The sequence below is a fragment of the Trichomycterus rosablanca genome, chromosome 3, assembly GCF_030014385.1.
Source record: "Trichomycterus rosablanca isolate fTriRos1 chromosome 3, fTriRos1.hap1, whole genome shotgun sequence".
Classification (NCBI taxonomy): domain Eukaryota; kingdom Metazoa; phylum Chordata; class Actinopteri; order Siluriformes; family Trichomycteridae; genus Trichomycterus; species Trichomycterus rosablanca.
The window spans coordinates 10,833,605-10,955,500 of NC_085990.1; the positions used below are offsets into that span (position 1 = coordinate 10,833,605).

Genomic DNA, 121,896 nt, shown 5'->3' on the forward strand with positions numbered 1-121,896 from the left:
ACCTTTCTGTCAGAACCAGCATTAACTTCTTCAGCAATTTCAGCTACAGAAGCTGGTCTTTTAGATCGGACCACACAGGCCAGCCTTCGCTCCCCATGTGCATTAGTAAGCCTTGGCCCCCATGACCCTGTCGCCGGTTTACCACTTGCTGCCTAATATATTCCACCCACTAACAGGTGCCGTGATGAAGAGATAATCAGTGTTATTCACTTTACCTGTCAGTGGTCATAATGTTATGCCTTGTCGGTGTATGTAACAAGAGAGTAAAGGTGCTAGACTGACATGCCTGCAGTTTAGACCTCTACCCCATTGAAAACATTATAAAGAGTAATATATGATTTTTGATGTCTGAAAGTGTGGACATCAGAGTTGGGAATACCAACTCCAATACCAATACCAATGGAATACCATTTGACACGTTTATTTTGTTTACCATTTTTCTGGGAGGGGTAGGAATTGTGTGAGATCAGCTTGGATAACTTGAAGCTGTCTGCTTTATTACACCAGCCAGAGAGCCTTTCCACATAAGCAGGGCTACACTACTCTCTCTGTATTTCTCTACCACTCATGCCAGCACCTCGATCAGACAGTAGGAGTCACTGTTGCTGCAATATGGACATTATAACTACTGCAGCCTTTCCTCCCAGGTGTTCAATAGTTCAAGAGAGGCTTTATTGTCATTTCAGCTATATTCAAGTACATACTGAAACGAAACAACGTTCCTCCAGGACCAGGGTGCAACACAGAACAAAAAGTGCAAGACAATACAGTACACAGTGCAGACAGACAACAGTACAATAAATACAAAAGACATTTCTAATCTAACAAAGGTAATTAAGGGAGACTAGACTAGAGACAAATGTAGTGATGGCCAGTACATGGTACTGAGTAAATGATAGGTGAGGTAAAAAACGTATTCTGATATACAGTACAGTTATCAGCGTAGGGTTTTTATAGCAGCAGAGATTTAAAAACAATAAGGTGCAAAAATGCAACATTGTGCAAAGATGCAATAATGTGCAATATTGTGTGTCTGTTGAGCACCAGATATTTACTGTTACATTTTTCAGCAGGTGCTTTTTTCTAAAGTTTGGTGGTGGCAGGTCTTGAACCCTCAACCTTCTGATCAGGAATTTAGTAATTGCTGAGTCTCTAAAAGTGGAACCACTGAAAATTAAACTAGAGACTCATGTCTCAGCAGTGGTGAACTGGGGTGTTAACATGCGGCACCACCCAAAATCTAGAGAATTTTTATCACTTTTTAAGCATTCTAGATTTGTTTACTGATTTTTTTATATTTTGTTTTTGCACATTTTAGGAGTTTCTGTGGCCCATTATTGCCTGTACTTTGTTTCCTGTCAGATCAGAAAGAATTTAGGTTTGTTTTTGCACTTTTAGGTGGAAAACGTTTGTGGGGTTAACGGTACTTCAACAACCTTGTGACACTATTTGTCCAAAGATTTGTCACAAAAATCAAAATCAAAACAGATTAATGACTAAGATTAAAACAAATCTGTTTTTTTTTTACAGTTGTGAAACCCAGACCACAACAGACGTGGAAAACTCTAAAAGCATGGCCTCGATACTTCGGCTAACCACAGACCCCTTAAAGATCCCACCACAATCCTGCTAGTGAAGTAGTCATGACAAATGGAAGAACTCTTTATTTAATGTATTTCTTTTATTCCTGATAATTAAATAATGATTCAGTTTAATATATAATGAAAATAGCTTGTAAGCACTATGTACACCGACTAGGCATAACATTATAACCACTGACAGGTGAAGTGAATAACACTGATTATCTCTTCATCACAGCACCTGTTAGTGGGTGGGATATATTAGGCAGCAAGTGAACATTTTATCCTCAAAGTTGATGTTAGAAGCAGGAAAAATGGGCAAGCGTAAGGATTTGAGTGAGTTTGACAAGGGCTAAATTGTGATGACTAGACGACTGGGTCAGAACATCTCCAAAACTCCAAACTCCAAAAGCTCTTGTGGGGTGTTCACGGTCTGCAGTGGTCAGTATCTATCAAAAGTGGTCCAAGGAAGGAACAGTGGTAAACCGGCGACAGGGTCATGGGCGGCCAAGGCTCATGTACGTGGGGAGAGAGGGCTGACCCGTGTGGGTCCAACAGACGAGCTACTGTAGCTCAGATTGCTGAAGAAGTTAATGCTAGTTCTGATAGAAAGGTGTCAGAATACACAGAGCATCGCAGTTGCAGGGCTGTTTTGGCAGCAAAAGGAGGACCAACACAATGTTAGGAAGGTGGTCATAATGTTATGCTTGATCGGTGTAAGTCATGGAAGTTTTAACATTTAAATGATTTCTTCAATTGTTTTTATGTGAGTAAATAAATAAAACATCTCTCTGAGAAAATCCTCTGAGTCAAAAGTATATAGCCCTACATACTACACAATATATTATGTTATAATTACAATGAACCATATTTATCAGCCATTAATAAGCTTCTAGCAGAGCTCTGGTTGGATCTTTTACCATCCTACTTGGCAGGATCGGAAAATGTTGTCCAAGTTTGTTGGCTTTCTGGCACAGACTGGATCCTTAAGTACAGGTCACATGTTCTTAATCTCAAGCGGGTTAATGTCAGGAATGTAAAAGGTCAATCAGTCAAGCTTTAATGTGTCTTTTTCCTTGCACAGCAGTCAATGTCAAGCTCACTTAACTGTGAACAGTGACATTTGTATTCCAAAAACATTTTACATTTTCATTTTCAACATTTAGCAGACGCCTTTATCCAAAGTTACAATATACAGTCTGAGCAATTGAGGGTTAGGGACCTTGCTCAAGGGCCCAACAGCAGCAACCTGGCAGTGGTGGGGTTTGAACCAGCAACCTTCTGACTATAAGTCCAGTACCGTAACCACTACGCTACGACCATTTTATTCATGGCAGATCTGTTTTTATTGGTACTTGGAGTACATCTGATTATCCAGACAAAGGTCCTATCACACAAGGCAAGAACTCACTGTTCCATGTCACTTTTAATGAGTGCAGTCAAAGTAAACCTTTTTATAGGCACAGAGAAGTCTAAATTAGAAGAACAGGTTGCTGTATGTGCATTTTGGAGGTTGTCCCCACAGGACCACCACACAGCAGGTATTATTTGGGTGGTGGATCATTTTCAGAACTGCAGTGACTGACATGGTGGTGGTGTGTTAGTGTGTGTTGTGCTGGTATGAGTGGATCAGATACAGCAGTGCTGCTGGAGTTTTTAAATACTGTGTCCACTCACTGTCCACTCTATTAGACACTCCTACCTAGTTGGTCCACCTTGTAGATGTAAAGTCAGAGACGATCACTCAACTATTGCTGCTGTTTGAGTTGGTCATCTTCTAGACCTTCATCAGTGGTCACAGGACGCTGCCCACGGGGCGCTGTTGGCTGGATATTTTTAGTTGGTGGACTATTCTCAGTCCAGCAGGGACAGTGAGGTGTTTAAAAACTCCATCAGCACTGCTGTGTCTGATCCACTCATACCAGCACAACACACACTAACACACCACCACCATGTCCGTGTCACTGCAGTGCTGAGAATGATCCACCACCTAAATAATACCTGCTCTGTAGTGGTCCTGGAAGAGTCCTGACCATTGAAGAACAGCATGAAAGGGGACTAACAAAGTATGTAGAGAACCAGATGGACTACAGTCAGTAATTGTAGAACTACAAAGTGCTTCTATATGGTAAGTGGAGCTGATAAAATGGACAGTGAGTGTAGAAACAAGGAGGTGGTTTTAATGTTATAATGTTTACAATCTTAAGACTAAAAAGGCTATGTCTTCTCACGTCATTTTTTAGAAGATATGAGAAAGTGTAATTTTAATTTCCAATGTTGTAGGGTTGAATTTTAGCAATAAAATATTACAGTGCTATAAAATATTATAATATAAAAAAATCATCTATAATTTGTTTTACATGTAAACAATTAGGTATCAGATCGTGTTATCAGTTTTGATTAGTAATATAATTTTTAAAACAAAGTCGTTAACATTCGACGTTTAGTCCGAACTGTCGGCAGATTGAATAATTGAAGTCATTAGATTAAAACACAAGATCTAAGTATGCTGTGCATCTCCGACCACAAAAATGCATAGAGTCTCTGAACACATGGTCTCGTAACACTTCGTCAAAACCACAGGCCCCTTGAAGAACCCACCACACTCGTGCTACTACTAGACTTTACAGCTACTGCTGTTACTAGACATACACACTGTGATGTGATCTCTAGTTTCTATATTAGAATAAAAGAATGGGGCTCAGGGCATCTACTACACCGCTACCGCTATATGGTAAACTGATTTTTCTAGCTTTGTTCTACTAACTGTAAATAGAAATAGATTCAGATTTACCTTTCTGTGTTAACACTGTCCTCCATGTCTAAAGCAATCTGTTGGCGTCCTTTGGCGTCTACGAACAAGCAAATGAGTCGAGGGTATTTCACACTTTTTCTTTTTCTTGAACTTTACGTCAAGCAAATTTCCTGTAAAATGAGGTCTGTTTGAGCATACAGTGTGTTTTTTTCTTTATCTTCAGATAGACAGAGGTGAGACTTCCTGCAAGCAAGCTGATTTGGATGCACTGCAGAAATTCCAGCCATCAAACAATGCACTGAGTCATTCAACCTTAGGCTATACTTTCTACCAAGATCCCCCACCTTCAGACTTACTGGTAAAAAACATTGGATAAAATTGTTAACAATCAAAAGTTGCCCACTAACACAAAGCCTTGGGCATATCTATCTATCTATCTATCTATCTATCTATCTATCTATCTATCTATCTATCTATCTATCTATCTATCTATCTATCTATCTAGCACTTGTTTTATGGAGTAATGAATGTTCGTTTGTTTATGTTTGTTTATTAGGATTTTAACGTCTTGTTTTACACTTTGGTTACATTCATGACAGGAACAGTAGTTACTCATTACACAAGATTCATCAGTTCACAAGTTTATATCAAACACAGTCATGGACAATTTAGTGTCTCCAATTCACCTCATGTCTTTGGACTGTGGGAGGAAACCCACGCGAACACGAGGAGAACTCCACACAGAAAGGACCCAGACCGTCCCACCTGGGGATCGAACCCAGGACCTTCTTGCTGTGAGGCGACAGTGCTACCCATTTAGCCACCGTGCCGCCTGAGTAATGAATGTAAAAAACCTTCCAGTAATTAGATATGACTCAACAAATAAATCCTGGGTCTGAATTTTATTTAGTGGAGAGTTGACTCAGTCGTTATCACAATGACCATTTTTCTGCTCCTCAGTCAGTCTGAAATTAAGTGGGAGTTTTTTAAAATGAGTCGTTTAGCGACTTCTTATTGTTTGCTCTTGTCATCATTGTTAGAGGAACTCGGTGTGGATTTTCTCTTCACTTGAAGCGACTTGTATTCATAGAAACATTCTCCTACATACACCAGAGGCCAAAAGTCTGAGATTAATCATGTAATTGCGTGTAATTAGCACAACAATCTGAGTGACAATTAAATCTTTTAAAAACACACGAATATTAGGACTTAGTATTTGGTGCTAATAAAAAACAACTGAGCACCAAATGATTGTGTCAGTCTGTGGTCACTGTTGTCTAATTCTCTTTCTCATGATGCAACCTCCCTTCCATAGTAGATGCTTTGGTTGCTTTTCCTGTTTAATTTCTAGAAAGTCTTAAGCAGTTAACATGTACTGTACATGTTTCATTGGAAGATTTGCTACATGTAACTCAGGTACTGTCGTGGGAACGAATCTCTAGTGTATCTAAAAATATGATATTTACTGTAGGTGAACCATACTGATTCTACTAAAGAAAGCCCCTAATTCACAGTTTCACTTGGGTAAGGAAAGTGTGTTGTGGTCTGCAAGTAATAAATAGCTTGATAATAATAAGAAGCTAATAAGGAGTAGGGCCAGATATTACCCTCAGAGCACTCATTGTTGGAATACATTGTCTCAATAATTTGTTTGTGTAAAAGTATTTATTTATAAATTGTAAAGTGTTACAGTTCGGATCTTCATAAAGAGCCAAAAGTTTCCTGTACTGGCCTAACAAACCCATGTGACCTGCTCCCCTGGTGGCTATGACAGGTATGTGCACACTGAAATACATTTGAACAGCCAGTTACGTCAATTTAGTGGCAAAAATGCTGGGAAGGTGGGTGTTACAAGGCAACGTGGGTTTTGAGGACCTGGTGTTGATCCTCGTCTCTGGTCTATGACGAGTTTTGTTTATCTTTGTGTTTCTCCAGGTACTTTAGTTTCTCCTCAGATCCTTAAAACATGCAGAATGTGGAATGGTTAATCTAAATAACGTCTACAATTAAGTAAAAGTTATTGTGTTGCTGTGTGAAGTGCTGTAGTGGACTAGAAAATGTTCAACTGCTGCCTAAAATATCCCAGAGATAATTATTGTTATTCACTTTACCCATCAGTGGTCATAATGTTATGTCTGATCGGTGTACAGGGGTTGGACAAAATGACTGAAACACCTGGTTTTAGACCACAATAATTTGTTATTATGGTGTAGGGCCTCCTTTTGCGGCCAATACAGCGTCAATTCGTCTTGGAAATGACATATACAAGTCCTGCACAGTGGTCAGAGGGATTTTAAGCCATTCTTCTTGCAGGATAGTGGCCAGGTCCCTACGTGATGCTGGTGGAGGAAAACGTTTCCTGACTCGCTTCTCCAAAACACCCCAAAGTGGCTCAATAATATTTAGATCTAGTGACTGTGCAGGCCATGGGAGATGTTCAACTTCACTTTCATGTTCATCAAACCAATCTTTCATCAGTCTTGCTGTGTGTATTGGTGCATTGTCATCCTGATACACGGCACCGCCATTGGATGCACATGGTCCTCCAGAATGGTTCGGTAGTCCTTGGCAGTGACGCGCCCATCTAGCACAAGTATTGGGCCAAGGGAATGCCATGATATGGCAGCCCAAACCATCACTGATCCACCCCCATGCTTCACTCTGGGCATGCAACAGTCTGGGTGGTACGCTTCTTTGGGGCTTCTCCACACCGTAACTCTCCCGGATGTGGGGAAAACAGTAAAGGTGGACTCATCAGAGAACAATACATGTTTCACATTGTCCACAGCCCAAGATTTGCGCTCCTTGCACCATTGAAACCGACGTTTGGCATTGGCACGAGTGACCAAAGGTTTGACTATAGTAGCCCAGCCGTGTATATTGACCCTGTGGAGCTCCCGACGGACAGTTCTGGTGGAAACAGGAGAGTTGAGGTGCACATTTAATTCTGCCGTGATTTGGGCAGCCGTGGTTTTATGTTTTTTGGATACAATCCGGGTTAGCACCCGAACATCCCTTTCAGACAGCTTCCTCTTGCGTCCACAGTTAATCCTGTTGGATGTGGTTTGTCCTTCTTGGTGGTATGCTGACATTACCCTGGATACCGTGGCTCTTCATACATCACAAAGACTTGCTGTCTTGGTCACAGATGCGCCAGAAAGACGTGCACCAACAATTTGTCCTCTTTTGAACTCTGGTATGTCACCCATAATGTTGTGTGCATTGCAATATTTTGAGCAAAACTGTGCTCTTACCCTGCTAATTGAACCTTCACACTCTGCTCTTACTGGTGCAATGTGCAATTAATGAAGATTGGCCACCAGACTGGTCCAATTTAGCCATGAAACCTACCACACTAAAATGACAGGTGTTTCAGTTATTTTGTCCAACCCCTGTATATTACAATGGGAAAGTCTACAGACTCTATACAGAATTCAGGAATGTCACTGGGAACCATTTTGAAGTAACTTAAGGCCCCTCATTTTTTTATAAACAATTGTTTTAATGTGTAGAGTGCATGTAACAGTGGTCTTTTGCCAAAGCCACAAGTAAAACCCAAACTGTCAACTTATTTCTAGAGATAATGTGTACAGATGGGTATAAATAATCCAAAAACATGTCTGTCATGAGTTAGAAGCTGCTGAAAACTTGTCTTGCAGAAAAGTCCCTGCTTCTGCTTTTTAAAACAACTGTAAGGCTTCTATGATGTATTGCTTGTGGCTCAGTCTAATGGTTGTAATCAAATAAGCTTTAATTATACAGGCACAGAGACATTAATTGTGCTCGTTTTACACACTTTGGTTACATTCATGACAGAAACGGTAGTTACACGTTACACAAGATTCATCAGTTCACAAGTTTAATGTCAAACACAGTCATGGACAATTTTATATCTCCAATTAACCTGACAGTGGGTGTGTTCGAAAACCTGGTGAGCTCCCTTTCTGTCTTATTGCCTACATAGGCAGCTGCCTAAGTAGAAAGGATTCTTATAAGTCATTGACTTTTAAGGCAGGTTATTCGAACGCGCTACTTAAACAGCGATTTTATCAGTTTTCGCTAACTAAGCTAACACAGTTAGCCTCATGCCATTCAAACCAATAGGATGGGGTGGCACAACGCGCTAGCATGTCAACTAACATCTCCCTCCGTGTACCAAAAACGGTTAAATTCGCTGACAAGCCCAAATTTGCAAATAAAAACACTTGTGTAAAAATCAATAATAATTTATTAATGTTTCTCCGCACATCTGCCATATTTTTTATTTACTCACTGAATGCTGGGATTGCCTTTACCGCTAAGGCAGCTTCGGATGCTCACTCGTTCTTGAGTCAAAATACCGTTAACCGTCGGGAGCGAGCGTAGTATGATGTAAAATGCTGTCTATGTAGAGAGCACACACCCTGTCTTTGGACTGTGGGAGGAAACCCACACAGACACGTGGAGAACATGTGTGGAGAACTCCACACAGAAAGGACCCAGACCACCCCACCTGTGAGACGACAGTGCTACTCGTGCCACCTCTTTTTATTTATTTATTAGGATTTTAACATCATGTTTTACACTTTGGTTACATTCATGACAGGAACGGTAGTTACTCATTACACAAGATTCATCAGTTCACAAGGTTATATCAAACACAGTCATGGACAATTTAGTATTTCCAATTCACCTCACTTGCATGTCTTTGGACTGTGGAAGGAAACCGGAACCCCCGGAGGAAACCCACACAGACACGGGGAGAACATGCAAACTACACACAGAAAGGACCCAGCCGCCCCACCTGGGGATTGAACCCAGGACCTTCTTGCTGTGAGGTGACAGTGCTACTCGTGCCGCCCCTTCAGTCAGAGAAAACAAACTCAATTTGAAAAAGAGGGAATGTGTTTTGTATGTCAATCAACAGTGTGTAGACCACAAACGAACATCGACAAGTGACGTCTACTATTTTCTGTTAAGATGAGGAATTCCATCTTTTCACCCAGCGAGCAGGGCCAGTCAGTTTACAGTTTGGTAATGGTATTTTTAGGGGTTAAACATGTGATACCTGGATGATAAAACAAATGCCCTTCTGCTTCCTCACTATTTACATTTAGGCAGTTTTAAAAGTGCAAATGTCAAAAATAGAATCAGAAAAACAAACATTTCAGGCTGCAATAATCACAAAAAGACTGCAATAACCTGCTGAGATAGACAACAGGGTTACATGACTTGAGTCAACAAAAATACAAAGAATCAAAAAGGAAACTTAGCTGAAAAAAAAAAGGTTTTGCATAATGATAGCATGCATGGCTGAGCAAAGTTGCAGCTTTGATTTCCTATGATTATCTTATCCCGCATCATCAGCACTTTGTGGCTAGAAAATCTTTGTGCTGGAAACATCCGAAGAACGTGAGTACACAGAGCTCCTCCTCTCCGAAAGCTCACTGACAATTGTGGTGCATTTACTAAAACAAACAGGAAACCACTGTTTTAGAATCCTGAGCACCGAAGTTCTGAACTTCTGCCCCACAAAGGCGTAGATTATGGGATTGATGCAGCAGTGACTGAATGCTATGGTTTCCACCCACTGCATGGCCATGTCTGTGCCTACTTTCCACTCGCATTTCTGCATGTAACCTGAGTAATGCAAGAAGCGCATAAAGATGACGATGTTGTAGGGCGTCCAGAAGAGAAAGAAAACAGCAACCAAAACCAGGATGAGTCTGACAGCTTTGTGCTTCCTTTGTGACTTAATGGACCTCAAGATGGGGATGATGCGTGAGTAGCAGAACACCATCACTGACAGAGGCAGGACCCAGCCGAGGATGTTAAGCTCAATGTAAGAGAATTGTCTCCATGTTGACCCGTGGGGATACTCTGGTTTGCATGTCCATTCGCCTGATTCATTCTTTGCTTGGCTAAAAATAATGGTTGGCAAAGAGGCTCCCAAGCTCAGAACCCACATTAACAAAGAAAGACCTATGCCAGCTTTGACAGACCTGTGGTTGGTAAAAAGAGAGGCTTGTGCATGGACGATGATGGCATAGCGGTCCACTGTCATCAGGACCATGAAAAAGATGCTTCCATAGAATCCCAGCATGAAAAGTGCTGTTATAGTGTGGCACATGATGTTCCCCAAGGTCCACTCACTGGTAGCAGCATGAGCCCAGAAAGGCAGTGAGATCAGGAAGAGGAGGTCTGAAACTGCCAGGTTGAAAAGACCCACATCTGTCATGTTTGATCTTTGATGGTACTTGACCAGTACACATAACACCAGACTGTTTCCGATGAAGCCCACAATGAAGACGATGCTGTAGAGTACAGGGATGAAGGCTTGCCCAAAGACTTTCACATTGCTGGGGCTGCACGGTGCCGTGTCATTGTCATTGTAATCAATGTTGTAATAGGTGGAGTAGTCAACTGTTTAGAAAAAATAAGGAAACAATAGTCTTATTATTGCCAGTAGTCTTATTATCTTATTATTAAAGAGTACTATAATGTAGAATTACACCGATTAGGCATAACATTATAACCACCTCCTTGTTTCTACACCCAATGTCCATTTTATCAGCTCCACTTACCATATAGAAGCACTTTGTAGTTCTACAATTACTGACTGTAGTCCATCAGTTTCTCTACATACCTTTTTTAGCCTGCTTTCACCCTGTTCTTCAATGGTCAGGACCCCCACAGGACCACCATAGAGCAGGTATTATTTAGGTGGTGGATCATTCTCAGCACTGCAGTGACACTGTGTTGTGCTGGTATGAGTGGATCAGCCACAGCAGCACCGCTGGAGTTTTTAAACACCTCACTGTCACTGCTGAACTGAGAATAATCCACCTACCAAAAATATATCCAGCCAGCAGTGCACCGTGGCCAGCGTCCTATGACCACTGATGAAGGTCTAGAAGATGACCAACTCAAACAGCAGCAATAGATGAGCGACCGTCTCTGACTTTACATCTACAAGGTGGACCAACTAGGTAGTAGTGTCTAATAAAGTGGACAGTGAGTGGACACGGTATTAAAAAACTCCAGCAGCGCTGCTGTGTTTGATCCACTCATACTAGCACAACACACACTAACACACCACCACCATGTCAGTGTCACTGTAGTGCTGAGAATCATCCACCACCTAAATAATACCTGCTCTGTGGGGGTCCTGATCATTGAAGAACAGCATGAAAGCAGGTTAAAAAAGCATGTAGAGAAACAGATGGACTACAATCAGTAATTGCAGAACTACAAAGTGCTTCTACAGTGGGGGAAATAAGTATTTGATCCCCTGCTGATTTTGTAAGTTTACCCCCTTACAAAGACTTGAACAGTCTATAATTTTTATGGAAGGTTTATTTTAACAGAGAGAGACAGAATATCAACAAAAAATCCAGAAAAAAAACATTAAATAAAAGTAAATTAATAAATTAAGAAATAAATAAATTAATTTGTATTTAATTAAGGGAAATAAGTATTTGATCCCCTACCAACCAGCAAGAATTCTGACCCCCACAGACCGGTTATGTGCACAAAAGGCACACAAATTATTCCTGTCCCTGTATAAAATACTCCTGTCACAGAATCAATTTCTTCCGTTGAAATCTCTCGACCACCATGGGCAAGACCAAAGAGCTATCAAAGGACGTCAGGGACAAGATTGTAGACCTGCACAAGGCTGGAATGGGCTACAAGACCATCAGCAAGAAACTTGGTGAGAAAGAGACCACTGTTGGTGCGATAATTCGAAAATGGAAGAAATACAAGATCACAGTCAATCGCCCTCACTCTGGAGCTCCATGCAAGATCTCACCTCTTGGGGTAAGAATGATTCTGAGAAAGGTGAGGTCAGCCCAGAATTACACGAGAGGAGCTTGTCAATGATCTCAAGGGAGCTGGGAGCAGAGAAATGCTGGATATGACCCCAAGAACACCATCCCCACCGGGCATTTCTTTGCCTCCAAACATGGCGTGTGGAGTGGAGTTGATGCCAAAGAGCTCAATTTTGGTCTCATCTGACCATATCACATTCTCCCAAGCTTTCTCTGAATCATTCAGGTGTTCATTGGCAAACTTCAGACGGGCCTGTACATGTGCCTTCTTGAGCAGAGGGACTTTGCGGGCACTGCAGGATCTCAATCCATTACGGCGAAGTGTGTTACTAATGGTTTTCTTGGTGACTGTGCTCCCAGCTCCCTTGAGATCATTGACAAGCTCCTCCCGTGTAATTCTGGGCTGACCTCACCTTTCTCAGAATCATTCTTACCCCACAAGGTGAGATCTTGCATGGAGCTCCAGAGCGAGGGTGATTGACTGTGATCTTGTATTTCTTCCATTTTCGAATGATCGCACCAACAGTGGTCTCTTTCTCACCAAACTTCTTGCTGATGGTCTTGTAGCCCATTCCAGCCTTGTGCAGGTCTACAATCTTGTCCCTGATGTCCTTTGATAGCTCTTTGGTCTTGCCCATGGTGGTCGAGAGATTTGAACGGAAGAAACTGATTCTGTGACAAGAGTATTTTATACAGGGACAGGACTAATTTGTGTGCCTCATGTGCACATAACCGGCCTGTGGGAGTCAGAATTCTTGCTGGCTGGTAGGGGATCAAATACTTATTTCCCTTAATTAAATACAAATTAATTTATCACTTTTATTTAATGTTTCTTTTCTGGATTTTTTGTTGATATTCTGTTTCTCTGTTAAAATAAACCTTCCATAAAAATTATAGACTGTTCAAGTCTTTGTAAGGGGGTAAACTTACAAAATCAGCAGGGGATTAAATACTTATTTCCCCCACTGTATATGGGAAGTGGAGCTGATAAAATGGACAGTGAGTGTAGAAATGAGGATCGTATGCTTGATCGATGTATATATTAATAAATAATATATATTATATATATATATATGTATATATACTGTATATATATATATATATGTATATGTATGTATGTATATATATATATATATATATATATATATATATATATATATATATATATATATATATATTCCTACATTTTAACATAAAAACTGCTAAAAAGTGCATTTATTTCATGAATGTATATTATTCAGGAATATAACTGTCACAAGCTATTCTGAAGTGGAATAAAGCCTTAATGAAGTTATTCTGTTTTTCTGTTTAATAAACGTCTAGCAGATCAGGTATTCAGTTCTGAACTGGTTTCACGTGTTCACTAGATTGATAGCAATTTCCTTTAGTGCCTCCTGTTGGCAGCTAAAACAGAGGTTGTAATTGAGGTACTGTATATACTTTGGCTAAGGTTTAAATCTCAAAAGCATCTACACAGACATGTCAGTGCGCTCTCAACGCCTCTGTGGTAAGCAGTCAATAGAAACATCAATACAGGTATCTACTAGGTATCCATGATGTTATCTTTGAACAAACTTATCAAACTACAGTATGTCTTGCTCTGAGCACAGGTACACACTTATTCCTTATAGTTTATTTTATTTACTAATTTATTCACCGTTAGCAACGGGTGTGGAAGAAACACCTAAACATGATCATTAGAAGAGGTGTCTATAGTGTCTAAAATACTGTATATTTTTTACAAGCCTGAGATGTAATGGATAACTTGATACTTTTTTAATTGCAAAATGTGTATAAGTTACCATTATTAAATTATTAAATTATTAATTATTAAATATCCAAAATAATGCAAATTAAAAAAGGTAAAAATAAAGTTTTACATTATTAACCTATATAAGCTTATATTAACATACAATATTTAATTAAATCTATATGGTTGTATTGTAATTTTTTAAATGTATGCATACATACACTGATCTGGCATAACATTATGACCACTGACAGGTGAAGTGAATAACACTGATTATCTCTTCATCAAGCGTAAGAGTGAGGATTTGAGCGAGTTTGACAAGGGTCAAATTGTGATGGCTAGACAACTGGGTCAGAGCATCTCCAAAACTGCAGCTCTTGTGAAGTGTTCCTGGTCTGCAGTGGTCAGTATCTATGAAAAGTGGTCCAAGGAAGGAACAGTGTAAACCGTCGACAGGGTCATGGGCAGCCAAGGCTCATTGGTGCACGTGGGGAGCGAAGGCTGGGCCGTGTGGTCCGATCCAACAGACGAGCTACTGTAGCTCAAAGAAGTTAATGCTGGTTCTGATAGAAAGGTGTCAGAAGATAAGGTGCAGGGCTGTTTTGGCAGCAAAAGGGGGACCAACACAATGTTAGGATAGTGGTTATAATGTTATGCCTGATCGGTGTCTATGAACATAAAATATTTAATTAAGTCTATATGGTCAGGATTTGGCATTAGTTTTTCCCAGTAATGAGGTTGTATTGTTATTTTGTATTTTATGTCATCCCAATCCAAATCTAAATGGAAGCATACAATCGTCCAAAATGACTTGGTTTGCTGAAGCATTAAGTTTTCCCTTCAGTGGAACTAAAGGACCAACCACTGAAAAACAAGCCCAGAGCATTATCCATCCTCCACCAAACTTTACAGTTGGCACAATGCAGTCATATAGGTAATGTTCTCCTCTACATTCACCAAACCCAGACTCAGAATGCCAGGTAGAGACGTGTGATTTGTGACTCCACTCCACTGCTCTAGAGTCTGCTTGGCATTGTGCATGGTGACAAGGCTTGCATGCAGCTGCTTATCCGTGGAAACCCATGTTGTGAAGCACCCTGCCTACATTTTTTTTACAGTTACTGAGTCAGCAAAGCGTTTGTGACTCAGCCCCTGGGTGACACTTCGTGGCTGAGTTGCTGTGGTTGCTAAATGCTTCCACTTTTCAGTATATCATATAATAATTCAGTATATTTTTGGAATCAAATTTCACTTACTGACTTGTTGCAACAGTGGCATCCTATTATAATACAACATTTAATTTTACTGAGCTAATGTTTGTAAAGGCAGACGTGTTTGATTTATACACATGTGATTATGGGACTGAATAAAACACCTAAATTTAATGATTAAGATGTGTGTTCCAAAATGTTTGTTCATGTATATTTCGAAGTAAATGCACATTTTATATAAATCGCTGCAGAGAAGTAATACAATGTTATTTGGCCAAGGGTGGGCAAACTTGCTAACAATTTTACTTCCTCTGAGCTAGTGGTACCAAGGCTGATCACAGATACAAAGTTTAGTCCCTCCATTTGTTTATGGTCATTATGAGTGAATGATCACTGGTAAGTCTGAACAGCTTGAAGCTTGACAGTCTTATTGACCTGTGAGAACAGTGATTTGGAGTGGATTGTTTTTAATGGAAACATTGAGTTCTGTGGTTTATGTTAGATCAGAGTATCTAGATCTTTCTGATAAAGCACAGATGTTTCTGATGCAGTTTACCACAATGCATTTGCTGCTGAGCTTCATGTTACAGATTTGTCTTTGACCACATTTATTACTGGGTTTATTTTACTAGAATTTTTATTTTATTTTTAATTAGTTTTTTTCTTTCTTTTTTTTTTCAATAATCTAATGCAGTGGTCCCCAACCACTGGGTCATTTATTATTACCGGGCTGCACAGAAAGAATAAATAATTAGAGATTGCTATAAGAGCAATTAAATTTCCAATACTCTTCTGGTGTTATTGTCTCCAATCACCACTAGGTGGGAGCAGTGTCTTGTTGCATCGAAAAAAAGCTCAGGATTCACACTGATTTTCCATTCTATAGTTCTTCTATTATAAATCCTCCTGCCCCCACCGGTCCGTGAAATTATGTCTTACATGAAACCGGTCTGTGGTGCAAAAAAGGTTGGGGACCGCTGATCTAATGTACAGTATGTGTGATCTTTAATTATACATAGATCAGTGTGATGGTGTAGGAAGTTCTATAATGCCATTAAACTTTGTCACATGGCCTCTTTCTTCAATGTTAGAGATGTTAATTTGACTGCGCCCATTAAGAAGTTCATGAAACACTGTTCTCCTGCCAAGGTCAGGAAGAAACCCCAGATGAAGAGTATTACTAAGAGGACATTTATGTAGCTCAGATGTAATCCAATAACTAAAGACGAACAGGTTGGTCATGGTTTAGAAGCTGCTGATCTTACTTTATTTTATGCCAAAATCCTCAGTCTTTAGGGTGCCAGTTTTGGAGCTTGGCGGCCTTTAGGCCCTAGAATGAGGGTAAAGTTGGTTTGAGTGTGGACAGTGGCACAGAAAAGTCACCAGCTATAGTCAATTATGACAACAATGAGATAAGAAAGTGATGCCACAAGGTTATATGACATTAGAATGAATAATGTAAGGTGCTAATAACAGTGATTTGGAGTGGATTGTTTTTAATGGAAACATTGAGTTCTGTGGTTTATGTTAGATCAGAGTATCTAGATCTTTCTGATAAAGCACAGATGTTTCTGATGCAGTTTACCACAATGCATTTGCTGCTTAGCTTCATGTTACAGAACTTTCCTCAGTTTAGTCTGACAGATTTGTCTTTTTGGATGTTAATTACTGTTATCCAACAACCTCTGCATCAAATATGGACTACATTAATTACTGAGCTTTTTATACTTCAATTTTTATAGTTTGTCTTTAGATTTTTTGTATTTTTAAAATGATAAAGCTTAAAGTTTAATGTTTTAAAATTAGTTGGGTGAGCAAAAAGTTCCAAATGTTTTGAGAACCCTTGCTCAAGTCATCAACAAATGAACTATGTGTAATATAATTTCTAATTCAGATTTTTTTTCTCCCACTATATTATCTTCAACATAACGAAAATGTATGATGGCTTTGGATTTAAAAAAATAAACTAAATCTTTAGAACATATCTTGGATACCCCAGCTCCAGACATATCAGATCACATCAAAGAATGAATTTAAGTTTTAAAAAACGAAGTTCAAATGACAAAGGATCCATTTATACTTACATGTCATGTTGGGCGGAATCTCAGTCATGTCTGATCAGTCCAAGAGCTGATTGTCAGATTAGACCCTGCAGAATTGCAGATTGTTTTATTACAAGACAGTTTCCTGAGGTGGAGCTTAGATCTGTCATCACAATGCTAAATCTTCACTAGTTGATATGATGCAGCTTATCTTATCATGTCATCACAGTCTTGACATGATTGTGTTGACAGTAAGCAGAAATTATCCTAAACATCCATCAGTTTTTTACATATTATTCTAATTCCCCCAGATACTCAATGATTACTTGTTCCCAAGTTTGTTAGTTTATTAGGGTTTTAACGTCATGTTTTACACTTTGGTTACATTCATGACAGGAACGGTAGTTACTCATTACACAAGATCCATCAGTTCACAAGGTTATATCGAACACAGTCATGGACAATTTTGTATATCCAATTCACCTCACTTGCATGTCTTTGGACTGTAGAAGGAAACCGGAGCTCCTGGAGTAAACCCACGCAGACACGGGGAGAACATGCAAACTCCACACAGAAAGGACCCAGACTGCTCCACCTGGGGATCGAACCCAAGACCTTCTTGCTGTGAGGCGACAGTGCTACCCACTTAGCCACTGTGCCGCCCTTTGTTCCAAAGTATTGAATATAGACTACCACTATATATGTGGCACTTGATAATTAGCTTGTTACAATTTTTTATTCCAAAACCATTGGTGTTATTACATAGTTGCCCCACCTCCCTTGTGACTGTTACAGCCTTCACTCCTTTGGCGTTCCACAGGTCAGGTAATGTTGCACAAAAAGGCCTGGTTTTAAAACAAAGTTCTAATTTATCCTATTTATAGTGTTTGATGGGTTTGTGCAGGCCTTTGAGGTTCCTTTACAATTGCATAATGTGAGTCCATATTGTTTTTGAATTAGTTTTTAAGTTTTACATTTGTTACATCAGTGTGATGGTGTAGAAAGTTCTATAATGTCATTTAACTTGGTCACATGAGCTGGTGACTTCTATGTGCTCATATAAATAGTTTACTTTCACCCATTAAAAAGTTCTTGAAACACTGGTCTCCTGCCCCAGAAACCCCAGATAAAGAGCAATGCTGAGTGGGTAGCACTGTCGCCTCACAGCAAAAAGGTCCTGGGTTAGATTCCCAGGTGGGGCGGTCTGGGTCCTTTCTGTGTGGAGTTTGCATGTTCTCCCCATGTCTACATGGGTTTCCTCCGGGAGCTCTGGTTTCCTCCCACAGTCCAAAGACATGCAAGTAAGGTGAATTGGAGACACTAAATTGTCCATGACTGTGTTTGACATTAAACTTGTGAACTGATTAATCTTGTGTATCGAGTAACTACTGTTTCTGTCATGAATGTAACCAAAGTGTGTAAAACATGACATTAAAATCTTAATAAATAAATAAACTCCACAGTCATGTGATCTTTCCATCAATCCTGGCTTAAAAATGAATATTAATATTGATGATATTCATGATATTGCTCCTTTTTGGTCTTACTTTATTTTAGGCCACAATCTTTAGGATGATAATTATGGAGCAGTCCCTAAGATAAAGGTAAAAGTAAAGCTGGCTTGAGTTTGGACAGTGGCACAGAAAAGCCACCATCTATATTCAATTATGAATATATAAGTGATGGCACAAGGTGATATGACTTTACAAATGTAAAAATAATGTAAAGTATTGTACATATTTTGTGACTCAGATTCAGGAAAATCACAAATTCATTCAGTCATAAACAGGAAATCCCAATACTGAAGTAATATGCATGTCTTAGAAGTGTATGTGAACTTTTGACTTTACCTGCATTTGACTTGAGTGCTTGAGGAACTTCCTTTTTTCTCAGACTCAGTATGTGACACATTTCACAACCAGTGCTTTTTGGTAATGAGAAGTCATCCAGGGGCTCAATACACACAAACACACATTATTTACTTTATTTGATTTATTATAAAAGGTTTTACAGGTTACACAAGTTCAATGTCAACACCATCACTTAATTTACATGTCGATGGACTGTGGGAGGAAACCCACTGAGAACTCTACGCAGAAAGAACCTGGACCACTTCACCTGGGAATCCAACCCAGGACCTTTTTGCTGTAAGGCGACACGCAGTGCTATCCACCAAACCTTCACACTGTGACACCCTCAAACACAAATATTGGGACAGGTGTGAGACATTTTGCACAATTGTGAATAAAAAAACAGCGACCTATAATGTTTGATAAGATTTTATTACATACTGGATTGTCAGGCTGAACATTTACGTAAGTTCCATGTTTCATGTTGCCAGATCTGCATGAGTAAAAATCATATATATATTTGAGTGCCATAACACATTCAAAAGCAATATGTACCCGTATATAAAGCAATGCTGAAGGTTAAAACGTGAGGTAACAATATAATACACACATGTTAATGTAATTATTGTACATTGTGATTCTTAATTCTAAACAATTCAAATCTTTTTATTTCTTTACAATCAAATAAAACATGATCCTCTTTAAAACACATATGGCTTTACGTTAAGATGTATGGTATACCATTGAACATAATTACAAATAAAAAATGCAACAAAAAAAAATCATATAAACATAAAATCGGCATTATGTTTTTGGTTCTTTCTTCCTCTATCACAAAATAAATCTCAAATTTACATACTGTGCATTGCATAGATGTTTCTTTGTACTTTGTAATTCTTACTGTTTTGCAAATTGTTGGGTAAAATATATGTCCATAAACATTTGGTAACTTGTCCTTCTCCTCAGTGTTACTCTGATTGTGTGTGATGAGTTTCTTCCCATGATCACTCAGGTTTTGCAGGGCTCTTTCTCTCAAACTCATAGCAACAAATGACACTGGAGCAGAGGATCAGAACTCCAAGATTTCTTTAAGATCGCTTGCTATTTAAGGAAGAATAATACCAAATGTACATAATAGGGCAGCTGATTATTTACGTCAGCTTAATTCCTTCTTGCATCTGTTCCCTTTAACCTTGCAAACTCTCGATGCTTGCATAATGTTAATGTTTTCTGCTGAACGTTGTAGTTCTTTGAAAGTTAAGTCTCAGAAGTGTTAAATTTGGGAACATGTGGATAAGAATAATCTAATGCGAATGGAACGCCTTTATTTGTCATATATACTATACACGTGTACAGTACCATAAAATTCTTTTATCATATATAGCTGGGTCCCAGAGAAGGGTCAGCCATTCTATGGCTCCCCTCAAGCCAAAAGGGCCTATAGGGGCCCAAGAGTGGCTGCATGGCAGAGCCCTTCACTTGGTAAGCAACAGCTCTACCTGTAGGCTACCCTGTTGTGACGTGTTCATAAGGTATTTGTATTCCAAAACAGTCGTGAAATTGTATTAAAATTAGAATATCTTGTCAAACAAAGTATGTAAGTTTGTGCATCTTGTTTTGTATTTTAGTGCAATCAGAACACTTCAGGGCTTGCTGGTATTGCTTGGAGGTGCTTTACTTACCATCAGTGGTGTTAATACCACAGTTTTGGAACCACTACTTTAAAACAGTCGTTATTATTAAGGTGTTATGTCCACACATTATTTATTTTTGGCATTTTGCTTTTTCTTGTTCTTTATGTCGCCTGCCGCTTAGCTTTATCTCTGACCACTTCTGAAAGTGGCTTGACCAATCAGATCACAATTGGTGATTTTCATTTGGTTAAGTGGATAGATATGTGGATCATATGTGATCCAAGAACCTAACACACAAGTCTGCCATGGTTTAGAAGCTGCTAAAGCATGTGCCACTCCCCACAGTCAGATGGACAGTGGACATCCAAATGATTTAAAAAAAGCCTCATTTATTAAGCTCCAGAATTTGACTTAGCACTAACCATTACAAAAATATACAGCGACAACCTAGTTACAAACTGAAATAGATTTTCATGATAACGTGCTGAGCGTGGCTGAGCAAAGCTGCACTTTTGATTTCCTGTGATAAGCCTAACCCACACTGCCATCAGCAACCTGAGGCTAGAAAATCTTTGTGCTGGAAACATCTGAAGAACGTGAGTACACAGAGCTCCTCCTCTCCGAAAGCTCACTGACAATCATGGTGCATTCACCAAAACACACTGGAAACCACTGTTTTAAGATCTTGAGGACCAAATTTCTGAATTTCTGCCCCACAAAGGCGTAGATTATAGGGTTAAGGCAGCAGTGACTGAATGCAATGGTTTCCACCCACTGCATGGCCATGTCTAGGTTCTCTTTCCACTCGCAGCTGGTCATGTAGCCGAAGTGACGCAGGAAGTGCATGAAGACAACGATGTTGTACGGTGTCCAGAAGATGAAGAAAACAGCAACCAAAACCAGGATGAGCCTGACAGCTTTGTGCTTCTTCTGGGACCTCAGGGTCAGTAAGATAGGGATGATGCGTGAGTAGCAGAACAATATCACTGAGAGAGGCAGGACCCAGCCGAGGATGTTAAGCTTAATGTAAGAGAAACTCCACCATGCTGACCCTTCAGGAAACTCTGGCTTGCATGTCCATCCATCTGATTCATTCTTCACTTGAGTGAAATGTATTTCTGGTAAAGAGGCCAGTAAGCTAAAAGCCCACATTAGCAAAGCCAGGACTGTGCCACCTCTGACAGATCTGTACTTGGTAAAAATGGAGGTTTGGGCGTGAACAATGATGAAATATCGATCCAATGTCATGACTGTCATGAAAAAGATGCTTCCGTAGAATCCCAGCATATAAAGTGCTGTCACAGCGCGGCACATGATGTTCCCAAGGGTCCATTCACTGATAGCGGCATAGTGGGCCCAGAAAGGCAGCGAGATCAGGAACAGGAGGTCTGATACTGCCAGGTTGAGAAGGCACACATCTGTCATGTTGGACCTTTGGCTATTGAGCAGAGCAAACACTACCAGGCCGTTGCCGATTACGCCCACAATGAAGACGATGCTGTAGAGAGTAGGAATGAAGGCTTGTCTGAAGTCCCTCACGTTGCCATTGTTGCAGACCAGGAAGTCGGTTCCATTTGCTATTAATCCATAGTACCCAGAATAGTCATCTGTTATAAAAAAAAACAATGGTCGTGTTAATACAAATGACTTCCATGGAAATACAAATGCAACAATGTTAAGTCATATTAGCAAAATGACTTGCATTAAGTAAATAAATGAATAATTTGAAATTCAGAATAAAACAGTTTCCTAAAAAACAGAATCCACCCGAGAGGTACTTCTGACCAAAGTTTTACAGCCCAAATTAAATTATCGTAACACTAGGATGAAAAAAAAAACTGGTATTAATCATGTGACGCAGATTAATCTGATTGGTGCAAGTCACTATGTAATACAAACTTAGGTCAAATAGTCAACTAGTTCTAATCAATTCATCAAGATCCAGAATGTCTGAGACCAGAAATCTACGCCAAATCAGACTAAAGGGCTCAGACAGTAATATACACTGATCAGCCATAACATTAAAACCACCTCCTTGTTTTTACACTCACTGTCCATTTTATCAGCTCCACTTACCATATAGAAGCAATTTGTAGTTCTACAATTACTGACTGTAGTCCATCTGTTTCTCTACATACTTCTTTAGCCTGCTTTCACCCTGTTCTTCAATGGTCAGGACCCCCACAGGACCACCACAGAGCAGGTATCATTTAGGTGGTGGATCATTCTCAGCACTGCAGTGATAATGACATGGCGGTGGTGTGTTAGTGTGTGTTGTGCTGGTATGAGTGGATCAGACAGAGCAGCGCTGCTGGAGTTTTTAAATACTGTGTCCACTCACTGTCCACTCTATTAGACACTCCTATCTAGTTGGTCCACCTTGTAGATGTAAGGTCAGAGACGATCACTCATCTATTGCTGCTGTTTGAGTTGTTCATCTTCTAGAACTTCATCAGTGGTCATAGGACGCTGCCCACGGTGTGCTGTTGGCTGGATATTTTTGGTTGGCAGTGAGGTGTTTAAAAATTCCAGCAGTGCTGCTGTGTCTGATCCACTCATACCAGCACAACACACACTAACACACCACCACCATGTCAGTGTCACTGCAGTGCTGAGAATGACCCACCACCCAAATAATACCTACCCTGTAGTGGTCCTGGGAGAGTCCTGACCATTGAAGAACAGCATGAAAGGGGGCTAACAAAGCATGCAGGGAAACAGATGGACTACAGTCTGTAATTGTAGAACTACAAAGTGCTTCTATAAGGTAAGTGGCTGATAAACTGGACAGTGAGTGTAGAAACAAGGAGGTGGTTTTAATGTTATGGCTGAATAGTGTGTGTGTGTGTGTGTGTGTATATATATATACAGTGTATCACAAAAGTGAGTACACCCCTCACATTTCTGCAAATATTTTATTATATCTTTTCATGGGACAACACTATAGAAATAAAACTTGGATATAACTTAGAGTAGTCAGTGTACAACTTGTATAGCAGTGTAGATTTACTGTCTTCTGAAAATAACTCAACACACAGCCATTAATGTCTAAATGGCTGGCAACATAAGTGAGTACACCCCACAGTGAACATGTCCAAATTGTGCCCAAGGTGTCAATATTTTGTGTGACCACCATTATTATCCAGCACTGCCTTAACCCTCCTGGGCATGGAATTCACCAGAGCTGCACAGGTTGCTACTGGAATCCTCTTCCACTCCTCCATGATGACATCACGGAGCTGGTGGATGTTAGACACCTTGAACTCCTCCACCTTCCACTTGAGGATGCGCCACAGGTGCTCAATTGGGTTTAGTCCATCACCTTTACCTTCAGCTTCCTCAGCAAGGCAGTTGTCATCTTGGAGGTTGTGTTTGGGGTCGTTATCCTGTTGGAAAACTGCCATGAGGCCCAGTTTTCAAAGGGAGGGGATCATGCTCTGTTTCAGAATGTCACAGTACATGTTGGAATTCATGTTTCCCTCAATGAACTGCAGCTCCCCAGTGCCAGCAACACTCATGCAGCCCAAGACCATGATGCTACCACCACCATGCTTGACTGTAGGCAAGATACAGTTGTCTTGGTACTTCTCACCAGGGCGCCGCCACACATGCTGGACACCATCTGAGCCAAACAAGTTTATCTTGGTCTCGTCAGACCACAGGGCATTCCAGTAATCCATGTTCTTGGACTGCTTGTCTTCAGCAAACTGTTTGCGGGCTTTCTTGTGCGTCAGCTTCCTTCTGGGATGACGACCATGCAGACCGAGTTGATGCAGTGTGCGGCGTATGGTCTGAGCACTGACAGGCTGACCTCCCACGTCTTCAACCTGTGCAGCAATGCTGGCAGCACTCATGTGTCTATTTTTTAAAGCCAACCTCTGGATATGACGCCGAACACGTGGACTCAACTTCTATGGTCGACCCTGGCGAAGCCTGTTCCGAGTGGAACCTGTCCTGGAAAACCGCTGTATGACCTTGGCCACCATGCTGTAGCTCAGTTTCAGGGTGTTAGCAATGTTCTTATAGCCCAGGCCATCTTTGTGGAGAGCAACAATTCTATTTCTCACATCCTCAGAGAGTTCTTTGCCATGAGGTGCCATGTTGAATATCCAGTGGCCAGTATGAGAGAATTGTACCCAAAACACCAAATTTAACAGCCCTGCTCCCCATTTACACCTGGGACCTTGACACATGACACCAGGGAGGGACAACGACACATTTGGGCACAATTTGGACATGTTCACTGTGGGGTGTACTCACTTATGTTGCCAGCTATTTAGACATTAATGGCTGTGTGTTGAGTTATTTTCAGAAGACAGTAAATCTACACTGCTATACAAGCTGTACACTGACTACTCTAAGTTATATCCAAGTTTCATGTCTATAGTGTTGTCCCATGAAAAGATATAATGAAATATTTGCAGAAATGTGAGGGGTGTACTCACTTTTGTGATACACTGTATATATACACACACACATATATATAGGTGTACTTGTAATTAGTTGAAGTACATTTTGTATATGTGATTTTCAGAATAAAGTTCATTCATAATTTTAGAGTGAAAATTTTATAATATAGCATGTTATAATATAGAATATGTTATTCTTACAAAACCTGTCTGTTCTGCTTTGTTTTTATTTTTATTTTTTTGTTATTCCTTTTCATCTAAACTTACACGCCCCTGTCTGAGATAAGCGCCTACGCCGGCCACTTTTTTCTGAAAAACTGTAAAATTAAAAAAAACTGTCAGTCAGGTTGATTGATAATATACTGTAGATGAAACCTTGTTTGTTTAATTATTTATTAATGTATTTATTTATTTTTAGGCTGACTGTAGAATTAGAATAGAATATAAAATTAAGTATTTGTATTTTGGAAAAAACACATTTTGTAAAGGCAAAATTTAAATAAAATAATGGCATCAGTTTCCTTGTATGTTGTAGGCCTGGTAATTGGAAATACTGAATGCACCCAAAAATCAAACACCAGTGAGCCTGCATTGTACCACTGTGCCATATGAGCAAAACCTGCATGTATTTTAAAAATATTACACCTTTTAAGATCATATTTTACTGCAAATTAGTTGAAAATGTAGATTAATTTGTGTGTGGAGGAGAAATGGAGCATTCAAACCCAACATCACTGTACCTAATGCCAGTCATGCCGATACTAATATTGTTATGCTGCCAGGAGATGCCAGGTGTGTTTATTGTTTACCATCGTTTTATCCAGGTCGGGGCACAATGCAATAACACACCAATTCATCGCGGGGCCTTGACTATACTTGACTATACCCCAAGACATAGCCAATCATGTCTGAATGTAGACGCTCGACCAGCCTATAGCACTGGTGGGGATTCGAATCTTGGCATAATTTACTCTGTTGTTGTTGTTGAAAATTATGTTTTCTAGTAATCTTTTCTTTCTTTATTTATTTATTTATACAGGAAAATTGTAAGTAATATCAAAATATGCCACATTTAAAACTGGCCTGACTCAGTTAAAAACTGTTTTACAGCAGGTTCCTGTTCTGCAGCACACAAAACACAAAGAAAAACACAGAAACAAACTAACACCAAAACATACAAAATGACAAAGCATAACAACATGAACAACATAACAACAATCTAGCTTTGGGAGGAAAACATTTGCAGATAATATTAGTTCCACCACACACATGACATACACGTCTATTACGGGTGTGTATTTTTGACCTTATTTATTAGGATTTATTCTCATGTTTTACACACTTTGGTTACATTCATGACAGAAACGGTAGCTCCTCATCACACAAGATTCACCAGTTCACAAGTTTAACGTCAAACACAGTCATGGAATATTTTGCCTCCCGTTCACTTCACTTGCATGTCTTTGGACTGTTGGAGGAAACCGGAGCTCCCGGAGGAAGCCCACGCAGACACAGGGAGAACATGCAAACTCCACAACTTTTGACCTTAACTGTAATAAAATATAAAGTATTTATAAAAAAATATATTTTAAATGTATTTTGATGTATGTTTGAATTAGTAAAGATTCTATTTTTATGACTGTTACCTGTTACTGCCCAACCCAGCTTATCAGTCAAGTGGCTGCAGGTATTAAACCTTGTGCTGCTGTGCCACCTTTCGGTAGGTAGATATATTTATATATTCGGTAGGTAGATATATTTATATATTCGGTAGGTAGATATATTTTTACTCTGAACGAAGTAACTTAAATCTCAGCTTAAGTAACCTAGCTAACAATTTTTTTTTATTTTTAATAAAACCAAAGTTTATGCACTATCATTTATTTACTTATTGCTGATTTTCATGCAGGATCAATACGTTTCTAAAACAATTTAAATGTTATATATAAAAAATAATGCCTAAACTGTATAATCTGTTTAACCTTAATTTAATGATTTACCAACAACTTAAACAAACAAGGTTCTTTATACTTACAGTCTGTCGTGTTGGGCCCAGTGCTGGTGGTGTCCATGGTTAATTAGTTAGAGAACTGAGTGTTAGATCACACTGTGTAACCTTCTATATGACAAGAGGCTGAGCTACAATTTCCTTTGAGGTGGGGCTTCTCTCTACTGATAAAAAAGTGAACTTAAATGCTTGTGGGGGGTAGTGCAGACTTAATGCTTCTGAATTAGATGTGTTATATAGTGTTACTTCCCAAATAGTGTTGCGACTTTTATATGCCATTGCAGAAGTGGTAGAAGAAATGGTAATGATTCCCTTAGCTTTGCATATTTGATCAGAATAATCAGAATAAAATGAAGAATCACACATTGATATTGCATATATTTAATTATACAAATACACAATAGTCAAAAGCATGTGGACACAAAGGCTTGATGGACATCCTGTTTCAAAACCATCATTACAGAGATCCCAGTCTGCAGGTACTTTTCTATAGGGCAAGCCGTATCCTAGTGGTTAGGGTACTGGACTAGTAATCAAAAGGTTGCTGGTTCAAGCCTCACCACTGCCAGGTTGCTGCTGTTAGGCCCTTGAGCAAGGCCCTTAACCCTCAATTGCTCAGATTGTATACTGAACTGTAAGTTGCTTTGGATAAAGGCGTCTGCTAAATGCTGAAAATGTAAATGTATAAGGGCTTTTGGCAGAAGAGTGTGTATGTGGGAACTGGTGTTCATTCAGTAAGAAGAACATTTGTAAGGTCAGATATTTTTGGTTGAGAAGGTTTAGCTTGGATGTTGCTTTGCACACAGGTACATAGTCATGCTGGGCAGGAAAGGTGGCAAAGCTTAGCATTTAGTACTGTACTGCACTGCCATCTATTGTAAGCAAGAGTTATTGGTTGTAGACGTACATGTATATGCATATTTACATATATACAATGCACTATTTAAACACATTTTGGGATGTTTAGGTAGACCATATGGCCAAAAGCATGTGAACACTCCTTCTAGTTTAGATTCACTGCTAATATTGCTAACATTATTTGTAAATTATCAATTCAATGTAACTTTAATATCATTATACAGTATAGTGTTGTAAAGTACAACCAAACACTGTCGGGCTACATATTCAGTGCAGTAAAAATTCAGTATAAATTAATTAAGTATAAATTCAATTAGTTAATAAAGTAAAAATTTATTATATCAATATTTATATGCTTCCAAATTTGTGGCACCTGTTATTCAAAGGTCCCTTCCCTCCACCAGCATGACTGGCACCTTGTGCACAAAGAGTGGCCCATGACGACATGGTTAGACAAGTTTATTGTAAAAGAACTTACAGAGCCCTGACCTTAAGATAGATAGAAGAAGATATACTTTATTTGTCATACATACATATACAGGTGTACAGTACAATGAAATTCTTTCTTCACATATCCCAGCTTGTTTGGGCGCTGGGGTCAGCCACCTTACGGCGCCCCTGGAGCAGACATGTTTAAGGGTCTTGCTCAAGGACCCAACAGTGGCTGCTTAGCAGAGCCTGGATTTGAACCCCCAATCTTCCGGTTGATAGCCCAAAGCTCTATCCACTAGGCTACCACTGTCCCTTAACCCCAGTAAACACATTTTGGATTAACTGGAACAGTGATTGTGAGCCAGGCCTTTTCAATTACCATTAGCACCCGAATTCACATCCTTTTATATGTATATATTTTATATATGTATAACTTTTTAGCATGTCCAATTGCATCATGCTTCCTCTCCACTAATGCCGACCCCCGCTCTGATTTGAGGAGAACAAAGCTAACCCACGACCCCTGATACACCCTCTTTCCACGCCTCTATGCAGGCGCCATCAATCAGGTCATAATGCATCAGTTACGAGGAGTCCCTATCCGGCTTAATACCCCACCCCTATGAACAACAGGCCAATCGTTGTTCATGTGGCCACAAAGCCCAGCCGGATGGCAGAGCTGAGACTCGATACGATGTATTCGAGATGTATTCGAGATCCCAGCTCTGGTGTGCTAGCATGTGTTTTTACCACTGCGCCACCTGAGCGGCATTGACAATGGTTTTCAGTGGGACTCCCAACAAGCTCACTGTCAGGTGTCCACATACTTTTGGCCATACAGTGTCATTAAAGAATTAAAATATCAATATAATATTAACATCACTGTCCAAACATATAATGTTAAATATGTGGAGAAAATGAAAATACAGTATTTTGTAAAGTATTGCACACTGAATTTATGAACGCTTGAAATGCTGAAAAGACATTAATCAATACATATATCAAATTCAAGAGACTGTATAACAGAAATTAGATGAGTTTTTAATTTTCTGTACATCTAATGTAGTGGGATATTTTGCTGTATAGTGGGCACGTATCCCCTGTCCAGACTAATACAGATATTTTTTTTTCTTATTTTTTTTCTTTTCAAAAAAAAAAAAAAAAGAATCCTAGTCATACCAGAAACATTTTTTAAAATTCATTGACATGAAGACAGCTAAATTCTGTGAAAACGCTAAGCTGTGCATGTCAGTGGCCAAGAAAGTAGTGTCAAAGATACATTATTATATTTGATGTAAATGAACTCAGTGTTTGGCTGTTCATTTGCACATGCAAATCCTATCATACAGGAAATATGATATGCATAAAAAACACTACATTGACTGTACTCATTCTAAGCTGGGCGACTTTAGGTAGAGAAGACAAACAAGTCCTATAAATATATATTTACAGACAGACGCTTAAACTACCTAATACTGAAGGTACACTCCTCGAGGGTGCATAACTTTATGCACTTTGTGAAAATGTTCCAATATGACATTATAAGGATTGTAAGTTTACATGAGCTGCAATTCTGTGAACACAGTCATAATAAAATACAAATATACATTTTCTATTCATTTATTTCTCTGAAACTGCTTCATCTTGATCAAGGTTGTGATGAGTGTAGGGTAGAAATACACCCCGGACAGATGCCAATGCATCTCAGGGCATCACAAACTCACCCATTTAACATTATAACCTAGGAGGTAATTTAGAGACATTAATCAACCTATTACCATATTTTTGCAAGGTGGGAGATCACACAGACATCACTCCTAGTAATGTAAAGCTTCACTGACTCTGGACGTAGTCACCCATTTACATTTTCGGCATTTAGCAGACACTCTTTTTCAGAGCGAATTACAGAAGTGCTATATTACCATACTCTAGTTTAAGTAGACAACAGTTAAAGAACACAAATCTACTGAAACCCTGTTAGAACTAAAGTTTGTTTGTTTTTTTTTCTTGCAGGAAATGAATAAGTGCATTATTAAGTAAGTACAGGTCAGCTTAAGTGCTCATTAAAGAGATGGGTTTTTAATCGTCTTTTGAAGACAGCGAGAGACTCAGATCTTCGGACAGACAGAAGTTCCACCACTTGGGTGCAGCCTTGATGCTTGTCTTCCTCGAGTCCTGGGTGAATGATCAAGTCGAGCGAGGTTGCATGGTACAGAGCGGGCTTTGATTAGACCTCAAAGGTAGCTTGGGGCTGGTCCGTTTTTGGCTTTGTAGATGAGCACCAGTGTTTTAAACTAAATGTGTGCAGCTACAGGAAGCCAGTGAAGAGAACGCAGCAGTGGGGTGATGTGGCAGTGTTTAGGTTGGTTAAAAACCAGGCGAGCAGCTGCATTTTGGATGAGTTGCAAGGGTTTAATAGTGGACATAGGAGCACCTGCCAGGAGGGAGTTGCAGTAGTCCAGCCGCGAGATTACAAGTGACTGGACCCATGGTCTAGCACCTTCAAATTATGACAGACCTGTTTTTAATACTTTTTGATTTTTTTATCTGATCACTCGAACACATTTCCTCTAAGCATAAGGTCATAGTTTGGGTTTTTTCTCGACCTTTTTCCCTTTGAAAACTTGCCAACGATTTCAGAAAAATTGCCCTACCGAAGCGATTAGGAAAACAATGGTTTAGCGTCTTAAAAAGTAAAGTCCTGAATCTCTGACCTGTAAAACCATAGATTATGGGGTTGATGCAGCAGTGACTGAATGCAATGGTTTCCACCCACTGCATGGCCATGTCTAATCCTTTTTTCCACTCGCAGTTCTGCATGTAACCTGAGTAATGCAAGAAGTGCATAAAGATGACGAGGTTGTATGGCGTCCAGAAGAGAAAGAAAACAGCAACCAAAACCAGGATGAGTCTGACAGCTTTGTGCTTCCTTTGTGACTTTATAGACCTCAAGATGGGGATGATGCGTGAGTAGCAGAACACCATCACTGACAGAGGCAGGACCCAGCCGAGGATGTTAAGCTCAATGTAAGAGAATTGTCTCCATGCCCCGTGGGGATACTCTGGTTTGCATGTCCATTCACCTGATTCATTTTTTGTTTGGCTAAAAATGATGGTTGGCAAAGAGGCTCCCAAGCTCAGAACCCAAATAAACAATGACAGAGCTATGCCAGCTTTGACAGACCTGTGGTTGGTAAAAAGAGAGGCTTGGGTATGGATGATGATGGCATAGCGGTCCACTGTCATCAGGACCATAAAAAAGATGCTTCCATAGAATCCCAGCATGTAGAGAGCTGTTACAGCGTGGCACATGATGTTCCCCATGGTCCACTTACTTATAGCAGCATGGTGAGCCCAGAAAGGCAGCGAGATAAGAAAGAGGAGGTCCGAAACTGCCAGGTTAAGCAGGCACATGTCTATAATGTTGTACTTTTTACTTTTAACCAGTGTGAACACAACCAGGCCATTGCCAATTACACCCACAATAAAGATGATGCTATAGAGAGTAGGAATGAAGACCTGGCTGAAGGCCATTAAGTTGACATTGCTGCAGGGCTGGAAATCATCATCATTCATCATCATAGATTTTTCATAGTAGTTTTCAGTTGTTTCTAAAGAAAACAATGGTTATGTCAATACAAATGTGTTTTATGAACATACACAATGCTATGATAAATGGTCATAAGAACAAAAAAAACTTGCAGTGAAATAAAGGGATGAATGGTTGGCACAAAATAGCTTTTCTAAAAAATAAAATTGAACCAATACCCAGGACTGTGCACCCCTAAGCATTTGGCATTGCTATCTTAATATAGATGCAATCTTTAAAGCACAAATTCAAATACAGTGGTACATTGAAACTCAACGTCAATTGGTTCTGGAAGTGGCGTTGAGTTTAAAATGCGTTGAGTTTCAAGGTATTTTTTCCCATAAGGATGTATGGGATAACTGTTAATGCATTCCATGGTCCAGTGAAACGACATATTTTTCATTATATAAGGCACACAGTAACACCCTGGAGGGGGCGCCAGTCCCGCATACACTTACATACACACAGCCATTCACCTATAGGGCAATTCAGTGTCTCCAATTAACCTAACTGCATGTTTTGAACTGTGGGAGGAAACCGGAGCTCCCGGGGGAAACCCACTCAGACACAGGGAGAACATGCAAACTCCGCACAGAAGGGACCCGAACCGGCCCGCCTGGGGATCGAACCCAGGACCCGGGACCTGCTACCCACCAAGCCACCATGCCGCCCATATTAAATTCAATTACAATTTATTCCTGTGGCAAATGTTGTTTACAATCATCATATCAGTAACTAATTCTGATCTGGAGTTACTGAAGTTGGAGTAAAAAGAGTCCACGTCTGGGTCGCGGTGCTTCTGTAATAACAAATATGAACTTTTTCATTTTTTGTGCTCATTTATTTGAAGTAAAACAGACAGCATAAATGTCGAGTGAATAAATAAGTTTAAGATAAAAGTCGAGGTACAAATTTCTCGACAAAGGGCGTCGAGTTACAAGGTACCACTGTATTAGCACTCAAGTAAAATCCTCGTACTTGTAGTCTTTATTCCTTTATTTACAAAATTGTCCTAGACCGCATTCATCTTTTTTTTTTCCTGCAATACCATGCGTTTCAGATTATTCCAATAAATGGCACACTCCAAACAATATCAACCTTTCCTACTAGAGTCGATATGCTGGCAATAAAGGGTGATCAACAGCACTGTTCCACTGACACTGAATAAGGTAGATAGATAATCTTTATTTCTTAAATAATGAGTTTCACATGTAATTCACATTAGTTCACCCCCCCCCCCCCCCCCCCCCCCCCCCAATACTAGGGTAACAGAAAAGTAGCACCTAAAGCTGACACATCAATCCATGACTAATGATGTTCGAGACCAAATCAGACAACATAAATCCACATACTGTAATTTGGCAATTTTCAAACTAAAAAGTTACATATTGCAGTAATATAATATGCATTTGAAATACAAAATGAGATATTGCAGTATTTTAAAAATACATCTGGTAAAGGCAGTATCACTTTATTCACAATTTTATACTTTAAAAAAGTTTCCAGTTAACAATTTATATGGGCACACAGCAATAGTTTAAATACGATTAGTTTAAAAGAATATGGCCATGTCATAAATTTAACATAATAAAAAAAATAAAAATAAACATAACACTTTGTTAAAATATGTTACAATTATTCAGTCACAGAAAAAACTGACTCTGTACAATCAGTGAAATTCCTGTTATTTAATAAAAAAAATAAAAAAAACGACAACAGTGCTATCAGAAATGCATAATAAAAATAAAATCTTACTTGCTGTCATGTTGAAAAGAGTAGCTGTCAGGTCATTAGTGCAGTAGCTGAAGGTTTGATTAAACAATGTTGCTGTGTTATGAGATGTTGAGCTCTAATGTCCTAAGGCAGAGCCTTTTACAGTAATGGGGAGGCCATATGCAAAAATCAATACATGGAGCCTAGAACACAAAGGAAGCATTTTGCTTGGATAGATAATGGAGTTCTGTGCAAAGCTTCCTGTTATTTTGTGTATACTAATATACATGCCATAAATAACTTCTCATAAACACACACACATGCACGCATGTTTCAGATTGTTTAGCTTACTCGAATGAACTTAAAGACACATTAAGTATGTACGCTGTTAAAAAAAAGAGAAACAAATGTGTCTCTAGCTACCTTACAATATGACAATATTATTACCTTACAATATTACTGATTTATTCCAGTTAGGATCACGATGGGTCAGGTGCCACCTGAAAACACCAGGCTTAAGGTGGGAACACAAAAAGGACAGAGTGCAACTTTATCTCACTTTGAGCAAAGCCTGTTTAGTACAACCATGCATATTTTGGGAGACTGGAGAGATGAAACTTGTAGATCTGCTATTTAAAAGAATAAATAAATGTTTAATTTAGCATTTTGTGTACCAACCGTCCAAAGTTGGGACAGAATGTGAAAAGCTACATTTATACAAAAACAGTACAAAAACACAACACTTAATGTTTTACCATTTATTTGTATTTTTATTTTGTAAATACTGTATATGCTAATATATGTATATCTTCAGGGGTCCTTTATGTGTGGAGTTTGCATGTTCTCCCTGCATCTGTGTTGGTTTCCTCCGGGAGCTAGTTTCCTCCCACAGTCCAAAGACATGCAAGTGAGGTGAATTGGAGATACAAAATTAGACTTGAGAACTGATTAATCTCGTGTAACCAGTAACTACCTGTCCTGTCATGAATGTAACCAAAGTGTGTAAAACATGATGATAATCATCTTGATAATTAAACAAAAAAATATATATATATACTGACTATATTTTGCATACAGTTTTTTGGAAATATCACAGTCCTTGACCCATCACTGCTTATAATACACTTCTCTTTTTCTAGATTCTCTTTTTTATCCCCAGACATGATGATAGCATCACATGTCTTAAGATTATTTTAAGCATTTTAAATGTTCCTATTATTTGTTTTCGATTATATCTGTTTCGACCTTTTTGAAATTTGTTCCAGTTTTCAATTTTAAAATATATACACTATATAAACAAAAGTATTGGGACACCTGTCACCTCACCATGAAGTTGTTGGACATCCCACTCCAAAACCATGGGCATTCACATTGAATTGCTCCCTCTTTTCTTAGTAGCTTTAATATCATCCATTCTTCTGGAAAACCTTTCTACAAGACTTTGGAGTGTGTCTTTGGGAATTTGTGCCCATTCAATCAGTAGGGAGGTCAGACACTGATGTTGGAACAGAAGATTTTGATACACCTCTGTGACAGTGCTGGGAGGAGAATCATGCTCCAACCAAAAACATAAAGCCAGCAACGTCCTGTGATAACACTGGAATGTGTGTTGTACTATGAGTGTGGCATGGGATTTTGAAACACCAGTGTATCTGGGATTGTGAAACACCTCAGGGACAGTGCTGGGAGGAGAATAATGCTCCAACCCAAGGTCCTGTGACCAGATAGTGTCCACTGATAAAAGACTAGACACATTGTGTCTCTAAGTGTATGCATATAACCAATGTACAGTGTATCACAAAAGTGAGTACACCCCTCACATTTCTGCAGATATTTAAGTATATCTTTTCATGGGACAACACTGACAAAATGACACTTTGACACAATGAAAAGTAGTCTGTGTGCAGCTTATATAACAGTGTAAATTTATTCTTCCCTCAAAATAACTCAAAATACAGCCATTAATGTCTAAACCATCGGCAACAAAAGTGAGTACACCCCTAAGAGACTACACCCCTAAATGTCCAAATTGAGCACTGCTTGTCATTTTCCCTCCAAAATGTCATGTGACTTGTTAGTGTTACTAGGTCTCAGGTGTGCATAGGGAGCAGGTGTGTTCAATTTAGTAGTACAGCTCTCACACTCTCTCATACTGGTCACTGAAAGTTCCAACATGGCACCTCATGGCAAAGAACTCTCTGAGGATCTTAAAAGACGAATTGTTGCGCTACATGAAGATGGCCAAGGCTACAAGAAGATTGCCAACACCCTGAAACTGAGCTGCAGCACAGTGGCCAAGATCATCCAGCGTTTTAAAAGAGCAGGGTCCACTCAGAACAGACCTCGTGTTGGTCGTCCAAAGAAGCTGAGTGCACGTGCTCAGCGTCACATCCAACTGCTGCCTTTGAAAGATAGGCGCAGGAGTGCTGTCAGCATTGCTGCAGAGATTGAAAAGGTGGGGGGTCAGCCTGTCAGTGCTCAGACCATACGCCGCACACTACATCAAATTGGTCTGCATGGCTGTCACCCCAGAAGGAAGCCTCTTCTGAAGTCTCTACACAAGAAAGCTCGCAAACAGTTTGCTGAAGACATGTCAACAAAAGACATGGATTACTGGAACCATGTCCTATGGTCTGATGAGACCAAGATTAATTTGTTTGGTTCAGATGGTCTCAAGCATGTGTGGCGGCAATCAGGTGAGGAGTACAAAGATAAGTGTGTCATGCCTACAGTCAAGCATGGTGGTGGGAATGCCATGGTCTGGGGCTGCATGAATGCAGCAGGTGTTGGGGAGTTACATTTCATTGAGGGACACATGAACTCCAATATGTACTGTGAAATACTGAAGCAGAGCATGATCCCCTCCCTCCGGAAACTGGGTCGCAGGGCAGTGTTCCAGCATGATAATGACCCCAAACACACCTCTAAGACGACCACTGCTTTATTGAAGAGGCTGAGGGTAAAGGTGATGGACTGGCCAAGCATGTTTCCAGACCTAAACCAAATAGAACATCTTTGGGGCATCCTCAAGCGGAAGCTGGAGGAGCGCAAAGTCTCGAATATCCGCCGGCTCCGTGATGTCGTCATGGAGGAGTGGAAAAGCATTCCAGTGGCAACCTGTGAAGCTCTGGTAAACTCCATGCCCAGGAGAGTTAAGGCAGTTCTGGGAAATAATGGTGGCCACACAAAATATTGACACTTCAGGAACTTTCACTAAGGGGTGTACTCACTTTTGTTGCCGGTGGTTTAGACATTAATGGCTGTGTATTGAGTTATTTTGAGGGAAGAATAAATTTACACTGTTATATAAGCTGCACACAGACTACTTTTCATTGTGTCAAAGTGTCATTTTGTCAGTGTTGTCCCATGAAAAGATATACTTAAATATCTGCAAAAATGTGAGGGGTGTACTCACTTTTGTGATACACTGTATATGTACATGCTCCTAATAAAGATGCCAGTACGTTTAAAATGTGAAAATCCCAACAACACTGCTGCACATGCTACAGTCATACCAGAACAACAAACACTACCATGTTAGTGTCATTGCAGTGCTAAAAACAGTCCATCACTCAAATACCATCAGGTAAATCAGAGTCATAGGGGGTAACAAAATGTGCATAGCAATAGGTGGGCTACATTCAGTAGTTGTATAACCACAAAGCTGATCTGTGTGGTAGGTGTGTATCTTCTAGATAATAAATGTACGCACGCACACACACACACACACACACACGCACACACACACACACACACACACACACACACACACACACACAGAGAGACAGACACACACGCGCACAAACATTCGCACGGCAGATATTGTTGCTCGTGTCTAGTTACGGTTGCTAAGCCGTGATTAGCCAATCGCTGCCGGGGGCGGGACATAGCGCAAGGGTCAGTTCTCCTCAAGTGTACGCTACGCTGGGCGGGAATGAAGTAAGGAGGCTGCGACCGTACAGACGGATTATACCGAGATAACATTGCCGAGTGGACATAAACATTAAAAACGTCGGAAAATAACAGTAAAATAATAGCGGTAAGTATTTCATCTTGTGTAAAAAATTAATAAAGTTTGTGCTGAAGACCGCTGCTCAACGTTTTACTTTAAACGGTCTTAACAGTTTGGACTGACAACTGGCTTTGAAAATGTGTAAATCCCAAATGACTCTATGTTCCCTATGCATGCGCACTCTGTAAGCTTTTTAAATAATAATGTTTGTACCCTACTTAGTGCACTCTGTATGAAGTCTGATTACATTTGAGATTAAACTCACGTATATAAGTTCAACAGGTGCTCTTAATGGCCGATGCTACGCTCGGGCACATGAAAATGTCGTTTTTTTAAATTGGAAATATATAATTAATTGCTCTTTACAGTTCTTATTCATTCATTTATTTGGTAAAGCAAATGCAGTATGTGTGTGCTGAAACTTTCTTATTACGTCCAAACGGTTTCACTAGTAGTTAAGCAGGGTTGATCCCAATTTCTTCTGTTACGTTAAACAAGCGCACTGAGTGAACATCACATTAACGGACTTTCGCGCCCTACTTAGGGCATTTTGTGTACTGTAGGGATGCATTTGAGAACAGTCCAACAGATATAGTCCCAACAGGTGCTTTTAACAGTAGATATTATGGTACATAGAAATGAACGGCTGTGTGTGTTTATTTGTGTGTTTCTAATGTTATTTATTTTACATTATTATTTTCATAATCCACTGATCAAGCAAATAAAGTAGTTCTACTTCTAGCTTTGAAATCGTTGTTTGAACTAAGTCGTTAGAAATAGGCTGAATCCAAAATGCCTTCGTGCTGTCTATTTAAGCGCACTGGTTATGGTTAAATGCAGCGGACTTGTGCGCCCTAACTAGTGCACATCGCACCTAGGAGGGATGCGTTTGTAAACAGGTGCGTTTTCTATGTACTATAGTATTCGTTTTGTGTGTTTTATGTATAGAGATATTAGTTATTGTTTTAACTGTAAGTTATTCATTGTAAAAGAAATTCAATTTGCATCTTTGTTGCTAAATATTTTTCTTCTACTGCACATGCACCACTGTACTGACACCTAGGTTGACAGGCTCCCAAACTGGGAATAACAGGTTTGTGCATCCCACAAAGTGCACTTTGGAATGTGGATGCATCTAAGATTAAACAGGGACAGTCACGTCTGACTATTTTTAGAAGCAGGACTGTCTGTAATATTTAGCCAAGTATTTACTAGGGGGAACCAGACCCGCAACCATGCCTAGGGTAAAATGGTTAATGAAAATTGACTATTTATTTATTTAGTTCCAGTTCCAAATTGCAATTCTTGTGTGGCTCGCACCACCTCCATGCTGATCATGGAGAGCCGTGCCATGTTGGAAAAGCTACGTTATGAACTTTGTGAATCCACACACCATTCTGGCAACGGCAGTAAGGAAAAAACCCATCCAATCCTCCCTCCCTCAGTCACAGCCCATTGTGTCTGTTAAACACCTAGCCAGGTTGGTCACACTACTGATATTTAAACATAAGAGTGCATTCTCTCTGAGGTCGTGGTCTTGTCTATATTAGACTGTTTTGCCTCCCGAAGCTGTTATTGTTTTAACAGTAATTTATTCATTTCAAAGGAAAATCAATTTGCATCCTTGTTGCTAAATATTTTTCTTATAGTGTACAAACACTTCTGAACTGACACATAGGTTGACAGGCTCTCAAATGGACTACTCTGTAAACTGGGAATAACAGGCTTGTGCAACCCACAAAGTGCACTTTGGAATTTGGATGCATCTAAGATTAAAGACGGGCTGTTACGTCTGACTATTTTTAAGAGCAGGACTGTCGGTAGGTAATATTAGAGCTTAGAAAAAATCTAAATACGCTGTACTACTACTCATACTACTGCTAGTAATAATAACAATTTTGCTCAGCGCTGTTATTGGCCAGCTGGGTGTCTTACACAGACATGGTTGTCTGACTGAGAGGGGTTGTGATGGATTGGGTATTGGGTTTTTAGCCAATTGTTTTCTCTGAGGAACTCGACCCACAACCCTGCCTAAGATAAAATGGTTACTGAAAATAAATTGACCATTTATTTATTTCAAGTTCCAAATTGCAATTCTGCTGATCATGGAGAGCCATACCATGTTTGAAAAGCTCAGTTATGAACTGTTTGAATCCACACACCATTCTGGAAACAGCAGTGAGGAAATACCCCATCCAACCATCCTCCCTCAGACACAGCCAACTGTGTCTGTTGAACACCCGGCCAGGTTCTTTGCACTACTGATATTTAAACTTAAGAGCACGTCCTCTCTGAGGTCAAACATCTTGCGATATAACAATAAATAACATCAAGAATGCAAAGCACATTTGAATGTGTGTTAGGGTGGCCATTGCCTTTAAGTGCTCGTCAGGGTTTATGTAATATTCATATTCATACCTCAGCTCTCTCTTCTAGGTGGTATGGAAATAAACTGGTTTTGAATGGCACTGGTGTAGGGCATGTCTACGGAGTCCATTTAGAAGTGGATGAAGCCTACTTATCTCAACACCACCCCAAAATTATGGATTTAAGCACTGCTGCGAGGCCTCCGATAGGGTAAGTGCTGATGTAAAGTTCCATTATTCTTTCTTGCTGCTTTTATTAATAAAAATCTTGTTTTGGTGCGTGCCTTGAACGCTGTTAATTTAGATTTCTTGGGACTAGAGTTTACTTCTTGGTAAAGTCTTGCACTGGAGCTATGAGGATAATCTAGCAACATGTTTTATTTAAGAACACAGTGTATTCATATTTCAAAGTTAGGGGATCCTGGCATCAGAAAGGTGGTTTCACAGTGTTTTTTCAGCAGTGCAGTCCCCTTTTGATCATTTTTATGGTCAGAAATCACAGACGCAGGTCTGTTTTGATGTCACTGGGCAACTCGACGCAGTTTAAGGCAAATATGTGATGACTGAGGTATTGGAAGTCACGAGCTGTCTTTAGTTGTTGGTTATGTGATCACACCCTGTTGACAGATCAGTCTGTGCTTTCTGTGGTTTCTTTTATCACTTCTTCTTTTAACCCAGTGCCAGAGTCACGGCAACTCTACATCTGTTTTATTTTTCAATGATATAATGCAGTAAAATTGCCAAATCAACCATAAATAATCTGCTATCATACAAGGAATGTCTTTATATGAGATGTGCCATAGGAATGCTTTTGGTCTGCTTTGGGATGGTGGCTCACACAACAAGCACACTGCTATTGTAGCAAGCTTTGCCTGGCTCCCATAAGAATGCATTGAAATACTGTAATATTTACATTTTCAGCATTTAGCAGACACTTTTGTCCAAAGTGACTTATAATTATGACTGAATACAGTTTAAACAATTGACAGTTAAGGGCCTTGCTCAGGAGCCCAACAGTGGTGGCGGTGAGGCTTGAACCTGCAAGCTTATGATTACTAGTCCAGCATCTTAACCTTAAGCTACCACTGCCCAATAGATAAAAAGAATGACCAAAAACTGTAATTTGTTCTTAAACTGCTTTCTTAAGTCATGTATTTCCAATCCATAATGTCAAACAAACAACGCTCCACCAGCAACAGTGGCTATCTTGGGTCTCAGTTTAAGAGCTGCATCCTGATTGGCCAACTAATACTTTCTAGCTAATCACCTCTGTGAAACAAGTGCTGATGGTGGTGCTTTTCAAAAGCTTTTAATTTTTTTGCCTTGTGGTGGCTTCACATAAAAAAGCAGACGCATGTAAAGCAGACGCTGACAGTTGGGAAGAAGCCTCCCGCGTAGTGTGTGAACATAGACTAAGCATGGAAATGTTTCGGAAGCGGCTTGTTTTAAAGCATGACCTTAAAAAACACCACAGTCTTGACTCATACGTAATACTGGTACCAGTGCAGGCTGGAAGAAAACACACCAAACTCCTCATAGTGAGCAGAGGTAAAGATCAAACATGAGTGTAATGAGGAGTAGACCACTTTATCCTGGTTAGGGTCGCGTTGGGTTTGGTTTCCCTGGAACTGTTGGACTCAGTGCAGTAACACACCCAGGACAGGACGCCAATCCATCCACAGCTTTATCCGATCATGTCTGTATGTACACGCTTGACCGGCTGATAGCACTGCTGGGTATTTGAACCCTGCATCCCAGCAGTAGTGGGCTAGCGTAATTTACTGCTGCAAACAAACAAAAACAAACAAGCATTTTTTGTCAATAGCACTTTATTTTTATTATAGAAATCAAAATCCAATCTCTTAATCTATAGAACAAACAGTTTTATTTACAATACAGCAATTAAAGTACATAACTTTGATGTCTTCAATGTTATTCAGCCCAAAAAAACATTTATGGCATTTAGCAGACACTTTTATCCAAAGCAACTTACAGAATTGGGAGTTGAGAGCTGTGTAAGCTGGTGTTAGTGTAACGGTAGGAGCTGAATTCTGGGGGTTTGAATTCTGGGCTGAGCTCACAAATACAGAAAGTGCATGCCAGTACCTGAACCTAGTTATTGGGGTAACACGTATCATATCAGTGCACCCTTATTGCCTGTCCCAAACCCATAAAAATAGAAGGGTTGCATTAGAAAAGGCGCCCAGCATAACATGTGCCAAATGAAATATGCAGATTAATGACGGCAGCTGAAGGGAATCATGTATTCAGGGTTAAGAGCCTTGCCCACTGGCCCAACACTGATTTACATTTACATTTTCGGCATTTAGCAGACACCTTTATCCAAAGCGACTTATAGAAGTGTGACAGCATAAAGTCTGAGCAATTGAGGGTTAAGAGCCTTGCTCAAGGGCCCAACAGCAGCAACATGGCAGTGATGAGTGGTGGGGATTAAACCAGCGACCTTCTGATTACCAGTCCAGCACCTTAAACACAGAGCTCCCACTGACTTGTGAATGAAATGAAAATAATAAAGCTATATCCTCTGTTCAGCAGTGGATTCTACTACCAGTCAGAGTTTGGCCCTCTGCCCCTTTTTACCAGGACAACGGTCCTCTTTGTGCCCCTCACCACTGGTCCCCCAGGTTTTTTTTTTGTAATCAGACCCCTTTCCACAGCTGATTGAGTTTATTTAAAGCCTGTGGTTGCTGAACAGTCTTGCTGTGTCTTGCAGATCAAGTGAGTCTCATTTAAGCGTTTGTTAAAGAAGTTTGACCCAGTCAACTAGTAAAAAATGAAAGTACAATTCATAAGGCCGTAACGGTACAGATAAATAAATTATTTACAAATAATATACACTGCAGCCCTTCAGTAACATAGTTGTATAAAACAGCTTTGCCCCTCATATGTACTTCAGTGTTGAGTTTTACTGGGCAGTCACGTCTCAGTGCAGATTGATTTGCTTTCGTCATTCTTCTGTTCAGGTTAGGAGGATCCTCTTAAAACCAGTGCAGCTTTTATTCTGAGGTGATGAATGTTGGTTTGTATCTTGGCGACCAGCTTTTAAAATGATAGCCTGCTGTTTAAAGAGACCCCGTTAAACCGCATCTGGCTTTAGGTTGATGTCCGAGCTTGTCTTCACGACTCAGTCAGTATGCAGGCCTGAAGCACAAAGTCTTGATCCAAAATCATGGTCAGTCTGGCTTCCAATCCCGTTCTTCCCCTCTTTTCTCTCGATAATTTCCAGTTCCCCATTACAATTCCTCTGCCGCTTGCACTAGTCTTGCTATGCCCCATGTTTTCCTTCACTATTTGTGCCAACCCCTTGACCAGACAGTTGAACTTGCCCTTATCTGTTCTTCCCTCCTTCGCTCACGTCTAATTCCCAGTAGCTTTGCTGAGATTTGAACTTAAGAGCTCGAGCTCTCTACAGTGCTGGGCTGAGTAGTTTTGGACACGCCACAGAGCATGGTCGAGTGTTAGGTGCTTAATTCTATCATGCAGAACATCATTCTGGAAACATCTACACATTGTAAATTTTGGTTTTGCTGAACTTGTTTAGTTTTCCAGTTCAGTTGCATGGCTTCCTCGCTCTTCCTCTCATCTTCTCAACACATAACACATGCAGAACATGCACCGGTCTGTACACTTCAGTACTGCTGCAGGTCATCTGCTGTCCAGCTCCACCAGCTTAAAATAGCACGTCCAGCAGATCTCCATCCATCACACTGTATCATTATACCCCCCACATACATAGCAGTTAGGAGGTGGGTGACACACCCTGTGCTGACCAGTTGCTACTTATAAATGTAAATGTTTTAAGGTGTGTCACATGCCTGGACTTTAATATGGGGGTTTAAAGTGTCCAAATGAAAGCTTTTCGTTTCTCAAAAACATCACATGGGTTAAACTGGGAGAAACAAGGTTGATATTGTCAGGTTGGGATATATCTTCCAAAATGTTTAACTGTTAACTCCCAAGCTAATAATGACCCCCTACGACAAGCTTACAATGACTGCAAAAATATACCACTTGGATAAAAGTATATAGACATGCCTAATTTTAATGTTCAGTTGTTTTAGCCACACCAATTGAAACAGGTGTATAAAATCAAGTACATGAAAAGAATTATATTCTAACTATATTATAAATTTTTAGCAACAGTTTCAACCATTCTGGTTCCTGCATGAATGTACCACTAGGCACTAAGGAAGGTCCATTAAGATTGATTTAATTTAAATGACCCCAATGAACAACCTTGGGATGAATTAGAATGTAGATATAAATAAAATTTACAATTGTACGTGTTAGTGTGTGTTGTGCTGGTATGAGTGGCTCAGACACAGCAGTGCTGCTGGAGTTTTTAAATACCGTGTCCACTCACTGTCCACTCTATTAGACACTCCTACCTAGTTGGTCCACCTTGTAGATGTAAAGTCAGAGACGATCGCTCATCTGTTGCTGCTGTTTGAGTTGGTCATCTTCTAGACCTTCATCAGTGGTCACAGGACGCTGCCTGCGGAGCACTGTTGACTGGATATTTTTGTTTGGTGGACTTTTCTTAGTCCAGCAGGGACAGTGAGGTGTTTAAAAACTTCAGCAGTGCTGCTGTGTCTGATCCACTCATACCAGCACAACACACACTAACACACCACCACCATGTCAGTATTACTGCAGTGCTGAGAATGATCCACCACCCAAATAACACCTACTCTGTAGGGGTCCTGGGAGAGTCCTGACCATTGAAGAACAGCATACAAAGAAAGGGGGCTAACAAAGCATGCAGAGAAACAGATGGACTACAGTCAGTAATTGTAGAACTACAAAGTACTTCTAGATGGTAAGTGAAGCCAATAAAATGGACAATGTGTGTAGAAACAAGAAGGTGGTTTTAATGTTATGGCTGATCGGTGTGTTTAGGATCACGCTGGGCTTGGAGGCTACCAGAAAACACCAGACACACAATCACTTTCTCACTTGCATATATGGGCAGTTTAGCACAGCCAGTTTGTGTCGAAAGGTTCCTAAGAAAACTGCATAAAGACCATGTGACAGCCAGGACTGAATGGAAGGCTGCAACCCAAGTCTCCAGGGCTGTAAAACTGTGTGGCACCTACACTACTCGCTGAACCGCCATGTTGCCCTAGAATTATAATAACTTCCTTTGTGCTCAGAACTTTTCCACAGAAGGATTATCTTGCGAGAAATTACCATATTGGATTTCGTTCTGGAGCTAGGTTGGGTATTGTCATGATATGAAAATTTTATATCGGAACACGTTTTGATCTTCTAAAGCTAACCATCAGACCCAGGGTGTTCCATTCGGGCTGCACATATGGTAGCATATGGTTTATGTAAATAAATCTACATTAATTCAGTTCATATACTGATGTTTGTTCAGCGTTTTCATTCAAGTAGGTCAGAATCCGATCTTAAAAGACCGACTCACAATAAAGTGTCTGGTAAATCACCTAGCCTGGAGCAACACTGGACAAACACACAGTATTTAAATATTTAAAGCGTGGGCTAGACCGCGTCATACGACCTATAAGAGTCTATTTTAGGAAGCTGCAGTCAGGTACCTTCTTAGGACGGGGGTGGTGTTGGGTTCTGTAGCCCTTAGCATCATTGCTCGGGGAAGCGGGTGCTTCTTAAGTCCTTAGCACGTACAGGTCGTTCTTCCTGTCTTTACACATTGTAGATGTTTGTCTGATCTTTGCACCCAATTAGCACCTTTTGTGTCTTATTAGAAAAGAAAGGAAACGTTATGGCTTCAATAACAAGACCTGTGTTATGGTGGCACAGCTGGCAGACTGGGCATGGCACACCACAGCACAGTTCGGTTCCTATCTTAAATGATAGTCTGTAATAGTTTTCATCTGGGCTTCCCAGTCCATGTGGGTACCCTTTCAGGTACCCTGGTTTCTTACCCCCTTTCAAAACATGCAGTATGTGAATTGGCTACTCTAAATTGTTGTATGAGTGTGTAAGCGAGTGGATATGTGAGTGTGTAGTGCCCTGTGATGGATTGGCCTGTCAAGGGTGCATTCCTGCCTTGTGCCAATCTTGAAAAAGAAGTCAAATGTAGGGTGCACCAATGTACATTCTTATGGCAAAATATAGATACCAGTTTTCAATAATCCTTTTTCTGATGATGTATAAACCACTTTATTAGATGAAATCGTCTTTGCACAGTCGGTCTAATGCAGTTTAAATGATGCCCTATACTTTAACTTTAATTACCTTTAATTACCTTTAATTAACGGGAAGCAGCACTTGGCTGAACGTGCACTTTTTTGCATTCATCTCCCTTTTTAGTTCCTAATTGGTCATTTCCGATTCCACCCTACATTTCCTCTGCCGCTTACACCACCCCCACACTGGCACGGTGGCTCAGTGGGTGGCACTGTCGCCTCACATCTGTTGATTCCCAGGTGGGGTGGTCCAGGTCCTTTCTGTGTGGAGTTTGTGTGGAGTTTGCTTGTTCTCCCCGTGTCTGCATGGGTTTCCTCCGGGAGCTTTGGTTTCCTCCCACAGTCCAAAAACATGTAAGTGAGGTAAATTGTAGATGCAAGATTGTCCATGTTTTGTGAACTGATGAATCTTGTGTAACCAAAATGTGTAAAACATGACGTTAAAATCCTAATAAATAAACAAACAACCCTCCACACTGGCTGACGAGAGCCACGGTTTAGTCCTGCCCTCTCTGAGTATTTGCAGTCCTTAACTGCTTCTTTACACCATCAAGCAATGCACTCTTACAGAGAGTCGTACCATGTACAGAATGTAACGGTATGCCTTATGTGTTCCCCAACTCCTTGTGCTGACACCTTGACCAGACAGCAGAGGTCACTGTTGCAGGGACAAGAATGAGAAACCCTATATGACCTTCCCTTCCTGTGACCGGGCGGCACTGTGGCTAAGTGGGTAGCACTGTCGCCTCACAGCATGAAGGTCCTGGGTTGGATCCCCAGGTGGGGCGGTCTGGGTCCTTTCTGTGTGGAGTTTGCATGTTCTCCCCGTGTCTGCGTGTGTTTACTCCGGGAGCTCCGGTTTCCTCCCACAGTCCAAAGACATGCAAGTGAGGTGAATTGGAGACACTAAATTGTGCATGACTGTGTTCGATATAACCTTGTGTAAACTGATTAATCTTGTGTAATGAGTGACTACCGTGTTTGTCATGAATGTAACCAAAAGTGTAAAACATGACGTTAAAATCCTAATGAACAAACAAACTTCCTGTGACGTTATCCAGTTGTGTCTGTTGAGTGCCTGGCCTGGCTGCTAGCACTCAAACGGGAGTCCTGGAATGCTTTGTGGTGGTAGAATGAATCAATGTAGATGTAGTCCTAATAATGTATAATGTATAAGCTTTGTATTTCTAGTGCAACGACTAAGCCGTGAAAACTTGGTATAAATCTTGTTCTTACAGAAGCAGTTTAATCTTATTATAATAAGCAATAAAAGTTTGTTCTTTTCTTCTCCAAACAACCGGACAGTAGGTGTTAATAGGTGTTAGGAGCAGAAACCTACACCTCTAATGTGTAAAAGTGGTGAGGAGGAATAATTGCCACTGCATATCCCCCAGCTCAGCTGTTTGGGGACTGTGGAACAGCCTAATTGTTATTTCCTACCACTCCTGCTCCCTCCTCTCTTTAATCTCTAATGGGTTCTTCTCTCTCCTTTCCCTGTTTGTCCATCGCTGCTCACTTCTGCTGCACAACCTTGTCCTGGTAGGTTTTTTTAATGTACAATTTTGTCCGGGAAAAAAAGCTGAATAATTGTGCACTGGCAGTGTCTGTTTAGGCCGGGTCATTATAACCAAGGCAAAAGGTATACATCTCTGGTGGTGGCTTATCAAGTAATAGGAAATTAAAGAAGACTTGAGCTGTATTGACCACCAGATTTGACCAATCAAGGCCTGGCCGGATGGTCAAGGGACAGAACAGAGACACAAATGGTTGTTGTGGTAACCAATATTTTAAATAAGTAAAATGACCCTGTTGGTGTGCCCAGCAGTAAAAGAACTTTAAAAGTTGATCAGCATTTGCCAAATGTTATATTACAGGTTTTTTTTTCTATGTATTCATGCATTTTTCTCCCGTTTCTCTCCCAATTTAGCGTAGTCAATTTGTCTTCCACTGCTGGGGGATCCCTGATTGCATTCGAGAAGGGTATGTTGCTGCTCACGCCTCCTCCGACCCGTGCGCAGTCCTAGCGGACTCTTTCTTTTCGCCCATGCATTCTGCACAGATCCCTTTATCTGCTAATCAGGGTCCTTGCACAGCTCTTGTAGACCCCACCCACATAGTCCGGTCAACCCGCCCTAGCCGAAACGTGTCTGCTGCAGGCACTGCCAGTTATGCCCGCTAGATGGTGCCCAGTCGATCGGTGGCAACACCGAGTTTCAAACCGAGGAGTTTAGAATCTCTGCGCTGGTGTGCTAGCGGAATATCCCGCTGCTTTGTCTGAAAAAAGCTGAATAATTGTGCACTAGCAGTGTCTCTTTCGGGGCATTATATAACCATAGCAAAACAGGAAATTGCTAGCTAGGTATACATTTGTGGTGGCTTGTCAGGTAATAGGAAATTGAAGAAGACCTGAGCTGCCCTGACCACCAGGTTTGATCAATCAAGGTCTAGCCGGATGGTCAACGGTCAAAATTGGCCATGTCTAAAGAAGAGGCTGTATGTTCACCTCTTTGCCACGGCAACGGCGGCTCCTACTGTCTGTTCACAGTCTGTCAACATAAGTAGCGAAAAATACAGAGGGAGTAGTGTTGTCTTCCAAACATAGAAAACATACTGTAAAAATACACTTATAAATCGGATAGTTCCGGTCCTAAAATCTGATTGGCTGAGCCGCGTTCGAAGCCGTCGTAAAATCCCCGATAAACGCACACCTAGGACCACCTCACATCATTCCATATTAATACGCCACTGAATAGAAAAAGTTAATGTTATTTTCGCCCTCATGTTGCCTAGCAACACTGTTAATCGAACTGTTTTGCGTCGCGGAACAATGCTTTATTGTAAGTTTAAACACAATAAATACATTTATGAATTAAACATTGTTGTATTTATTATATTTTATGTTGACCGCCGTTTTATAAAAGCAATAAGCCACTCGAGACCGTGCGTTACTGTTATGATTTTAGCACGGGGAAACACGTCATCCCCGTGCTAAAATCACAGTAATGCACGGCCTCTCGTGGCTTATTGCTTTATTTTAGTCATGTGGTGGTGGACAGTTCGTAAAAACCTGCTGCTGGTCGGTACATATTATTTCTCATTAACACTTAAATTGAATGGATTTGGATCCCTTAGTTTATTAATTTCATTATAATACATTCTCCGAGAGCTTTGGTTTCCTCCCACAGTACAAAGTACAAAGTGAAGTGAATAGGAAATACAAGATTGTCCATGACTGTGTTTGACATTAAAACTTGTTGTGTAACCACTCCTGTCTTGAATGTAACCAGAGTGCATATAACATGACATTAAAATCCTAATAAATGAATCATTAAATAAGTTATAATACATTTATGGAGCCTGCAAAGCCAGAATAATTCGGACCACGCCCACTTTACAGAGCTTTACTGCTGTAATCGAGCCCTAACTAATAAAATTCTCAGACTCCTTGTTAGCTCAGTCTTTTTCATGCTTCTGTATGTTTCTTTACTTTACATGATCTAGGCTTTTTCTTTTAAAAATAAACTTTAGGGTTTTAATGGAGCATAGTAGTTAAAACTCCCAGACCACTTCAAACAGAACCACATCAATCCCACTTCAGTTATTCCTAAAAACAGCGGTAAACAATCACTGTGCAAATAAAAACGCAGACGTCTGGGGACGAGAACCAAGTTCTCAACCGACATTCTGCTGTCGATGTACGGTACAGGCTCAGCTGATGCATCTCAATTTATATCAGGGCTTGTTTTCTATCCCAATATGTATCTGTCTGTCTGGCTTTCTGACAATTGGCTTGGCCCATTTTCTTTGACATGCTTGTTCTTGTTTTTATAGCTACCCTTTCCATTTTCATAACTACCAGATCTTGCATATTAATTCTTTTTTTTTTCTTGTTTTATCTGGAAATTCAGTGATCTCACACAGTTTCTAATTCAAATGGAAAAAAAAAACATTGTATCTTGTGTTACAATTTTATCTTCTGCTTTTCAGAGGAAACACAAATGGTTGTCATGGTAACCAATATTTTAAATGCATAAAATGACTGCATAGGATAAACACCGCCATCTGTACCACTATGCTATACTTTTGTCTTTTAGTTATGTACTTTGCCTTTAATACAATTTTTGAATTTTTTAACTTTTGCATTTTCTCCCTTTTTCTCCTGATTTTAGTGTAGTCAATTAGTCTTCCACTGCTGGGGATCCTGATTGCAGTCACTCAATTCGTACACGCACTGATCTCTGTGCTCCTCCACCTCTGTACAGGCACCTCGGGCTGCTAACCAGGGTCCTTACACAGCGTTTAAAGACCCTGCCCACTTATCAGTCCAGTCTTTCCCACCTAGCAGACTGATGGCCAGTTTTGTCTGCCGCAGGCACTGCCAATTGTGCCCGCTAGAGCCGAGCTGAGATTCGAACCGGTGAGTTCAGAATCCCGGCGCTGGTGTGCTAGTGGAATATCCAACTGCCTCACCCCACCTTTGCCTTTAATATTTTAAAAACAAGTAGGGCAAATGGGGACATGGCCATTGTACCTGCCAGTTTAGTGAAGCAGTTGTTGTCGATGTGCCCATCAGTTTCAGTGGGTTTGGCTTGTGTACCTGCCAGTTCAGTAAGAGAGTTATCTACATCAGTTAGGTAAAGAACTAGTGTTACACAGAACCACATGTACTTTAACATGCAGTCAGATGACAGTTCTATTGTTCATAATTTAAATAATATAAATACGTGAAAGGATTTCTGTCTGTGTTAGAATGGCAGCGTATGCACACCGTGGGTGAGTCTCAACTCAGCGGTCTTGTGTGTGTAGAGATCTGTAGCTCCACTATCAGTCTAAAGGCTGTTGAAATGAACCTTTGAACTGAATCAAATACTCAAGTTTGAGTTTTACATGTCATTAGGAAAAAGATAATCAATTAGCAAATCTGAAGCAATTCTAGACTAATGAATCAGCTGGTTACGTTCTGAGGCAGTACACTATCAGCTGGTGAAAATTGATTCATTTATCTCCAAGCGCGACTGTAATGGCCACATGTGGCTGCCGTAAGGAGAAGTGCTCTGAATCTTTCGAAGCCCTTCTCCTTCTTGCGATGAGTAATTGGTCCCGGGACGCCGGTGTGCGTTCGTTCCACAGGGCTTCATGCTTTCCATCTCCCTGGAGAAGCCACTGTGTTGTTTCCAACAACCGTGGAACTTGAGCACCGCCAAAGCCAGTGGGTGTGAAAAGCACCCCATTGTGTCTAGTCAGGGCTATTTCATGAAGGAGAAGTGCTTGGAAGGAAAAAGCTGCTGTATGGGATTATGGGACATTATTGGAAAAATGCATGTGTGTTTTGTCCAGCTCAGCTTTGGCCTTTGTTTCTGCTGTCTTGTTCATAAGGTCTTTGTTGTTTATGCCTGGGTTTTTGGACCAGCGCCTTCTTCTGCTTGTCTGCTTCTAACTTGCTTTTTCCACTGTCTTGGCAGTGCTGTCTGATTCTGCTTCTACATATGCAGTTTAAAAGCAGAAGCAGCTGACTGACTTGTTTTTATTAGTCTGTATCTGGTCTGTGTGGAAAGCAGAATAACAAGGGTTGTTAGAAATTTGCTGGCTGGTTGAGGCACCTGCACTAGAGACGGTGATTGGCTTGTCCACGGGTGGGATTTCCAGAGGGTATTCCTCATAAATGCTACAGTTACGACCTTTGCTGGTTTATCAGTGGTGCCTGCACAGAGGCGGGGGATAATGGAGATCAGTGCATGATCTTTTATATGACCTTGCCTTGGGTGGGTAAAAAACTTTGCTGCAGCACATGTCAGAGTTTTAGGAGGTGTTTTAGGGGTCAGGAGTGAGGTCTTTATATAAATAGGGTTAGCTTGACTGCACCCCAAAAGACACTGAACAGTGGAAAGCCCAAACCGCCACCTATAATGAGAGATTGCAGACTATACAATCCATGTTCCAGCAGCTTCTAATTCTGATTCATAGCAGATCCCTCCCACTACAGACACACAGCCAATCGTTTGTCTGTGTAGGTGCTAGGCTGGCTGATAGCAAAGCTGAGATTTAAAGTTCAGAGCTTGAGATCTTCGCACTGGTGGGCTAGCAGATCTGTATTTGGTGGATCTTGAATTATATCTGACCATTACAAAATAAAGGTTTGTGGGGTTTTTTAACCTTGACTGAAGACCACTGTTCCATTTCCTTTATACTGGGTGCAGTCAAACTAGTCCTGTTTAAATGTGCACTGAGAAGTCACAGCTGTAGTCAATCATAATAAAAAAAACTATAACAATTAGGGGTTCTCGAGTGGTGCAGTGATCTGGTATATTAACCCACCACCGCTGGGATTGGGGTTGGTATCATAGCTGTGCTATCAATCAGCTGGAAGTCTAGACAAAATGATTGGCTATGATGGATTGGCGCTCTGTCCTGGATATTCCTACCCAGTGTTTCCTAATGAAATTGGATCCACTGTGACACTGACCAGGATAAAGCGGTTGATAGAAAGAAATTAAATTTGGGAAAAATTAGGTGGCCATGGTTCATTTTGAAGTTGCTGTAGGGATATTTTTACCCTGCAGATTTTCCATTTATTTACAGACAAAGAAGTTGCCGACATTATTAAAAGTGTCTGTAAACGTTTGACTTTAACTACACGTGTATGAATAAAATAACAACATTTGAGTTTATTTAAGCCAGCAGTGTTTTTACAGTGTTTTTCCTTTTCCGCAAGTGCTGTGTAAGAAGGCCAGGACTAGCAATGGCAAACAAATGCCGAAGAGGAGTCGAGTGTCCGAATGTGCCCTCGGATCCATCTGTCGTGTGGGTCTCTCACATTTTGAGTGAAGCATCAGTTATAAATGTGCAGCTGGTCGTGGCGTGTAGCTCTGCCTTCCAGTGTATAAATATAGGTTGCTAGGAGAGCACCATGTGTGTAAACAGGCATGTGGTCAAGAGGCTCAGAGTGAAGGAACCCGCAGACAAAACTGTAGCACAATGCACATGGAAACTCAGAAGAGTTTCGGCTGCTTCTGGACAAGTGCTATTTAAGTGCCTATTTAAAGGTGATTTGTAGACTTGTCAAAATGGCAAAGGTTTGGCACTCGGGTGGTGCAGCGATCTAATATGTGCTCACCCTGCCCAGTCGAGAGCTCCGGATCTAGAGCTTGAATGTCAGTGCTGTGCCTGAAGGAGAGAGGTTGATCAGGTTTCGTTGCTGCTATGCAATTGTGACCTCTGCTGTCTGGTCAAGGCACCTGTATTAGAGGTTGTGTATTCGCAGAGATAACAGTGTGAGTTTCAGAAATAGATGCAGGCAGTGATTGCTTACCAGTGTGGGATGGTGTAAGCAGCAAGAAAATTGCAATAGGGGTATTGGTAACAAACTTTGGTAGTCAGTATGCTGACATCAGAAATGATCATAATTAGCTTAATCCCTCCCACTACAGACATACAGCCAACCGTTTGTCCGTGTAAGCGCCCAGCTGGCCGATAGCAAAGCTTGAGATCTCAGCACTGGTGGGCTAGTGTGTTTTATTGCTGTACCACCTGAGTGCCATAACTCATTTAGTTCCTGAATTCTAGTTTGGAGCTTTGCATTGTCTCTCAACAATTAACATGGGTAAATGTAAACAAGTCGGGCGGCATGGTGGATTGGTGGGTAATAGGGATGTGACGATACAATCTACCCACGATGCGATACGATTCACGATATGATTTTTTTTCCCAGATTTTTTTTTTTAAACAAAATGAAATTGAAGACACCTTATGACAAAGATTTCTTTTATTATTTATCTTAATAAAATAGAGTAAAATATTGTATTTGTGCTTATCTTTTATTTATCTAAATAATGAATGCCCTATTATTTCTGAGGTGGGTACAAACTATGCCAAATAATGCTTATTGTGTTAAAAAACTGAAATGAAATTTTAAAACCAGCTGTAGCCTAGTGGTTAAGGTACTGGACCAGTGATCGGAGGGTCACTGGTTCAAGCCCCACCACTGCCAGGTTGCTGCTGTTGGGCTCTTGAGCAACCTTCAATTGCTCAGAATATATACTGTAAATGTAAGTCGCTTCGGATAAAGGCGTCTAAATAAGTAAATGCCGAAAATATAAATGTAAAACAAATCCAACATTATGTAAATACATGAATAGTACAAATAAAGAAAGTATCCTCACATAAATAAATTTGACTGGAAAATCCCCCTACCTGGCAACTTTGTGAAGTGCCGTCAACCAGGCGAGGTGAATAGCACCAGTGCCCTCTGCTGTTTAAAGTGAATATTGATTCATCTTAAATGAATAACCGATTCGAATCGTGGCACGTGTGCATCGATTTTTAACTGTCTTGTGGTGCATCGTTACATCCCTAGTGGGTAGCACTGTCGCTTCACAGCAAGAAGGTCCTGGGTTTGATTCCTAGGTTGAACAGCCTGGGTCCTTTCTCTATGGAGTTTGCGTGTTCTTCCCATGTCTGTGTGGGTTTCCTCCCACAGTCCAAAGACCTTCAAGTGAGGTGAACTGGAGATACTAAATTGACCATGACTGTGTTTGACATTAAAGACTTGAACTGATGAATCTTGTGTAATGAGTAATTAGCTGTCCTGTCATGAATGTAACCAATGTGTGTAAAACATGACGTTAAAGTCCTAATAATAAATAAATAAATGTATTACCAGTGTAAATCGCCTGGCTTTTAATTTCCATCTCTTTTGCATGTGATCCCATGTATCACTGCTATGAATGTCTAGTTTATGTCTGGCTGGCTCACTGTCTGTCTGGATGATTTTTTTTTTTTTTTTGGTCTTTCCATTAAGGCTCTGTTTCTTTCAGTTTTCCACTCCTGTCTTGCAACAGACATGTTCAGTTTATCTAAAGTAATGAATCATTCGGTGGTTTAAAGATAAAATTCAGCTGACTGGAGATTTGAGTAACACTCCACTCTGAGCTGAAAACACACGGCTCTGATAAGGCTGCACTTCTTGCTCGCTTGGCTGAGCGTGATCAGGTCAGCACTTTCTGCTCCAGTTGCTTTAGAAGGTCACCTGAAAGCAGGTGGGTTATTTCTAGGTTGTTTGGAAGTCAGTACAGTTCTGAATTTTATTGCCGGTTGTGCATTGCACTAGACTCACCATGACCCTGGTCAGGATAAAGTGGTGGTAGAACATGAAAATGAAATTGATGAATGACTTATTTGGACATACATGCAAGGATTATGAACGGATTTTAATGTTGAATATGAATTGAATGTATCACAACATGATTCCTGCCACATCACCCAGCTCTACTGTGAACTGGGTGAACTGGAAATCTGGCAGATTCCTTCTGAGGGGCGAATCGCAGCCAAGCGGCAGCTTGAAATCCTCCGGCTCCTTCTTTTAAGTCTGGCTTATTAGTTTTTTTTTCCTGGAAGGAGGTATTTGGACACACGATCACTGAAGTTCTTGTCCTTTGTTAAAGTGCAATGCTGAAGCTTTGAAATTGGAGCTCAGCGCAGGAGACATTGTCTTCCTCTGACTATTCAAAGAGACTTGCAAAACAGGTCCAAAGGCGTTTCTGCGTAGGGGACAATTCGGAACAACAGATCAGTTTTCATGGAATCAGTAAAGAAGTTTCAGACTGCAAATTCTGATCAGGGCTGCGGTGGGGCTCATCAGGTTACTCAATTTAGTGTAAGCAGTCCACATTCTGTAGGCTTTTTGGAAGAGAAAGGAAGCAGGAGTATCCTGGAGTGATCTACATTAACATGGGCGAACATACCAATCTCATCACAGACAGTGCCTGAAGGGAAAGGTTCAAATCCAGAACCTTAGGACCCTGTTGCTGTTTGCTGCCTAGTCAAAAACAATACCAGTCAAATGTAATGATTCCCTGGCGCTGATTTTCTGTTAATACTACAGACTTTTGAGGTGCTCTATTGCTAACAGGTATTTAATTTCATTTTTATTAACTGGTTTTTACTGGGCAGGGCCATGACTGGTCCGGTTCCACCAGGAAACATTGGGTTCAAACTCAAAGCATGCGTAGGTTTACTCCAGGTGCTCCGGTTTCCTCCCACAGTCCAAAGACATGCAAGTGAGGTGAATTAGAGCTACTAAATTGTCCATGACTGTGTTCGATATAATCTTGTGAACTGATGAACTTTGTGTAATAAGTAACTATCGTTCCTGTCATGAATGTAACCAAAGTGTAAAACATGACGTTAAAGTCCTAATAAACAAACAAACAAACAACACAGCTGCAAAATCGTAGGACTGCATTAATGTTTCAGTTGAAAAGACACACACTGGAACCAGAGCTGGATCTCGAATACATCGTATCGAATCTCAGGCTCTGCCTGCCGTCTAAGGCTGAGCGGCCACACAAACAACGATTGGCCTGTTGTTCAGAAATGGGTGGGACTAAGTCGGATGGGGTCTCTCTCCCATGACTGGTGCAATTACGACCTCTGCTGGCTGATTGATGGCGCCTGCACAGAGATTAGAAAAGATTTGCTCTCCGGGTGTGTCTCTCCGTACACAACGCTGAGCTGCACTGCACTCGTCATAGTGTAGATGATAAGATGCATACGGCTGCTGCCCACGTGTCGGAGTAAGTGTCCACATTCTTATGGTTCTAGATGCATTCCAGATTTAATTCAGGAAGTTATCTATAAAACTCATCCATTTTAATTAAGCAATTTGCATTACCTGTGTACATTTACACTACAATTAAATCTTTACAATCTGAATTATTCCTCCTGGCCGTTTTTACAAACCTGCCGCCCCTCTTCATCCACTTCTTTCATGCATCTGATGTCGTCTTCAGGTTTTAGTGTGCAGAAGTGTGAGAAATAGTGCCCTATGTAGTGCACAGTGGTACAAACTAGGACTGAATTTAGAAACGTGTTATAGAGGAATAAACAATAGACTGACTAATTGGTAATGACATTAATTACCAACTATTTTTGTAAATGTTTTTGTGGATTAGGTGTTGCAGCTCCAATTGGTCGTTCAACAACCATCGTCAGTGTTTCTTGCAATATAGCTTATAATATCTATTTTTGTGAGGCCTTGGAGCCCACATGCCAAGCCCTCTTTCAAACCCCTGATTTTAAGCATTTCCCAAAGCAATAAGAAAAACGGAAGCAAAAAAAAATAGAGCTGTAATCAAATCATCAAACCGTCTGAAATAACGTGCCTTTAGTAACACGCGGTGGAAAGTAACGAATCACATTTACTCGCGTTACTGTAATTGAGTAGTTTTTTTGTGTACTTGTATTTTTTAAAGTAGATTTTACAACCTGTAATTTTACTTTTACTTAAGTATGTTTTGTATTAAGAATTGTAATTCGCGGGCCGCTCAGGTGGCGCAGCGGTAAAGTACACTAGTGCACCAGAGTTGGGTTTCTAGACACATCGTATCGAAACTCAGCTCTACCTTTCCGACTGGGTTGGGCGGCAGTATGAACAACGTTTGGCTGTTGTTCATGGGTTTAGCGGGTAGAGTCGGAGCATAGGTCCTCATAACTGGTGCAACTGCGGCCCCTGCTGGTTGACTGATGGCACCTGCACAGGGCTGAGGAATAACATTGAGGGGAGTGTGACCCTCCGTGCGCAGTGTCTCTCGGTGTATGAACTCGGCTCGTGCGGGTGTAAAATGCAAGTCTGTACCGATTGCGTGCCGGAGGGGGCGCAATTCGGTTGAGTGGCGTCCTCAGTCAGCGGCAAGGGGTTGAACCAGTATAGAGGACATAATCAGGGTAATTGGATATGACTAGAATGGGGATAAAAATTGGGGGAAAAAAGTGGGAAAAAAAAAAAAAAAATTGTAATTCGCTACATTTTAAATAACGTCCGTCACGGAGTAAAAAAAAAAATGCTAAACAATCGCGTCTGGGAAACTGCTGCAGTGAATTCTGCGATGGAAAATAAGCTGATGCTAAAATAAAGGAACTGTAATCTAGGTATAGAGTAGGGAGGGAAGGGTGATTTTTAAAAGTTTAACATGTTTGGAGTTTGAGGTTTTGTTATTTGACAACATAGTCTGATGTCAAAAAATGGCAAAGTTTTGTCTTACATCTTGAAGGTTTTCTTTGGGTCATTTAGTCACAACACCTGTAACCTTGACTTGTTTTGAGTTGTGAGATTTGCAGTATGATGTTGTTTGGTATTTGTTGAAGGCTGGTCTATAGAATCCACAATTAATGCCAACGTCAGTGGTTATACAGTTTGAAAATGTTTTATGGGATGGTCTGTACTAAAATGACGCATTACACATCCCGAAATGTTTTAAATGTTGTATCAACATGTTTTTTTCTACATTTTGAATGAGTTACTTTTTACTTGTAGATTTTTAGACTAGTAATTTTACTCATACTTAAGTAAAAATTAATAGTATTAGTAATAGTGCTTTTACTTGAGTACAATATTTTAGTACTCTTTCCACCTCTGGTAACACGCTTTAGTCCACCCTACAGTCCCAGGACCACATTTAGAATCTGCATAATTCTGCCTGAACACACAGGACCAGCTTTTCATGCCCACTGATTGTAGAGGGTAACTGGAGCATGGGTTTCAGTACGGCTAGCTTGACTGACCTCTTTTGTGAAAGAGGGCATTTAGAAGAGAAGGTGAACAGATTTGGGTCATGGAATGAGCGAGTACTAATAAGAGCTAATCTCCTAATCAGGTTAGTCATCTAGTGGAGTGTTGAACATGCGTTTGGAACATGTTGCTGTGTAGCTGACATACTCTAGCTTAGCCTACAGAACTTTTGACCTGATATGTATGTAATTTTAAAGTCACAGATTCATTCGTGAACGTTATATATTTTTTTTCCCTCCCTCTTTTCTCCCTCTTTTCTCCCTCTTTAGTTCGTCCAATTGTCCAATTTGCATCGTGCTTCCTCTCTGCCTATGCCGGACCCTGCCCTGACCGAGGAGATCAAAGCTAACCCACGTCCCCTCCGACATATGAGCAGCAAGCCGTATGCATCTTGCCACCCACACATTGATGAGTGTTGTGCCACCTAGCGTTGCACGCGGAGAGACACACTCTAAGAGCACTCCTTCCTCATCTCCGTGTAGGCGCCTCTAATGAGCCAGCAGAGGTCGTAATTGCACCATTCTGACAGAGAGAGACCCACATCCGGCTTTTTGTCCCGCCCCCCAGCTGAACAACAGACCAATCGTTGTTCATATTGCCACTCAGCTTCAAGCCGGTAAGGCAGAGCTGGATTCGATACCATGTATTCAAGATCCAGCTCTGGTTGCAGCGTGTGCTTTTTACTGCTGCGCCACCTGAGCGGCGTGAACGTTTTTTTTTTATTAAAAATGATAAACAGGGGCACAGGTGATGCAGTGGAAGTATAGCACACTAGTGCAGACATGTAGCACACCAGCACTGAGATTTGAAACACCCCGGTCCGAATCTCGGCTCTGCTACCGGCTTGGCCATCTAGCACAAATGGCAGTGCAGTAAATTGTGAGAAAAGGGAGAAAATACATAAATAAATACAAAACAAATTGATGAACAGTTATCGTATGGAATGGTCTACAAAGCTGCATTGTTCTCTTTCTGGGTGGGGGGTAGGGGATGGGCTTTAGCCCATCACTGCTAAGATCCGGGTTTAAGTTTCAGATGTGTTTTAGATCCAAGTCTTGGCTAGTCACGAGTAAATATTGGTGGTCTTGAAACTCACAATGTGCTTTGCTAACTGGTGTCTGTTTTAGTGCTGCTGTGACCAAATACTCTGTACAAAATAATCCAGCAAAGCAGCTAGCACAGATGCTAATCGATGGGAAAATACTCTTCTTGTCTGATGTTCTCTTTGAAGACTGGACATTTCTTGTTTTCTCTTTTTTCAATTTTTGAATCAGGTTCTATCCAGGCATAACGTTGCCACTGTTACACTAACATGTTTTTGTGATTGAAGATGGGACGTGACGTGACATAACTGCGTATTTGCAGGTCTGTCGAGCTCTGGCCGAGGAACACACGCACTTTTAAGGACCCTATTAATTCTGTTTTGCTCAACCATCCGTTTCATGGTTCCAAAGTATGCTGGATGCTTTTAAATGTCTGTTTTTCAAATCATGTTACATAAACAGACAGTTGAATTGTTCATTATTAGTGCTAAATGCAAACTCCTCCCCATTCCCAGAAACCACCAGTCCAACTCTAAAAGGCTGAGCAGATGCATTAGTAACCCAGTCGGTGCTTGTATTGGGGTGCCAGCTGGAAAACTGAGAGTTTCCTGCTCTCCCTCAGGACTTGGCTCAAGACGAAAAGGTTCTTTGTTGGAGGGGGTTTGCTATCCGACCCGTCACCGAGTTTCGAAGAGCATTTTTAAAATGTCCCGTCCTGTCAACACAGGAGGCGTAGCAATCCCAAAATATCACTGCAGTGACACTTCGACTACTGCTACCTCACCTCTTCAAATTTCTTCTCTAGGTACTGAACTCATCTTTAACAATCAGGTCATTGTTCCTGAACCTTTTTGATGATTTATTATACGGCCAAATCACTCTTAATTATTGTTATCACCTATGTCAATTGATGGTGCAAGGAGCACATGGTGGCACACCTTCAGGTGGTAGAAAAGGTGCGACTCAGCAACATGGCTTCTAAAATCCTGGGTGTAATCCTTGCTTTGTGTCATTGTCAAGAGCTTTACTTGTTCCTTTTGGCTCTCCTCCTAAAAGCATACAGAAGGTGTATTGGTAATGAGTAGGACCCTACTAAAATCACAGGAAAACCTGCTTAATTTTCCAAAAAGCACAGATTTCACATTTCACATTTTTCAAGAAAAGTGCCACATTTCACAAGTCATTAAATTACACTCATAAATTAAATAATAAAAATTAGAGATGGGACGATCGATCGGCTATGAATCGGTATCGGCCGATTTTTAATCAAAATATGCTATCGGCGATATTTCCTAAAAGTAGCCGATCCGATCGTGTGATATATAAAGACCATGTTAAGTTAACAGCTCAGTGGATTGATCCAGACTTTGAGCTACGAAGCACCAACCATCACATCACCATTCATCAACAATCGTACAGAAACCATGGTGAAAGCTCTTACGATGTAATTTTGCTGATTGTAATATTTACTTTAAAAAGATAATTCAACCCGGTCACATCTGAGTCGATTCTATCAGCACGTTATATAAACTCCTGGTTCACTTTAGTAAATCGTGAGCGGTTCTTACTTGTGATGTAGATGAGAACAGAAAACGTTACAGAGCCAATCAGAGGCAAAAGTTTATTCATTACCAAATTCATTAGTTCTGGATCATCTGCTGAACTTTTAGAAAACTTTTAGCTCCTTAGACGGAACGAGTCTGACGGTCGGTTACAGATCTGTGGTAATAGCAGTTTAATGAAGCTTTTTAATGTAAGAGTCACACAAAATGTTCTGTAGTAGTTGGTGTTTATTTAAAACCACGACATTTAATTAATAACAGTAAACACGGAGAGATAACCGAGAAGAGAAACTTTCGCTTCACATAAAAACGAATCAACTCATGAATCAATGAATCACTTATAGCGATACTGTGAACAAAGCGTATCTTCTAAAGGCACACACACACACACACACACACACACACACACACACACACACACGCGCGCTGCTCCGGTTTATCTTTACTGTGAGGCTCTATTTAAGTTTATTTACTGCTAATCCACTCCCCCCGATCGGAATCGGCTATCGGCCGATGTCCCTGAAAGGAGATCGGAATCGGTGCCAAAAACCCCGATCGGTCCATCTCTAATAAAAATAAATGGAAGCTACAATACACAGCACAGCCTACCTTAATGGTTGAAAGTAACCTAGAACATCCAGCGACGGTCTCAAAGACAAAAATTCTTGTCCGTATTTTGACCACTAAATTGGTTGGGAATTGGTACCTGTGTAGTGTTTTTATAATAATAATAATAATAATAATATTAATCTGCTTTAGACTTTGACACTGAGGCACTTAAGGCCTCAGCATACTTCATGCGGAGACGACGTTCGCCTGGCAATGTGACGTAATCGCGGAGAAAGCGAACAACCGCGGACGTCGCGCAGAGGCTTCGCTCGCCTTGTCGCGCACATGGAAGCTGGGCGAACTCCACGGACGACGTCACGCAGCGACAAGCCTGTGATTGGTCGGTAAAAAAAAGAGGCGTGTCATGAAAACAAACACGGATTTTGAGGAGCGTCTCAACTGTGATCATCGGCTGCGTCCGAAATCACTACTTTCATACTGAACAGTATGCAGTTATTAATCATTATTAAGCATTAAGCGTTTATTAAACGGTACACGACAAGTATCCGGATAATCTACTGCTTGAGCAGCATTTTTTGTGTGTATATATATACAGCTATCGCCAAATGTGTTTAAAATCAGCTGGAACTACAATAAAAAGTCCTGTTGCTTTCTCCCCGGGTCACTTCTTCTTTTTGATTGCGTCGTGAGAAAATTCTGAACTGTCACCCGTTCAGCTGATAGGGTGGTAGAAGGCATTCCTGATTGCATGACCATTAGATGACGTTCTGAGCATGCGGTGTAGAAGAACGAAGATTTTATTAATGATTAGCAAGCTGAGGTCAAGGTCTACAGTGTGGCACCTTCACATGCATTCCACCCTACAGCAGCCAGTTTGTCTGTCGTTGGCTTTGCTGGAAACTTTAAAGACTGAAGCTCTGAAGGATTTTTAAAACGGTGAGAATTTTATACTTTGATGTGAGTTACGCCGTTGTGCTACATGCTAATATTTGCTCTGGGAGCGGAGTCTGTTTAAACCAAGAAGACATTTGTCACTGGTTTGTTTGCACACTGAGGCATATATACAGTATTTGAACAATTGCACTGTGAGAGTGAATGTTTTTGTTCCAGTCATGGTTTATGGTTTTTATTTGCAGTGAATCTTGTGTAGGCTACTGATTATTGGCTGCTGCTGTTGCTGTTGTCTTATTTAAATTTGTACAGAATTTCATGTTGTTGTTTTTTACTTTAAATAATGGGTTCCAATTTTTGCCTTGAATATCACAAATGTAATACCCGTGGTTTGGTCATTATAAAAACAAATTACAAATAAATGAATATGTTTAATGTTTTTTATTTAATACGTAGATAAAGTTTCCTTTTCCACCAGTTTCCACCTCCTTGTTTCTACACTTACTGTCCATTTTATCAGCTCCACTTACCATATAGAAGCACTTTGTAGTTCTACAATTACTGACTGTAGTCCATCTGTTTCTCTACATACTTTTAGCCTGCTTTCACCCTGTTCTTCAATGGTCAGGACCCCCACAGCACCACCACAGAGCAGGTATTATTTAGGTGGTGGATGATTCTCAGCACTGCAGTGACTGACATGGTGGTGGTGTGTTAGTGTGTGTCGTGCTGGTATGAGTGGATCAGACACTCAGATCAGACAGTTTTTAAATACCGTGTCCACTCACTGTCCACTCTATTAGACACTCTTACCTAGTTGGTCCACCTTGTAGATGTAAAGTCAGAGACGATCGCTCATCTGTTGCTGCTGTTTGAGTTGGTCATCTTCTAGACCTTCATCAGTGGTCACAGGACGCTGCCCACGAGGCGCTGTTGGCTGGATGTTTTTGGTTGGTGGACTATTCTCAGTCCAGCAGTGACAGTGAGGTGTTTAAAAACACCATCAGTGCTGCTGTGTCTTATCCACTCATACCAGCACAACACACACTAACACACCACCACCATGTCAGTGTCACTGCAGTGCTGAGAATGATCCACCACCCAAATAATACCTACTCTGTAGTGGTGCTGTGGGGGTCCTGACCATTGAAGAACAGCATGAAAGCAGGCTAAAAACGTATGTAGAGAAACGGATGGACTACAGTCAGTAATTGTAGCACTACAAAGTGCTTCTATATGGTAAGTGGAGCTGATAAAATGGACAGTAAGTGTAGAAACGAGGTTTTAATGTTATGGCTGATAAACTTACTCAATCCCCTGTATAGATCCACTGTATAAATCTAACGGCCATTAATCTACTGAAATATTATTCGGTTATGTTCTTATGAACAGGGAATAACAGTAAACCTAAACATCATGAGATTTTTTGGTTTGAATGTAGATCATTTTAGGAAGAACCGACTTTAAGAATTGGCGTCAACCAATTATATCTTAAAAAAATAAATAAATAAATGGCATTTTAATAGCCTATACCAAGCTGAATGGGGCGTATGTAATTTAGATTTTATTGATGTATTTGCTAGGTTTGATGTCTGGGTTGTTTATTGGTATATATGTGTAGATTATCTAAGGCGCTGCTGCTGGGTGGTTCTGTGAAAGGGGCTCGGCACTGAAGTTTATCTTTGTCAGAAGTGATATTAAGCTAATTGACATAAACCCTGCAGATAAGCAGCGCTCATAGCAGGACTTATCTGATTCCGCAGAGGAAAACATTATGTTCTTTTAATGAATCGGATAAGTTCTAACCGGCCACAATTCATTACTAAACATTGTCAAATAAAAGGGCAACTTCAGGGGTGAAAATCTACACCCTTATCTATCTATAAAAAGCTGTTTTTTAAGTTTATTGTGAATATTATAAGTAATATAAATAAGAATACAATCTGCCAGGTGATAAACGTACATACAGCACAAATAATATTTGCTTACGGATCCTATTTCTCACCTTAATCAGCTGGTCATTTCTGGTGGTGTAGAAAGTTTTATAATACATATTTACGTTATACATATTTACTGTTGTATATATTTTTTACAACACAGGAGGAGAATGAAGACACGGGCACCTCCGCCACCCTCTGCCCCTCAGCCGGCCCCTCGCAAGATCTTCCGTAACGCCCTCCCTGATGGAGGAGTTCTGGACGCCAACGAGAACATACCACAGAGCGTTTTGGATCTCCACCTCACGCTGCCTAATGGATACCAGACCTTGGTGACTGTAGATGGCAGGTGAATAAAGAATGACACATTTACATCAATTACTTACAGTCCAAGCAATAGGGCTAGAACCAGTAACATTTTTAATGAATTAGCCAGTACCTGCTGCAGACCCCTGCCCTAACCGAAGAGACACGTGTGCAGTAATGCAACCGCTTCTTTTCACCTACCAGAGTTGGGTACACACAGAGAGCAGTATCATGTGCAGATAAACGCACTGTTGTACATTATTTAGCTGTACATTGTGCTCGAGTCTTCTACCAGCCACTGAAGGCCGCCATTGTGGCAGTAATGTGGAATGGGATCTCGGTGCTGGTGGGCTAGCGCATTAGATTCCTGTGCCACCCAAGCGCTTCACCAGTCCAGTACTTTTACCTCTGAGCTACCACAGTGTAACAGGACAATTAGTATACAACAGGTAGTCGTGACCATGCAGTTTCACCATATGAAGGATTATAAAGCTTTAATTAATACTTTAGGATTCCAGCGAACCACAGTGAGAGCAGAATAAAAAACAATTTTGAACAAAGAGAGGTTTGTAGAGGGGGAACTACAGTGACCTGTACAGAGCCCTGACTTTAACCCTTTAGTAATAAGGAACACAAACAATCAAGAGTATCGTAAGTTGTAAGTCCCTGACCTCAGAGAAGTTCTTCTGACTGAATAGGCACAAAGTCACAGAAATACTTAAATCATGTGGATGTGGAAAGCCTTCCCAAAAGAGCGGAGGCTGTTATGGGCACAAATATATCAATAGAATTGCTTTTTTCAAATTGCTTTTTTTTTTTAAATAAATCAATATAGGATGTAACTCCGGGATGTCCAAACTACGACCTGTGGGTCATTTGCAACTTACAGTACAGTGACGGTATATTGTCTAAGTAATTGGGGGTTATGGGCCTTGCTCAAGGGCCCCACAGTGGAAATCTGGCAGTGATGGGGCTTGAACCAGCAACCTTTGGATTAATAGTCGAGTACCTTAACCACTAGGCCACAACTGTCCCAATCGTTGCGGCTCGTTACCATTTTTAAAACCGTTTGCGAGGTATTTTTCAAATAAAATTCAAGTTGTGCCGCTATTGAGCAGGTTTTAAATAAACTGCTTGGACTGTTTGAACTCTGGGTGTCACTATCATAGAAAACAAATCTAAAACGCTTCCCTTCTTCTTTCCCCCGACTCAAAACATTGACGTTACACCTACATTAATGTTCTTTGTTTTTGAATAAACATGGTGGCTACAAAGAAACGAGAACTAGACTGAATGCAGAATATTTCAGGCACTCTGGGAAATTGAATATTTTTTCAGTTTGTTTGTTTATTAGGATTTTAACGTCATGTTTTACACTTTGGTTACATTCATGACAGGAACGGTAGTTATTCATTACACAAGATTCATCAGTTCACAAGGTTATATCAAACACAGTCATGGTCAATTTAGTGTCTCCAATTCACCTCACTTGCATGTCTTTGGACTGTGGGAGGAAACCAGAGCTCCCAGAGTAAACCCATGCAGACACGGGGAGAACATGCAAACTCCACACAGAAAGGACCCAGACCGCCCCACCTGAGGATCGAACCCAGGACCTTCTTGCTGTGAGGCGACAGTGCTACCCACTTAGCTCAAGGTCTGCTTGGCCTGTGTGTGTGTGTGTGTGTGTGTGTGTGTGTGTGTGTGTGTGTGTGTGTGTGTGTGTGTGTGTGTGTGTGTGTGTGTGTGTGTGTGTGTGTGTGTGTGTGAGAAATCCATTCTGTTTCATTAGCATCCATTAAGTCCATCATACACTGAAGGTTAGGAATTTAAAATCAGTGGGTAAATGGCACATCCTAGTTGCATACATTTGCATAAGGGGCAGTGATCGTGACTGGGAGGGAGTGAATACAAAGTCCAGGACTGCCAGAGAGACACTGTTGGGACTCTTGAGCACATTTTTTAGATTAGATTGTGTTTTGCATGTGACTTAAATAAATGAAAAAAATTTTGACCAACACCTATCTCACTCAGTTTCTTCTGAGTTGCTTCCATGTCACATGGTGTAATTACACCTCTTTCTGTTGACACTACCGACTTGTAATTCAAGCCTTATATTCCCTCTTCTCTCTCTTTCTCTCTTTCTCTCTCTCTCTCTCTCTCTCTCTCTCTCTCTCTCTCTCTCTCTGGCTGTAGGAGAGCTCTGATGGACGTTTTGGTGGACCTGTGTGCTCAATATCATCTAAACCCAGCTGATCACACCTTAGACCTGGCGTCAGCAGATGGCCAACCTGTTCCCTACAAGCCCAGTACCATAGTGGGTACCCTGGATATCAGCCGTGTCCTCGTCAAAGAGAGAGTGTGGGAGGAGCGGGCACCAAGAAGACCGGCACCTAAAGTGCCAGAGGTGAGCTGATGTGTTTATGTGCAATGATTATGTTTAGAATCGTTTTATGACGTGAAGTATAGCAGGGGGAGGAATTACCTGACCCAGCTATTGTGGCTGTAATTTATTATTCATTTTTTATGGTGGACTGAAAACAAAGGTAGGAAAGAACCCAACACTCGCTCTGTCTCTGCAGCACTACATAAATAAGGGTGTCATGACAGAGTGGCAAGATAGAAGCCACTGTTAAGTAAACGTAATGCTAAACCACGTGAATGACTCATGAGACAACACGAGGCAGAAGATTCTCAGGTGTGACATGAGCAAGCACAGCACTGCAAATCACCAGGCTAATACCATCCCAGTGAAACATGGTGGTGGCAGCATCATGCTATAGGGTGCTTCTCCGGGGCAGGTAGAGTTAGACTGGTTGGAACTGAGGGAAAGATGAGTGCCACTAAATCCACTAACATCCTTGAGAAAACCTCAGACTGGCCGTTCAGGTGGCTCAGCGGTGGCTCTACCTGCCGTCTGGGCTGAGCAGCCACATGAACAACGATTGGTCTGTTGTTCATATAGAGGTGGGGCATTAAGCCGGATAGGGACTCAATTGCAATTACGACCTCTGCTGGCTGATTGATGGCGTCTGCACAGGGACGGGGAAGGAGTGCTTTGATCAGGGTGTGTCTCTCCGTACACAGAGCTGATCCGCATCTGATCTCGTCTAGTGTAGGTGACAAAATGCATATGGCTGCTGCCCACATGTCGGAGGGGGCGTGGGTTAGCTTCGTTTTCCTCAATCAGAGCCATTAGTGGGAAAGTCGGGAAAAAGGGGGAGAAAATGCATAAACAAACATATATATATATATATATATATATATATATATATATATATATATATATATATATATATATATATATATATATATATATAAACCTCAGACTGGGACCACAGTTCACCATGCATCATGGCGACAATGACCTGAAGCACACAGCCAAAACTACACTGGACTGAGTTTAGGGCAAGTCGTCTCTGAATGTCAGCAAATGGTCGACTTAAACCTCATTGAACTTTTGTGGAAAGACCTTAAGATAGCAGTTCACAGACATTCACCATCCAATCTGATGAAGCTTAAGAGCATGTGCCATAAAGAATGGGATAAACTGCACAAATCCAGGGTTAGGGTCTGCAAAGCTTATAGAGATACATCCCGGAAGGCTGTCAGCTGTAGTTGCTGCCAGTTTGCAAGGCACTAGCTTTGGCTGCTATAGCGTCTCATGAAATCTATGTACAGGAGGAGAAAGTGGTGCTGTACGTCTGTCTGACTAAATATATAATAGAGAATTAACAGCTTAACATACACAAGTTCTCTGAAACACCTTTTAGAGCAGTGGTCCCCAACCTTTTTTGCACCACGGACCGGTTTCATATAAGATATAATTTCACGGACTGGCAGGGGTGGGGGGGATTTAAAAAAAGAACTATACTACTCACAAATGAGCTTTTTTTGCTGCAACGAGATGCTGCTCCCACTTAGGGGTGATTAGAAACAGTAACACCTGTAAAAAGTAGTGTTTTCATTGCTGATGTATTGATCTCTAATTATTTATTCTTTCTGTGTGGCCCGGTAATAAATGACCCATGGACCGGTACTGGTCCATGGCCCGGTGGTTGGGGACCACTGTTTTAGAGGACTGCATCAAATGGTTAGCCTTTTTCTGAAGCATACACAAACGAATAATTCAGTTTGGCTGCTCCCGTTAGGTGTCGCCACAGCAGGTCATTCGTCTGCATGTTTCATTTGACCCAGTTTTAACACCGGACGCTTTTTCTAAAGCATCCTTTCTGTATATACAGATCTGAGATCAGCACCTAGAGTCACTGATGTGTGTCCTACCAATGGATAGGTTCACATACAGTCATGAGTCCAGGATTCGAACCTCCAGTACTGTAGCTCTCTAAATATCAAGAGTTGTTGTTCTGTGTTGTGGATTAGAGCGTCAAGTGGTCACACGTCACGTCACTACACAGTCATGGCTTTGCAGTGGTCAGCTGCACAGATGGGTCAGCTTTCTCCAGTGCCCTAATTAATTAGGTGTTGATCTGAGATGCACTGTCGCCTCACAGCAAAAAAGGTCTTGGGTTCTGTTCCCAGGTGGAGCGGCCCAGGGTCTTTCTGTGTGGAGTTTGCATGTTCTCCCCATGTCTGTGGGTTTCCTCCAGGAGCTCTTGTTTACTCCCACAGTCCAAAGACATGCAGTCAGGTTAATTAGAGATACAAAATTGTCCATGACTGTGTTTGGTTACATTCATGACAGGACAGGTAGATACTCATTACACAAGATTCATCAGTTCAAGTTTAATGTCAAAGTGTGTAAAACATGACATTAAAATCCTAATAAACAAACAAACACCGTCGTGGCTTTGCAGTGGTCGGCTGCACAGGTGGGTCAGCTTTCTCCAGTGCCCTCCGTCTCATATCGCCTGATAGTGCGAAACCCCTTATTAATTAGGTGTTGATCTGAGATGCACTGTCACCTCACAGCAAAAAGGCTTGGGTTCTGTTCCCAGGTGGAGCGGCCCAGGGTCTTTCTGTGTGGAGTTTGCATGTTCTCCCTGTGTCTGAGCTGGTTTCCTTCAGGAGCCCTCGTTTCTTCCCACAGTCCAAAGACACACAAGTGAGGTGAATTGGAGATACAGAATTGTCCATGACTGTGTTTGACATTAAAACTTGAACTGATGAATCTTGTGTAACCAGTAACTACCTGTCCTGTCATGAGTGTTACCAAAGTGTGTAAACAAGGTTAAAATCCTAATAAATAAATCATCTTATCTTAGCAATTGTAATGGAACCCATCGTTACCGACCCCTAGTAACACACGGTCACCACATGCATTCAGTCTTTATACTTTTGTTTACGGCCCCACACTGAACAAAGCAACTGCTTTTGTATTGCCAACAGTGAGCAGCTTTACAATTCCAGTCATATTTCAGCACAAGCTTCTGGATTCTAAGAGCTTATTTAAAGCTCATATTTCTGCAATGGTATCTTTTTGACTGTCATAATTATTATTATTATTATTATTATTGTTAGTAAGTACATGTCATATTATCTTACTTTAGGTCACTTTTGACATGTTACTCTTCTGAAAACGAGTCTTGTTGCTTTCAGTTCCGATTTCTATTGTGTCCATTGTTCTGAGGTTTGGATTGTTTCTGAACATCAAAGCTCTTAAACTCATGCAGACAGACTGTAAGCACATGCAAAAAATTCTTTCAGCTTCAGGCTTCCTGCACTTCTTAAAAACTCCTTTTTATAATGTGAAGGTTTCTAAAAAATAAAATACAAAGTGCGTTTGGAATCTACAGTTATTTCAGAGCATTAATAAAGTGTCTTTACCAGTAAAGATATCACGGTATTGATGAATCCTTGTCAACTAAACTGTTTGTCATTTCCACGTGTGGGAAAAGAGGACGGTGCAGGACAGCTAACCTCGTAGACGTGGGTCTTCCAAAGCAACATGGGAACCAGAGATTAATCCTCTGGTCACTGTCTCCATGTTTGTGTCTCCTGTAAAACATAAAAGCAAGTGTCAATAATTCGATCAGAAATCAAACCCTTAATAACGCGGTTTAAAAATCACAGTGAAAGGGGGATAATGCGCTAGCACTCCAGCACTGAGATCCCGAGCTCCTAAATTAGAATCTCGGCTCTGCTACCAGTCGGCTGGGCGCCCTGCAGTAGACAAAATTGGCCTCTAGTTTGCTGGGTGGAAAAGACCGGACTTATAAGGGGTGGGATTATCAACGCTGTGTAAGGACCTTGGTTGATCAGGGCACCCGTACAGAAGTAGCGAAGCGCAGAAATCGGGGCGTGGCTCTCCCTACACGAAGCCAACCTCACACGCGAATCCACTGAAGATCGGGAGAACAAGAAGGGATTGCTGGATCAAGTACACATTAGAGGGAGTGTGTGTCAGGCTAATATACACCCTCCTTGGACGCTGTCATGGTCCCCAGCAGTAGACTGGCTACGCTAAATTGGGAGAAAAGGGGGGGGGGGGGGGGGGGGGTTGCATTTAAATAAATAAAAAAAAATAATAATAACTGGAAAGACTGGGCGCTCAGTGGTGGCGCAGTGGTAAGAATGCTCTTGCCCACCACTGCTAAGATCTTAAGCTGTTTAGTTTAAATTTCAGTCTTCACAGAGACACTATTGGCTGTATCTGAGGGTGGGATGGTAAAACAGATTACTTGTTGCTAACACAATCCCTGCCTCAGCTGGCTGGCCAGGGAGCTTGCACTAGGGATGGTTGATTCACGGCTAGTCGTATGTGACTGATAGTAAGACTTCATCTCTGGTAGGTGAAAAGAAGTGGTCGGAGGGGTCTCATGATAGTCTGCGGATTTTCCGGTTAGGGTAGGTTTTGCAGTAGTGGAGGAATTGGGTATGACTAGGTTGAGAAAGAAAGGGGGGAAAAGCTACAAATTTGGTTTTCTCTGGTGTGAGAAGTCTACGGGTTGGTTTCCCAGACAGGGATTAAGGCTAGTCCAGGACTTCATTTTGCTTTAAATGGAGAATCTCCATTCAAAATTCTGTGTAGTCTAGGACTAGGCTTAATCCCTGTCTGTGAAACCAATCCTATATGTGCTTATTGTAGGTAATTTTATTTTTGTCCTAAAACTAATGCAGCAGGAAAAGCCGTCTCCTTCCAAACCGGTTCGAGCCAAGGTACAGTGCACTGGAGTCCATCTGTCCATCTCGAGTGTCCTTTTTCTTTTCTCTCTCTCTCATGTTCTTCCCTTCTCCTGGTGTGGAATGAATTTTTAATGCCTGTCTCACCTTTAGTTACCATGCATTACTGCTGTCTCTATTCATATGATAGTAGCATGATGATTAGACACCTAAGATCTGAATGATTTCAGTAAATGATACAAAAGTTTTTACTCCACACAATAATAAAAAGCAGCTCCTATATTAGTGTACACCGATCAGCCATAACATTAAAACCACCTCCTTGTTTCTACACTCACTGTCTATTTGATCAGCTCCACTTACCATATAGGAGCACTTTGTAGTTCTACAATTACTGACTGTAGTCCATCTGTTTCTCTGCACCTCACTGTCACTGCTGGATTGTGTGTAGTCCACCAACCAAATATATCTGTGGGCAGAGTCCTGTGACCACTGATGAAGGTCTAGAAGATGACCAACTCAAACAGCAGCAACAGATGAGCGATCGTCTCTGACTTTACATCTACAAGATGGACCAAGTAGGTAGGAGTGTCTAATAGAGTGGACAGTGAGTGGACACGGTATTTAAAAACTCCAGCAGCACTGCTGTGTCTGATCCACTCATACCAGCACAACACACACTAACACACCACCACCATGTCAGTGTCACTGCAGTGCTGAGAATGATCCACCACCTAAATAATACCTACTGTGTGGTGGTCCTGTGGGGTCCTGACCATTGAAGAACAGGGTAAAAGCAGGCTAAAAAGGTATGTAGAGAAATAGACGGACTACAGTCAGTAATTGTAGAACTACAAAGTGCTTCTATATGATGAGTGGAGCTGATAAAATGGACAGTGAGTGTAGAAACAAGGAGGTGGTGTTAATGTTATGGCTGATCAGTGTAGACATACAACCTACACAAGGCATGTAACAGTTTGTTATGCTAGCCCACCACCGCTGAGATCCGGGTTCAAATCTCATGTGCATTTATTAAATTTAGCAGAGGCTTTAATCCAGTCACTTAAAATTTTGACAGTATACAGTGCAGACACTTGAGGGCTGAAGGACTTGCTTAGGGGCCAACACTGGCAACCTGGCCTTAGAGCTACCACTCTGGTCTCAGCAGTGCTATCGGCTGGCCAGGCATCTACACAGACATGATTGACTACGTCTGAGAAAAGAGGGGTGACCTCAGCTTTGTGCTGGATTGGCCCGCTGTCCAGGGTGTCTAGGGTGTTCCTGCCTTGTATTTGAAGCGACCCTGACCTGTATGAAGTAAATTTAAAATAAAATGTATTGCAGTGAATAAAACAGCTACTATAGTAGGGGAAAAAATAATAATAAAAAATTTACACCATAGACAAAAGTATTGGTGATAAATCATTTGATAAACATGTGATTCATTAGTTACATAAGGGAAATACATGCTTCCAGGAAAAGTGCCAAGTAGATCAGCTTTATGATGGTGTTAATTCACATTTTTTCCTTTGTTGAATCTTTGAGAGTAAAGTTCAAAGTTCAAAGTTTAATTGTCATATGTACAGTAGGAAACGTGTTTCCCTGTACAATGAAATTCTTATTTTGCTGTCCACACATGATGTAACAAGGTACAAATAGATAATGATAAAATAAAGTCAAATTAAGAAATAAAAGTTAGATATAGTAAAAAAACACGCTGAGTATAAGTTATGTACATTGTGCAAGAAAAGAGCAGATATATTGCAATCGGTTATGAATAAAGGTATGTACATTGTGTAAAAAAAGAGCAGATATATTGTAATCAGTTATGAATAAAGGTATGTACAGTGTGCAAAACATGGGTAAAACAATATCAGCTCACCGCAACAGCGTGAAAGGTTCTCTTTGTCTCTCTCTCTCTCGTACAGAAGACAGTACGTCTGGTGGTGAACTACAGCCGCGGTCAGAAGGCGGTGGTGCGCGTGAGTCCGCTCGTACCCCTGCAGACCCTGGTGCCCACCATCTGTCAGAAGTGCGATTTCGATCCTGCACGCGTGCTGCTGCTCCGAGACGCCGTGAGCCAGCACGAACTGGACCCGCACAAGTCCGTGGCCGAGCTCAACATCCGCGAGCTCTACGTGCTCGACCAGAGACTAGGTAAGAACTAAACACACCCATGTGCACCATCACATCACCATCACAGTCTGATCTTTTCAATTTAAATCCACCTAACGTTCTACATTTTATTTCCAGCTCTGCGACCTAAAACTGTCTCCGCTCCTGTCCTTAATCACTCAGGTACTGCTCTAATAGCGTAGCTGCAGTCGCTAAGCCAGAACCTTTTGCTGCTTTTGTTTTTGGCTTGCTTTTTTAATGCTCATAGTTGTGCCGTTCAGTCTGCACACTGCACTAACTGCCTTTGCCGTAATTAGCATTTTAATTAATCCTAAAATGTTGTGTGTGCTGTTGCTGTCCTGACCACTCGTTTTAGATGCCAGTCTGTCATTCTTAGGTCATATAATGCAAACAAACAGAAGTATATTACCATAGATATGTGGACACCTGAACATAAGCAGGTTGAAACATCTCATTCCAAAACTTTGCCCAACTTTACCAGGCTTCTTTTTTATTAATAGACTTTCTACAAGAATTTCTGCTCATTGTTGCAGTCATGCACTAATATGAGGTGATGATGGTCAGCCTGAGGTCAGGCTGGAGTTCCTTCACATCCAACCAGTCAAGCCTTGCGCTGTTTACAGCGGAACAGTTATGATGGAACAGGAAATTAGAAGCATGTCTACATTTATATTTTCTGCATTTAGCCGACACTTTTATCCAAAGCAACTGCAATTGTGACCGTTTACAATCCAAGCAATTAAGGGTTAAGGGCCTTACTCATGGGCCCAACCAGTGGCAGTCTGGCAGGTATGGGCTTAAACCAGCAACCTTCCAATTACTGGTCCAGTACCTTAACCCCTAATCTACCACTTATCTAATCTGTTGATATCATCAATTTTATACACCTGTAAGCAGTGAGTGTGGCTAAAACACCTAAATTAGTCATTAGTAAGGGTGTTGATGTACATTTAGTCATGTAGTGTAGATTGTAAACAACGTGATGATGGTAGCTCAGTGTTTTGGCATGCTAAGTGGCCCTGTATTGAAGGGTTTTTCAAACTGTTTTTGCAAGCCACCCACATTTTGTCCATGATTTTTACCACAACCCAGGCAACACAAACAATGCATCAAAACGAAACACAAAACGAAATATACAGCGAGCAGCTGGGTTCGATCCCCAGGTGGGGCGGTCCGGGTCCTTTCTGTGTGGAGTTTGCATGTTCTCCCCGTGTCTGCGTGGATTTCCTCCCGGTGCTCCGGTTTCCTCTCACAGTCCAAAGACAAGCAAGTGAGGTAAATTGGAGATACAAAATTGTCCATGACTGTGTTTGATATAACCTTGTGAACTGATGAACCTTGTGATGAGTAAGTAAAACATGACGTTAAAATCCTAATAAACAAACAAACGAACAGCAGGCACTTGTAGCCTAGCGGTTAACATAGTGTTAAGCGGTTAAGGTACTGGACTAGTAATTGAAAGGTTGCTGGTTCATGCCCCACCACTGCGGGGTTGCCACTGTTGGACCCTTGAGCAAGGCCCTCAATTGCTTGCACAGTATACCGTCACAGTACTGTAAGCCGCTTTGGATAAAAGCATCTAAAATGTAAAATGTAATGTACTTAATTAATACAAACAGTGACAAACTGGTTCCACTGTGGTTTACAAGATGTAACGTAAATCCTGCACATGTGGGCGTTCGTGTACACGGTAATTTCGTGTTTATGTGCTTGTTAAAATTCTTTAATTTAATTATTCTTATTTTTTGGCTATTCATGCTTTAAAAACCCTGCAGGAAGTGTATGTTAAATTATGCATCAGCACCATCTACTGGATGATTACGGGTGTTACAATGCGACGTAGCTCTAATACACACTGTGCATCCAAGTCGCTTTGTTAAATCTAATGAATTTGTCACAGCGTGTTGAAAATAGACTTTTTTTTAATCCAGTCAGCTTCCAGTATGATACCAAAGCTTCACCGCAGCCCCTAAGCCTAGTGTCCATATCCCAAATAATTAGAGCATTTTTATGAAGCGGTAGAACAAAATCCTGCAACAATGCCATGATGCAGTGGTTAACCAAAACTATCATTTAAAGGAATGATTCCAACACCTTGAGGAAGCCATATCGGAAAGAATTGTGGCTGTTTTCAGATCAGACATGCTTTTTAAATACCCAGTAGTAATATCCTGTTTTATAACAATTTTGTGGCAGCGTACCGTTTTTATAGGAGCGTAGTTAATGCCGTAATGTAGTGGGTGAGAACAGTGGTAGCCTAGTGGGTAGAGCTTTGGGTATATACATCGGAAGATTGTTAGTCAAATCCAGGCTCTGCTATGTAGCAACTGTTGGGCCCTTGAGCAAGGTCCTTAACCCTGTCTGCTCCAGGGGCACTGTACAGTGGCTGACCCTGCACTCTGACTCCAGCTTCCAAACAAGCTGGGATATGTGGAAAAAAATCAATGTACTGTATATGTGTATATGTATATAGTTACATTTTTCATTTTAAGCATTTAGCAGATGCTTTTTTCCATAGCGACTTACATTATTGCAGAAAGCAATTGAGGGTTAAGGGCCTTGCTCAAGGGCCCACCAGTGGCAACCTGGCAGTGGTGGGGCTTGAACCAGCAACCTTCTGCTTACTTGTCCAGTACCTTAACCGCTAGGCTACAATATGACAAATAAAGGCATTATTCTTCTTTTAAATGTATTCAGTTCAAAAAATGACCTATCCTGCCATGAGAATGACCAATGTTTGACCATGGCGTTAAACAACAAACAAACGAACAAACAAAAACAGTTCAAAAAATGCATTTTCCCCCACATTAATGTACACATCGGTAGGGTCATAAAAATGTTGATTCCCTACAGTGGGGTCACTGGTTGAAAAAAGGTTAAGAAGCCCGAGTCTAACTTGAACCTGCACAATTTATGAACTGGCTAGCGGGTCATAGGTGCATTTAACACTTTTTATACAGGCTTTTTTATGATCAAAACACCAATTATAAGGGTGAGGGTTAAATCTTCTTTGAATCAAGCTATCAGCTCTTTGGGGCTGTTTTTAAAATGTGGAAGTCGATATGCTTCTGCTTTATTATTATAATTTTTTTTTTTGGCTGCATTTATTTGTGTTACAGAACTGAGCAGAACTTCTTGCTCTTTGTTGAATGAGCTCATTGTGGCCTGTGGTAAATATAAAGAGAAAGATAATGCTTTCCTGATAGTTGTTGTGCTTTGGTGGGTTTGCTTTAATCTTTCTAACCCTGATGATGTAACATATAACCAGTTCTTGTGTTAACAAACACTATGTTCATGTCTTGTTGTGTAGCTCATAATCTTTATTACTGGCATAAATGCATGTGTAAACAGGAGAGTCCAAAGATCACAGTCTACCATCAAACACTGTTATACTGATATAGAGCAATAACAAACTCTCCCTTCGACACGTGTACAGTAGTAAACTGCTTTTTTTATCTGCATGGTGCAGTTCATTTGGGGATCTGTATCATGCACAGAGTCACACACTGATCACCATTATAGTCCATATTTGTGCAAACGCTATTGATCATTGGGTTGGCTAGCGTGTTTTACCATTGTGCCACCTGAGCGCCCCTCAATTATATTTTTAATTTATTTATTTTAACATCCCCTTGTAAGCCAGTTACCCTATTTATTGCCCATTCTTGCATTACAGGTCTGACTTGCGCTTGTCGCTAGCAGCATGTTTATGTTGTTAACGTGAATGGACCAGACTAGATATGTGTGTCTCACTTTTAGCAACCTTAATGATGATAATAATAATCATTAGAGATGGTTTGTATATTTCAGTGGACTCTGTGCGCTCTGATGCTCCAAGTGCCAGTGGAGGTGAAAAGAAGGGCTTTCTGGGATTGTTCAAGTTCAACAGAGGAAAATCAAAGGTAAGGGAAGTAAAAAAATTCAGTAATTTGGTGCTGTGGTACAGTATGTGTATAATCTTGACAGAAAAAGCTGGTGCCGGGGTGGCGCTCACCACTGTGGAGATTTCAAGCTCTTGAGCCCAGGTCTTTCTGGTGCTACCAGCCTGGTCGGCACTTAACAGACACATTTGAAGGTATCTGAGGGAGGGAGGGTTTCTCCTCATTAATGCTGTAACAGCCACTCCTGCTGTTTGGTTTGAGGCACCAGTACGACTAGTGGAGAAAAACATAGAGTACATTGTGGCTTTCTGTACGCTGTATGGCTCTGAGAATCTGATGCTGGCTGGTGTAAAGAAGCAGAAGCAGTGACTGCATGTGTTGTGTGGGGTATTAGTCTGCGACTCTTCTCAGCCAGTATGAGGAATATAAGAGGGTTAAAATGAATCAAAAAAACATAAAAAGCTCGAGAAGCACTGTTCCGACTTCCGGAATAGGCTGGTTAGGAATAGCATTTCTCTATCTGCGTCCTGTTACACATACAGGTCTGGCTCTTATTTCTGCACCTTTTATTACTTGACAGTGAAATGTGAGTAAAGCACACACATTAGACAGGGATTAATGTGTATTGATAACGTTAGTAAACCCCAGCTGTTTCAGACAGATGAGCTGTACTCGGATGACATGGATCAGAATGATGGCAGGATTATGCACAACACATCCACTCGTGTTAATGTGAGTACTAACCCACTGTGTGTCTGGTCTAACATCTCGTGTGTCGCTATCACTGTCTCTGTCTCTGTTTCTGTCCTGTCATTACAAACGAATCACTGATTCCTTTCGGCTGCTCCCATTATGGGTCGCCATGCCAGATCATTGGGTCTGCATGTTTGATTTGGTACAGTTTTTATGCTGGACCTCCTTCATGAAACCAAGGGTGCACTGATATGTGTCCATGCAATGGCCAGGTTTGCGTACCACCATGCGCCTTCTGTATTTGTGAGACCAGCCCGGGACTTTGGTACTGCTGTTACATATAAATAGCAATACCAAAAACTATGGAAACAATTTTTAACCAAGCCAAAATAGAAACAATCCTTAATTACTTAAAACATTTTAATTGTAATTAAAAAATATATAAACAACATACTATAACAACATTTGATGAGATCTAAAGACTAATTAAAAAAAATACCTACAGTATGAATATAACCATTGTAACACAGTAAAATCTAAAGAAATCAATCAATTAAATAAATAAATAAATAAACCAGCAGTGTGGCTTTTACCCTTCCACCACACCAGCTCAACTGTCCTGACTGTCACTAAAAATAAATGGTTTAAAAAAGCAGTAGTAGAGCAAAGGGAGTTGCAAAAAACGTCTTGACTTTAATGGTCACAGACACGATAAATAATAATAATTATAAAAATAATAATAAATATTCATCAATTAATAAATAATTAAATTAGCTTTCTTAAACCAAAGTGTATGGCCCATTAAATATAAAAACGTTAAGAACCACTGTGTGCTGTTGCAAATCAGCAAGAAATCAAATGTTACCGACAATAATAAAAAACAGCACATGAACATTTGTTGATACTGAAGGTGTGATTCTCCTCAGGAGTGACGAGGATAGACGAGAGTAGAAACCGGTTTATTAGGGAGCGGCACAGGTACAGGTACAAGTCTGGGAGGCACAGATGGTCTGGGCATGTGCAGAGGAGGGATGAGAGTTCTATATGGGAGAAGGGTGCTGAGGAGAAGGAGGTGAAGGAGAACTTGTGAGTGTTTCATTGTTTGCATCCAGAACAAAAATAATGGCTTAAGAGCATTTATAGGTCCGAGATTTATCCTACTAACGTCTCACCTGAATATGAGTACATGTCAAATGTCCAAATGTTTATTTTTTTGTTTTTTTAATTGAACTCATGCTTAAACTCTGCCAAACCTGAGAGGTTTGTTACCCTTACTGAGCATTTGTTGGTCATTGGAGTGATACCGGTCCTGTTGAAAAAAAAAAAAAACACTCTTATTACCTGTTTTATAAACATTCTAATTAATTTAGTGGTTTAATGTTTTTTTTAATTGGACTATTGAAATCAGAGGTTCTTTCCAACCCAAACTCATTGTTTTTAAACTGTCCACGTTCATTGAGCTCCATCACCACCAGGTGTCAGTCTTTACTAATAATTCCGTACACACACACACACACACACACACACACACACACACACACACGGTCTGATGGAATTAGACCACATGAAACATCTTTATGCCGAATTAATAAATTAATAATAATTAATACATTTGCACTTTTGTGGTGGCAATAAACACTGTGTTCTGGTCAAACCATTATCATCTGATAATCAGCCTATAATATTTAAAACAAACTTTTGACCAATTGTAAGATCATTCAGACACAGAGAACCCACAGAGCTATCGACCTGGCTCAGTTGACTGTCTGTGAGAGGAAGGTTAACCCGGTGCCTTATTTCAGCTGCAGTTGGGGTTTCTGCTGCCTGGTCGAGGGTCGACCGCGTGAGAGATTCCCAGACAGCATTGTGACTCTCTGTATGTGATATGGCTCTTTATGTGACTCTGTCACTATCACTGTTTGTAGGTAGTCAACATCAAGACGAAAAAAAAGCCAAATTTGCTACAGACACTTCATATTCCTTACCCACTTCTCAAAACATGCAGAAGGTGAATTAGAAAGTCAAAATTATAAAAGAAAAATTTGTTTCTTTTGCATACTAACACTGACCAGTATGAAATACTGAGGGGAAAATTAATGAAATTAGTCTGTGCAGCAGACGTGCTTTAATATGAAGCACTTGGTTGTATTGAAACACACACACACACACTTTAAGATCTAATCTAACATCTAGACTGGAATTGTACACATCGTCTCCTGTTACTCCTGAAAGTGGAGTGAAACACAGTGTGTCCTTAAACACACTCTCTCTAACATTGTATAAGGACACTGAGCCTTCCATAGAACTGTCACCTTGTAGTGCACCACCCAACAAGTACCTCACCCAAAAAAGGCTAAATATAGACACAGAAAATAGACAACAAGGTGGCAGTGAAGGATTTCAATTCACATTCTACAGGTCTGCACACTGTCTGAGGTGTTTAGGTTTAAAACTCGGCTGCAAAGCTAGTGGTGCTGCTATTAATCAGGTGTTTTAGTTCCAGTCCAGCAACTGCTTTATAATAAGTAGATAAACCTCAAAAATCTTCAGCACATCCTTAAACCATCAGACAGAAATGACTTATTATTCAGATCATAATCAAAATCAGATTCTAATCAGATCATGATCAAAATTAGAATCATAATCACATAAAAATCAGATCAAAGTCAGATCTGAATCAAAATCAGGTAATAATCATCATCATAATTAGATTGTAATCAGATAACAGATAAACAAATCAAATTATAATCCAAATTTAGTAGTAGTAATCAGATACCAGTCAAAATCAGATCAATGTAAGATCATAGATTAATAATATTCATGTTAAAAAAAAAACTTTCCACAGTGCATCTGTTCTGTCTCCTGCCTGAGCCCCGCTGAACTCCAGAGTGCACAAACTCACACACACGCGCACACACACACACACACACACACACACACACACACACACACACACACACATATATGCACAGCCTGGAGTCTTGCATGCAGTGCATCAGTTTGCTCAAATTCACAATTTTTACTCTCTCTTGCATTCTCTCTCTCACACATGCATTTACCAGGACACACACAACACCAACATGTTCATGCGCTTTGAAGCGCTGCAATGAACTGGTGCCCTGTCCTGTTCCTGCCTTGCAAAAACTGGTAAGGCAGCATGAGAAGAATTACTGCCTTACCAGTAATTCTGTAGGACCTGATAACTTAAGTGTCTATGCATGTTTGCGTGAGTAAATGTTGTGTTTATTTTTCCTCAGGGTCCTTCCACGGTCAGTGGTGTGTATGTGGAGGCTCGTCCCAACACTCTAGGCCAATCACAATCAGCCATGAACCTCTCCAGGGTCTCTCCCAAAATCGAACCCAAAAAACGGCGCGCTCCCGCTGCTCCTCCGGTGCAGATCGAGACGCAGGCAAGCCAGACGCAGATACAGTACGATCCTGCACAGGCACCCCAGGTGAGAGTGCACGCACACTATACGTCATCAGCTTATGACAAGCCCCATGCACGTGTACTGAATAAATGAACCCTGAATATTGAATGGTGATTAAGATCATGCTACTGAAGGACCGAAAATACTACAGTGATACAAATCTCTCTACACATTAACTGTGTTAGCAATAAGTTCACTCAGTCTGTTGTACTTCTGCTCCTGACCTGGGTCCGCTTGGTCCATTTGAACTTGGTGAGTTTGGTGTTTTTGAGCATGTATGAAAGTAATGCAATTTCCATTACAGTACAAAACACATCAACAGGTTTCAAATCAGCAGGTATTTATATTTTATTAATTAAAAATATGTAATGTAGCGATCATGGCAGTGATGTAGAACAGTAATGGATAGAACATGAACACTGTGAGCAGAACCAGTTCAGCAGCAGTCAGCAGCAGTCAGCAGCAGTCAGCAGCAGTCAGTAGCAGTCAGTGTCGTTATTACAAAACAAATCGTGATGCTTCAAGATGAGCAGACGGTTGGATTACCATGAGATAACCTGCACGTGCCTCCAGGATGAAAATATTGTGTACAACAGAATAAAACTGGTTCTTTCTAGCAGATCACATGTCCTAATGGATAGACATAGACTAACAAGGTGGGGTCAGGACAAGTGTGTTTGTTCTTGGGTGCGTAAGTACAACGCTGTGATAGACGGGAACTGAAAAGAAAACGGAGTCGGTCGAAATGTTCTAGTCGGTGAACATGATGCCTTGCCAAGTAATTAAATCAGCTGGGTTTTAGGAGGAGCCTGATCAGCTTCCATCACTCATGCCACTGTTGCCCATTATTACTAGAAGCAGGGTGAAACAGCCATGTTTGGAACAACCGTTTGTGCTGTGTGTATTATAAACATTTCCTCTCTGTACCATACCTGGTTAATACCTACCTGTAGCTGCTCATAACAAGTTTTTATAGCCTGTATGAAACACGGTTGTCTCATTGCAGTTGAATATGTTGTTCAGGTCATGTTCCCAAGTTCATTTTTGGAATTTGCTGCAGCGCTCAGGTAACTCATTGGTCTATTAGTCTATCCCACCACCGGTGAGATCCAGACTTTGGAGCTCAGCCGTGCTACCGGCAAGACGGGCGTCTACACAGACATGGCTATGTCTAAGAAGGACAGTAATCCTGGGAATAAGGCCTACGGCACCCCTAAACAGGAATTATGGTTGATAAAAGTGCAATGAAATGCACTCTTGCCATTGAACTAATTGAGGATGTACATTCTCAATCTCTTAGACAGCACTGGGGTTCAAGTTTGGTTCATTTTTCTTTGCAAACCATTTTATTTCCCACAACTGTTCTTCAGATGGACTATTAAGACCGGACTATCAAGGCTATGCAACATCAGGCTTGAGATGGTTTGTGTTTTCTGTTTTGCTTTGCCATCTTGTTGAAACATCCAGGTTAGGACTTTTGGATAATCACTGGTTAAGAAATGCTTTCCTAAGAAGTGACAAACCTCACACCTTTCTTATAAGGGAATAGGCTCTGACTAAATGCTCATTCCATACTGGACAAGCATGGCGTCATTTCTTTTTCTTTTATGCATTCTTTCCTCATAGCCAATCCACTGCTAGGGACCCCGATGATATCCAAGGAGGGTGTTTGCAGTCTACCAACCTCTTCTTTTTTTCCCCACTTCTCCCCCAATTTTCTCCCCTAATCTAGTCGTGTCCAATTACCCTGATTGTGTCCTCTATACTGATTCGACCCTTCACCGCTGACTGAGGACGCCTCTCAACTGACATGCGCCCCCTCTGGCACGTACAGTCAGTACAGACTGCATTTTTCACCTGCACGAGTCGAGGTCATATACCGACGGGCACTGTGTACGGAGGGCCACACCCCGTCAGCATTAATCGTCAGCCCTGTGCAGGCGCCATCAGTCAGCCAGCAGGGGCCGCAGTTGCACCAGTTATGAGGACCTGTGATCCGACTTTTTACCCCTAACCACGAACAACAGCCAATCGTTGCTCATGCTGCCGCCCAGCCCAGTCGGAAGGCAGAGCTGAGATTTGATACGATGTATTCGAAACCCCAACTCTTCGATTTCCAGAAGGGAACCCCGGACATCATTTCTTAAGGATGGTTTTATAAGTTCTGATCTGTTTTTTTGTAGTAAATGAGGAGTGATTACGAGGGACAGGAGGGGAACGCTGAGGATGTTGGGCCGGAGTTAGGGGTGACTCTCTCGTCTTCTTTGTGCTGAGCTGTGGAAGAAATGGCTTTCTGTTTTCTGTTTTTATTTGCACTTCACAAGCTGTCCAGTCTTTTCTGGAATCACGGTCTGCAGTTTATTTTAGCTTTGTGTTTTCAATGATTAAATATCATTTTTGGTGGATTCAGACTTGTGGAACTTTTTCTATATTCGAATGAAAACTTCTCTCTGTTGCAACCCCCCACCACTATGCTCACACACACACACACACACACACCACTACCACCACTACCACCTCCTTTCCCTTTTCCTCTCCTCTGTACTGAGGTTTTGTTATAGCTGCATACTTGTAGATTTGGGGTGAAGGGGTCGGGTGTGTGTGTGCTGCCAGCAAGAATGTGTACATTAAATGTGCTTACAGCTGGAAGGTGTGGATTTAGGGGGGGTTGGGGGTTAGTATGTAGTTCAGTATGAACTTTACCTCAGAAAAACCGGCCCACAAAACCAGCTGAGCGCAGTGGAATAGCTGTTCCTGTGTACCGAGGACCAGACAACACAGCTTGATCATCTGTATTATAGAAATACTTCACGCTATACTAGTGACTGAAAGATTCATTCATCCATTCACCCACCCATTCATTTCTCCATTAATTCATTGGTTCATTTATTCATCCATCCATCCATCCATTCACTCATCCATCCATCTGTTCATTCATTCTCCCATTAAATTATCCAACCATTCATTCATACATTCATTTATCTATGCATTTATTTATTCATACATTTATTAACCCATGCATTCACTCATACATTCATTCATCCATTTGTGCATTTCTTCATTCATCCATGCATCCATCTATTTGTTCATTCATTCATACACTCCTCCATGCATGTAGTAATACATAAATGAATAGATGAATGTATGAATAAAGGCATGAATGAATGTATCAATTTATTCATCTGTTCATCCATTAATTAATTCATTCATGCATTTCTTCATCCATTCATTCATTTCAGCATTTCTGCATCCATTCATTCATCTGTTCATTCAGTCATGCATTTCATCATCATTCATTCATTCATTTCTGCATTTCTTCATCCATTCATTCATTTCTGCATCCATGCATTCATCCGTTCTCTCATTCATGCATTTCCTCATTCATTCATTCATTTCTGCATCTATTCATTCATCTGTTCATTCATTCATGCATTTCCTCATCCATTCATTCATCTGTTCATTCAGTCATGCATTTCATCATTCATTCATTCATTTCTGCATTTCTGCATCCATGCATTCATCTGTTCATTCATTCATGCATTTCCTCATCCATTCATTCATCTGTTCATTCAGTCATGCATTTCATCATTCATTCATTCATTTCTGCATTTCTGCATCCATGCATTCATCTGTTCATTCATTCATGCATTTCCTCATCCATTCATTCATCTGTTCATTCAGTCATGCATTTCATCATTCATTCATTCATTTCTGCATTTCTGCATTCATCCGTTCATTCATTCATGCATTTCCTCATTCATTTATTCATTTATTCATTCATGCATTAATTCATCTGTTTGTTCACTTATGTATTTCTTTATCCATTTATTCATTCATCCATTCATTCATCTGTTCATTCATTCATTCATTTCATGTTCATGCATTTATTCATTCATTCATCTGTTTGTTCACTTATGTATTTCTTCATCCATTTATCGTTCATTCACCCATTAATTTAACCATTTATTCATTTATTTCTGCAACCACTTGTAATTTTTTAAAATTGCAATATTTTTTATGTTCCTCCACAATCACCCGACCTAAACCACATCCTGCATGTCTGGGGGCACTTGAAGACAGAAAGCCAAACATATACAGGGGTTGGACAATGAAACTGAAACACCTGTCATTTTAATGTGGGAGGTTTCATGGCTAAATTGGACCAGTCTGGTGGCCAATCTGCTCTTACTGGTGCAATGTGAAATTAATGAAGAGTGTGAAGGTTCAATTAGCAGGGTAAGAGCACAGTTTTGCTCAAAATATTGCAATGCACACAACATTATGGGTGACATACCAGAGTTCAAAAGAGGACAAATTGTTGGTGCACGTCTTGCTGGCGCATCTGTGACCAAGACAGCAAGTCTTTGTGATGTATCAAGAGCCACGGTATCCAGGGTAATGTCAGCATACCACCAAGAAGGACAAACCACATCCAACAGGATTAACTGTGGACGCAAGAGGAAGCTGTCTGAAAGGGATGTTCGGGTGCTAACCCGGATTGTATCCAAAAAACATAAAACCACGGCTGCCCAAATCACAGCAGAATTAAATGTGCACCTCAACTCTCCTGTTTCCACCAGAACTGTCCGTCGGGAGCTCCACAGGGTCAATATACACGGCCGGGCTGCTATAGCCAAACCTTTGGTCACTCGTGCCAATGCCAAACGTCGGTTTCAATGGTGCAAGGAGCGCAAATCTTGGGCTGTGGACAATGTGAAACATGTATTGTTCTCTGATGAGTCCACCTTTACTGTTTTCCCCACATCCGGGAGAGTTACGGTGTGGAGAAGCCCCAAAGAAGCGTACCACCCAGACTGTTGCATGCCCAGAGTGAAGCATGGGGGTGGATCAGTGATGGTTTGGGCTGCCATATCATGGCATTCCCTTGGCCCAATACTTGTGCTAGATGGGCGCGTCACTGCCAAGGACTACCGAACCATTCTGGAGGACCATGTGCATCCAATGGTTCAAACATTGTATCCTGAAGGCGGTGCCGTGTATCAGGATGACAATGCACCAATACACACAGCAAGACTGGTGAAAGATTGGTTTGATGAACATGAAAGTGAAGTTGAACATCTCCCATGGCCTGCACAGTCACCAGATCTAAATATTATTGAGCCACTTTGGGGTGTTTTGGAGAAGCGAGTCAGGAAACGTTTTTCTCCACCAGCATCACGTAGTGACCTGGCCACTATCCTGCAAGAAGAATGGCTTAAAATCCCTCTGACCACTGTGCAGGACTTGTATATGTCATTTCCAAGACGAATTGACGCTGTATTGGCCGCAAAAGGAGGCCCTACACCATACTAATAAATTATTGTGGTCTAAAACCAGGTGTTTCAGTTTCATTGTCCAACCCCTGTACATTCAGTAACAATCACGTCATGTATGCATGGCCAGTGACAGCCACTAAAACAATGCCTCCTGTAGAACTGTTAATGATCGAAACACCACATCTATACTATATACGTCCACGTTCTTTATCATTTTCATATGAAAACCTGTTCCTAATTATTGTATTTGGAAAATTGGAACAAAACAGAAGAGCACTGTACCCATCCTCCTCCTGTCAGTATGATTTCATGCTATGGGTTTGTCCTGGAACAAAAGCATGTATGTTTTTCCATTAAGGTCATTTCAGTTCATTAGCACTCCAGTATGCACATACAGCTACACAAACCACTTCCTTTGTCCATACAATGGTGCTGGGAGGGTGGCATTCAGTCCAATTCACCTTTAACCCCCTATATGTGCCTGTGGAGGCTCTAGGGCTGTTTTTACACCTGCCTCATTGTGTTGTACCCAAGTCTGTTTGGATTGCAAAATCGCCACAATTGGAAATGCCTGAAAACAGTTTTAAACCCGGGTTCGCTTCTTGTGTTCTTAGAATTGAGTGTCAGAAGTTTGCTTTAAGTGACCTCGAACCATGCTGCGTGTGAAAGCAAGCCTTTCCAAGCTCGGTGTGTCGCACAGGTTACAATACAGTCAGTTTAGGTTTACGCTGGCGGAAAACAGACTGCAGTTATCAGCAGGTAAAACGCAGAGACCAAATATTAATACACGTGGTGCAAACAGGGAAATCAACACAGAACTCAAAGCGTTTAATGAATTCAGTTCGTATGTATCCTTCACCTGAATGCTTCAACAAGTAAACTATGCATCTAATAAATGTGCATTAAACGATCAGTAATTAGAAACCTACGTGTGGTGCAGCACATTAGTACACTTACCCACCAGTGCAAAGAGCTCGAGCTGCTGTGTTGGAGTCTCATCTACCACTGCTGGCCAGAAACTCAACAGACACAGTTCATCAAGTCTGAATGTTGGATCCTTTGATTTCTGAGGGTTTCTCCTCATTGCCTTTACAAAAGCGACTCTTAGGGTGTATTTGAAAACCTAGTGCACTCTCTACATAGACAGCATTTTACATCATCCTGCGCTCGCTCACGAGAAGTAGGCTGTGCGAAATCCTAGATGCCTTAATATGCTCACTAGTAAGGTATCTTAAAATTTCAACGCTATTTTGACTCAAGAACACGAGTGAGCATCTGACTCTGCCTGTGCAATGAAGGCTATCCCAGCATTCAGCGATTAAATTACAATATGGCGGACGGTGCGGAGAAACAATCGAGTTATTTTCAAACGTAAATAAATTATTATTGATTTTTAATTTATATAAAATTGTACAAGTGTTTTTATTTGCAAATTAGGGCTTTTCAGCAAATGTAACTGTTTTCGCTACATGGAGGGAGATATTAGTTGACATGCTAGCGCGTTGTGCCACCCCATCTTATTGGTTTGAATGGCATGAGGATAACTGTGTTAGCTTAGTTAGCGAAAACTGATGGAATCACTGTCTGAGTAGCATGTTTGAATAAACCTGCCTTATTAGTCAATGACTTATTAGAATCCTCTCTACTGAGGCAGCTGCCTATGTAGACAGCAAGGCAGCTCACTAGATTTTCGAACACACCCTTACTGTCTATTCCGGCTGTTGGCATGAGTAGTGGAGAAATGCAGAGAGTATAGCATGACTCTCTGTAGGAATCCACCGCTGGATGGTGTAAAAGAAGCATCCAGCTACCTAACACAGTAGCTGGATGCTTAGAGGAGGCAAGTGCTGGTCTGCGGACTTGGGAAACTGGAAATGATTAGATTGGAAGGAATAGATGGGAAAGGGAAGATTGACCTTGTATTTGTTATTTTGTAAGGAACAGCAGGAGATCAAACAACAGACTGTAAACTTCTCCCATCGGATGCCAAACCACTTATATTTGGCTACATTCAAAATATGTGGCAAACAGAATGGAACACACAATGAGAGAATGAACTTCATGGAATATGTCCTGTCATTTTCACCAAAGTAAAAATACAACCAGAGAAATGTATTGATCAAGTTCGTCTCCACTCAGGTTATGATTAGACAATTATGTAAAAATTGCATTGGGCTTCGTCTCAAATCTCCATCTTTTCCATCCCCTGTAGACAAAACCAGCCTCACCAAAACTGGATAACCAGTTGAAGAAGCGAAAGGCCCCGGCACCTCCACCCTCTACAGCCCCCAGCACCCCCTCATCAATCCCTGCAATGCCCATTGTCCGGGTTCTTAGTGCTACTGTGCCAACTGACGACTCCATGTCCGACCTGAGCCACAGCATCGAGGACTCGGAGCCCACTCCCTCCATCTGCAGCAGCTCCAGCAGTGATTATGCAGCTGAATCTAGCAGCCTGGCTGAGGAACCCATGCCCAGACCTGCTGCGTTTGAGCTGGAGCCTGAGCTGGAGATTGAGCCAGAGCCCAAGATTAAGCCTGAGCCCAAGCTGGTTATTCTAAAGGCAGCACCTTTACCAGAAGCAGTTCCTGAACCGCCTCCTCAGCCGGTGCCCAGAACCGTGGTGAAACGAGAGCCTGAGGAGACCGAATCAGCACTGGAACTCAAAATGGACGAGGTGGAGAACAACCGTCACAGTGCAATAGGTACGTACATGGACTTGATTCTCTTTTCTTTATAGGTGTCTGCTGGTAAAAGAGCTAACTTCTGTAAGTCTGTGTTTACATTTTACTCTTATAGGGCAGTTGTTGCCTAGTGATTGAGGTACTGTACAAGTAATCAGAAGGTCGCTGGTTCAAGCCCCACCACTGCCAGGTTGCTGCTGTTGGGCCCTTGAGCAAGGCCCTTAACCCTATGCTCAGACTGTATACTTTGGATAAAGGCAACTGCTAAATACCAAAAATGTAAACTCTTACCTATGGTTTACCAGTATGAGCATGTGCTCAGCAGTATGAGATGGCTCAGTACCAGTATGAGATGGCTCAGCACTCATTGTTATTCCTGATCAGGAATAATGGCCCGAAGTCATTAATAAAGATGAGAGAATGAGTAAATGGTAGGCATAGGCACGTTGCCTAGGCATGTATTCAAGGTGCAGTTGGCAGGGTAACACTTCATCTGTAGCACCACCTTACCCCGTATGAAACTGACACAACCAGAGCAAAAGCACTTACGCTGCAGATCATGTGAATGCAGCCTTAGAATAAGGGCGCATTCACATGCGAAAAGGCAAAACCGCAAGAATCAGCTCAGAGTGCGAATATGGGACGAATCTCTTTCACTTTTAAACTTGTGTTATCGCTCGGGGTGCTGAGAAATTGTGAGAATCGGCTTTTCCAAGAGAGTCGAAAATGCTTATCGCAAAAAAAAAGCTTAATGTGACTATGTATTAAAAGAACAATACAGGAACACTACACCTCTCTTAATTATTACTGGTTACAAGTAATAGTCTCTCCACTAATGAAATTCCTCGCTTTCAATACAAGAAGTCATGTTAAGATTTGTTCACGTTAATCGTTGTTCGTACTGCCTGAGTCGCTTTTATCACATCATATCAAACAGTTCGTCACATTGGAGGCGCTTTGAAAAGGTCAGCATCAAACTGGGTCAGAATTGAATCAGATGAACAATGGCACATCCAGCACAAAAGTGGTTTTGTCACTTCTCATGTGAATACGCCCTAGGCTACGTTGAGTTGAGTATCCCCATTATATCTGACCCCAGCTCCTTAGAAGCGGGAATTGGCTTTGTGCAAGGCTGATATGGGTGTTGGACATTTTCTTTAATAATCTGAAATAAATTTGCGATCACTTTTAAGCACCGCTGTCTAATAATAAAGAAGCAAGCTCGTAGAAGACTTGTGGATTACATTTACATTTTCAGCATTTAGCAGATGCTTCTATCCAAAGCGACTTACAGTACTGTGACAGTATACAGTCTAAGCAATTGAGGGTTAAGAGCTTGCTCAAGGACCCAACAGTGGCAACCTGGCAGTGGTGGGGCTTGAACCAGTATACTTTTGATTACTAGTAACCGCTAGGCTACTACTGGAGAAGAGACTTGTTGATTCATTGCATTTGTTTTTGTCATGTCGTCGGTCTTCATCAGTCTTGACTCGGAGCAGAATTTTACTCCAGCAGGTTGGAGCCTGTTCACAGACTCCATGAGAGAGAGAGAGAGAGAGAGAGAGAGAGGTCAGCCAGAAGACAACATTGTGCAATTGGCAGAGCTGACATGGGTCCAAAAATGCCACCCAAACTCTCTCTGGTCCCAACTTATACTGGGCAACTGTACATTCCCAGGTGCACTGGCAATAACATGCTGTTCCATCAACTTCTGAACCCGTGAAGCACATCTTGTAGTCCACGCGTGTCAAATAATTCCACGAAATCTTTGGACATGAGTGGTTTCCAAATGCACACAGCTTGTAAACATACACTGTACAAAATGCAGACATCAGACCATCAGCAAGTTGCAACTTATAATCTGATCTCATGTGCATTTTTATGACACCCCCCTCCCCTCAAGGTTTTCTAGGAATAAGTGGTCCAGGAAAGTTTCCTACAAGGTTTTAAAATGTGTCTGTGAAAGTCATTGACTCCCGAATTATGTTCCAGTTTATTCGAAAGGGGTTTAAATTGAGGTCACGGCTCAAGTACACACCAGATTCTTCAAACCATGTTTATATATATATAACCATGCCATGCTAGAACATAAAGGGTCTTTCCCCAAACCGTTGCCAAAAAGTTTAATGCATATCATTTATGACCTGCTCTGACTATCTCCAGTCTTCAGAGCTTCATAGTGGCTCAGCTGAGCTATCATCCAGCTTGTGTTTGCAGACCCTACTGCTGTACACCGATCAGCCATAACATTAAAACCACCTCCTTGTTTCTACACTCACTGTCCATTTTATCAGCTCCACTTACCATATAGAAGCACTTTGTAGTTCTACAATTACTGACTGTAGTCCATCTGTTTCTCTACATACTGTTTTAGCCTGCTTTCACCCTGTTCTTCAATGGTCAGGACCACCACAGAGCAGGTATTATTTAGATGGTGGATGATTCTCAGCACTGCAGTGACTGACATGGTGGTGGTGTGTAAGTGTGTGTTGTGCTGGTATGAATGGATCAGACACAGCAGCGCTGCTGGAGTTTTTAAATACCATGTCCACTCACTGTCCACTCTATTAGACACTCCTACCTAGTTGGTCCATCTTGTAGATGTAAAGTCAGAGACAATCGCTCATCTGTTGATGCTGTTTGAGTTGGTCATCTTTGAAATCTTAATCAGTGGTCACAGGATGCTGCCCACAGGGCGCTGTTGGCTGGATGTTTTTGGTTGGTGGACTACTCTCAGTCCAGTAGTGACAGTGAGGTGTTTAAAAACTCTATCAGCACTGCTGTGTCTGATCCACTCATACCAGCACAACACACACTAACACACGACCGCCATGCCATTGTCACTGCAGTGCTGAGAATGATCCACCACCCAAATAATATCTGCTCTGTAGTGGTCCTGTGGGGTCCTGATCATTGGAGAACAGCATGAAAGGGGGCAAACAAAGCATGCAGAGAAACAGATGGACTACAGTCAGTAATTGTAGAACTACAAAGTGCTTCTATGTGGTAAGTGGAGCTGATAAAGTGGACAGTGTGTGTAGAAACAAGGATGTGGTTGATTACAGAGTACATTCTCAACATGCTGTCTTATAATCATCTACATTTTCTGTGCTGTACAGAATCTAAAGAACATCACTGGTGGAACCATGCAGCTGCTTTTTTATTTAAATAACAATAATGGGAAAAAAAATCCAGGCATTACAGATCTAGACATTATTAACATCCTCATAATTTCAACAAATGTTCGTTTTCTTATCCATCTAAGTGACACATGTTCTCATTAAAAGCAGCTTTGTTCTCTTAACACTTCATGATTTTAAAAGTGTGATAAAACACTAGGCTGTGCGTCACCTGGACCAGTTCTTATCTGTGCTTTGCTGACAGCAGGTAAATCCATCATTTTAATCTCTTGTTCCTCCCACATAGCATCTCAGCCCCGAGGGCAGAGTCATGTCCAACTGACTCTGAACGTTCACTCCGAACACTGCTGACTAACCATGGCTGAGTGCTGATGGATGAACTCCAGAGAATTTAAACAGCACTGTGTTAGTCTTTACTGCCTCGTCTTTAACACACCTTGACTTTTGGTCTCGTCTGTGGGTTTGTGTTGTGTAAGTGCACAAGCTGTTGTCTTCAATATATAATCCATTTTGGTCTTTTAAATTCTTATGACTGGGGATTTTACATTTACATTTATAGCATTTAGCAGACGCTTTTATCCAAAGCGACTTACACAGTGAGCGGAACACAATGAGCAATTGAGGGTTAAGGGCCTTGCTCAGGGACCCAACAGTGGCAACTTGGTGGTGGCGGGGCTTGAACCGGCAACCTTTTGTTTACTAGTCCAGTACCTTAACCACTGAGCTATCACCGGCCCGATTTAGAATCCACTTCCATGCCTGAGATCTGAATTGACTCTGAGGTTTGAGGATAGAAGCAATTCTTAAGCATAAGAATCGATTCAACTCTGAAGCTTAAGAAAAAATTTGACAAAATTGACTTTGAAGCCTTAGAAAGCTTAAGAATAGAATAGGCTTTGATGCTTAATAAATACATTGACTCTGAAGCTTAAGAATGAAATTGACTAAAACTTGAGAATACAATAGACACTGACGCTTGAGAATAGAATAGACTCTGAAGCTTATGAATTAACTTGACTCTGAAGTTTCAAAATGGAATTGACTAAAGCTTTAGAATAGAATTGACTTTGAAGCTTGAAAATAGAATAGACTTTAAAGCTTGAGAGTAGAATCGACTGAAGCGTAATAATGGAATTGACACTGAAGCTTAAGAATGAAATTGACTCTGAAGCTTGAAAATAGAATTGACTCTGAAGCTTAAAATTGGAATTGACTCTGAAGCTTAAAGGAATTGACCTAACGCTTAAAAATAGAATGGACTCTAAAGGATGTTCAGGTGGAGCAGTGGTAAAATATGCTAGCACACCAGAGCTGGGATTTCGAATACATCGTATTGAATCTAAGTTCAGACATCCGGCTGGGCTGGGCAGCTACATGAACAATGATTGGCTGTTGTTCACAGGGTTCCTCATAACTGGTGCAATTACAACCTCTGCTGGCTAATTGATGGCGCCTGCACAGAGTTGAGGGATGATGCTGATCAGGGTGTGGCTCTCAGTGCACAAGGCTGATCCGCATATGAACTCACCTCATGCAGGTGAAAAGATGCAGTCGGTACTGCACACCTGTTGGAGGGAACGTGTCAGTTGCGAAGCTCCTCAGTCAGTAGTGGAGGGTTGTATTGGTGGAGGTGAAGCGTAACGCAATCAGGGTAATTTAATATGACTAGATTAGGGGAGAAAATAGGGAGGGAAATTGGAGAGAGAAAAAAGAATTGACTATAGCTTAGAAGTGGAATTGACTGTAAAGCATGAGATAGAATAGACTAAAACTTAAGTCTAATCGACTGAAGCATAACAATGGAATTGTCTCTAAAGCTTAAGAATGGAATTGACTCAAGCTTAAGAATGGAATTGACTCTGGAGCTTAAGAATTGAATTGGTTCTGAAGCTTAAGAATGGAATTGGTTCTGAAGCTTAAAAATGGAATTGACTCTGGAGCTTAAGAATGGAATTGTCTGAAGCTTAAGAATAGAATAGAGCTTAAGAATTGAATTGGTTCTGAAGCTTAAAAATGGAATTGACTGGAGCTTAAGAATGGAATTATCTGAAGCTTAAGAATGGAATTATCTGAAGCTTAAGAATAGAATCGAGCTTAAGAATTGAACTGGTTCTGAAGCTTAAAAATGGAATTGACTCTGGAGCTTAAGAATGGAATTGTCTGAAGCTTAAGAATTGAATCGAGCTTAATAATTGAATTGACTCTGAAGCTTAAGAATGGAATTGACTCTGAAGCTTAAGAATGGAATTGACTCTGAAGCTTAATAATTGAATTGACTCTGAAGCTTAAGAATGGAATTGACTGGAGCTTAAGAATTGAATTGATTTTGAAGCTTAAGAATGGAATTGACTCTGGAGCTTCAGGATAGAATAAACTCTGAAGCTTAGTATAGGATTGACTCTGAAGCTTAAATTATTTGACTAAAGCTTGAAAATAGAATCAACTCTGAAGCTTTAGAATGGAATCGACTCTGAGTCTAAACAATGGAATTGACTCTAAAGCTTGAAAACAGAATCGACTCTAAAGCTTAAAGAAATTGACTAAAGCTTGAGAATAGAATTGGCTCCGAGTCTAATGAATGGAATTGACTCTAAAGCTTGAGAATCGAATCAACTCGGAGGCCTTAAAATCAGGTTCGCTTCATAATTTACAGAGTTAACCCAATTAAGTTGCTTCATTGAATCGAAATGCATCAAAACGTGTCAGTTTCAGCTTGAACCTAGGAAGCATTTAAACAGCAGATCTTAAATCTGTCTCACTGAAAGAGTTTTGAAATCTCCAAAAAAGTCACGGACCCACCATCACCCTGACCGGTCGAAGAGGTTAGTGTAAATAAATGACTGAATGAATTGATAAGTATGAAAATGAGCTAAAACATGCCACTGACCTCCATCTTTCTCTCCCTGTGTTTAGTTTGGATGCCCTTTTACCTCCCTGTCTCTCTCTCTCTTTTCATGTCAAAGTTAAAGCTAGCATAAAATGCTAAGCCGTATTCACCTGACACATGTTTATAAGAACAGGAGAAGGTCAGAGTGTCACTCATGTTCTGAGATTGTTGATACACACCACATGTTCTCTAGATTTCTGAGTTTAAACTGATTTTCCCCTCTGGACCTTTTTGTCATGATTTTGTTCTTCATCGTTCTGCTGAGGTTAAACCGTCCTGGCCAGTGAGTGGGTCAGGCTGCCCTCATCACTCCTGCCCTCATCATACGCTGCTCGTTAGAAAACGTGTGCTCACACACACATGAATAACGAATAGATTCTGTCTAGCAACTTGACATATCAGGAAGTGGCCCAGCTATGTTTCAGGCAGTCAGATGGGGGCAAATACTTTTTCACAGCATTGTGTACTGTACACTGTATGGCCAAAAGTACGCCAACACCTAACCATGAGCTTGTTTGACATCCTATGACAAAAGCATGGGCATACCAAGTCCTGTCTTTCTGCAAAATTTTGGAGTATGCTTCTGGGAATTTGCGTTCAGTCGACTTTCCAGTTCATCTCAAAAGTGCTCAGTGGAGTCTACCAGAGTTCCTCCACAACCCAGTTTTCTCCCCTAATCTAGTCTTATCCAATTACCCTGGTTGCACCTCGCTTCACCTCTACCAATACAACCCTCCCCTGCTGACTGAGGAGCTTCGCAACTGACACACGACCCCTCCGACACGACACCCTGATCAGCATTATTCCCCAACTCTGAGCAGGCGCCATCAATCAGCCAGCAGAGGTCATAATTGCACTAGTTATGAGGAACCCGGTCCGGCTCTCCCATCCCTGAACAACAGCCAATCGTTGGCTCCGGATAGCAGAGCTGAGATTCGATACGATGTATTAGAAATCCCAGCTCTGGTGCGCTAGCGTGTTTTACCGCTGCACCACCTGAGCGGCCCTACTGTCACAAAGTTGTTTATATTTATATATTAGGATTTTACCATCATGTTTTACTCATTTATGACAAGACAGGTAGTTACTGGTTACACAAGATTCATCAGTTCAAGTTTAATGTCAAACACAGTCATGGACAATTCTGTATCTTCAGTTCACCTCACTTGCACGTCTTTGGACTGTGGGAGGAAACCGGAGCTCCCGGAGGAAACCCATGCAGACATGGGAAGAACATGCAAACTCAAAACAGAAAGGACTCTGACCTCCCCGCCTGAGGATTGAACCCAGGACCTTCTTGCTGTGAGGCAACAGTGTGCTGCCCACCAAGCCAACGTGCCGCCATTGTCGCAAAGTTGGAGCATGTGATTGATTTTATGTTATTGATTTTATACACTTGGTTGCAGTAGGCCTGGCTAAAACACTTAAACTCAGAAATTAGAAGTGTCTATATACTTTTTTTTTTTTTTTATATGTATTCTCCCCTTTTTCTCCCTTTTTTAGCGCGTCCAATTGCCTTATTGCATCATGCTTCCTCTCCACCAATGCCGATCCCTGCTCTGATTGAGGAGAACGAAGCTAACCCACGCCCTCTCCGACACGTGGGCAGCATGCTGTATGCATCTTATCACTTAAAATTTGACAAGTGCAGTGCAGCTCAGCGTTGTGTACGGAGAGACACACCCTGAGAGCACTCCTTTCTCATCTCTGTGCAGGCGCCATCAATCAGCCAGCAGAGATCGTAATTGCACCAGTCATGAGAGAGAGACCCCATCCGGCTTAGTCCCGCCCATATCTGAACAACAGGCCAATCGTTATTCATGTGGCCGCTCAGCCTTAGCCGGCAGACTGCGCCACCTGAGCGGCCTGTGTCTATATACTTTTGACCATGCAGTGTGTTTCTGTGTTTCATACAGTGTGACCATACAGTGCGAGTCTGTCATCGTTTCATTCACACACATCACATCAAAGAAAAAACAGCTTCTTGATTTTTAAAACAGCTTTTTTTTTTTTTTTTTTTTTTTTTTTTTTTTTTTTTTTTTTTTTTTTTTTTTTTTTTTTTCCCTTCGTCCTTTTGTTTCCTCTATTTATTATTTCCCATTGCCTTTTTCTTTCCCTCTGTAGTTTACTGCTGCGCTCCTGTCCTGCTCCACTCCGGACGCCGGTGATCAGACCTGTTCCTCACTTCTCCTGCCCTTCATCATGCTCCTCTTCCTCACTGCTCCTCACTGCTTCATCCTCCATTCTGTTCTGCTGAATTTCCTTTCCTGTCTTTTTCTTTTATTCAAGTCATTTTTACATCTAAATCACATTTGTTTTTATTTTTATTATTGCAGCTTTTTGGACTGTGTGGGAGGAAGTATCAGGTGTTTGGGAAGTTTGGGTCATAAATTCTGTTTTTGTAAACTGTTGAAATCTGATGGATTTTCTGGACAATTCCTGATGGGTTTTTGGGAGGACAAGTGAATCAGTTTGGCACAGATGGAAGAGAAAATGAAAAACGTGTTATTGCATGCAGGCCAGTTTTCTATATGGTGTATGTCAGGTAAATGAATCTGAGTCTAAAATAGATCAGCAGTATCGAATGTTTTCATCATTATTTTGGGCAGTTTGAAATAATTATCAATAACTTAATATTCGAAGCAAAGAATCTGAATGAATGCTTTATTTGAAATTTTATATCAGAAACAAAGTCTTGTTCAGGTCACGTGGCAATGCTGTGAAACTAAAAAAACAGACTTAACAGGGACAGTGGTAGCCTAGTGGGTAGAGCTTTGGGCTATCAACCTGAAGATTGGTGGTTCAAATCCAGGCTCTGATATGCAGCCACTGTTGGTTCCTTGAGCAAGGCCCTTAACCCTGTCTGCTCCAGCGGCACCGTACGATGGCTGACCCTGTGCTCTGTCCCCAGCTTCCAAACAAGCTGGGATATGCGAAAAAAGAATTTCATTGTACTGTACACCTGTATATGTATATATGACAAATAAAGTATATCTATATTGTATATCTATATCTAATAGCCTGAGAGAGTATACTAGAGTCGTGTATCCTATTTAGTACACGGCATGTCCAGTGCAATCACAAGCTCAGAAGAGAGTATTTCTTCGAAAATATTAGATGATTCCCGGTGGGATCCAGGTTCAAATCTCAGCAGTGCTGTTGGCCAGTTACACTGGCATGATTGGCTATGGCTGGGATGGGTGGGGTAAATTGGCACACTGTCCAAAGTGTTTCCTGGTGAATATGGACTCATCACAATCCTGACCAGGACTCACAATCTTAAACACACATTTGTGAATAGTGTGTTTTCATAGACTTTTGAGAGGTGATGAAAGAAAGAGTGTTTACTATTAATAATCCGTTGTGCAATAGGTTAAACATTTTTTGTTGCATGGCATTGATTACAGTGTAACATAACTGCTTCTCTGGTACTTCTCTGGAACTATATTCCTGAATGTAGATTAGGATTATTATTAATGCAGGTAAATAGAAATAAAATACATGCAGTACTAAAGTTAGTAATAAAGTTATAATGAATTTAAATCATTTTCTGTTTATTCATATAAATATGTGTAACAGGGAAGGGCACGCATCGCTACAGAGAACGAGGTGAATCCCCAAATTGAACCCATGATGTAGAATCTCAAGTCAAAGTTGAATAATACTGTAGCTGAAAAACAAATTTTCTTACTCGCATATTGACTGGGGCCCCTCCGCTCGCCATGGCAACCAAATACATCCTCCAGTACTGACCAAACCATTGCGCCAGTTTTCTACTTTCCATTTGCAATTACATAAATTAATTTCCTGTAAGAATTTGTCCTGATTGGACACGTGGGTGGAGGCACATGTGGTGAGCTGGCTGTCCCTGATCAGATCAAGGACTGTGCATGCAGGAACAGATTCACAATTTGGATTAGAAATGAGAGTTATGTTACTATTAGCAGGTCAGGCATCTGTACAGACATGATTGGCTATGTCTGAGGGAGGTGGTGGTCGAAAAGCCTAGCCACTGAGAGGTGCACTTGTCAGTGCGTTCTCAGTGCCAGTCCCAGACCTGGTCTAAATCAGGAGGGTTGTGTCAGGAAGAAAACGTGCCAGTACTGGTATGTAGACCTGAATGATCCACCATGGTAGTAGATTTATTAATAACTGGGATTCACTGATCATGAAATTTGCAAAATGCAGAAAATATTGCAACATGTTACCAGCGGTGTCCAAACTTTTGACTCATCAAAGCTCCTGTTACATAAATGTTTCTCTTTTTTATGCATTTTCTCCCCATTTTCCTCCCGATTTAGCACAGTCAATTTGTCTTCCGCTGCTGAGGGGTACCCGATTGCATCCGAGGAAAGCAAGTGGCTTACGACACGTGCACAATCCTCCCCCTCTTGCCCCTGCATTCTGCACAGGCATCTCTTCCGCCAATCAGGGTCCTTTTATAGCGTATGAAGATCCCACCCACCCACACTTTGTCCGGTCGTCCCACTCTAGCAGATACGTTGGCCAATTAGTATGTGCTGCAGACACTTCCAGTTATGCCTGCCAGACCACCCAGCCAACCGGTGGAACTGAGGAGTTCAGAATCTCGGCGCTGGTGTGCTAGCGGAATATACCGCTGCGCTACGTAAATGTTTCTAATGTAACGCCCTGTATTTTGGGACACACCAGCTTTGCCGTTATAGATTTTAACTGTATAATTAGATGAAGTCGTGTTTATATGTTAAGCTTCTATTGTTCTTTTTTCCACTACTTTACCTTGTTGCTTTACGCCAAGACCCATGACCAGCCGCTGATGGAACTGAGAATGAGTCTTGTTGCTTTTTGTTTTTTAAACAGCACAAAGACATGTTTGTTCTGCACCATGTTTATGAAACGAATGAACACAGATCTGTCAACCCAGACTCTTCAAAATCCTGGTTTTATTTGAATCAGAACCCGCTCATCCTGTCCAACCTGCTGGAAAAACCAGCAGATGTTGGTGATCGGCTTCTCAACACGTCAGATAAGCATCAAACCCAAATCTGAGAGCTCATTGTTGTATAGTACTAAGATCATCACTGCGATGTCACTTCGTCAGAGTTTTAAAGACGGGTGAGCAGTTGCCAAGCTTGAGGTTAAATTCAAGGCTGTGCTCCCTTAAAAGTGGACAAAATCAGGACGTTTTACTCTGATGTGTCACAGAAACGCCTAAACAAAAATGATTACTTTTTTTTTTTTTTTTTTAAGCATTTTTTCCCATTTTCTCCCATTTTCTCCCAATTTAGTGTAGTCAATTTGTCTTCTGCTGCTGGGGGATCCCTGATTGCAGTCGAGGTGGGTATATTGCTGCTCACGCTCACTTCCTTAGCGGAACCTTTTTTCACCCATGCATTCTGCACAGGTGCCTCTCTATCTGCCAATCAGGGTCCTTACACACAGCGTTTGTGTACCCCACCCACATAGTCCGGTCATCCCTCTCTGCAGGCACTGCCAATTATGCCCGCTAGATGGCGCCCAGCCGACTGGTGGCAACGCAGAGTTTTGAACCTGATGAGTTCAGAATCTCGGCGCTAGTGTGCTAGCGCAATATCGTAATAATACAATTTGATCTGGGCGTTTCTCATGTGGTCCTAAATAAGTAAGTAAGTATTGGGGCACCCTTCCTAATTATTGAGTTCAGATATGTTGAACACACCCATTCCCATCAGTGTATAAAATCATGAATGTTAAATAAATGATATGCCAAATACCAAATATGATGTCAACAGTTTGGGAAAGGCCATGTCCCTTTTCTCCAGTATGACTGTTCCCCCTGTACACAAAGCAAGGTCAATAAAGACATGCTTTGACAAGTCTGGTGTGGATAAACATTACAGAACCCTGACCTCAAACATCCTGAAAACCACTGGGATGATTTGGAACATTGATTGCCAGCGAGGCCTTTTTGTCGGACGTTGGTGCCTGACCTCATAACACAATGTTTTTTTGACTGAATAGGCATATGTTCCCACAGGCAAACTCAAATCTTAAAGAAAGCCTCCCCCAACTGTAAAGGCTGTCACTGCCTTAAAAAAGAGGATGGTGGTGCCACCATATTAACACCCATGGTTTTGGAATGGGGTGTCCAACAAGCTCATTGTGTGGTGTCCGCATACTTTTGGAACCTCCCAATATTGTCACTCAGGATTGCCACAGTGAGACAAAAGGAAATTACATTAAAAAGGAGATATAAATGTAAACAAACAAGCTGCTCAGACATTTAAGTGCACAGAGGAAACCGGACCAAGGTTGTAACTTCATTGTGTCCAGGGAAACCAGACCCACCACAACCCTGACCAGGATAAAGCAGTGGTGGGATCACAAAATATTTGTGCCATTAAAAAATAGACACTAGCAAAAAAATCGTCTGAGAACTGCTTAGTGAAAATTTTTTTGTTTTTGTGTAATTGGTGTATCTTTAATTTTGTGGAACTTCGTTGGTTGCCTCATGTTAGGCATGTCTAGTTTGTCTAGTTAATTCCCTGTACAGCAGTGATTTTGTTCAGATTTTAAGGTATTGAACGTTTGTTAGAGGCAAGGAGGTGTGTGCAATGTATTTGGGTTAATACTTAATACTGTGTAATGTTAACACACACACACACTCACACTGTTTATGAGGTGTGTGTTATGCTTTGCTGGATTGTGTGTTGTGAATCAGCACGTTCTAAGGTTGTTCTCATTACTAATCTGGAACTGTATTAGTGTGTGTGTGTGTGTGTGTTGTGTTACTCAGGTTACATAAGCATGTTTTGGAGTGGAATTAAGAACCAGCGTGTGCTTGCGGGTGTAGGTCAGGGTTCAGTCTGTATGTGTGGGTGTGTGTAGGTGTCTATGTTTGGTGTGTGTGTTTTACTTTATGATCATATAGTGTGTCAGTTCTCATGTTTGTGTGTGTGTTGATCATGTGGCACGTCAGTAATCAAGTGTGTGTTTTCCTTTATGATAATGTGTTGAATCAATAACTGAGTGTGTTTGTGTGTGTGTGCGTGTATTTTATCATATGATCATATGGTGTTTCAGTTCTCATGTTGGTGTGTGTGTATGTTGATCATCTGACACATCAATAATCACGTGTGTGTTTACTTTATGATCATGTGGCGCATCAATAATGAAATGAGTGTGTTTGCATGTGTGTATTTTACTATATGATCACATAGTGTGTCAGTTCTCATGTTGGTGTGTGTGTGTGTATGTTTATCATGTGGCATGTCAATCACGTGTGTGTTTACTTTATGATGTGGTGCATCAATAATCCAGTTTGTGTGTGTGTGTGTGTTTTACTTTATGATCATGTGGTGCATCAGTTATTGAGTGTGTTTGTGTATTTTACTGTATGATCATGTGGTGTGTCAGTTGTCGTGTTTGTGTGTGTTTTTAAATACATGGCACGTCAATAATCAAGTGTGTGTGTTTTTATGATCATGTGGTGCATCAATAATTGAGCGTGTTTGCCTGTGTGTATTTTACTATATGATTGTATGGTGTCTCAGTTCCTGTGTGTGTGTGTGTTTTACTTTATGATAATGTGGTGCATCATTTATTGAGTGTTTATTTTACTATATGATCATATGGTGTCTCAGTTCGTGTGTGTCTGTGTGTCTGTGTGTTTTACTTTATGATCATGTGGTGCATCATTTATTGAGTGTGTGTGTTTTACTATATGATCATATGGTGTGTCAGTTCTCGTGTGTGTGTGTGTGTGTGTGTGTGTGTGTTTTACTTTATGATCATGTGGTGCATCATTTATTGAGTGTGTGTATTTTACTATATGATCATATGGTGTGTCAGTTCTCGTGTGTGTGTGTGTGTGTGTTTTACTTTATGATCATGTGGTGCATCATTTATTGAGTGTGTGTATTTTACTATATGATCATATGGTGTGTCAGTTCTCATGTGTGTGTGTGTGTGTTTTACTTTATGATCATGTGGTGCATCATTTATTGAGTGTGTGTATTTTACTATATGATCATATGGTGTGTCAGTTCTCATGTGTGTGTGTGTGTGTGTGTGTGTGTGTGTGTGTTTTACTTTATGATCATGTGGTGCATCATTTATTGAGTGTGTTTATTTTACTATATGATCATATGGTGTGTCAGTTCTCGTGTGTGTGTGTTTTACTTTATGATCATGTGGTGCATCATTTATTGAGTGTGTGTTTTACTATATGATCATATGGTGTCTCAGTTCGTGTGTGTGTGTGTCTGTGTGTTTTACTTTATGATCATGTGGCGCATCATTTATTGAGTGTGTTTGTGTATTTTACTATATGATCAGATGGTGTGTCAGTTCTCATGTTTGTGTGTGTTACTTTATGATCATGTGGCGCATCAATAATTAAGTGTGTTTGCGTGTATGTGTGTGTATTTTGCATTATGAACATGTGATGTGTTTATAATGTATGTATCTGTCTGAGCATACCTGTGTGTGTTGGGCTATGTGTGTATGTTTATATTTTTAATCCACATGGTGAGTGTTGCATCATTAATCCGTGTGTGTGTGTGCACGTATAAATTTTACTCCTTGATCATGTGACAAGTGCTGTGTCAAGAGAGTGTGTGTGTGTGTGAGAGAGAGAGAGAGAGATGTGAGGTTGCAGCTGCTGTGTTTTAAAAGCTTTGCTGGGAAAAGGTTGGGAAACGGCATGTGACTCATGATACATCCAGGAACAGATCTGACTGTTTTCACACACACACACACACACACACACACACTCATACACTCATACACACTGCGTGACCCAAGGTTACCAAGTGGCTGGTTTCGTTAAAAACATATAAAACATCAAACAGGAATGTATTCAGTGTTTTCATGGCTCATTTTCATGATACAGTTTAGGCTCAGTCATCACAGGACTCATCTGGATGGTATTCCTGGCAAAATGGTATTCGTAAAAGTAATCTTTTTTAATCTTTGACCCACAAACTGGTGTTGGTGATTATATCATGACTTCTGCCGTACTGTCCTTTGAAAAGCCGGTGCTTCATGTCAGGGAGACCACTGCTTCATGTGCTTTGTAATGAGCACAGCCAGCTGTATTTATCATGTTAATCCATCAGATGAAGTGTGTAATGAAGTGTGCGCCAACCATCCAGTCCTCATTTACAAATCACTTCAAATTTGGCACTGAGGGTGCTCAGGTGGCGCAGTGGTGTTACGTGCTAGCCCGCTACAGCTGGAATCATAGATTTCCCACATTTTATCATGGATTTCAGATCATCAGCTGAAACTTTACCCCACTGTGACTGAGCTGATATTTATTCCTGGGGATTTTGGTACCTCCATGCCAGGATCTAATCATTCCACTTAATGACTTTCGAATCAAACCATCTGAAACATAACTAACCCTCTTAGCACATGTTGATATCCTGACCCATTCATGCAGGTTCTTACACTACAACATGAGAAAGATTTGACCATTCCATATGTGTCGGCACAGTGGCTTGGTGGGTAGCACTGTTGCCTCACAGAAAGAAGGGTCCTTACTGTGTGGAGTTTGCACATTCTCCCTGTGTCTCCAGCAGCTCCGGTTTCCTTCCACAGTCCAAAGACATACAAGTGAGGTAAATTGGAGATACAAAATTGTCCATGACTATGTTTGACATAGACTTGAACTGATGAATCTTGTGTAACCTGTTCTGTCATGAATGTAACCAAAGTGTGTAAAACCTGACGTTAAAGTCCTAATAAATAAAAATAATATATAATAACCATTCCACTTGATGGAAGCCACTCAGATTCCTGTCCCTCCTGGCAGGTCTCCCCATGTCAACAATCAGACCTCTGTCATTCAGTTTAAAACAATGACGCTTGCCTACATATACAAAAACAGACCAGCCCTGACCCACCTTAGAGGACTTATCACTTATCAACTTAAAACCTCTGTTCTGTAAACTGAACTTTTTGAGCCTCAATTCTGGTACCTCTCAAAACTCAAGGAAGACAGGCATCAAGACTCTTTTCTGTACTAGAACCAAGGTGGTGGAATTAATTTCACAGGAGCTTCAACAGCTTGAAAAGAAACAAAAGTCTGTTCTTCTTAGTTAGTCTTATACTGTCGTTTATTTGTACTAGAGTAGGGAAATGCTTACTGAGGAAGCACTTCTGTAGGTCCTTCTGGAAGAGCATCTACTAAATACTGATAATGATAACTTGGACAGGTAGAAATTCCCAGTTTAGTAAACTTTGTGTGCATTTAGTTCACCAGTTTCTTTTGGGCATTAGGGTAACTTTATGAAGCCTGTCAAACCGAAATAAATTCCTCTCTCTCCAATGGTGGATCATTTCCAGCTTAATTCTCAGCCTGACCATGGCCAGTCTGCGAAGTGCGGTACTCTGGGATGTGTTTAGTTTGGCTGTGCTCCATGAGCTGTTCACCAAGGCCGTGGTTGCAAAATCAGGGTTAAAAAGGTTCACTAGTGACAGACAGAACCATAATAACAATACACTGTGTACTTATGTAATAGTGTTCCTATAGCACTTTTAAATATCTACTGATGATTCACTGTGACTCCTCAAAAAACTATGTACCATGTTTTTCTCTAGAGTGTGTAATAGAAAATTGAACACACTGTAATTGGGACGAAAATAGTGGAGGCAGAAGCAAAACCTGGGAAAGTGAAAAAGACAAAGTGCAAAAGACTTCAAGAAGTGGATAAAAGGAACAGATCCAGATGTGAAAGAAATTGAGGGAGACAAGGGCAAGTAAAGAAAGAATAGAGGAAAGGAAATATAGAGAAAAGGTGAACATGAGAGGAAGAGGAGAAGGACAGAGAAATAAGGAGGAAATAGGAAAGAAATGGAGGCTGGGAAAGGAAATGAGGAGGGAAATAGTAAAAATACAATTTTCATGTCATTAATTTTTTTTAAATGTTGTACCCTGGTCATGGTCGCTGTGGGTCTGGCTCACCCAGTGAACCAGTGTAAAATTGGTATGAGTAAAACTACTGAGAATAGTCCACCAACCAAAAATATCCAGCCAACAGCGCCCCGTGGGCAGCGTCCTGTGACCACTGATTAAGGTCTAGAAGATGACCAACTCAAACAGCAGCAATAGATGAGTGATCGTCTCTGACTTTACATCTACAAGGTGGACCAACTAGGTAGGAGTGTCTGATAGAGTGGACAGTGAGTGGACACGGTATTTAAAAATTCCAGCAGCGCTGCTGTGTCTGATCCACTTATACCAGCACAACACACACTAACACACCACCACCATGTCAGTGTCACTGCAGTGCTGAGAATGATCCACCACCTAAATAATACCTGCTCTGTAATGGTCCTGTGGGGATCCTGACCATTGAAGAACAGGGTGAAAGCAGGCTACAAAGGTATGCAGAGAAACAGATGGACTACAGTCAATAATTGTACGTAGAACTACAAAGTGTTTCTATATGGTAAGTGGAGCTGAAAAAATGGACAGTGAGTAGAAACAAGGAGGTGGTTTTAATGTTATGGCTGATTAGTGTACATATATGACCAAAAGTATTTGGACACCTCACCATGAGCTTGTTGGACATCATATTTCAAAAACAAATGGGATTAAATACAGTGACCTCTATGTATCATTAAGTTTGTCTGTGCGAATTTGTGCCCATTTAGGCCCAAGAGCTTTTGTATGTTAGGGCACTGTGGTTGTTCAAGAAAGGCTTAATTGATGTTCCAGTTCATTCCAAAGCTGTTCAGTAGGGCTGAGGTCAGGGCTCTGTGCAGGACACTGGAGTTTCTTTAAACCAAGCTTTCCTTCATATCTGTTGTGACTGAAACATTTGAATTAAAAAATTATAAGGTGTGTCCCAATACTTTGTCCACATAGTGTATAACTATTTAAACAATCAGCCTGAACTCTCGGATCTATTGATTTTATAATAAAAAAACACATCGTGAAAGTGTCCACTATAACGAGACGTGTGTGGAATGTCTGAGTGTGTAACGTATAACAGATCATCAGCATGTCTGAGTGATTTTCCGCCGTGTATTCAGCATGTAAAGCATGTCCAGTTTTGGCCTGAAGATAAAATTAATGCTCATTTCTGTACTAATTTGTGTCTCTGCTGGGCGTTTGAACCCCAGGCTGGCTGAGCTTGGCCGAGCAGGAAGCAGAGACGGTGAGCATGTGCAGCAGTGAGAGTTTCGCCGATCAGGGGTACGCGGCGTCGGAGGGCATGGCCGACTCCCCGAGCGCCTCACCGGAGGACACAGTGTCCCTGTGTCCCGACCCCTCGCCCAGCCCCAGCCAGCCTCAAGAGGACAGCGATGATGACGAGGGCTGCGCCACCTGGGGATCACGCTACAGGTACTTTAGTGCATCTTCTCTATATCTACAGGGTTTATCTATAGATCACAGATAGGTCAGAGTTACAGGATTAAAAAAAGGAAATTAAATGTATTAAAGAATTAACTGACAAAGATCTGTAGATCAGGCAGTGGCACGATGAAGCAGCTGGTACAGTGGGTGCCGCATTGCAACTTGGGTCCTGATGACCTGAGTTTGTTCCTTGTCTCTGGTCACTGTCTGTAAGGGCTTTCTCATATAGGTTTCTAATATACTACTAATTATTATATTAATAGTAATTCTAATATTCTGAAGGACTTGCTGTAGCAGTAGCAGTAGCAAGAGTGTAATTCCTCATCGCACAGACCATTGTCTGTTGTTTGCCCAGACAGACCAGTGGTCAAAGGAACACGTGAGGTCAGGCTGTCACAGTTCTACAAAAAAACCTGCCTTTCAGTTGATGTTCCAGTTTATCTCAAAGCTGTTTAGTAGGGGCCGCTCAGGTGGCGCAGTGGTAAAAACACACGCTGGAACCAGAGCTGGGTTCTCAAATACATCAAATCTCAAGTCTCTGCCTTGCATGACGCAATAAGGCAATTGGACGCGCTAAATAGGGAGAAAAAGGGGAGAAAATGCATAAAGAATACAGGTCCTTCTCAAAAAATTAGCATATTGTGATAAAGTTCATTATTTTCCATAATGTAATGATAAAAATTAAACTTTCATATATTTTAGATTCATTGCACACCAACTGAAATATTTCAGGTCTTTTATTGTTTTAATACTGATGATTTTGGCATACAGCTCATGAAAACCCAAAATTCCTATCTCAAAAAATTTGCATATCATGAAAAGGTTCTCTAAACGAGCTATTAACCTAATCATCTGAATCAACGAATTAACTCTAAACACCTGCAAAAGATTCCTGAGGCTTTTAAAAACTCCCAGCCTGGTTCATTACTCAAAACTGCAATCATGGGTAAGACTGCCGACCTGACTGCTGTCCAGAAGGCCATCATTGACACCCTCAAGCAAGAGGGTAAGACACAGAAATAAATTTCTGAACGAATAGGCTGTTCCCAGAGTGCTGTATCAAGGCACCTCAGTGGGAAGTCTGTGGGAAGGAAAAAGTGTGGCAGAAAACGCTGCACAACGAGAAGAGGTGACCGGACCCTGAGGAAGATTGTGGAGAAGGGCCGATTCCAGACCTTGGGGGACCTGCGGAAGCAGTGGACTGAGTCTGGAGTAGAAACATCCAGAGCCACCGTGCACAGGCGTGTGCAGGAAATGGGCTACAGGTGCCGCATTCCCCAGGTCAAGCCACTTTTGAACCAGAAACAGCGGCAGAAGCGCCTGACCTGGGCTACAGAGAAGCAGCACTGGACTGTTGCTCAGTGGTCCAAAGTACTGTTTTCGGAAATCAAGGTGCCAGAGTCTGGAGGAAGACTGGGGAGAAGGAAATGCCAAAATGCCTGAAGTCCAGTGTCAAGTACCCACAGTCAGTGATGGTCTGGGGTGCCATGTCAGCTGCTGGTGTTGGTCCACTGTGTTTTATCAAGGGCAGGGTCAATGCAGCTAGCTATCAGGAGATTTGGGAGCACTTCATGCTTCCATCTGCTGAAAAGCTTTATGGAGATGAAGATTTCATTTTTCAGCACGACCTGGCACCTGCTCACAGTGCCAAAACCACTGGTGAATGGTTTACTGACCATGGTATTACTGTGCTCAATTGGCCTGCCAACTCTCCTGACCTGAACCCCATAGAGAATCTGTGGGATATTGTGAAGAGAAAGTTGAGAGACACAAGACCCAACACTCTGGATGAGCTTAAGGCCGCTATCGAAGCATCCTGGGCCTCCATAACACCTCAGCAGTGCCACAGGCTGATTGCCTCCATGCCACGCCGCATTGAAGCAGTCATTTCTGCAAAAGGATTCCCGACCAAGTATTGAGTGCATAACTGAACATAATTATTTGAAGGTTGACTTTTTTTGTATTAAAAACACTTTTCTTTTATTGGTCGGATGAAATATGCTAATTTTTTGAGATAGGAATTTTGGGTTTTCATGAGCTGTATGCCAAAATCATCAGTATTAAAACAATAAAAGACCTGAAATATTTCAGTTGGTGTGCAATGAATCTAAAATATATGAAAGTTTAATTTTTATCATTACATTATGGAAAATAATGAACTTTATCACAATATGCTAATTTTTTGAGAAGGACCTGTATATATATATATTTGTTTAGTAGGGTTAAGATTAAAGCTCTGGCTCTGTACAGACCACTGAAGGTCTCAGTTGTTATGTCTATATAAAACCCTATGGAGCTGTTTCAAGGTTAGAAGCAAAGAATGTGGCTGAAACACCTTAACTTAATCATTAGAATGGGTGTCCACATACTTTTTGTTTTTATAATAAAAAACGCACAGTTTAGGCATGTTAAAAAGTAATAAATACTATGTTATGATGTTCTCCTGGCAGTCAAGGTTCTGCTGGTTTTGCTTAAACTCATAACCATTTCTCATAACGGTTGAATTAAAAAAAAAAAAAAAGCTTTGGCAGCAGATCGTTACAGTTTCTCTGTAATTTAACGACCTTTGGCACAGGATGTAAGTTTCATATTAAACCAGGTTCATTTGGACTGAACGTCAGAGCAGAAACATCTCTCTCCTCCGCAGGGGTTCTTCTTCACTAACAGCTCCTGAAGCTGTCCAGTATTGAGTGGACATTGTGCAGAGACACTAAACCAAACCTGCTTTCTTTCAGCACTGCTGTGGATCACTTTGAGCTGCCTGGCTTTTTAAAGCTACAGTTTTGGACAATAATTTACACTGACTTGTAAGAAACATGTACACAATATGGCTAAAGTATCAGGACACCTGTCCATGAGCTTAGTCTTGCCTGATTGTCTCTATGCCCATAGCGAGCTACTATTCCACAGCAGACATGTGATTTTGATGGATATTTTATTACATTTAATCATCCATTCATATCATTTATCTATACCAATCATCTGTCTATACCATGCATCCATATTATCAATCCATACCATCAATTCATACCGTCCATCTATACTGTTTATTTATACCGTCCATCTATATCCTCCATCTATAACATCCATCTATACCATCTATCAATCCATGTAATAAATCAATCCACACCATTAATCCATACAATTCAACTATCTATACCATTCATCAATCCATACCATCCATTTATACCATCTATCTATACCATCCATCCATACCTTCTATCCATCCATACATCAATCCATACCATACATCCACCTATACCATCCATCCATCATGCTTACAAATGGCCACTCCAGTGATGCAGCAGTCCAGTATGCTAGCCCACCAAGGTTCTCAAGTTTGAATCCCAGGTGGTTTGAGCTGGTCGTCCTCCCAACCAGGTACAATTGGCTATGCCTAATGGGAAGGGAGTGAAGAGGAAATCACAACTGCTGTCTGGTAGAAGACACCTGCACTAGTAGTGGTGGTACCAGCGGCAAGAGAATTGCAACAGGAGAAATTCCAATGATTAGAATGGAAGCCTGTAGCTTAGTCTAATCAGTGCAGTCAAGTCAGCTCTGTTTGTACAGTTAGAGAGAAAGTCACCCACTGTTGTCAAAAATAGTCGGATAAGGTGTGCATGCCATGTGAAATGATATAAAACTAGTATTTGGTCATATTTGGAGAAAACCAATAAATCATTTTTGAACACATAAGTGTGTGTTCAGCAGTCGCAATAATATGTGTGTGTGTGTGTGTGTGTGTGTGTGTGTGTATATACACATATATATGTCTGTATAAATATATAAATGTACCACTTTGCAGAGCCAGAAGTGTTAATGGGTGTTGAAACAAAAGCTGCCTGCATGTTTGCAGCGTCACCTAAAACCACTCGCTCGACTTGATTTCTCACACGTCTAAGAAAGTTATTTCCAAGAAATCACAGTTTAGTTTCAGCCTTCCAGGAATCAGCTGCTCCTCTAAACCAGGCATTTAAATATATACTTTATTTTCAGAAGGTGCCGAAGGGCATGGCGTCTTAAATGCTGTCTTCTGGGGCAAATCTTTCTGCACCTCTATTATGAGACAGCAGCATTTTTCTTTTAATATAAACTATATGGTTAAAAGTATTTGGACACCTGACCGTGAGCCTGTTGGACATTCTATTTCAAAAACAAATGGTATTAAAATTGAGTGACAGCTATGTGATTTTCAGCTATAACAGCCACTCTTCTGAGAAGACTTCTCACAAGACTGATGTCTGTGGGAATTTGTGTTCATTCAGTCAAAATCCCCAGTGCCCTTCATTTGTATGGTTCGGCACCGATGTTGTTCAAGAAAGCCAACATCAACAGTTAATGTTCCAGTTCATTCCAAAGCTGTTCATGGGGTTGAGGTCAGGGCTCTGTGCAGGCCACTGGAGTGTTTTTAAATCAAGCTTTTCTTCATGTCTTTATAGAGCTTGCTATGTACACAGTGACACAGTCATGCTGGAATGAGAAAGGGTCTTCCCTAAACTAATGCTGCAAAGTTAGAAGCATAGAATATCCTTTATATGATTTTTAATATGATCCTTTATATGACACTTTGTAAATAGTGTAAATGAAGCAAAGAAGAAAATAAGGCTTTTACATTTATGATTCTGCATTCAACTGTGGCCAAAGTGATTGCTACCCTTCCACTTGTGTCCAAAAATAGTTGTAACAGTGTAACTGTAGCATGTTGACCAGTTAACTTAATAGTTATAGTAAAATATTGGACTGTTCCTTTGTAATGTGACCGCAGCACTAGAGACGTACGAGGAGAGCACCAGTCAGTCAAGAGATGGAACGGCTATGGGGACACAGAGATCACTGCTCAGATCCACTTAACCCTGGCAGACCTGGATGCAGATCTAGTGCATGGTACTCTTATGGTTTTATATGATTGTTTAATATAACATACGTTCCACAAACAATGAATCTTAATGTAAGGGGTAACATTATTGAAGAGAACAAACAAAGAACAACGTGAGTCAGCTCTAACCTGGCCATCAACCCAACCTAATAGTTTTTACACATATTACTATACATTTTTAAAATCTTGCTGCCCATTTCACTACATATTGATGAATATACTGACTAAAATATACTATGCTATGCTATACTATACTATTTGATTTCAGTAATATAGAACATAGCTTTAGTAAGTAGAAATTGTTAGAATTTAGTTCATGAGAACTTGCACTGTCCTCAAACTATATTTTAAGTGATTCTGTTGTATTGAGTCTATTGTATTTACACAGCTGAGCTAAAACATTATGATCAACCCTCAAAGTCTGCATTGCAATTCCTATTTCATAATAATAGTGCATGTCAAGTTGAGGGATTTATTAAACGGCAGGCTGATGCTAGTTCCTCGTAATTCACCACTGGAATGCAGCAGATGTGATTAGCAGAAAGACATAAGTAACTTTAATAAGGGTCAAATAGTTACGTTCAAATGACTAAACATAAGTAGATAATGTACATTTTACTTGTAGCTTAGCTTAGTTGCATTGAGGCTTGGACAAATCCTGGTCATAAATAATGTCATACGGAGAAAAAAAAACACATTTTAATTGCGCAAAATTATGGGTTGAAGCGAGGAGAGCGAGACTGACACACGCCCCCTCCGACACATGTGCAGTAGCCGACTGCATCTTTTCATCTACACGAGGCGAGTTCATATGCGGATCAACTTTGTGTACGGAGAGCCACACTATGATCACATTATTCCCTGACTCTGTGCAGGCGGCATCCATCAGCCAGCAGAGGTCGTAATTGCATCAGTTATGAGGAACCTTGGTCCGGCTTCCCACCCTGTATGAGCAACAAGCCAATCATTGTTCATGTAGCCGCCCAGCCCAGTCGGATGGCAGAGCTGAGTTTCGAACCGACGAGTTCGAAATGTCAGCACTGGTGTGCTAGTGTGTTTTACCGCTGCACCACCTGAGCGGCATAAAACATTTTTTAATAGAAAAAAACAAATTTTCACTACATTAAATTCAGAAAATATACTACATTTGCAGAATTAAAATGTTTTTTTCTTATAAATGCAGTGTTAACTATTTACCTACCAGTACTTTTTATCACCAATAGCGTCTAGACTTTTTCAGTTGACTAGACTTGAGTAATGATATATATTTAATGACTTTTATGTAGTTTTGTTTATTGCCTGTTGTGTCTAAATGCAGTACTGAATAGATAATGAATCCTCTTTTCTATTTATTAGCTGCTGATCAATCAGAGGTGGCATCTGTGCGCATGAAAGATGATATCCCCGTGTCTGTGGTTGACCTGGACATTCCAGTTACATCCATTGACGACGTCCTTGATGATGATCGCTCCAGTATGAGTGCTTATGAAGTTGCACTGCTACGCAGCAACATTAAAAAACAAGATAGCTCCAACAAGATAACTGTGGATCTCCAGAACAAAAATAACAACGCAACAAGGGTTGCTCATGTCCAAGTAGGTCAATACCAGACACTTGATTCTAGTAAGAAGGCTGAGAACATTGCAACAGGTCCATGGATCAAAAGCGAAAGTCAAACGGAGAGACTCAAGTCGCCAGAGATGTCTCAAAACCCTGTAGTGTCTTCTGTTTCAAGAGCCCTTCCAGATAGCAAAATTTTACCTTCAAAACTGCTACCAGAAGTAGAACGAACCGCATATGCTAAAGGTCCCACACCCTATCAAAGCAAGATCACACAGAACCCCATGTCTAGATTTGGATTGAAGACTTTCACAATCGTCCCACCCAAACCAGCTGTGTCCCAGACTCCGAAGCCAGTCGGCTCCCTTCGCACAGGTGCCATCAAAATCGATGAGTTTGGTAACATGGTCAAGCAGACGGAGGTCCGAGACAGATCTGGTCTTCCTGATGGGGTAAATAATGACCTAGACTCACCGCTTTTGGGAAAAGCAAAGGCCTTTTGGAATTCAGCTCAGAAGCAGGATTTACCACCTCTCACCAATACAAGAGCCTCTGTAAAGACTAGAGAACCTGGATTTCTCAAATCTGAGATACCTGTAACAGCAACATCACTGGCGAAATCAAGTCTTCAACAACCAAAACAAGTCAGTGGGTCAGTCACCAACCTGTCCTCTGTAAGGACCAGAGAAGCTGAGATACCTCACTCTGAGATGCCTGTAAAGATGATATCTAGAGAGAAAGAAAAGTCAAATATTCAGGAACCTCTGAAACAGTTTGGTGGCTCAACCCCCAATTTGGCATCTGCTGTGATAAAGAAGCTTGCAGTTGCAGATCCTGCTGAGAGCATGTTCTTCTCAGAGCACCGGAAGAACTTCCTTGTGCCCTCCAGAAGAACCTCTAGTCAGTATGTAGCTTCCGCTATTGCCAAGTACGCCGGGAATACCTCAACCAAGGGTGGAGTTCAGGAGCTCCCGGAATCAACTGGTTCACAAAAACAAGTTACTAACCAAGGTGTCAGTCTTGCAGTATCTGCAACCTCAGTGCCTAAAACAACATCCACTGTGCAGCAGCAACTTACCAACCAGGCCATCAAGCCAGCTATATCAAACCATAAGAACTTACCTGCACCTACAAACGTCTCTTATAACGCTGGTCCTAAACGGTCTCAAAGCTATATAAGTTATATCGCAGAGAAGGTGGAAGTCTTGGAAGAACCACAATTCACCGGTACTACCACCAAAACTCTGAACTCCAGTCTTAGAAATAATAACACACAAGTGTTCATGTATCCCAAACCTACCCAACATCCTCCTAAAAACAGCACAACAGCAAACAAGGTCCCTAAAAATGCATCACCTCCACAGAGCCCAACAAACACCCATCTATCTGTCCCCAAGAAGCCGGAGGTTTCCATTCAGGTTGCCCCATCCGAACCCAACCAGATCGGCTTGTTTGGGCCAGTTAAGAAGTTTAAACCTGTGATCCCGAAGACGGTGGAGAAGGAGACCTCTCTTCATAGTTCCCTCATGAAGGCCATTCAGTCTGGAGGAGGAACCGAGCGCCTCAGAAAGGTGCGGTATACAAAAGATGACAGACATGACATTTGTAGGCACTTATGCAATAACCATAGGATGTGTGATGACATTGATCTGAGGTGCCTATAAAAAACATGCACTTAATTAAAGACCATATACACCTGTGAAAACATTTCGCTGTAGCTGTCAACACCTGCTTTATCTCTGGTGATTTCTGACAGTTGGCTGTAATTCTGGGCTCTGCAGCTTTACAGTCATACACAGAACAAGATTTGATTTATGTATTGTTAATACGCTAGTGCAGGGATTCTCAATCATTTTGTTTAGTGACCTTATTTAAAAAAAAATAAAACTGCATTAATGTAAAGATCTGTAAAATCATCAGAATCCTCAGGCTTAGTTTTTTTCATATTAGAATTAAAAGTGAGTATGTTTATTTAGGAAGTATATTTATTCAGGGACTTTATTTAGGAAGTATGTTTATTCAGGGAGTATGTTTGTTTAGGAAGTATGTTTAATCCGGGAGTATGTTTATTTAGGAAGTATGTTTATTCAGGGAGTATGTTTATTCAGGGAGTATGTTTTAGTGAATATGTTTGTGTAGTATGTTAATGTAGTCAGTGTGTTTATGTAATGATTATGTTTATTTAGTGAGTATAGTTAAGCAGTATGTCTATATAGTATTTTTATTCGGGAAGTATGTCTGTATAGTGGGTATGTTTATGTACTGAGTATGTTTATGCAGTATTTTTGTTTAGTAAGTATGTTTTTTCAGGGAGTATGTTTATACAGTATGTTTAATTAGTAAGTTTATGCAGGGAGTATGTTAATATCGTGAGTATTTTTATTCAGTAAATATGTGTATTTAGTGAGTACATATTTATATAGTCTACCACAGACTGAGAATCTGAGCTTTGATCAGGGTAAAGTACTAAACCTCTGTGTTACCAGATTATGAGGCGTAACTGTTTATATTGCTGTTTGATTTGTATCCAGGTATCCGACTCTTCCAGAAGCAGCACCCTGACAAAGCCGACTTATGTGGAGGCAGAGAATGAAAGATCTGCGCTCCTGTCAGCCATCCGAGCACATCATTCCACTCGACTGAAGAAGGTAAGTTTCAAATCTGAAATCAGTTATAGAAGCTGTACACAGCATGTTCTATATGGCCAGAGTTATGTGGACACCCGATCATGGACATCCCATTTTAAACTACAGGCATTAAAGTAGAGTGGCTCCCCACACACTTTTGAAGGATTTACACAATATTTTGTATTTTGTCTGGCAACATTCTGTGCCACTCATTCAAGGGAGCATTGGTGAGGTTGGGCACTGATGTTGGACATAAAGGCAAGGGTAACAGTCAAGGTTAAAAGTGAAAAAATATATGTTGCAGAAAATGCTCACAATTTGCTGCTTCAGTTCATGTCGACACCACTAGAGCCAAATTCCACTCCATGCACTTTTCAGTGTCTGAATTCATTTAATAAGCTGTTATGATTTCATCACATTTGCTTTATTTTAGTCGTTTTGTGCAGTTCATCGCTCTTAGTAAAGCTTTCTTACATCTCATTGTGATTTCTAGACCAGATCAGGAGCAGCAGCTGAGCTGGACAAGTGCAGAAAGGCCGAGGAGGACAGAGCTGTGGAGAAAGATATGACTTTCATACCCCCTCCTGATCCCCCTGCATTTGCCCCCCCACCACCACCTCCGCCAGCCTTTGTCCCACCACCTCCAACTCCTGCTCGGGTGCTGCCTGCAGGGGGAAACCCAGAGCTGGTCAGAGAAGCTCTGCTGGAAGCCATACGCACTGGATCTGGAGCTAAACAGCTTCGGAAAGTAAGCATCTCTTCAGAATGTAAAGTGTAGTGAGCAGCTGAGGTGTGGTCAGGGCTGCCACATCTAAATATCCTTATCCTGTTTGTTATGAAATACCAACATATCTACTACATCTGCTGGTACTGCTTATTTTTATTTGCTTTTTAGCTCTAGAACGGCCGAGTGGTAATGCTAAATCGCATAAGCTAAGAATGAGAGACAAATTATAGCAGGGATCCAGGGTTTGAATCCCGAGTGGTGGGGGTGGGTTGGTGTAGTTGGGCATCCTGTCCAGTGTGTGTTATTGCATTGTGCCTAGTGATTCCAGGGAAACCAGACCCACCACAATCCTGACCAGAATGAAGTGGTGGTAAACCATGGAAATGGTGATGATGAATAATTGCATGACAGTGTCAGCTTGGGATAAATACAGACTTTAAAATGCTTTATAAAGGCACTTGGGTGGCACAAGTTTTGATTTGGGTCAGAATGTCAGCTGTGGCACTGGCCTGGTCAGGCGTTTAGCAGACAAAACTGTCCATGTTGGACAGAGTGAATGCTGGATAGGAAATTGCTACTGTGCTGCTGCAACAGTGACTCCTACTGACTGACTAAGGTGCTGGCATGAGTGGTGGAGGAATACAGAGGGCATAGGGTGTTCCTCTGTACATGTTAAAGCACTCAATGGCATGTAGGCGGGAAATGCAAAAATAAAAACCTCTACTACAGTACCTCTTCCACTTGTACCACACTTATGCTAGCAGAGTGGCTACAGACCAGCACCTGTCCCCTCTGCTATGCAGTCCATCCATTTCTTTCTACCAGCCAGCAGTGGATTCTCACAGAGAGCTATGTTCTTTGTGTTCCTTTACTACTCATACTGGGTCTTCAACCAGGCAGCAGGAGTCACTGTTGCAGCAGCGGTGTTGAGAAACCCTATCCAACCTTCCTTATCCAACATGGTCTAAGGCCCTACCTAATTCACGACTGTGAAAATTGCATCATGAATAGTGAAATGAGCCTTTTCTTGTGTAATATGCACTTTGCTGTGATATTCAAACTTTAAGGTTTGAGTTTAGCGATTTAAAATTTTTTCATTTGTGAAGCGTTCAAGTGCCTCACGTTTACTAGTTAATTTGCACTATGAGGCGGTCCCAGCAATCCTATGGCAATTCAGTTAGCAATCATTTTAGTCAAAATGTCCAAGATGTGAAAGTCTAAAGCAGTTAAAACACAGCAGGTAATCGAGTTTGGATGTTCTAGGTTTACATTTAGATATTAAGCTAGCCTGTGCTGTGTATTGTAGCTTTCATTTATTCTATCATTTATTTGATGTTATTTAAACCCTAACTGAAATGTGGCACTTTTCTTCTGTGAAATCTGTGATGCTGGAGAGCATAATACACTGATCAGCCATAACATTAAAACCACCTCCTTGTTTCTACACTCACTGTCCATTTTATCAGCTCCACTTACCACATAGAAGCACTTTGTAGTTCTACAATTACTGACTGTCGTCCATCTGTTTCCCTGCATGCTTTGTTAGCCCCCTTTCATGCTGTTCTTCAATGGTCAGGACTCTCCCAGGACCACTACAGAGCAGGTATTATTTGGGTGGTGGGTCATTCTCAACACGTGGTGGTCAGGTGTTAGTGTGTGTTGTGCTGGTATGAGTGGATCAGACACAGCAGCGCTGATGGACTTTTTAAACACCTCACTGTCCCTGCTGGACTGAGAATAGTCCACCAATCAAAAATATCCAGCCAACAGCACCTCGTGGGCAGCGTCCTGTGACCACTGATGAATATTTCAAAGATGACCAACTCAAACAGCAGCAATAGATGAGCGACTCCAACTAGGTAGGAGTGTCTAATAGAGTGGACAGTGAGTGGACACGGTATTTAAAAACTGATCCACTCATACCAGCACAACACACACTAACACACCACCACCATGTCCTGACCATTAAAGAACAGGGTGAAAGGGGGGTAACAAGCATGCAGAGAAACAGATGGACAACAGTCAGTAATTGTAGAACTACAAAGTGCTTCTATGTGGTAAGTGGAGCTGATAAAATGGACAGTGAGTGTAGAAACAAGGAGGTGGTTTTAATGTTATGGCTGATCGGTGTATGTAATATATTACACAGTAATTGTATTGTTTCTTTGTTGACCCCTCAGGTTCCTGTGAGCAGGAAAACAGTGAAAGTGAATGGCCGGCTGGGCATCATCCAGGCACCAAGTCCACATCCTCAAGAACAATAGAAGTCCACATTTTTCGTTTGTTTGTTTGTTTGTTTTTTCCAGATCAGAATGTGTGTTTTGGGGAATCAGTAGCCAAATTCCACACCTCACGTTTCGTGCTCGCTCGTTTCCATGCTTATCCAGCACTTCTAGTTTATTTGAACAGTTACCTGCTGCTTCACGTCCGTGCCAATTCTTTTCCATTCAGCCAGTTTGAACTAGTCGAGCTGAAATGTTTTGTTGTTAGTATCTTAGCAGGAACAGAATCATTTTCTCTTCAGCGGGAGTGCGCAGGCTTTATCAGTATTTGCTAATGTAACAGACAGGGTTATTTTATTTGGATAAGCTTAGTAACAGGGCAGAGATAAAATCGAACTGTCAGTCATAAGAAGTTCTAATTCTAGCGTGTGTACACATATTTAGCGTTTTGCACCACTATAGCTCATGATCAGAAGTAAGCTGCTACGGAGGCTTTTTCTTCCTTTTAATTTGACACTATTTAGAGACAATTCAACGGTTCCTGATGCATCGTCGTCCCCGTTCAGCTATTTCAACCTGATCTTATTTCATTTTCCTGAGCGCTTTACTGTAGGAACCATGTTAACAGATGATTCTGATTTATTAATCTATTAACAATTTCCCATCATGCTGCTAAACCCTTTACTAACATGTTCTATTTATGCCATTCTGATCAAAAGGTGAAATCAAGAGTAAATAATAATAAAAATATATATTATTTATACGTATAATATATTAAGTGGACTGTATGACGGACATGCAAGGGTCCAGACAGTCATCGCTTTACAGTTAAAATATTAGAAATGTTAAACAAGTGTATATTTTGTAGCATTATATTTTCTCTGATTTATTTTCAGATTGAACTGTTGATTAGAATTTTGGTGGAAAGACATTTTTACTCTTTTGCTTTTTGTATATAAAGTGAACAATATTTTCCACGCATTGCACAGTAATTTAGATACAAAAATTTCATAAATAAATAATTTTGTAATCAGTTCAGTGTCTCGTCATTGTTCAGTTGCATGTTGTCTGTGGTTAGGTTTGTATGTACACCTGTCAGCCATAACATTAAAACCACCTCCTTGTTTCTACACTCACTGTCCATTTTATCAGCTCCACTTACCATATAGAAGCACTTTGTAGTTCTACAATTACTGACTGTAGTCCATCTGTTTCTCTGCATGCTTTGTTACTCCCCTTTCATGCTGTTCTTCAATGGTC

The 121,896-nt window shown here is 41.0% G+C and overlaps 4 protein-coding genes across 6 annotated transcripts; 1 reads left to right on the forward strand and 3 right to left on the reverse strand.

The window, feature by feature from the left end:
- Positions 1-9,691: 9,691 nt before the first annotated feature.
- On the reverse strand, positions 9,692-14,937 carry LOC134310076 (C-C chemokine receptor type 5-like). The gene is made up of 2 exons (XM_062991592.1): positions 14,859-14,937; positions 9,692-10,737 (listed from the first exon to the last, which is right to left on the reverse strand). The coding sequence occupies exons 1-2, from the start codon at positions 14,935-14,937 to the stop codon at positions 9,692-9,694; spliced, it is 1,125 nt and encodes a 374-aa protein (XP_062847662.1).
- A 6,257-nt stretch (positions 14,938-21,194) lies between these two features.
- Positions 21,195-27,114, reverse strand: LOC134310077 (C-C chemokine receptor type 5-like). The gene is made up of 2 exons (XM_062991593.1): positions 27,078-27,114; positions 21,195-22,240 (listed from the first exon to the last, which is right to left on the reverse strand). The coding sequence occupies exons 1-2, from the start codon at positions 27,112-27,114 to the stop codon at positions 21,195-21,197; spliced, it is 1,083 nt and encodes a 360-aa protein (XP_062847663.1).
- A 2,938-nt stretch (positions 27,115-30,052) lies between these two features.
- LOC134310078 (C-C chemokine receptor type 5-like) lies at positions 30,053-31,958 on the reverse strand (the record flags this gene model as incomplete). The annotated part of the gene is made up of 2 exons (XM_062991595.1): positions 30,053-30,081; positions 30,995-31,958. Coding segments are annotated over 2 exons (993 nt in total), but the record flags the coding sequence as incomplete, so codon positions are not given.
- Positions 31,959-37,586: 5,628 nt separating this feature from the next.
- cobl (cordon-bleu WH2 repeat protein) lies at positions 37,587-121,669 on the forward strand. 3 transcript variants are annotated; one of them, XM_062992646.1, is made up of 15 exons: positions 37,587-37,681; positions 40,091-40,231; positions 64,946-65,131; positions 67,285-67,495; positions 74,100-74,328; positions 74,425-74,469; positions 78,118-78,209; positions 82,139-82,336; positions 89,801-90,293; positions 108,390-108,612; positions 113,390-113,508; positions 114,857-116,631; positions 117,592-117,708; positions 118,181-118,435; positions 120,595-121,669. In XM_062992646.1, the coding sequence occupies exons 2-15, from the start codon at positions 40,197-40,199 to the stop codon at positions 120,676-120,678; spliced, it is 4,062 nt and encodes a 1,353-aa protein (XP_062848716.1). In that variant the 5' UTR covers positions 37,587-37,681; positions 40,091-40,196; the 3' UTR covers positions 120,679-121,669. The 3 variants fall into 3 exon arrangements, with proteins under 3 accessions (XP_062848716.1, XP_062848718.1, XP_062848717.1); XM_062992648.1 differs by lacking the exon at positions 74,425-74,469; XM_062992647.1 differs by lacking the exons at positions 37,587-37,681; positions 40,091-40,231 and adding an exon at positions 62,848-62,890.
- Positions 121,670-121,896: the final 227 nt, after the last annotated feature.

Bases quoted from the DNA above. Each gene is read 5' to 3' on its own strand.
- LOC134310076 (XM_062991592.1), bottom strand. From the start codon at position 14,937: ATGCACAATGCCAAGCAGACTCTAGAGCAGTGGAGTGGAGTCACAAAT. The intron at 10,738-14,858 runs GTTTGGTGAATG...TTTTCTAAACAG, and splicing joins ACCTGGCATTCTGAGTCTGG to TTGACTACTCCACCTATTAC.
- LOC134310077 (XM_062991593.1), bottom strand. From the start codon at position 27,114: ATGGACACCACCAGCACTGGGCCCAACACGACAGACT. The intron at 22,241-27,077 runs GTAAGTATAAAG...TTTTTATAACAG, and splicing joins TGGGCCCAACACGACAGACT to ATGACTATTCTGGGTACTAT.
- cobl (XM_062992646.1), top strand. From the start codon at position 40,197: ATGGATTTAAGCACTGCTGCGAGGCCTCCGATAGG. The intron at 65,132-67,284 runs GTGAATAAAGAA...CTCTGGCTGTAG, and splicing joins TTGGTGACTGTAGATGGCAG to GAGAGCTCTGATGGACGTTT. The intron at 74,470-78,117 runs GTACTGCTCTAA...TGTATATTTCAG, and splicing joins TCCTGTCCTTAATCACTCAG to TGGACTCTGTGCGCTCTGAT.